The 144,179-nt window shown below is 39.9% G+C and overlaps 4 protein-coding genes and 1 long non-coding RNA gene across 8 annotated transcripts; 2 read left to right on the forward strand and 3 right to left on the reverse strand.

Moving 5' to 3' along the window:
• Positions 1-18,646: 18,646 nt before the first annotated feature.
• FASTKD2 (FAST kinase domains 2) lies at positions 18,647-34,002 on the reverse strand. Of its 2 annotated transcripts, none has more exons than XM_072813320.1 (13): positions 33,810-34,002; positions 33,395-33,529; positions 32,286-33,071; positions 30,060-30,163; positions 29,267-29,375; positions 28,640-28,763; positions 28,238-28,377; positions 26,969-27,141; positions 22,966-23,129; positions 21,765-21,974; positions 21,271-21,349; positions 19,849-19,963; positions 18,647-18,843 (listed from the first exon to the last, which is right to left on the reverse strand). In XM_072813320.1, exons 3-13 carry the CDS (start codon positions 32,970-32,972, stop codon positions 18,724-18,726), a joined length of 2,025 nt encoding a protein of 674 aa, XP_072669421.1. In that variant the 5' UTR covers positions 32,973-33,071; positions 33,395-33,529; positions 33,810-34,002; the 3' UTR covers positions 18,647-18,723. The 2 variants fall into 2 exon arrangements, with proteins under 2 accessions (XP_072669421.1, XP_072669422.1); XM_072813321.1 differs by having other exon boundaries at positions 33,701-34,002.
• Positions 34,003-34,064: 62 nt separating this feature from the next.
• Positions 34,065-59,286, forward strand: MDH1B (malate dehydrogenase 1B). 3 transcript variants are annotated; one of them, XM_072813323.1, is made up of 12 exons: positions 34,093-34,313; positions 38,556-38,668; positions 42,189-42,323; positions 42,515-42,657; positions 44,654-45,150; positions 48,677-48,818; positions 50,043-50,206; positions 52,759-52,898; positions 53,205-53,256; positions 54,850-54,930; positions 57,656-57,724; positions 58,606-59,286. In XM_072813323.1, exons 1-12 carry the CDS (start codon positions 34,292-34,294, stop codon positions 58,644-58,646), a joined length of 1,599 nt encoding a protein of 532 aa, XP_072669424.1. In that variant the 5' UTR covers positions 34,093-34,291; the 3' UTR covers positions 58,647-59,286. The 3 variants fall into 3 exon arrangements, with proteins under 3 accessions (XP_072669423.1, XP_072669424.1, XP_072669425.1); XM_072813324.1 differs by lacking the exon at positions 34,093-34,313 and adding an exon at positions 37,190-37,320; XM_072813322.1 differs by lacking the exon at positions 38,556-38,668 and having other exon boundaries at positions 34,065-34,313.
• A 12,795-nt stretch (positions 59,287-72,081) lies between these two features.
• LOC140625316 (uncharacterized) lies at positions 72,082-73,326 on the reverse strand. The gene is made up of 2 exons (XR_012024672.1): positions 73,145-73,326; positions 72,082-72,329 (listed from the first exon to the last, which is right to left on the reverse strand). It is a non-coding gene; the product is annotated as an uncharacterized lncRNA (long non-coding RNA).
• Positions 73,327-73,355: 29 nt separating this feature from the next.
• On the forward strand, positions 73,356-120,114 carry DYTN (dystrotelin; the record flags this gene model as incomplete). Its single annotated transcript, XM_072812648.1, has 14 exons — positions 73,356-73,467; positions 74,889-74,963; positions 77,980-78,181; positions 80,107-80,192; positions 80,700-80,800; positions 86,014-86,085; positions 86,335-86,498; positions 91,617-91,728; positions 93,407-93,555; positions 99,806-99,956; positions 107,118-107,188; positions 110,315-110,474; positions 112,710-113,214; positions 119,918-120,114. Coding segments are annotated over 14 exons (2,064 nt in total), but the record flags the coding sequence as incomplete, so codon positions are not given.
• A 2,312-nt stretch (positions 120,115-122,426) lies between these two features.
• On the reverse strand, positions 122,427-129,547 carry FAM237A (family with sequence similarity 237 member A). The gene is made up of 3 exons (XM_072812738.1): positions 129,447-129,547; positions 127,133-127,554; positions 122,427-123,122 (listed from the first exon to the last, which is right to left on the reverse strand). Exons 2-3 carry the CDS (start codon positions 127,542-127,544, stop codon positions 122,983-122,985), a joined length of 552 nt encoding a protein of 183 aa, XP_072668839.1. The 5' UTR covers positions 127,545-127,554; positions 129,447-129,547; the 3' UTR covers positions 122,427-122,982.
• Positions 129,548-144,179: the final 14,632 nt, after the last annotated feature.

Genomic DNA, 144,179 nt, shown 5'->3' on the forward strand with positions numbered 1-144,179 from the left:
GGCCTCCAGACATGTAGCTCCATGATCCCCCTTGGTCACAGTGTTCTGGGGTGGACATTAGTCAGAATAATTTCCTTTGTTCTAATATCAACACTCTTTCATTCTGTTCACTGTGCAGAGAGCAGGCAAGTCTGTCCCACCTTGTTTTCTCGTAGGGCCGACAGGCATGGGCATTACTTTTTTTTCTAGTGTGGCAATATCATCTCCTAGAAGCATATTACCAAGAACTCTCATTGTCACCTCCAGGCACATTCATCCAGACCCTGGAAGCCTTTCCTCCTGAGAGGCAATTTCTAGGTTTTAAGAACTGGTGCAGTTTGAGAAGGCAATTTAAAAAAAATCAATGTTAATGAAATTAAGCTTCTCATAATTAGAAACACATGAAGGCAAGACACTTGGGAAACGAGACTCTAGTGGCTCTGCAGATATGGCTTCCAACTGCCAGGACCCACCCAAATCCATTAAAGTGTGATTGTGAGAACACAGGCCACAAAGAACTACATGCAGGCCAAGATTTAATCCAAGCAGTTCTGGATTTTGACAGCTCTCTTTGTTGTACCAACTCCTATTTGGGCCCTCTTTTAGGTGGTAAACATTCTACTATTACTACTACAAATAATAAAAACACAAAATTATATAATTGGCATTTATTTATTTGTGCTTGCTGTGTATGGTAAGCAGAATAATGACCCCCACCTTGACTCCCAAAGATGTCCTCATCTCAGAAACCATGAATATTTATGTTAATGGCAAGAGAGAATTGAGGTCGTTAATCTACTGACCTTAAAATAGGGAGATCATTTTAAAAATAAAAAAAAAAATAGGGAGATCATCCTGGATTGCCTGGGTGAGCACAACGTCACCACAAAGATCCTGAAAAGCAGAAGAGGGGGCAGACAGTCAGTGTCAGTGTGAAGAGATGTAAGAAAGACCCGACTGCTCATTGTAGGATTTGAAGACAGGCGAAGGGGCCATGAACCCAAGAATGCAGGCAGCCCCTAACGCTCGAAGGGCAACAACAGGAGGAAAAACCAGATTCGCTTCTAGGGAGAGAAGAAAGGGCTGCCAACACCTTGAGTTTATCCTACTAACATTCATTTTGGACTTTGGAGCTCCAACACCACAAGATACTAAATGTTTTAAGACACTAAATTTGCACAAAGGAGTTACAGCAACCATAGGCAACTAATACACTGTGCCAAACTTTGGGCCAAGTATTTCATGTCTAATTATCTCATATTCTTACAAACACTGCAATAAACAGATGATCGTCCCATTCACATCAATGAAGAAACTGAGGCTCCAGATATTAAGTGACTTGCCTGAGGTCTCAGCCAGTAAAATGCAGAGCTGGAATGCAGTCCAGGTCTGTTTGACTCCAAAGCCCAAATCTCTTTTCTATTCAAGACTAACCCCTACAGAATCAAACCCGAAACGACCTTAGCTCCATGTCCAGACATGCACTGCTCCACCCCAGCTGTTAGACTGGCTCTACAGAAGCTGAACAAAGCACGCGCGCGCACACACACACACACACACACACACACACACACACACACAGTCAATTACCATTTAAAAATAGCTCCCTATCCAAATGGCCAAATGAAAGTATTATTTTGGTCTAATTGGTCTTCATTTATTCACTATATAGGATTCTTCTGAAAAAAAGGATAGAAGGGGCAAGGGGTGACTTATGAATGTAGCCTGAATGCTTGGCTGAAAGCACTTTTGAATCAATAAGCAAGCCAATGCTTTGGTCTAGGAAATTTACTACAGTCAAGTTTGAAATGCTTTTCACTTTTATAATTAATTACTGTGGGTAGTGCTTTTTGTTATTATTTTTATAATTAATTACCAAGCGTTGCTAGTAGCCAGCAACTTTTCATACATCGCTTAAGCATACGAAGATAAGAAATCAGAACCGTAACTAGAGTGCGTGTTCATGGATTACTAAAATACTCACATAAGAATTACACACTAATTCAACTACAATAAAAAAAATTACACTTGAAGAGCTTATTATATACTATTCCTTCCCCTTCTGAGAAACATTTGAGCAGAAGCCTAGCATGGTTACCATGGCAACTATAATGCAAAATTGTCAGTAACTTTATGAATTGCAAATTCCTCTAAGGGTGTTGGGGATTTTTTTCCTACTTCCATTTTTAACCATCTCATATGCATTATTCCAGCAATATGTTAAACAAGGTTTTGGGAACTCATGCATCATTTCAAAACAAGCTATGTTCTAAATGCTCAAATTCCATTATTCTAACAAGAGAAAGCTAAACAGGGAACACCCAATTTGCGAATATTAAATTGTCCATTGTTTTTAACTGAGTTCTTAACACATTTACTACCCTCACCTTCTCTGAAGAGGATCCAGTTAGTCAAATAAAAGGAATCACTATATTCTTTATCACTGTCTATATCTCCCTGAAAATGGAGAAAGGGATAGTCCCAGTTTAAAGAAACAAAACAAAACAAAATAAAAATGCACAATCCCACAATCTGCTTTTCCCTCCAAGTAACTTCAGTCACTTTCTGCATCAATTCTTTAATCAAGTGAATGGTCAACGTTCGCTGTTGTCCTTTCTCAATGCCATCTTTTCCCATGTTCTCATTAGACCATGAAAATGACCCAGAGACATTCCAGTAGCAAGTTTCTCGGTATGGATTGTTTATATTGGGAGGTTGGAGACTTGGAAAGATAGCCAAAAGTCTTGTGTGACAATGTGAGTGCTTTCTCACTTACAAATACCTGTAATGAGAAGCTGGGTGGGACGGTGGAGGGGGGGCAACCCACGTAATTGTAATTGGCTTTGGTGTTAGCACCATCATTTCATGGCTGTTGTCGCTTTGGACAAGTCACTTATGCTCTACGAGCTTCAGCTTCCTCACCTCTAAAACAAGGATTTTAATTTCTGCCCTATCCATTTCACAAGACTGTTGTGTAAGGATCACATGAGATCATGTATTTGAAACCTACCACGTCCTATTAAAATATTACTCTCAATTCTTCTCAATTTTTATTTCAGATAACCAGTACTAAGAATCTCCAAAATATGAATATTTTCAGAATCTGATATTAAAGACGTAAATGCTGATTCATGTCTTGGGTGTTTCAGAGTTGAAAAAATAAATTGAAATAAAGGTAAAAACAAAAAGATCAGAATGAAATCCTATTTTATAAAGGAAGACCTACATTTTTTTTTTTGCCTCTGATCAGTGTCCAAGTTGTGAGACCTATTTGTTTGCAAGCCTACACACAGAGAATGACTACATTCAAAGCACATCTCGAAGACAAGCGTACATCCATGTGCTCACTGAGCCCGAGGAGCAACAGCATTTTGTGAAGCCAAGTGAGTCTACAAGTTTGTTCCTCTCTGCGCTTTTTTGTAGCAAGTTCTCGAGGCCAGAGGAATGCTAGTTGTTTTCCTATCCTTGAACAGTAGCCTTCTAAAAGGACGTAACTATGACAGACCCCTTGTTAGACATGAATTATTGTGCACAAGACAATCAGAGAAATATGGTGGAGAAGCTTTAAAAGACCAAGACTGGTTTATGAGGTCGTTCTGTTCATTCCTTCATTTGTTCACTTTACAAACATTTACTGAAAGCCAATTCCACTCTATTCCAGAAAATTAAAGAATCAAAGGCATCTGCACCCATGAAGAGCTCTCTGATTAATTGAGGGGAGATTATACAATCTCTTTTTCTAACCCTAACCGCATCAAAGGGCCATCAGGACACAGAAATGGCAAAGACTACCACGAATGGGGCAGGAACAAGTGAGGAGAGACATCCAAGGAAGCTGTGTTTGAGTTGCATGGATTTAGGTGTGTTCCAAGTGGAGAATTGGTGGCAGGGATTCTGCAGAGTAGAAGGCACGTGGAAATGCTTAGGAAGATGAGATTAAAATGTTGAAGACTCCAGTGGCTAGAGCACAGGATGCCAAGGGTGGGGAATAGTGACTGGGGAATCTCAGAGAGCAGGTACAGATCTAACTCTTCAGTGTGCAGCATGTCCAGAAGCAATGGGGAGTCCAGAAATCTTTAAATAAGGAAGGGGAATGACACCGTCAGGTCCGAGTTTTAGGCAGGACCCTCTAGGAGTAGCAGAGTCAACCAAAACCAGTACAAGTGGTCAAAGTCACTGCCATGTGCAACAAGAGAGCCTGCTTTCCCCAGAGCAGACCTAAAACCCAATGGCCTCAAGGGCATGAATAGCCCGGGGAAAACTGCGGGAAGGAAGGTCAGGATCCACCTGACTCCACAACTTCCTGAAGAGTGAGAAAAAGATTGGAAGAGTGTCAGCATTATCTCAGAAGGTGAGCACACAGATTCCACAGTATCTCTGCCTTCCCCAGCTTGGCAATAATGCAAAAATGCGGTTGATTCCCTTCACTCCAAGTAACTCACACCAGATGCTCATGCCCTTCGACTCTTCCACAGCTACAGTTCCCAAAATCATTTCTTTCCAGAGGTCAGGCATCTGGAGCTCATTAAATCCCACACGCCAACATTTTAACTGTGTAAAACTTTTTATTTGCAGTGCAATTGAATGTTGAATTTGATTTACACAGCACTGTGTAGTCTTCGTTCTGGAGGACAGTCTGCTCATCTAGGAGATTAAATTGTGGTTGGGGACAATGCAGAGGACCTTTGGCCAAAAGTTGGAATTGGGAATCTAGGCTTACGCCAATCATTTGTAAAGAATGGAGAGCTTCAGTTCTCAAAGGAGGTCTATATGAACTCTTTGTTATATAGGAGAGTAAACCAAGACTCCAAAAGGTTAAATGACAGAGGTAGAGGCTGGAATTGGGTCTCTTGATTCTGAGTCCAGTGGCCTTTCTTCTCATTCCCCTGCCTCTCTACAGTTCAACATACAGAAGAAGGAGAAGAAGAAGAAGGTGGAAGGGGAGGAGGAGGGGGAGGAGGAGGAGGGGAGGATGCAAAGGAAAAGAAGAAGAAAGAAAAAGAAAAGGGAAGGAGAGTCTTATCCACGATGAAATTCAAAAATGAGAAAAAAAAAAGTACTTATTTGTAATGTACCGGCACATTCATATCATAGTATTAAAAATGAGAGAAAATTGATGAGATTTGTTTGAAAACAACTTGCCTTCTGTTTGATTGGTATAAAGTTATGGAATATGAGATATAGGGCTCTTGGATCAAATCTGAAACATGAAATAACCTGCACGAAGATACATGGCTCGTGAGTCTAAGTCTGGGTTTTTTTCATCTGCAAAATGGGCATAACAACATATACATCGAAGTTGGATTGTTTTATTTAATTAACCTTTGAGAAAAATGCTTAAAAGACAGTGGCTAGTATTGTGTTTTATATATTATATATGTGGGTTTGAGCTTAAAATAGTTTCCCTGGGAACTCACCATATATTCATTCCCATGAGGCTGTCATTGTTCAAAATATTTGGTACATTTTTCCTTTGGAACTGCTGCCAGAGCTAGCTTTTACATCTTAGGAGAAAATTATCTCTTTAAGCCTACATTTTAGCCAAGAAGAGTTTTACTCAGTTTTATCAACTTCATTCACCAATGTAGCTGTGAGGGAGTTTTAACCATTTGTGAAAAACCACAGCTAAATACAAAAGATGAAGATGTGCCATGAGGATACTCCCAAGAGTTTACTTCCTCAGGTGGAGGAGTTACATTTTCTATTTGCTGGACCAGGCCCAGGAGCCTCGGGAAAGTCACAAGCCATGGATCCAACCCCTGCCCTGGAGTTGAGAAGGTGGGAAAAGGGGTGTTGAGGACTCAAGGTTGGCCCTTGGGAAGCTAGAACGTTCTGGAAGCTTTGAAATAGAAATACTGCCTCTCAGAAACAATTACATGTGGATTTTCACAAGCAGGAAAGATCATTATAGCTCCAGGAATGGTTAATTCTCATTCTTTGTGAGGGATAGAGGGAAGGAGAAAGACTGTGAGGGCCACTCCTGACCCTGAATGCAAGGCAGCTTGCAGAAGACATCAAAGGACACCCGGGCTGCTCCCACCGACCCTTATTCCGAGGAAATTTATCCCCTCTCCTCTCCACTAAGACAGATGCACGCACGCACACACAATTACAAATCAACTCCCGTCTCTGAAACTTTCAGGGATTCTAGGGTTAGCATCTTGCTTGCAAATGGCACCTCAAACATTTTCATTCTTCATGTTGTTATCATTATAACCCTATCATTACACTGCTGGGTAATCATGAATAAAACAATAAACACAGAAAAAAAATCCTGTCCCTGGTGAGCATAAATAATTGCAGATGAACACCTCGTGTTCGGGCTCCACACCACGTATCGTTCTGTGCTATTATGAGCAATATCAGACGATGTTTCATTCCAACGGATAATTTTTTCTAATTGTGATGTTTACTCCCTTCAGATTCCAGCCTCGTCCTGGAGGCCCTACAAAGTTTCTGGGAGGGAGTTTGCAGCTCTGGCCTGCAACTGATGGAAGTATCCTTTCTCTCCGGTAATAATCCTCCCGTGAAAATGTGAAACCAAGCAGAAGAAGGCAGGAGATTCTTCTTCAGGCAGAAATTAGAAGAAAAAAACCCATAGGATATGGATTCTAGAGCTCCCTTAGCTGCGGGGGGTGAAGGAACAAGGAAAGGAAATCCAGCATTTCCCTTAAGATCCTATCATGCACCTGAAAGTCTCTTCCAAGGTGAAGCCAGCCTAGCATGTGGGCCAGACCAGGCCAGGGGGTGCATTTTCTTGCCTCCCTTGGCCACCCTTGTGGCCTCCTCGCCCAGCAAGGACAGCTCATTCACTGATGCATTGTGGGCCACCCTCGGGTCCTAGAATAACTTCATGTTCAGGTATTAAAGGTTCATATACTGACCTATTCTCAAAACATTCGAATCTCTCGCCCACTTAAAGTTCCTCTTCCCAGCTCAGTAATGAGCGAGTCTTGGCTTCTGTTGTTTGTCCATCCTGTTCTTTGTGCCAGCCCCCTGCCCCACTCCCTGTGCTGCCTCTGGCTCCCGCAGGGTCAGGACAGAGACAAGGGATAAAGGGAGGATCTATTAACTGATGACCTTGTATTTGGTGAAGATGCCTTTTGTGTGTCAGCTGCACAGATGCGGGCTCCTGCTCACATGAGGGAGTCCTGGGGGGCTCTTAACCCCCTTTCCACTGGCTGCCGCCCTCTGACACCACAGTATCCCTGCCCTGACCCCCACAATGCTCTCTCGGGCTGACTGTAAAAACACTCCATGGCCTCTCTGTTGAGTTTGCTGCACCCTGGCAGGAAGTCCTCTAGGGCGATGCCTTTCAGGATGACTCAAGCAGATATTACACATCCATGCCCTTTCCGTCCCCAGCAAAACCTGGAAGCCTAAAGCCCTGTCACGCTGCCCTCTGCATGGGCCCTGCCAGCAGAAGCATCTCCAATCAGTCTCCTGCCTTTGGGCTCTTGCAGGCTGGAGTCAGGATCCTATTTCCAGACCTCCCAGTGTTCAAAGGACTCACATCAAGACCTCAAAAGAATTCTGAGTCAAGGTCTCTGGAGTGTCACTTCATGAGTCACGGCTATACCTCACTGACTGAACAATAAGTCCAAGCCACCAGACATGCCCTCCAGGATGAGAGCCATCCCCTCACCCTGCTTCTTCACCCCTACACCCGGCTCCCTGTATGGCAGGTGGTTCTAGCTAGGATTACAGATCATATCTCTCTCAAGAATATATCAGCTTTTTGACTTAACCAAAAATTTTAAGCATAATATCCTTCTCTGTTATCGCTTTAGGCAATTTATAGAGATAAATACGATTTCTTATCTATAACTCACGAAGTATGGATTTTTAGGTTAATTAGGATATATAATTCTGACATATAAAAGTTTGTACTCATAAACAGTATTTCCACAATACTCAGGTCAAGGATGGTTTCATATTTATAGTAAAATTAATCTCTGATTAATTAAAGTTAATCCTGAAAACCTTGTCGAATATACTTTATAAAGTACTTAATGCTCTCATAAATTCCTATGAAAATGATGAATAGGTGGTTGGATGGACAGATAAAATATGTTTAAAGTGCCAAATCCAGGATGTCAACATGAAATGAGAGATGGGTTTGGTTTCTTATTCTTCAATATAATAGCTGTGACCTTGGGAAATGTCATTTAATGTCTTCATGTCTCAATGTCCTTGTCTGTAAATAGATACAAATATGGTCATCAAAAGACTTGCTCTGAGCATCAGATAAGATAACCCTGGGAGCTCTAGAGCTACATTTAACAGAAAGGTGTTAGTGAGATGGGGGTAGAGGTTCTGCAGCTGTTGCCACAAATGACTTCCATGTTTCTGTGACTCACTTTTACTACCTGAAAAATAGACATTGAATGACTTCTCCTCCAGCTTTCGCTGCATATAAGGTAGTGCATGCAGGGCATACAGGAGGCCCTTCTAGATCTGACCAGCTGTACAACCACAGGCCAGCCATGAAAATCTCTGTGCTACAGTTCTCTCAACTGTTTAAAAGGATAATGATGACTACCCCAGAGAGTGGTCATAAGAATCAAATGTCTTAAAGTAGCCCAGTGCCTAGAACATAGATAACACGACTCAGCCTATGCAACTATTAGAATCCACAGTGTCCTGTGAATTTCCAGTGAAAAATGCCATGGGGTTGCCTCTCCCTTTATTGCCTAGATTCAGTCATTTCTGAATAAGCTCTGTTGCTATGGTTACCTTCCAAAGACACCACATTTGAAAATGTGTTGGGAGATAGGGATTGATGGCAGAAGGCTTTAGTAGAGGACACAAAGCAACTTCAGCAACTGAGACATTTTAATACATGTGAACTCTTTCTCTTGGAAACCAAAGTCACATTTTGCCAAAATGGAAATGAAGTCAGGAAGTGGAGTTTCAGAAGTTCCGCATTTGGCCAGCCTCCTCCCCCCACCACTGGGACCTCAAGGACAGGTATACCTGGCCCTGAACCAACTCCTGAGCATCTCGGTTTTCTCCCCCAGGAGCTGGCAGTCTGAAGGGTGTTGGTTGCCAGACAGTATTCATCAGATTCACTTCCCAGATGCTATCGCTTCTGATGCCGAATAAAAAATAGGTTGCCCAGAAATTGAGGTTGGAAAGGACAAGTGTAGCTGAGAAATGCACAGTGATACGCACAGAACAATAAAGGGCTATTCTTGTGAAAATTCATTAGCATATATATTTGAATATTCCAGGGATCTGCACATCCCTCAGATCCCATACTCAGTCCCTGCAGGGGCCAGCACTAACATCCCAGGCTAAACTATCCCCCACAGCAGTGTTATAAATGGTTTTCGATCTGTCAAAATCAGTCACGGCTCCAACAGGGAATGAATAAAAGTTGGCCTGACCGCTCTTCCTGTTTCCAACTACAGCAAACCCAAGACCTGATGGGGCCTCACGGGCAAGAGTATTGTACACTCAATCCTACTAAAAAGACTCTTTCTTCCCGGTCATTCTTTCCCAGACATCCCAGGGAGCTGTCCTGTTCTTATTTGAAATTCAAACCACAAGGAAGTCACCTCTAAAAATACCAAGTTTCCCACTGGCCTTTTCACGATGATGCAGCACCACCTAGGGGACAGCGTCATTCATTTCTTGCTACTCGCACTATAAACTGCCATTTAAATATCGCAGCCCCCCCCTCCCCGCCCCCGCCCCCCCATCTACATGAGAAAGCCACAGAGGCTTCTCTGCACACATTCTTCTAGATTCAGCTCCAGACTTACGTCAGCTGGAAACCCTGGCGGACTAATTTATTATACAGTGATCACTGCCACGGGTTGTGGTTCACATTTACAATCGCCATGGAAAATTTGCTTTAATATTATAAGAACTACCAATTATTAAGCACCTGTCACATGACAAGGTCTATATATTTATTCCTAATGTATACAATAGTCCTTCAAATTGGGCATTAACATCTGCATTTTACATATGAAGAAATCAAGACTTGGAGAAGTTAAGAGACTTCCCAGGATCCCAGACCAGGGCTTTCTCTTCCCATGATAAAAAGCTAGCTAGCTGTTTATCCTAACAGTGAGTTGTGCCTACATGGCAGTGAGGCTGCTTATTTTAATGACTATAAAGCAGAATGTTCAAATAAGTATTGTCTCTCAAAGAAGTCACTTTGAAGCCTATACTGTCATTCCAATGACTAATGCTCCTAACATCTCTGAATGTCTGTTGTGAGAACTGCCTGCAGAGCTGTGAGCCGCACAACACAATCCCCTGTTACATGATGGTACATGTTTAAAGAAAATATGGTGGAGATACCATGATGTCAAGCAGTGTAACTTTTTCAGGCTCATCCTCTGTAGATTTTGATTCAGTGTATCTGTGAAAGGGCCCAGGAATTTGTATTTTCATCAAGAATGCAAGCAAATGTAACCCTCCGGGGAGTTTTAGAAATACTAGCACAATGATACACGAGAGTTCTTTGGAGTCTGAAGTTGTTGGGTTATGGATCTAGCTCTGTCTTCTTTCTAATAGTATACCGCTAGGAAACTCATTTAAAGTCCTTGGGTATCAAGTTTCTATTCTATAAAATGATATTCATATTTGTTAATAGCCACCAGACAGCCTTTGGTATGCACTGAATGAGATTACTGGTATGAAATGCTCATACAGTGAGTACCTGGCTTTTAGGAGGCACCTATTGTAGCATAATTAGCCACTCAGATCATCCAAATTGCCCTATGTGACTTTTTGCTGTCTCCAAATATTAAATCCACAGTGAAAGGATATCAGGACACATAAAACATACGTACTGTAACATGTGCTTAATTTAAAAATCTCTAAAGACTCTCAGGAGTTGATAGATAATAAATAAATAGAGAAAGAAATATATCATCTGTAGGGTTAGACGATGCCCTAGAAATGAGAAACCAACATTTAAAAAAGTTTGATACTCAAGAGAATAACATGTTCCTGGGGCGGGGCGGTGGGGGTTGGAACCCACAACACACTGATACAAGAGATAAAAGCAACCCAAGTGTCCATGGATAGATGGATGAATAAATAAAATGTGGCATATACACACAACAGGATATTAATCAGCCTTAAAAAGGAAGGAAATTCTGATATTTACTACGTGGATGGACCTGGAGGACGCTACGCTGAGCAAAATAAGCCATCACACAAAAGGACAAATACTGTATGATTCCACTCATATGAGGTACCTCGAGCAATCAAATTCATACAGACAGGGACAAAAGTAGTGGTTGCCAGGAGCTGGCAGGAAGGGCAATGGGGAGTTTCTCTTCAGTGGGTATGGTTTCCGTCTACAAGATGAACTGAGTCCAGTAGATGGAGGGTGGTGATGTCGTGCATCCACTGAAGTGTAGGCTTAAGAACAGTTCTAAAAGGAAGGTCTGGGTGGCTCAGCGGTTGGACATCTGCCTTTGGCTCAGGGTGTGATCCCGGGGTGCTGGGCTCGAGTCCCACATCGGGCTCCCTGCATGAAGCCTGCTTCTCCCTCTGCTTGTGTCTCTGCCTCCCTCTCTGTGTCTCCCATGGATAAATATTTTTTAAAAACACGGTTCCAAAAGATGTGTATTCTATCACAATTAAGAGCATTTTTAAATTAAAAAAAAAAACCCACATGTCTCTCAAAATCAAAGTTAAATTTGCATTACAAACGTCTTGGTGGGTTTGTGTTTCTTAAGGAGTGCTCCTCTCAGGCTTAGAAATGCATAGAGCACATTCTTTTAAAAAAGTGAGCAGGTCGGGGTGCCTGGGTGGCTCAGCAGATGGGCAGCTGCCCTTGGCCCAGGGCGTGATCCTGGGGTCCAGGATCCAGTCCCACATCACAAGGAGCCTGCTTCTCCCTCTGCCTGTGTCCCTGCCCCCCCACCTTTCTGTCTCTCTCTCTCTCTCTGGGTCTTTCATAAATAAATAAAAATCTTAAAAAAAAAACGAGTAAGTCAATTGACAAGTACTTTTCCATCCACGTTCTCAAAGCTGTGACCAGCACTGGCTCGCTTGCCTGTTTTCCTTCGAGGCTACGATCACCCAGGACATGTTGCTGGGCGAGTGGGGGCCAAGCCTGGAAAACCTGCTCTGGGTTCCCTGGCCTGGCCTTAGGCGGGGCTTTGAGGCCTTGGAGGACACGGAGGGAGGGAGCCAGCAGGACACGGTGGCCGGTGGCCGGGCCAGTCCTGCCCTGGGGCAGAGGGAAGGGAGCGGTGGCGGTGGCGGTGGCGGCCGCCTCCCCAGCTTGCGTGTCACATCAGGTTGCATCCGGCACAGGCCCGTGATGAGGGCGGTGGCTGGTTTGTTATCTTTGATTTTCTAGTGTTTAATAAGGTAGATGGGAGATTTTCTGATGAGTGGTGTAAGTGACATCAAAGCACTTGGAAGTTTCCGAAATACGATAGCATTGGCTTTTTGTCTAATTTAACTTAAAAGTTATGACAAGATGAAAATCTTTATATATTTAACAAATTCCGTATCTTTCCCCATTCGTTGCATTTCTTCGTGTGTGTGTAAAAATAGGAATGGACTTCCTGAAACAATTGGCACAAGGTAGATGCGGTTCTTTTCCTCTTCGGGGTGATGTGGGTCCCCGTGTACAGAGATTGCCTGAGATGGAACGGGCAGGGCTCCAGAGTTGAAAACCACAGAAGTGTGGGGACAATTGGGTGCACAAGTAGAAAATAAAGAGAGGAGGGCTGGTCTCACCTTGCATCTGCCAGGGAACATTTATTGCTGCCTCAGAGAAACTCCGGAGGGTGAGGTACGTGTAAAACCATCTGGCAGCGAACGTGGATGGTCCTAGTGGGTCTTGGTAACATGATGTAGGTTACTAACCTTGAGTGAAATTCTTTAGGGTAAAATTTAGAGTTTTTAAAGGTACCCCATATTTGGCTCTAAGATGATAGAGAAATAGATATGGTGCATCAATCGGCACTTGGTTGCTGGTAACAGAAACCACTCGATCTCGCTTAAACGCCCTGGGCTTGGAGGTCAACTTCTGGCCATTCGCAGAAGCCTGCTTCCTCTTCCTGGGCGATCGGAAGGACTAAAAGCACAGCCTGTAGTCTGACATCCAGGTGTGACACTGAGGCCACCAGCACAAACCTGGCCGTCCAGAAGAGCCCCTACCTCTGTGGACAGCATGGAAGCTGGGAAATCATGCAGACACCTGCCTGGATGTTAGTTCCGGAGACATAGCATCTTCGCCACAAGGCCCACCAGCAAACCGGCTGCCCCACACTCCCGAGGACTTCTGCTACTATTCCAGAAAAATCAAATGCTCCGCAATCGTTGGCAGAAAATTTCCACCTTATCGTGTCTTCTTAATCTCAAGCAGGAGGAAAGCAGGTCACAGGTGGAATTCAAGCTGTAAGGAAGATTGGGAAAGGTACAGACTTCAGTTCCCTGGGCTCATCAGTGAGCCACAGCACACCCATGTGCCACAAATGTGTTAAAAGTGTATCAAGAGATCTCTATCTCCTAAGCCTTTTGGGTAGCCACAAAGGGCCGGGCAGCCAAAGCAACTTTTGGCCAGTAACCTCACCTAGCCCTCCTTCAAAGGGGTAGTGTGGACCGAGCGGGGCCTGATGGCTCATGCCTCGATTTCTATGGATAAAGACTATGAGGAACATTGGCTCTCCCTGCTGTGCTGTGATGTGTCATGTGAAGCCAAGAGTGTGTCCAGTTAGCCAGACAGCTACTTAAGAAGCCCGCTGCTGGCTGAGCTGCTAAGCATCACCGACGAGGGACACTCTTGGCTGCTGGATAGTTTCAGTGGTGAAGTGTGGACAACTGGGCTTGGGGAAGGCCAGCTCCTCACAAGTACAGCTCCAGGTAGATGCCCCAAATCTCTTCTGTTTACTTACATGTATTTGCTTAGAGATGTTCAAACTAGTTGCAGGGTGACTGCTCTAACACACACGAGTAAGAACTTCATTATTATTTGGAAATACTCAATATGAAAAAATTCATTTCAAATTCATTTGCATTATCACACACACAAAAAATCAACATTGCGTTTGTCAATGACAGAACAAGAAGAGCTGTTAGAATTTTTAACTTTTGAGTGGTTTTAAAAATGGCTTGAAATTGTTTCATCAGCAACTCAGGTAAACAGAGTTTCTTGTCAATGATGACCACCAAGAATCTGAAGACCTCGTCATTAAAATAAAATAATCGAGAATTAGATATAGTCGTTTTAAGCAGAACGTTTGATATTTAAGTTGTGTCTAGACAGCAAGATCAAGTTTCTCATTAAGGTGTTTTAAAAAATGTATTTGGGGATTTTGCACAAAATCAATATTTAAAATCTTCCCTAATACTTTGGGTTTTACTGATTTTCGTTCTTATTATAGCATATGAAGAAAATATAATACTTTGTCCTACTAAGCGCCAAATAAACACTCAAAAAACTCTAGCTTAGTGCTATAAAAACACTTTGTTTTCTATGTGCACTATGATGTAAAAAAAAAAAGGTAGGGCTTGGAATGGAATAGAGTGAGCCATGTTCTCACATAGAGAACAAGATTTCACAGTAAATTTAAGATTATTTACTTGCTACATTAACATTCTACGCAGAGGATAATGTTCTTGGCTCCTTTTCCTTTTAAAATTTAGTTATCAGAATTTATCACATGCACCATCACCACCACTATTGCTCCATCTCATAAAAAACCTGCAAGAAATGTTCAGATTATATATGTCCTCCTTTTGTATGTTACCAAATCTTGCTCATTCTCTACAGCTAGCTCTGAAAACCCAACCCAGTGACTCTTTCCCCTCTGACCAACTCTTCCCTTCTGCTTTGGGCCTTTTCAAACATCAGGTTATCTTTTGACAAATACTAATAGCATCTTATCTCATAAGCAACTTGAGAGGATCCCTGTCTTAACTTCTTTATACCCCCCATCACTCGGGGTACACACTAAGTAAGCTCTTAATGGTTACCACTAATTACTAAAATGCTTTTGGAGTATCAAACATTAGGAATGGATTGACATCAACTAATGAGTTTTTTTCTGGTTTTAAGTGTTAATATATACTCATTCTTGAAAATATGAAAAATAAGATAAAAATCATAATTCTATTCAGAAATATCACTCTCAAAAAAAAAAAAGAAATATCACTCTCTCCATCTTTATTCCTTTCCTTCTTTTTGTACACTTCTATGCATTTTTAAAAAATAAAACTTGAATCCTACTGTATGGAGTTGTTTCCATTTAACATAATTGTAAGATTTTTCCCCATGTCAAATAAATTATGGCACATGCAGATATTTTACAAATATTAAAATGATGTCTTAAAACAGTGCTTCTCAAACTTTAATGAGCATACAAATCATCTGGGATTGTTACAATACAGATTCTGGTTCAGAATCTGAACCAGAATAGGTCTTGAGATGAGTCCCAAGATTCTGCATTTTTAACAACCTCCCAGATGATGGCAACACTACTAGTCTACTCTGAGTAGCAACAGCTTAGAAAAAAAAAATATTCCAGTAATGATGAACACACGTAATTTTCAATGCCCGGCTCATAAGCAGTGAAATACCACATCAATGGAGTGATGAGAATCCTTACACACAATGCAGGAGTAATACAAATATTTATCAAGTGTGTACTACCTATGCGTATAGGCACAAAGATCATTAAAAATCTAATTACTGGTCCATGTCAATAGGTATCAATATTTCCAACACTCTGGATGCAAACAGCCAAAAGACATTTCATAGTGACAAAAAACAGATCAGTGGTTTCCAGCGAACAAGGGAGAAAGGCAAAAAAGGGAGGAAACTTTTATGGGTGGAGGTATGTTCATATCTGGATTACGGTGAAATTTTCATGGATATTTTATATGTAAAATCTGTTGCAATGTATTAAATTGTACACTTTAAATAGTGCAGTCCATTGCCAATTACACAATAAAGCAATTTTTTTTTTAAATATGGGGAAGGGGAAGCCACAAAATGTATTCCAGAAAGGCATTTACTTTCCACCAGCAGCATAGGCAAGTGCCTGCTTCATCACACCTTTGGCAATACTGTAATTCTTAATAGAGAGAAAAAACCCTGCTAATTTAAAAGGCAAACATAGCCCATTTGTTCGAATATGCATGTCTTTGATTAGTAGTAGGCTGAAATTTTTTTTGTTGACCAGCTCTTTTGTTATGTTAGTGTTTCTTTTAACTTATAGGAGCTCTTTAGATATTTGTCAAAAATATATCACCAATTTTTTCCCTCAGCTTGATGTTTACCTGTGTGTATACTTGACGTAATTGTAAGAAGACATTTTAAAGAAGTTCAGGAATAAAAAGAATAATCTTAACGCTGCTCCACACACAAAACTCAAATCCAAAATACAGAATTAGACAGAAGTAAAACTGAAGTCTTTTCCAACCACCTAATTTCTTTCACAACGTGGCTGACTTATAACCACAGATTACATCAGAAGCAAGCCATGTATATAAACACATCAACTTCTACCTTTCACATTCATTCTTATGGTTGGTTGATATGTAAAATAGGTTAGTTGCATCCTTTATACAGTGGAAATAGTGGTACTGATATAAAATATTCTGTGACTTGCTCAAGAGTAGTTAGAATTTGGATTTATAAATTCCCATTTATTCATACTCTCTCACTGCATGAGAAATGCGTCCATGAAATCACACTGGGTTGTGTGGTTTGGCGTGGTTTTTCCGGTTTGTTTTTTGTTGAGCCAATTGAATAAATATGTAAATATTCTCCTGGAGTGAGGGTAAATCTGCCATGCCAATTGGTCCAAATGCAAGGAAAGTACTCCCCCAAAAGTATCTATAAAATTGTCCAACCCTTTGAACAGGAGTTATAATTAGCCACTAGAAGCAAAAGATACACACATAACATTTAAAGAATGAATCTTAGTTTCCTTAATAAAGTATCTTCAACTCTCATGCTGAAGCTTTTAAGAGTTAAATCATTTGGCCAAGGACACAAAGCTAAGTGCTGTCCAATCTAGAACCAGAATCTAGATTTCTTGAGATGCAAGCCAAAGGGTAGTAGAGGATGGAATGACGTGGGGATCAGTGATGGGGCTGAGACTCCCGGAAAATCAAGTTCTTTGAGCTATAACTTCTTCAAACCTAAAATGAGGTAGGTGAGTTAAATGACGGCTAAATTTCCTTTCAGCCCTAACCTTTTCTAAATGCAGGCTGGACAAGTGGATAAAATCTCTGACAGATGAAGTCCCATTCTGGAGCTTTTTTATCACTAACAAAGGGTTCAACTTAAGCCGGTGTTAGCTCAGGCTCACTCCAGCACTGCCCTATTACCTGCATAGTGCTGGCAAATAATCTATCCTCGTATTAGAGGAGGACGTGAGGGCCCAAAGAGGATCCTAATAGCAGCTACACCTCAGAGTTAAAATAATGAAGAGAGCATATGTGTGAGTACTTAGCTGGGTCTGGCACAGAGCAAGAAGTCCAGGAATTGCAGATCTGTGTATTTGGGGTATCTTCGTTCATCCGGGCTGATGTTAACAGAATGCCATCAACCAGGCGGCTTATAAACAATTTATTTCTCAGTTCTAGAGGCTGGAAAGTCCAAATTCAAGGCTCTGTCAGTGTCTGGTAGGGGCCTCTTCCTGGCTCATAGGTGGTCTTCTCATTGTGTCCTTACATGGCAGAAGCAGCAAGGGGCTCTCTGGAGTCTCTTTTATAAAAGAGTACTAATACAGTTCACAAGGGCTCCACCTTCATGGACCAATCACCTCCCTATGCTCTACCTCAAATATCATCACAGTGCGGGATAGGTTTCAACAAATGAATTCAGAGGAGACAAAAACATGCAGTCCCTTGCATGGAGGTAAAATCTTACCAATTTCCAGGGCACTCGGGATTCACAGGTGAAACTCATAGTATCCACAGTGAGTCAAACTAGGTGGATAGGTATACCACAAGTTTGAACAAATATTTTAACAAAAGAATGAGCAAATGTAATTGAAAAATATTCCTCAGGTCTGGCTCACAACATAGTTCAGCTATATATTTAATCTAAAAGACTTCAAGAAATGGTGGTGGGGGAGAGGGGAAGAATGGGAAAGGAATGAACTTAGCAATGGCAAGAGTTATGTGTAAGCAGCCCACAGCCTATCAGGTTTAGTAAATTTGGACTCCTTGCCATCTCTGCACAGTCTCCTCCATGTATCTCTCAGTGTGGCCCACGAACCACTTCCACCTAGAATGCCTGTTACAAACGCAGGCATCTGACCCACAGCCACTTTGCACATGCTACCTCATTATTTCTTACACATTCTGCCATTTGAGCACCCAGTCCAAGTGCCATGTGGCAAATGCTTGAGTCCTAGAACGGCTTAAAGCAAGAGTGCAGATGTGCAGGTTCTGAAGACAAGGACCACCCAAGCCAACTTAGCTGCAGCCCACACAACTGAGAAGCCAGTGTTCAATGGATCAAGGCTAAGAAGCAAAAGTAAAACGTACAGCCCATGAATCTGTCAAGTATCTGGGCCCCAGAGGGAACAGGTATCGTTGGAAAAGTGACCCTTTTGGAGTCACTTTCTAAAATGCCAATAACAATATTTCTTCCACTCTTAAAATTTATTTTAACAGTGAACTAAAGTGACACTTTCCGCCATGGTGAGCAGTCAGGTAAAGTCTATTGACAACTGAATTGTAGTCTTTATTAAACTTATTTTACAAACTTATGTCTGCTAATACGAAAAGGCTACTTTCACTTTAACACGTGCTTTGTAGATTTACACCAGCAGTAAAAAAGGCTTCGGTTGAGTAGAGTTTGGTCTTCAAAAATGTGACTACATCCTTCATCTCCAGCCTTTCCACCTCCCAATTAGGGACCTTGCCAAAGAAAGGGGAAAATTATCAGTTTGCAAGAAGACGACATGTAAAATAAAAACTAGTTTTGAGATCCACGCATATCAAAGTAACATCGAGGCAAATGTTTTTTTTTAACACAAGCGTTATCTTGTAATTACTCATATTTTAAAGGCTTAGGAAGACTATATGCTAGGGTTGAAGAAAGCTCTACCAGTGAAAATTCTAAAAACTTTAAAGGTTTTCTAAAGGGCACAAAAACTCATTTCTTGGGATAATCTTCCTGAGAATTTATATGATATCCATTATGGGGAAAAAAGTCTTAAGTAGCAGCCCATTAAGAAAAACATGCCATCTTAACCTCAGTAATTTGTACATAATCCATGCTTGGATACGAAAGCACCAAATGAAGATGAGAATGTTTACGCTTCACATTATGTGCAGGACCAACTGAGTGGCATGTAGATAGTTTCCAACATTAATATATATAAGCTTATTCATAAGGTTCTTGCTCCATACAGGAGAGACATGTGAAGAGGCTGGCCAAGCAAAACTGTGGAGCTCAGAATCAAAATGAGCTGTGGGAGGGAAGAGGAAGCTGTCTCCTCTCATGCCCATCCAGCTTTTCCTGGAGACAAACATCCTACGAGCCTCACATCGGTCCATGAAAACAACGCTTAAATTCACATCTTTTCTTCCTTTGTTCAAGAAACTCTGGAAATTGAATATGATGTCATAGGTCTTAAATTAAATAAGAAAATGTATTTTTTATATTTTTCCTCTTAACAAAAAAGAATAAAGTTGATCAAACATAGTGTTTATAAAATTCCTGGTAAATAATAGTTACCAGTTGAGTAGAAACCACATCATGCACAGAAATGTTCTTTTCTAAATAAGAAATAACTAAAGTACTTATTCCAGTACTGCTGACAATTCCTCTAGGGTCCTAGTAACCAAGCTCAACCACAATATCCCCAGCAGAATGGACATCAGTAACTGAAAAGTATTTTGTTTGCATTTTTTTCTTACCAAGATTACATGAAAACCCATTATTTTCAAATGTCGCATTTTCATGGCAAGGAATCCTTTGGGGTGGCCTAAATCCAAGCAGTATGCAGATCTAGGAACACACAGTATAGCTACCCTGAAAATGAAAGTGCACAAAAGGAGACCCGTTACCGAAAGTGCACAAAAGGAGTGAGATTACATCTACACTCATGCTGCATTTCCTGTTCTTTGGAGATTTCAAATTCAAGTTCTCTGCTGACCACAGTTGTCACCATCCTCTACCTCATTACTTACCTCTGCAAATACTCCAGTACAGCACTGTAAGCATTTTAAGGCTTTCCTATGCAGTGTTAGTCTCTGCTATAAATATAATTATTTATGCTACTAGAAGTACTGATGTAGATAAACCAAATGGCAAATGCTCTCCTTCTACATATTGTCTCCTGGAGAGAGAAGCATTTAAAAACCAGAATGAAGAGAACAAATACAAAGAAAAAAAAAAAAACACTAAGAGAAAGGCCAGACTGTTAAAAAGATAACATCTGTATGTGTACCACAACTTGGAAGGTGTAATTCGTTTTTTTCATTGTTCTTGACCTTTTGGAAAGATTAAGCCGGTTGGAGAAAAAAAAAAGGCATTTGTATCCTTCCTGTCTTCCCGTATACTTTGGCTGTTATGTGAGATAACATAAAAGAAATTTTATTTTTTTAGGAATGCTCCTATTCCTTACTTCTTCTCAGTACTTTAGGCTGAGAGCTACTGTATTATTAGGCTCAAACAGTGGAGTACCCAAAAAAGAAACATTCTCTTTCACAGAGGTCAGAGAAAAAGCCTTTCTCTCAGGGAAGATGGCTAACAAGTATAGGGAAATCACAGTGAAGAAGATGGCCAAGGAACAAGCTGGATGGACTCAGAAAAGGGTAAAGGGTACAGAGTTGGAAGAGAAAGGGCAAGGATGAGCAGATAAAGTGTGAATCCCTACAGATTTCCTTTCTCTACCTCACACTACTGTATTTATGTGCATGTCCTATGAAGCAATGGGGATAGAAGTTCCTTGGGGTCACGATCCATGTCTTCCTCATCTTTGTGTGCCCTGAAGGGCCTAGCAGGGCCTTTCCACAAAGACTGACTAAACACAGGGTGTGTGCAACGTGACCCGAAGCATCTGCACTGAGAGTTTCAATTATGTTAACGCTGCTTTATTGTACTACTCGGCTTTAAAACCTAATTTGTAAAAATTGCCTATTTCATTACATGGCTCAACTCCAGTCCACTAACGAATGCTTGTGTTTACACCTAAGCAGTAGATTAATGGTTGCAAAGTCCCTTGGTACATCACAAGCTCTACACAAATAGAAGGTCTTAGTACTGTTACTGCTATCTAACACGAAGTCTATGAGAATTAAATTCAGAAACTCAGCAAATGAATATATGTCAGTAACCTTCGAATATCTGCAGAAGTTACCACGCTGGAAAATGGAAGCACTTGACTTCTGTTAATATCCATTCTGACTTCAAAATCTGAAAGAAAAAAATTAATTTTTCAAACATCCCTCAAAGTGATTTTGTTTCAAAATGTAACTATCACTACCAACAATGATAATGGCATCAGACAAAACATATGATGAGCTTACCATGTGCCAGACTCCAATCTGGATTTTATATGCATCATTTATATCATTTATATGCATCATCTCACTTATTCATCACAGAAACCCTAGGAGGTGGACACTATGTTTACTGCTATTTTAGGGTCAGGGGGATGGAGGCAAGAGCCTTGCAAACACAGCACTAGTACGTACAGAGCAAGAATCCAAACCTGGCAGTCCAGCTTCAGAGCCATAACGCTCCACTAACCTACCATGGACTCATATTTGTGTGAAATAAATGAAAATAAATAAAATACCATAGAGGAAAATCACATAAAGTCCCATACCGATACAATAATTATGTGGCAACTGTGTATTTTTTGAAAAGCATCCTTCTCCCAGAAGGCTTCTTAGCGCATCTGTCACCTTCTCATGTGGATATAATGGTGTGGACGGTGGCGGTAACAGTTCTAAGTCTATGTCCATGTGACAAGAAATATCAAGTTTTAGGCAAGCAGCCAAAATACGAAGCTTGTGAGCATTCCTCTCAGTGTCATCTAAAAAAAGGAGAAAGAAAATACACATAGAGTTAAGAAGAAACATTAACGCCACACTTAAAACACTGTTATTAATGCACCTAAATTCCTGATGATCTGTTTATCAGGAGAAATCTCTCTGTGTCCCCCTAGTTCCCACAGTATCTAAATTGGTGCCTGGTATTTGAAAATGTTTTACAGTTTAAAAGATCTTTTGAGGAGATTTATAGTCTAAACTCTTCACTGAATGATGAGCAATGCCCAGGAAAGTTCAAATGCCTCATGATTAAACAAAGGCAAAGTTGGGACTCGAATCCATGTTTTCTGGGATTAAGACTGATTCCCCCACTGTGACTGCTTAAAAAATCAGGATGTGTTACTGTTTCTTTTTCACAATTTGATTTTGGAATTTCCTAACATTGTTTTTAAAGGAATTTAAACTTCTCTATTCTCAGACACATTACTGAATTTTGTATATCTAGCTGAATATTGCTTTTCTTTAATACTAAAGACCAAAAATCAACAATTAACTTCGTCCCAGGAGTAAATAAGTTAACTACTTTGGGAACTATTTGACTGCTTGATCTAAGAGCTTGTGTCCTCCCCATAGGCCAAGAGTCACAAAGTGATTAGGGCTGCAAAAGCTGACTGAACTGGGCTCCAAACGTGACATATAAGGATTAGGAAGTACAAACACCTCTGATCAAGGCATACAGAACACCGTGAATATGTAGCCTTTGCACAGGTGCAGACAGTGTAAATAAAAGGAACAACGGAGATGTGTTTCTGATCCTTGCCTTCTACACCTAAGGTCTGTCATTAAAGGAGGCTGTGTAGGTTTCCTGTTTGAGGCACTGACCTCTAACTTCATCATTTTGCATCCTTTCCTGAGTAGCATCTGCTCTGCACATTTTAACTAACTCTACTTCGACTATGACCCCATTCCGAATCACAAGGTAGCTAGCTAGCAGGACTGCCTTATTTTGGGCACCACTGTACACTGACACTGTACCTGATACCAGCAGCTCATTGATGACGTCCTTTTGGAGAAGTGGGTTAATAAGGGCCATGGGAAAATGGTTCATCAAGCAAAACGAACACACAGCGTTCAGTAGATTTTCAGAAGAGATGTGGTGAAGATAACCAGTCAGAGAGCTAGTCATAACTTCTTGGAACCTTCAGGGAAACAAAGAAAAGTCAGCTTTCAAATATAAACAGAAGACAAGGCTGTGGTAGGGAGATAAAGTACCAGAGAACCAATGGCTTTAAGGAGCCCAAAGAAAGGAAGTAAGAAAATCAGGCTGGCAGTGAGTACTCGCATGTCTGTCAGGTCAGGTGGCTACCTCAGAATAAATATATATGCTCAATAAATGTTACTTAGCTACCACTACATGTCTTGCACAGAGTAAATATTTCATAGGCTTTAACTCATTTAGTTACTATTAAAACTTGATGGGGTAGGTATTATTAATCTCATAATAAAAATGAATAAACAGGTTCAGAGAAGTTGAGGAACTTCTCCAAAAACAAACTACCATGAAATAACAGAGACAGTGCTGGAATCCAAGTTGTCAGGCTCCAGAGCCTTTTAACCATTCTCTTGACTTTTACCATGAGTATGTCTATAAGGTCTGGAACACTACCACAGTTTTATAACCAATAAAAATAATCTAGCTATCAACACTGAGTTAAAAGAACCGTAAAGTTAATCCTACCACAAAAAACTAATGTTATACATTATGGCAAAGCAGTTAAGCATGAAGAGAGGAAAAATCAAATTAGGCGGGGTCATTTTACCAGGGTGACACTGGTAATAAATGGCACAGACAGGTTCTGAACCCAGGTCAGTCAGTCTTAGGACATAAGCTATTGATCATTATGTAAGAAAAAAAATGACGATATACAAAGTACTGCGATAGCACATAGGAAAGGAGGTAGATAGAGCAGCTTTGGGGACAAGGAGAATTTCACTGAGTGGAAAAGATGGGAAAAGGGAAGATTATCTGAAACTGAGCAAAGAAAGGGGAGGCTTGCAAACGGACACTATCTGTGCTGTTGTCAGCAGCTGGCGAGGCTAAGGCACAAAGCAGTGATTCTTACAGAGAAGGCAAGTATGCCCTGGAGCAAGCCTTATGCACAATGCGGCTGTACAGAAAAGGGCCTCAGATCAGCTGGGAGGTCCCAGGGGCAGCAGCAGATGGGGGAGGGAGGGAGTGGGAGGCTGTGGCAGGCTAAGCAGGACTGCAGGGGTTACTATGGGGTGGGGAGAAGGGAACAGGTCCAAGGGACAGCAGTGAGGCAAGAAAGGATGGGCTGCAGATGACCACATCTGGAACCTGAGTGGGTGGTAATCACCTCTCCGATCTCATCCCACTCCTGTATGTCATGCTTTTGCACACCCAATTGTGTGTCCTTACCTGCACATGTTCTGTTTCTTTCCTCCCTGACTTGAATATAGTGTCCCTTCTGCTCACAATCTTCTTTCCTGCTTAGCTTCCTAAGATTACCTCCTATTTCTCCACCTTTTAAGATCTGCTTAGGTACCACCTCCTCCAGGCAGCACTGCTTGGTGTTCATCCTGAAACTCCTCATCACCAGGCTTGCATCCTGGCACATCCTCTATTGCCATACATGCTGTATAAAATCTATCACTCCAATTTTCATGCTGTCTTTGCCAAAATTCATGTCTACCTTATCCATTACACAGAATCCTGGTAAAAAGGATAGTGTGGTGGGGTGCCTGGCTGGCTCAGCTGGTGGGGTGTGTGACTTGATCTCGGGGTTCTGAGTTCAAGTCCTATGTTGGGTGTACAGATTGTTTAAAAACAAACTTACATAAGGAAGACTCAAAGAGGAGAATGTTAGTAGAAAAGGATTAATCAAGAATAATGATGCACACTAAGTTGAGTACATTAAACATATACAGCTTTTTATATGTTTATCATACCTTAATAAGGTGGTTTAAAAACTCATTTCACATAGTTTTCAGTAAATGGTAAATAAATGATGGAGGAGGGGAGGGAGGAGAAGCAGCAAGAAGAGAGGAAAAGGAAGATGTATGGTGACCCCACGCAAGCCACAGAAATTCGGGAGTTTAGGAGCACACTGAGGACCAGAAATGCAAATCTGCAATTATCTATATGGTGATAAGTATAGATCAAGAAGAAACCAAAGGCCTAAAATGACAGCTTAAATGTTAAATGTTTTCTTTCTTGGGTTTCAAACCCAGGAATGCACTCTGGATTTAACACACTCTCTTTCTCAGAGGCCACCACATAAATAAAATGATGAATGTACCACATGTGGATATACAATGTGCTAAGCCAAATTTTCTACCACTCTCTTCTAGTCAACTTCCCAAATGCTCTGAGTTAGCCCACTTCTCAAATCTCTGCCACTGCAGCCAAAGACACCATCATCCTTTCTCTTCCCTAGAGCATTCATTTGGTACCTCCATTGATTGCCTTCCTCTGGAAGTCCAAGATGTACCTCCTTAAGTAGACTAGACAAACAGGGAACATGGTGTAACAAGGTGGAACAGGTAGTCTCTTGGGATGCCCACAGTGAGCTGGAAAACTCCCTAACCACCCAGCGTTTGATCTCCTAATACCATGGAACACGTGCAGCTGTTTCTGGAGTTTTAGTTACCACTCAGCTTGACAGTGTCCACGAGGTGCCGGAGATACATAGGAGGCAGCCTCTTAAGAAAACCAATTCAAGGGAGTAGAGGAAGACAGACTTTGGGGAATACTTTTCACTCTTTATTCTATGCCAGGTCTTAGGCTAAGTTCAGAATCACAAGAACCTAGGTCTAACTCTAGAGAGCTTTCCAACTGAGAAGCAGAGCCAGGCTTCCTGACGAATAATCACAGCTCTGTGTCAGGGCCCCACCAGAGCTTCATATAAGATGTGACAAGCACAGAAGCTCTGACGGCGATAAGCAGGAAAGGCACAGGAAATGTAGCACGAACTGAGTTTTTCAGTACAACAGAGGGTCCAGTGGGCAGCTGCCTTCCAGTTGGCCCAGCACCATTTCTGGGGTTATGTGCTCCAGAGGGACGGGCGGGTGACCCAAACTCAGCCATTCGGATTTCCTGTTTTGGAAATCTGAATCCTGACAGAAAACCACATGGACAGAAAGCCGCTGGGTCAAGTCACTTACCTGATGGCAAATGGATGGCCTGCAACTCTTGCCACCTAGACCCTTGGAACTGGCCTACGTTGTGCCTGGCACCCTGTGGCCTACATTGGAATTTTTTTTTTTTTTTTTGGAATTCTTTTATACATATCAACCCATTTAATCCTCATAACAACTCACTGTGATTAGAAACAACTCTTCTTTCTTTTTTTTTTTTTTTTTGAAATAACTCTTATTTCTTATCCCAATTTAACAGATGAAGAAACTGAAGCCCAAATTAGTAACTTGCCAAAAGTTAAGTAGCTAATGAATGGCAGAGCTGGGATTCAAACCTAAGCAATGTGTCTCCAAAGTCTGTGCTTTTAATCACTCCTCTAAAAAAAAGACATATTATATACATTTTTTTTTTAGTGAACCCAAACTGATTTACAGAGGGAGAATTGATGTTCTGGGTGGGAAGCAGAGGTATGAAGAGCTCAGTATGTCTGAGGAACTGCTGTATTTAATAACAGAAATGCATGGGTGTGGTTAAAAATGAAAATGATAGAAAGCAGTAGCTTGGGACCAAATGAATAGTCATGGTCAAAACTGAACTATGAACTCAGGAACTGAAGGAATAAGCTAGGAGAGTTTGAGATGAAGATTCCTATGCTGAATTAACAAATACATCATAAAGAACAAAGAAACAAGCAAGACAAAAAAAAATCACCAATAATAACTTCACAAATTAAGAATATTACATCTTATTTCTCGATACTGATGATGGCCATGGGTGTGTTCACTTGTAATAATGCACTAAGCTTATGATGGTATGTAACCTTTTTTTTGAAGTATGTTATATGGCAATTAAAAAAATTAAAAAAGAAGAGGTACATACTTTGGGGTCTGGCTTTTGTAGAAGTGATTGAGAGAAGAATACACATGAAGAATAGAAAGAATGCTCCTCATGTTTAGAGAGCCAGGATCATCTATCACTTTCTTCATGAACAAGTCCATCAAATCAGTATGTCGATAGCCAAGGTTTTCAAATAAAATGAGGAGAAAGAGAACCTTTAAAAAAGAATGAGGGGACAGAAAACTTTTTAAAATTATGGAATGCTACCAGTAATTTTCTTAGATCTCAAAAAATTGAAACAACAATAGAATTGTCCAGATGAATATTCCCTAAAAAGAAATAATTCTCTTTTCCTCACAAAATCTGTTCCAGTAAATCTTGAATCAGTCATTAAGTTAATAAGCAATCTCTTTTTATAAACTGAGAAACAGAGCATACAATGGTTTCCATATTTCCATTTCATTTAAAAAATAAATCCTTTCCTATAATGCTTTGCATGCAACAGATCTGAAAATTACTTTAAATATACCCTTTCTGAGGTTTTTCAAAATGACCAACTCAGTTTTGAACTATTCCCTCTTCCAAACCTAGACACTTCCTACATTTGCAACGTGTTAAGAGAGAACTCAAAATTTTCTCTATTCAATATGTAGTTGTACAAATGAGAACAGAGATGAAATATACTATGATTAAATTAAAATTTCCCGTTCACTTCTCATTTCCTTCTTGGAACTTCTCACTATTAGTATTTCTCTTTCCAAAGCCGATTTCCACAACAAATTCAATAAGCCCCTTACCCTCCAAAGTAAAGGGAACCTAGTGATCGAACACAATTACTACTGCCTCATTACAAAAAGTAGTTTTTAACCACAGGCTTCATTAGATGATTATATTACTAACACAGCCCCAAATTTAAAGATTCTTACTCCGGAAGAAACAAGACAACTTCCACAAGTAGAAGATAGACATGATCATTAAGCAATGACATATTATTCTTCAAAAAGCATAAGCCTGTCATCATGCATTTTTATTATTCTAAGTCTAAAAAAGAAAAAGTAGAAAGACAGAAATAATCTTAACTATCAAAAGTACCAAAAAATACTTTGCAAAACAGTACAAACTTCAGACAACTTTATTTTTCTTTCAGAAAGATGTGATAAGGAGCTAATTTTTCAAAAGTCAATTCAACATTGGAATATTTTGGTCTCTTTAACTGCTCTAAAGCTGATAGAGAAATACCCAGAATGTTAAATGAATTGATATGCTTCTTGAAAGCTTCTGGGGCTTATTCTAACCTGTTAACAAACTTACTTGTTTTAACTTCCAGATATCAATAGTTGTAGCCACATAATCTGCTATTGCCTTAAAAAGATTTAAATTACGGTACTGGAGGTCTCTGCAAGACTGCAATATGGTGATCAATACTTTAACAGGACATCCATGGATATTACCTTTAAGAATGAATTAAATAAACAAACAAAAATTACCAGATGGCTTTGAATGTAAAATCCAAGATATCTACACTCAATATGTTTGTTTCTTGAGAGAAATATTGCACTATATTTTGTAAAAGACAAAAACAAAAAATATAGGCAAAAATAACATTTAGATCTAATCATATCATTAGTTTTTGTTTGTATAACAGTGAAGCTTTTAACAAACAAAACAAATATAGTCCAGAACAGTAGGTGGGATGCTAAAAATTCCCCTTACCTATGACCGTCTTACTGCATTCATTCAGAAGTATAACAGAGCGGTGATTCATGGCAGCTAATGCCTCAAACATGTTCTGGCTATTCAAATCAGAAAATCTGTCTAATTCTCTCAAGGCTTTCATCTAAAGAAAAACAAAGTTTAATTTATAATTTGTGGCGAAGTAAATTAAAAGGGATAAAGTTTGAGCAAAATGACTCAAATAGATACCAAGTTGAATATACATATTAATATAAATAGGAGCGCCTGAGTGTCTCAGTGGGTTAAGTGTCCAGGTCTTGGTGTGGGATCAGGTCATGATCCCAAGCCCCATGTGGTGCTCCATGCCCAGTGGGGAGTCTGCTTCAAGATCCTCTCCCTCTGCCCTTCCTCTCACTTGCACGTGCATGAGCTCTCTCAAACAAATAAACCAATCTTAAAAAAAAAAAAAAAAATATATATATATATATATATATATATGTTTATATATACAAATAGATATAAGTCTACTTCTCTTACTTCTCTTTAGCAAAACTGAACCCCAAAACGCAACATCTTTCTAAAACCTGACTTTAGGAACTGATAGCAGGTCATAAGAATTTTTTTTTTCAAATCTTACCCACTAGAGAAAATTCAAAATCTGTTTACCTCCAGTTTCCTTTTAAGACCAACTGGCGCATCTTTTCCAACACATTTTATCACAGCTTGTAATGTAAAGACACGTTCTATTTTCCAGACTTTCTGATCAACAAGTAATCTGTAATTAGATACAATACCACAATCCCAGGATCCAAAAACCAGAAAAATTATTTTAGAAGTTATTTGGTCCAGCTCCTACTTTGAGGCAAGGCAGATGAAGCCGACAGAAATAACCTACCTGCCCAAGGGAGCATAAGTAGTTAAAGAACTAGGACCAGTCTAGCACTATTTCCTCTCACATTATTTTGCCATCATGAATAAACAAAACACATCAAGACATTATAATAAAATATCCCAATGTACAGTCAATGAACAAGGAAATTAAATATTATTCTCACTGACTTATGACATTAGATCGGTTGCATCAATTTTATAAATTACAAAATTTAAGCTCCTTTTTGGGCCCGGTCAGCAGAATGTTTCCTCCTCAGATGCCCAAATAACTATTATGAGCTGAATACATGCCAATTCTCTCCCAGCCCCCATCGGTTCTATGTTATAAGATCAATTTTGAATTCAATGTTACCCACACTTTTTTTTATGGTAGAGTATAAAAGAAGCATTATTTCTAACTTTACTTGATCTAGAAGCAAGGTTTTAAGTTTAATAAGGCATCAAAGACTATAACAACCAACAGTCTCTCCCCATCCAAATAAGGCAGGCCGGCTTTCATATTGGTTTTTGATTTGAGATATAAAAGGAATAGAGAATGCCACATGAAGAAAGCAGAGACAGTACTCACCGCAAGCCTGCTCGAAGAACGTCCACATTCTTACATGGCTTCATTGCCTCTAAAACGGCTGACAAAACTGAAAGACATTTCTCATCACACTCATTGATACGTTCCTATTGAAATATAATTACAAAAACACTGCAGATGACAAGCCCGTGGTAGACCACCTCACCTAAGCAAAACACTGAACTGAAGCTCTCAATTAAATGACTAAATATCAAACCAGTAATTCATAGTCAGCCCACAATAAACAACATCTTTGAGAAATAAAACGTCATATGTAGTGAATTTTCCAAATAACCAATATATACTTTTACGTTATCAACACTTTTTTTTTTTTTTTTTACAATTTACCATTACCATCACTTTTTTCCCCCATTACTATCACTTTTAACTACATAGGGAACAAAATCTACCAAATAAACATGGATATATTATGTGGTTTAAACACCCACACAAATAAAAATTCATTCTTAATGAATTGTGACATTTAGAAATCACAATAACATAAAAAGTTAAAAACTCTCATATACTTAATAACATAATTCTTGAATTCTATAATAGGATAGAACTATATGTGAGATCCCTCTCAAAAAATCTAAAAATTATTTAATTCTGATCACTGAGTTTAGAAGTCTGAGATGTCCACACTTAAAAAGTAAATAATTACTTCAATGAGCTATCATTTCTTCATCATATCTGGTACTTTAGTGAGATCAAACAGGACCCTGACTCCCTTGTTTGAAACCAAAAGTGGCTCCTCTACCCAATTTCATCTTTCTTCCAGTCCATTTTCCACTCATACAGTGATCTAAAATATAAATTTGAACATGTCAATCCTTTGCTTATAATACCTCAATAGATCCCCATTGCCAATAGGAAATTCCAAACTCCTTATGCAGGTATAAAAGGTTCTTTATGATTTAATCCCCCCATTTCCAGCCTCATGTCTTGCCACACTATACCCATAACCCCTGCTCCTCAACCATAATTACACAATTTCCTCCCTACTCCCTCAAACACAACCCACAACAGTCTATATACTTCAGCACCACTGAACTACTTTCCGTTCCCTAAACTTGCCAAACTTTTCTTCTGGATAAACGGGCAAATCCTCTGCCTCAGATATTATTCCCTTCACTATCGATCTTGCAACTCACAAACTGCTACTCACTGCCTGGATTCAACTTAGATATTATCTCCTGCTGAGCTTGAATCCTTGTTCTTCCATAAACTGGGCATTTGTTAATTCACCCAGCCCACTGACATCACTACAAATAGTGACGTTAACAGAAAGGTAACCTTGGGCAGGTCATTTAAGCCTCAATTTCCTAATTAGTAAGATGAAAGCAGTATCTGTTTTAAAGGCTACACTGAGGATTATATGACCAATTCTGTTTTCAAACTATATACATATTATCTCTGCCTCAAACACTAATCCTGTATCCTACTCCGGTCTCTTCTCATCATGAAGGCCTTCTCCTAAGTTGGAAGTCTGTTAATACACTCTTACAAGACTCTATTTTTCTTTCATGCATCGAAAGCACTCGGTGGCCATTATTTTGTTCATAATTATATTCCCTTGGGCTCTGCTCAGTGCCTATATGGTAAATATATGACTTATTAAGTGAATGTTGGTTATTTTTGTAATTGCCTACAAAATACCTGTCCTTCCCACTACATTATAAGAATCATGTCTCCTATATGTCTCTAGTGACAAATGTAGTAACTGATACATAACTGACACCAAATATACATTTTGTGTATGAATAAATGAATCCACTAACTGTTTGACCTTAGCCAAGTTGTTTAACATCACTAAGTCTGTTTCTTCATCTGCCAAACTGAGATAAACTTCGACCTTGCAGGGCTATGGAGAGGACTAAGTAAGTGTAGGTACTCAATAAATATTAGTTCTCTCCACTACCCTCCTCTCCTACCTTCAACTAACCAACCTTTCCTTATATATTTTGTATCTCTCCTCATGTTAGTATATTACTATTAGTCAACTCTGGCAAAGAAAAATGGTGTGAGCTTTCATCAATTTCCATAGCAAAGGAAAGGAAAGACCCGGTTAACTTAGGGTCCTTAAATCATCTATATGCAGAAATAAATATAAACTACCCACTCCCCTGATCATCTCTTCCAAGGAGGAAATATATCTTTATTTCCCCTCACTGGTTCAAGGTGTGCCAAACTGAGTAAAACGACATTTAAGTCTCCTTCGGATTTTACCTGGGCCACCCTCAGCAAAGTCTGTACCAGCAGAGTGTTCTGAGGAATTCCAAGCTTCACTATGGCATGAAGACTGAACAGTACGTGATCATAGTGCATGATCTTGGCTTCCCTCAACGTATGTTCACACAGCTGATGAAACGCAGGGTGGTTAAACATCAGCTGCTTTTCAACGCGCCTCTGGTCCTCAGACATCCTTTTGGCGACTGTCCACATTGCTGAAAAATAGTTACTACTGGGGAAAGTAGGTCCTTCTGAAAATATGTCTAGCACATCACTCAGAGAACTACACTCCTGAGACAGTTTTCTAAGGCTGACAGGGGATGGTTTTGTTTCCTTGGTGAGCACATCTTCATTGGAGGCCTCATGACGAAAGTTTATCTTCTTCAATTCGTTATCAGAGACAGAATGTTTTGAATCAAAGGACAGTCTTCTGGGACAAAGCAGTCTGTTGACTGTATGGACTATTTCAGGGCCTATGCCCTGAAAATTATCTCCTGACAAGGCGTCCTGAAAGAGGTATCTAACAGATGACTGCACTCTATTATCGAAGTCACCGAAGAGAAGGTTTCTTGGGTTCCAGTTTGAATGGACAATTTTTGGTCTGGAAAATCCCAGCCTCCTAGTTCTGCTTGTTGGAACTAACTTACTGAGGTTCCGTAAAAAGGAACCCGCTCTGTTAGTCATTGTGCTATCCACTCCAGTACTTTCAAATCCCTTTAAAGTAGTCTACCTAACACAAATGACACTTGTAGGAGTGAAAGAGAAGGCATGCCCGCTGTTTTCCTGTAGGGGAAGGAGTTATAAAAGACATAAGAAATCAAAGCAAGACTTTTATTTTAAGAAACGAAATCAATTTAACGCACACAAAAGTGGGAACCTATGGCGACATTAAAGATTAAAACGGGGGCATCCCTGGGGGGCTCAGCGGCTTAACGCCTGCCTTTGGCCCAGGGCGTGATCCTGGAGACCCGGGATCGAGTCCCACCCACGTCGGGATCCCTGCGTGGAGCCTGCCCCTCTGCCTCCCTCCCTCTCTCTCTCTCTCTCAGGAATAAATGAACAAAATATTTAAAATAATAAAGATGAAAACGGTAAAACTACTTTACCAATGCGGGCCTCCTCCACTTCTCCCACAATGTAGAAACTGTCTTTGAGAAGCCAGGTAAGTTTGCGGTCGACCGTCGGGAGTTTAAAAAATAAGTAAGTGAAATTTCTCATGAAAAGTGTTCCCACACGGTTTCCTATGAAGAAAGGGAGGGATTTCATGGTACCACCGCTTTGGTGATGTCGTCCATGAAAAAGTTCGGACGGCTGACGGATACTCTAACACGAAGACTTAGCAACGGCCGACCCCGGACTGTAAAGGACAGGGACTGAGACAAGTAGAACGCTGAGGAGAGGAAGCGACTCACCAAAGGGACAGTCGCATGCGGCCTGCGCTGGGGAGGGGACACACTCAGCCAGTATCGCCAGAGCTCCTCAAGGGTTAGGAGCCAGTCTTTTCGCAGCTGGGCCACCTACCATTAACCCACCGCTAAAGTCAAGCCCCAAGCAACTCGTTCGACCCTCCTCCAGAAGTCAAGAATCTACAGCGCGTAGCACCACCAACTGCTCCGCCTGGGCTCGAAGCCCACTCTCCTGAGGTCAGAACCCCGTGGTTCTATACCGGCGCAGCCATGACAGCTCCCCCCGCGAGCCGCGCGTATCGCGAGATTTTACGGATCCTTCCGAGGTCAAAAAGCTTACGTTCCCGGCGGTAGGAGAGGCTTGCTCGGCAAAAGGAAAGCCTACCGAAGAGAACAACTGGTTTCCTTGGGTTCAGGGATGGGGGGGACAGGGGAGCGCATAAAGCTTTTCAAGATAGTGTGTCATCGTGTTCCCCAAGACCTAAGCTCTCCGTCCGGGACCCCGGACCCCGCGCTCAGTTCACAGTGCGCCTGCGCCACGCCGTGGTTGCCAGGAAACCGCCCCGCCGCGATTCCTGCCGGAGGGGAGGCTTTAACATGGCCAAGTTCGTGCTTGCGGGTGAGTGAGCCCCACGTCCTCCCGCAGATCGCTCGAAACAGCGACGACTACTCGCCTCCTGTGGACGCTGGGCGGTGATCTTCGTAACTGCCTTTTGTTCTAGCAATTCCAGCCCCTTATACGGACCACCCCAGGCTTCTTATGCATCCATTCAAAGATGTTTATTGAGCAAGGTCCTGTGCAAAGCACCCCGACGCTGGGGAGAGAGTGGGGGAAAGGATACACCCGGGCCTTCGAGACCTTTCAGTGTCACGGAATACAGAAGCACGTAAACAAGTAATTTTGATCCGCCCTAATTAATGGACTGAGGGAGATGTGCGCAGGGCTCTGGGAGGTGTTGCAGGAGCTGATTTGTGAAGGTTTGGGATAGGGAGGCCATTCCAGATTAAGGCACAGAGGCTGGAAGTCTCGTGGCCTAATGGAGGAACTAGATATGGAGGAAGATATGGACCTGGGGCTACAATGGGAGAAGCAACCAGATCCTTGCACCTGAAGTGCGCCCGACAAAGGTGTTTGAACTGGGAGCAGTGAGGCGTCCTAAGAATGTTTTAAGCAGGAGAGCATCCTTAACGGGTTTGCATTTAGGAAGCCCACCCTTGTCAGCAACGGAGGAGAAGGATTGAAAATGGGCCCTGACATCCAGAATGTCACTAAAGGGTCTTAGTAAAAGCAACAGGCTATTATTGTCCTTGCCCCCAACGCTTCTCAGCAAGTTTCCTGAAAGAGTAGGCGGCTTTTGTATCTTCAGGCCCTTCTTGGACTCCGTCTGCCTTCTAATTCGGCCTCCTTTCAGGAATGGCCTTCACCAAAGTCACCAAAGACTTTTACAGAAGCTGTTCATCCTTATTTGAACTTTCGGATGTATTAACACAATTGACATTTCCCATTTGCCTGGAAGTCTATTTCCGTTGCTGCTGCTTCTCCTTTTCCTTCTCCTTCTCCTTCTCCTTCTTCTTCTTTTTTAAAGATTTCATGAGAGACATAGAGACAGACAGAGAGAGAGGCAGAGACACAGGCAGAGGGAGAAGCAGGCTCCATGCAGGGAGCCGGACGCGGGACTCCACCCTGGGTCTCCAGGATCAGGCCCTGGGCTGAAGGCGGCGCTAAACCGCTGAGCCACCCAGGGATCCCTCCTTTGCTTCTTTATTCATCCAGAAGAACATTTTTGAGTACTTACTGACTATATGCTGAGAAGGCAGTGAACTTGCAAAGAATGTTGCATGTGTGCCAGAGGCAGGGTGGGTTCTGTAGGAGCAGTGGCAGGAGCCTTGAGTGAGGCTTCCCAGAGGGAGTGGTTTTTTAAAGCAGAGATCTTTAAATAGAGAGTTACCAAGCTGAAAGAAAGTAGGAAAGAAAAGAGTAATTAATGCAGAGATGATAGGACTGGGGTTGGAATGAGGAAAGCTAGTTTGGTAAAGATTGAGAATGCACAATAAACAGAAAATGGAAATAGATTTAGTAGGATTGTAGCAAAGGGTACAAGAAAGAGAGTATCATACACTGAGCCAGAATTAGATATATATTCTTATGAGCCATGGTCAGTATTTAAAATTTTATCCAAAATACATGGAAGGCTTTTGGAAGGAGACACATAATCAAATTTACGTTTTATTCTAATGATATTCTCTATGAGAATAGAAAGAGTAGATCCCAAGACCTCAGTTAGGTGCAATAGTCCAAGAAGGAGGTGGCGGTGGCTTAGCCTAGGATGGCAGGCAATGGAAATGGAAGTGAGTGGGCGGGAGAGATATTAGGGGGGCATAATTCATAGAGCTAGATGTCTAATTGGGTGGAGGAAGGCAAAGGAGAAGAAAAAGTTAAAGTCATTTCCAAACAGTGGTTTGGAAAAATGGGTAGATGACGAGTCACTGAAAAAAAAAAAAGTGGAAAAGTAGGCTTAATACTGTGGATACTCTCAATTCTCATCTCTGCATAGATGAACATAAAGAACAAAAGAGAAGGAGCAGATTCAGTGGGGGAGTTGTGGCAAAATTGTCTTAGACGCGCTGAGTGTCTATGAGACATTCAGAGGGAAATGGAAAAATGCAGGAAGGCATAAACATCTAGATAAGACCATAGTTCTGAACCGGATGTGCAGATTGCTACTTGAAACCAAGGGAGTGGAGGAGATTATCCAGGAAGAATGCATAGAGTATGAAGATGCCTTGAAGAATACTAACATTTAGTGGATTGATAAAGGAATAAGAACCTACGAAGTAAAGTCAGAATGGCCAGAGAAGTAGGACAAAAACCTGAAAAATGACCCCATCCTAGTCAGTGTTTCAGAAGGACAGAAGAGGGCAAGTGCCAACAAGAAAATATCTACAAGAAAAGGATCAAAATGTATACACTGAGTGTAAAGACTTGGAGGTCCTTGATAGAGAATTATGGTTAAAGCCAGTTTGCAGTGGGATGGGAAATAAATGGAAGTGAAGAACTGGGGATGGCAAGTGTAGAGAACTCTTTTAAGAAGTTATAATAGAAAAATACAAGTAGAATGCAACAGCTAGAGAGGGACATAGGTTTTTGTTTCTCAAGACAGGAGAAACAAATATAACTTGGCTATATTTAAATAGGATGGAAAAGGACCATTAAGAACAGAGATAAGATGCTGAAAGAGAGGTTAACCAATGAAGCAGAGTTGGTGGCAGTTCTGAGGAGGGAGAGGGTGGTGTTCAGAGCATAAGTGGTGAGATTAGAGCTGGACAGGAGGTAGGAGCTGTCTTCCATGAATAGGAGAAAAAAAAGGAAAGGATGAATCCCGATGCAGAAAGCCTGTAAGTATGATGGTAGGGATTAGGGGATTTCCCAGATGATGCCATTTTGTATGATTTGGGTTTTCTTTTTTAAGATTTTATTTATTCATGAGAGACACAGAGAGGGAGCCAGAGACATAGGCAGAAGGTGAAGCTGGCGCCTTGCAGGGAGCCCGATGCGGAACTCGATCCCAGGACCCCAGGAACACGAACTGAGCCAAAGGGAGATGCTCAACTACTGAGCCACCCAGGTGCCCCTGTTTTTGTTTTTGTAAAGTAAAAAGCAAGGTTATCTCTACTGGCAGTGTGGGAAAACGAAGAGAAGGAAGAGGTTTGCGGGAAATGGTCATATTTGGAACAGTAATTGTGGAGAACAGAAGAGAATGCTGATAAGGAAAATGGAAGGATCTCCAGGCAGAGTTGAAGTCCAGTTGAGGCTAGAGACCATGAATTTATAAGGGTGCCCCTCTGCTTGCTTCTAACATGTTTCTCCAGGGGTGCCTAGTAGATGGAACCCAGAAACAAAAAAGGCAGGTAACAAACAGTTCATCCAGGGTGAGGCTTTTTACCAGGCCGATTTGCCAGAGGCATAGTGGGGCAAGACAATTTAAAACGTGAGCCACAGAGTGTGGTTTGAATCATGAACCATGGATTTGAACTAAACAGAGAGGCTAACAGGGAGTGGTTGAGATGGTTGATGTCTTAGAAGTTGCCATGAGTTAAGATCTCTTGGTTGGGAGTAACTGGGGAAGATTGTTGCAGAAGATGCTCTGCCCTCGGCCCCTGGCCCTCCTACTCCATCAGACGCCCAATCCATCTACTCTGGTGGTTTTAACTTCCTGGGTGTTGAGGCTACAAAGTCTGTATCTTAAGCCCTTACACAGGGCCTGCACTTCAGACCTACAGGAACAGCCACCTGTGGGTCGTATCCACTTAGACACACTGCACGTACTTCCAACTGCACTTGTCTGTAGTTAAATGTCTTATGTGTGGTTTCTTTTTAGTAAGTGCAGGATCATTTACCCAAGCCAGAAAATAGAAGTTATCCCAGATTCTTCTCTCTCCCTCAGCTTCACTAGTATCATTCCCAGCAGCACATATCAAATCTACATGTGATTTTACCACCACTCCTCCCTTCACATTTTGCCTTTTAGTGGCTACTAATGAGTAGTCAGTTCATTCCTAGTAGTTCATGCTCAGTTAGTAGCATGACAGCCCCTTAGAGAAAGTGAGGTCTAGCACAATACTGGAGGAGAGTAAATATCCTATAGACTTTGCTTCTTTCCACATTAAGATTCTCACCTCCTATGAAATAATTTTATTTTTGCTACTGTTATAAAAATCAGAAGTTTATATGGTGGCAGTGCATATGATAATTCTATATTATAAAATAAAACTGTATGTTTCTGTTATTATATGACAAATACTTGTAACTACATAATTTCTGTATGATATCAAAAAATATTACAAATTTGAACTCTTTTAGGTAGAGCAGATTGCCCATATTATGCCAAAGCAGAACTTCTAGCAGACTACTTACAAAAGAATCTTCCTGATTTTCACATACATAAAATTACACAACATCCTCATGTTTGGGAGGTAAGAAACTTTTATTGTTTGTTAAACTCACACACTCACAAAACTGTGGTCTAATTTAATGAAATATTAACCAATGTATCAGATGGGCTTCTAATAATGAATGTTCATGTACTACTGACATTTTAACACTAATAAAATTAATTCTTACTTAGCAGTCTCAGAACATTATATGTTTTTTCTTCCTTGTACCTAATAAAACAAATGAGGTCCTAACCAATCAGTAGAATAAATTTAGCTGTTTTTTTCTCCCAAGAATCCAGGTTATCTATGTTATCCTTCTTAACTTTTCATTCTCCTTCATTTTATTTTTAACAACACAAGGCACTTTCTTATTCAAAATACCCTTCTTTGGAACTGCGTTTCCCCACAAACAGACAGAGGTTTGGGGGAAGGAGATTCCTTTACTGAGGGTGCTCTTGAGAACAATGCTCTGGGAAAGAATGAGGATAGCAGTGTTGTGCAACGGGCGAAGATGAACCACCATGCTGCTCAGCCAGCCCTGACCTCTGAAGCTGTGGTGGCCCTGGAGAGATACCCCAAATACAGGCAAAGGGCTCTTGTACTTGTACAACTAATAGTCCTTGGATGCAGGCTACCTTGGACAGGGGACTTAACTCTGGGCAAGAGAACTTCTATGAGGTCGGTTCCTGGAGAGAGAGACTCAGCACTGAGCTATCAGCAGCCAGTACACCTGGTGGCCCAGGGAATGAGTGTCTTGGTCATGAAGGGGGAATCTGAACGACATATAACAGGATCTGCTACAATTCACCAGATGATATGAATCTGTGTGCTCCATATAAGTTCATACCATCCAGGAGCCCCAATTATGGGGCTCTGGTTGGCATCTTTCCCTGAGGAAACTTTACAAGAGTATGGCCAATCAAAAAGACGATAGTTTCTAATGCGTATCATTTTAGGGCTGTAACTGACACACATCACCTTTCTTGGCTATGATCTGATGTCCATCCTGTTCACCCTCTGCTGGTCTAGGTGATTTATGAGACATGATGACCTAGACCTGTATCTTTAGAGGTCTGAGTCCTTGTCTCCACTCCCTTGTCAGGATGTGACTGCAGCACATGTACAGTTGCTGTCAAAATTGAGCATGGCAGTACCAACAATGCCCCAGTGGATCACCCAGATACCAAATATTCTTTCCTGCCCACATACCCCTGATCAACAGGGCAGTTACTCCTTCCAGGATGGTAACTCCTTTCTTTGACTCTTAGCACGGGGGCTAAAAGTGACCAAGCAGTAGCCATAGCTTAAAGTTTAATGGAACTCTTCCTAATAGAAACACTCTTGCACTTCTGGAATTTAGAACCTCCAGACACATAGAATCCAGAGTTAAATGGACTTGGGGAAGCACAAATTCTCCAAGTGGGTCACTGGGAGAGATGGTAAATGAGATCACTCTTAACTCCATCTGTTGGTTCCTGGATTCATGTATTGCACCTAGTGGGGAAAAGCACTCTATTGGTTCATAGTATGTTTTGCATCCTGAAAGACAGTGCTTTATCCTTACAATATAGCAACCCAAGCACCTTCAGTGGACTGTCCTATCTATCAGGCTGCTAGGTGACATGATATATGATAGGGCCAGTGCATCCCATGGTGACTTGTCCAATTCCACACATGCTTTACTCCAAAGTGGTTCAAAGTGATGTTATGCAGAATCCCATATTGCTGGGTTGAACATTTTATAAGCTCTTGGGCAGGGTACTGGCCAAAGCCCTACAAGCAGAAAAGGCATTTCTTTACCCAGAGTATATGTTGATTCTAGCCAAGATGAATCACTGCCCTTTCTAGGATGGAGGGGGTGCAGTGTTATCAAATTGCCACTGAGAGGCTGGTTAACATCTTTGAGGGATAGTGCCATTATCAAGGGGTGAGTGTTGGTCTTTGCTGCCAGCACATTGGACATGCAGCAGCAACAATGGCTCAATCAGCTTTGGTGAGTAGTGGCTTGTTTTCTAGGGCTGTAGCATCACCTCTGTCTCTTTTGTAAGCCCATTGTGCCTTCAGCTAAGTTACCTTATCTGCTGGGTTGTTTTGTGCTCTTATCAAAATAGATGTTCTCTAGTGGGCACTGCCCCCACCCCCGGCCTCTTTTATTTCAGGATTCTGTCAACACTGATTCCATCAGGGAGTCTAGCTCTATGACAGAATGTTCTTTAATAGCCATGGCCTAGCATGGTCAGCCACACCAGGCTTCTCAGGATGCTGAGAACCTATCACCAGTACAGTCCAGTACAGCATCTCAGGATGCTGAGGATGCACCAGTACAGCATCTCAGGATGCTGAGAACCTATCACCAGTACAGTCCTTACCATTTTGATGAATGGAGTGTCCTCTGGGCGCTTGTGGAAAACATAATGGACTAGTAGGTTTCCAGCCTTCCATAGTAGCATAGCCACTCCAGCATACTCATTTTTCTAAGCGTTTTGATTCCTTCTTCCATCATTTTCCATGGACATTCTGGTATTTGTTTCATTTCACATGAACCATCACCTTCTCCAAGCTTTGAAGAGCCATCCTAGCAACATGTTACCTCTGTCTTCTGAGGTTCTTGCCAGGATATGTACCCTTGAGTTGCGGGAGAGTGATTTATATTGATAAATTTTCCCTTGTCCAACTTGACGGTCCACTCTTGATTCTGCACCCTCACATTCCAGCCCCATACATATGCCCCCAGCTCCTACCAAGACATCGACATGCCCCACTTGGTGCTGAAGGTCCTTTCTCCAGGGGCCTGGCACTTCACTGGTCAGGCTATGTAATGACCAGGGGGACCATGCTGGAATCCTTACAATAGCATTTACTTCAAGGAAAGATAAAGGCAGAGAGATCTTTAACATCATGAAGAGAAATTGGTTTCTAAGATTTTATGTGTAAGGAAACTTCATTTCACATGCCTCCAATGATAAGAATTCTGGCCTGTACTTAATTTACAAGAATGTTGCTTTTGTCTCTATTCAGCTCTTTTCATTGGAAGGCCTGGGCCACACAAACCAGATAATGATGATTTAAACTTTCTCTGATGAGTATTATTAGAAACCCACAGATAACTTTTAGCTCATTAATTCAGTCTGAATGATAAACTATACCCACATCTTTGGAAAGCAATATCAAATTTATGTGGCCCTAAGACTGGAAATATATAAAGGCAAGGGAAGAACCAGTTGAATTTTTTTGAAATCAGATGAGTTGGAAAATTCAGCTTCTCTTTCAAGTTGACCACTTGGATTCCCGGTCTCCTTGGCAAAGAGAGCAACTTTCAGTACCTTTATTTGGTCAGCAAATTTGAAGACTAGTCTTTCGTATTTGATTAATTTGTTACTTAACTCACCACTATTTTCTCTATTTACATTTTACAGTGTAAAGATATCTAAATTTTATTATGTATACTCAGTGGTAGTAAAAAAAACAAACAAGCTAATTCATGTCTGAATTCTGAAGTATCGAACTGAATTCTGAGAGAGATTCAATGGATGACTTATCTTGGAATATCATTCAATAGGAGTGGTTAAAAGATCTGTGTGAAAAGAATAAGTGGAGTCACAAAAACTCCCCCATCATCTGGAGAGAGCTGTTGGACCGTGGAGGAGAGGGGTTGCTTTTGGGAGGATATAACGAGTTCCTGGAATACGCCCAGGTATGTGGATTAAGTTGGTTTTTCTGCTCAAAACATTACCATTCTCTTACGTTGTTCTTCAACTGTCTTGCATTCCAAAGTATTCTCCTAGCTTTCTTTTTATTCTATTCTGGCTTTCAACAAGAACTTCCCATTATAATCCTTGTCAGCTGATTATTCTCAGTGTTGACTTTTTCTTTCCTAATATTTAGCTTTACCATGGTGTCACCTCTAGCATGACTACTGAGCTGATGAAGATAATTGCTCAAGAAAACCTGGAGACACATATAGAAAAAGAACTGGAGGAAGAAGCCAGGAAAGACCTCATCAACCCTTTGCAGGTCTGGATCACCAGGTAGGACAGCTGAACTCCAGGATTCATGAGATTGGGTGTTCCATTTGGAAAGGATAACAATGTGGGGTTAAGTCCATGATGAAAGAACAGCTGAATGTCAAGTTTGAGATTCACATGCATATATATGTACATGTGTGGATACATGTATCTGTACATATATATCCCCCAATATAGCTTCATGTTTAAGTTTTAGATTATGGGTGTATGTATGCACACACATGTGTGAAATCTAAGAGCAACTGTATTGCAAATATCATTACTTTGGTAACCCTGTCTGCATCTCTTATCCCCTCATTCTGTGTCTCTCATGTTGTCTGCTGCTGGCCTTCTTACTCTTTGCCTTGCCACCCTTCCTTCCCATTCTCTCCCTTTTTTTCTCCTCTTCCCACTCCAGTCTCACTGCTACCCTCCTGCTCTCTCCCACCTGCTACAGCTGACCTTAGCTCTTCCTCTGTAACCTCATGTTGTGTGCCCACCTCAATGACCAATGTTGTGGCTGGACCAGCCTGTGGTTCTTATTACAATTACAAGACACCCTCAGCAATAACCATCAGGAAACATGGGGAAAGGGGGTCTGTTACTTACACATCCTGGAAATTACACAGCACCCCTGAAGCCACACAATGAAGTCACCGGTGGGAAGAGAGAGAGAACATGTGAGCACACGTGGGCCTAGGGCTCTGCTTTTATTGGGGTTGAGAGTGGGGGTCTTGGGTTTTGTGGGCTCACCCTCTACTGCTGAATTTAAAACCTAAGAGTGGAAATGTAAAGCTTGGAAAGAGAAAAAAAGAAGTGGCCCAGACAGCCAGTTATTGACCTCAGAGATCTCTAAAACACCCAAGCTTCAGTGTGGGGAAGGCTCCTGGCTCTTTAGCAGTGTGGTTGGCAGTGTGTTTATTCCAGACAGCCATCTTTGAAGTGGATACCTCCTTGGTAATGAAAACTTATAAAAAGAAGAAAAAAGACCCATTGGGGTTTATACGGTACCTCAGTTTTGCTCTTTACTTTTCCTCCTCTCTCACTCCTCACTGAGTTCAGTGTTGGGCACAGCAGTCTTTGTTCACACCCTTTGTCTGTCTCTGCATTCCATCTCATCTCTCTCTGTGTGTCTCTTCCTATTCTTCTTGCTCCATCTCTCCCTCCCCAGCCCTCACTGTGTCTCTCACACTGCCCTTCTTTCTTACTACGCATGCACGTGTCCTAATATACATGCTCCTTTGGAAGATTATTTGTTATGAAATATTTCAATTCAAAAAAGAATTAAGAATGACATAATAAGCATAAGTATGAACTTCACACCCAGATTTAATAAATATGATCTCTCCCTTAGATATTTTTTAAAGGATTAAAATGGTACAGATACTGTCAAAACCATCTTTGAACCCCTCCCCAAACACACTGTGAAAATCGAAACTGCCCAGATGCATTTCCAAGCTCCCATCAGGGTCTTACCTCTCTTGATTGGTAGCCAAGCTATAAAGTACCCAGGTACTTGCCAAATTGTGGGTATAGGTACATAATACCTAACCCATGCTGCTCTCAGGATTCTTTGCAAGGATTTAGAGAAGATAATCCTTTCCCAAAAAATGTCATTACTTTGTAGGTGAGGGTATAAAGTAGAAAAGCGCTATGGTTAAATAAAACTTGTTACTTCTTTACCTTTTTAAAAGAAAGTGTAAACAGGTAATTAGAGTAATATGACACCATTCTTTTGAATTTTGCTTTCTGCATATTCTATCTTATTGGAAAAAGTCATTTAAGCAGGTACATGTCTTATTTTGGGATTGTTTTCAGATGGCCAGAGCAAGGGATGAGTAGTAAGAATTTTTTCTCTCAATTTTTGCTCTCTCACCTTAAAAAATCTATGCAGCTGTTATGCCTATTTGAGATATTAGATCACCCTATTAATGCACACACAGAAATATCTATTAAGAATAAAGGCTTGCCAGGAACAAAAGATTTAACCATTCATAATCTGGCTTTGCATTTTTACTAGTGCCTCTGTTCCTGCCTGCTACAACCTAATTCCCATCTTGACAAGTGGCGAAGTGTTTGGGATGCACACAGAAATCAGCCTAAATCTATTTGACAATAAGGAGGCAGAAGAAAATCTCCGCAGTGTTGTGGCAGAGACTCAGGACCTGGTGGCACCCTTGCTCCAGAGCATCTCCATCTGCACCCGAGTGGAGGACGCCTTCCGCCAGGCCCACGTGGTCATCATCCTGGATGACAGCACCGACCAGGAGGTGTACACTCTAGAAGGCTGCATCCGAAGCAGGCTGCCTCTGTGTAGACTCTATGGATACCTGATCGAGAAAAATGCTCACAATTCTGTTAGAGTTATTGTGGGAGGAAAAACGTTTGTGAATCTAAAAACGGTTTTGCTTATGAGATACGCCCCAAACCTGGCACACAACATCGTCGCTGTGGCACTGGGCGTGGAAGGCCAAGCCAAAGCTGTGCTGGCCAGAAAACTGAGAACAACCCCCTCGTGTGAGTGAGCTTCTGTTTCTGTTTCTGTTTTTAAACAACATGATTTCAAAGCAGCTAGGAAAAACACCACGACCTTTAGGATTATTCCAGATGCCTGGAATAGAAAGTATGAAGCAGATATAAAGAACTTCTTATTGTGTGATTTGACTACCATGTGAACATCTTTTTTTTTTTTTATTTTAAAGATTTTATTTTATTTATTCATGAGAGACACACACACACACACACAGAGAGAGAGGCAGAGACACAGGCAGAGGAAAAAGCAGGCTCCCTGCAGGGAACCCAATGTGGGACTCGATCCCCAGTCTCCAGGATAAGGCCCTGGGCTGAAGGTGGTGCTAAACCCCTGGGCCACCGGGGCTACCCTGAACATCTTTTTCTTACTGTTTTTCATGACTGGCTAACTTTGTCCATCACTTTAAAAATGAATAAACAAATGTTTAATAAGATTTCTGTATTTCAAGTTATAATTTGAAACCTAATATTTCAATTTTCCATAATGATAGTCAACTAAGGTAATCACTTCTTTTATTAAAAAAAAAGTCATCAGGGGTGTGTTTAAGTGGCTCCACCCCACTTCCCCACCCATGTGACTGGGGCAATCACCTAACCTTGCTGTGCTTCCGTTTCCTCCTGTAAAATGAGGATGTTAATAGCACTTACCTCCTAGCCCTGGCATGAAGATTCAAAGAAATACTATTTTGAAAGTGCTTAGAAAAGTGCCCGGTGCCCAGTAAACATTTACAAGGGTATTAAACTTGTCCATGGGATTGTGATATCTGATTGGCTTCTGCCCCGAAATTAGTCTTTGAACGAGAAGACATCTGAGGCACATGAGGATCAGAAAATGGATTGTTGTATTTAAAAGGAGAGTGCTATATTTAAAACTATTTATCATCTTTGACACGTTTTAGCTGTCGGTACCTTTAGATGGAGGAGGTGCAACAAAGCCCATTGAGAACACAGGTTGGTTCATGGCGTTCCCTCAAGACAATGGGGAGACAATGAAATGTGAGCCTAGCATGCTGTAAAGTGGAGCTATAAAGGGCTTCGGTGAGCCCCTAACACTTAGAGCAAGAGCCGTATCACCCATTTCTTTACAGTGAAGCCCTAGAGGCATCATGTCTGGTACTCCTGCATACAAATCTTAAGTGCCTCACCCCAACTTCAGTAATTACCTTAGCCAAATTGCTATAAAATTATTCAGTAGGAAAGGAAAACATTTTCTGATCCTTTTATCTGTTTGCCAACCTTGCATACAGATATGTAGACACTGCTTTATACAAAAGATTTCCAATAAACTGAGCAAAGTGCCAAGAAGAGGCAGTGTTATGAAGTTTAAAACAAGACAGAGGTGGTCACCTGGGTGGCTCCGTGGTTGAGCGTCTGCCTTTGGCTCAGATCGTGATCCCGGGGTCCTGGGATCGAGTCCCATATTGGGCTCCCTGAGGGGAACCTGCTTCTCCCTCTGCATCTCTCTCTGTGTCTCTCATGAATAAATAAATAAAATCTTTAAAAAAACAAAACAAAACAAGGTGAGGGCTTTCAACCAGAAAGCTGCTCTCATGTGGGTCTGCTGGTGCCACAAATTGTAAGCTCTCCTGTACCCAAAGCCAATAAGCATATGAGAAGCAGAAGAAAGAGAAATTGAGATAGGTTGGGTAAAGGAGAGAGAGAGACATTAGAGGGACAGCAGTCAACCGAAACTGTCAACAGAGTAGCAACGAGAAACTTCACACCAACAAAGACAGCTAAGCAAAGGCACCTGAAACCATCAAGGAGAATCGTTCAGGGAACAGTCCAGATGCCAAGAGGGTAGAGGACCTTTTCAGGATATCCCTTGAGTTCAGTTCATGCAGAGCCCTGCTTCTCAGACCATGCGTATTGGCTTGGTTAGAACTCTTTCTGTTGCAAATGACAGAAAGTCCACTCAAAGCGACTGAAATCAAAGAGAGCTTTTTTCCAGGCATAGATGGATGCTGGGGCTCAGACAACGATGTCAGGACTGGCTTGTGCTCTCTCTTGACCTATGGCTTGGTCCTGCTCTCCTCAGCATTGGCTAGATTCTCAGGCAGGCTCTCTGTACAAATGGCAAAGTGGCCACTGGTGTCTCCAGACTCATGCATTCATAGCTTAGCTTACTCCCGTAGAAAGAGGGCTTGCTCTCTCAAATGTACAAAAGTAGCAGGATAATATCTCATTGGCCAGGCTTGGGCCATTTGCCCATCTCCAAATCAATCATTGTGGCCAGAAGTCTGGAATCTGGGACTCATGCCTATTGATAGACCCAAGGGGTGAGGAAAGCTCCACCCAAACCATATGGACTGAAATTGAGAAAGGGTAGTTATTTAAAGGAAAACCAGCATGCTGTTATAGAAAAACAGTAGTTAGAAGTGTTAGGAGGAAAAACAGCAGATGTCCACTATAAATTTCTCTAGCAGAGCTATATAGAGCCTTAAGTCTGATAAGAAAAATTATTTCCCCTACTGCCTGCCTTTGGACACAACCATGTGAGAGTGTGATACTTGGAGCTGCTGCAGCTATTTTAGGACCATGAGGGGCAGCCAAGAGAATGGCATCTTTGAGCTGCTGAGCAAGCACCAGTGTCACTGCCTACCTCAACTTGTTATTGTCTGAGAAAAGTGAACTCCTCCTAGTTAAGCCAAGTCAGAAGGGTGTTCCGTTACTTGAAACCAAACAGCAATCTTAACCTCATGCACAACAGTAGAGAATTTAATCTCCACCGTAGGAAATGATATGACCTTATAAGAGAATTAAGTCTTTAAGTAAATAAATAAGGTAAAAAAATAAATTAATAAAATCACTTATTTTCACTTCAAGTACAACATTCCTAGAAGATCCACAGTTTTAGAACTATATTAAATTTTAATCTCTATTTCTCTCTAACCCCTGTCCTCTTATTTTCCTTCACAGTATATATTATTTTTTTATAGTAGTTGCTTTCTTACTCGCTCCCCTCAACCCCCCAGAATGTTGCAAGGATTTGGGTTGATGTGTTTCCTTCTAAACACGTCCTTCTACCGAAAAATGCCTCACACATAGAAGCTAATTATTTGTTGATTAGATGTTCCTGGGGGTCCTCTTATTATAACACCCTCCTTCTACAGGAAACGAAACCCATCTAGGAGTTAAAGGATTTGCCCAAATTTCTATTCCAGTCCAGAATTAAGAACTTTTTGTCAGCACTGAAGCAGACAAAAAGTTCTCCTAATAGCAAGCAGAGTGGTTAAGTTAGGACCACACCAGTGGTATGATTTTCAGTAGCAACTTCAGTATTTCTTGAATTCACTCATATGCCCTACATATGAGCATGATTAGGAATTGCCAAGTCCTGATGATTCAGAAAATCATCCACGTCATTTATACATTTGGGGGGAACATAAACTTAGATCATTTTATAGCAAAAAGATCAATCCTAAAACTCTCAGACAAAAAACAGACTGCAGACAATTTTTTATATTAACGCTTATTATTATGTTAACTTTAAATTTCTTTTTCTTCACAGGCATCAAAAATGTGATCATCTGGGGTAATATTAGTGGAAATAACTACATTGATCTGAGAAAAGCCAAGGTTTACAGATATGAGAGTGCTATTTGGGGACCTCCTAACTATTCACGTCCTGTTTTGAGCTTGATTTTTGATAGGTACGGTGTATTTTTAAGTGAGGTATACTAACAATTTTGGATAAATGTATAATAGTAGTTATAATCCTTTAATCATCTTAGAAATCCTTGTACAAAAATAACTTGTCATTGGCATTGTTCACACTCATCTTTGTTTATGCGCTCTATTGAAGATACAGAAATACAGAATAGCAACTTGTCAATCCCCATGCCCAGTTTATTTGATTTTGCAATTACAAATTTTTATATTTCAGACTATCCTTAAAGTACCTAACATATTCCTTTAAATCTATCTCTAAAGCAAGCATATGTAAAGTGAGTCTTATTTAACACACACACACAGAGAGAAAGAGAGAGAGAGAGAGAGGTATCCAAATTGAAATGGGTGGAAACGTTCCTTAACCACTCAGTGCCTTAGTTTTTCACCTGCAAAGTGGAAATGGTCCCACAGCATGGGCCCTACAGGGTCACTGGGAAAATGAAATGGCTTAGTACAGGCAAAGCCCCAAGAACCCCATCACTGCAGTCAGCACTGTCTTTATGACAGGGCCAGGGAGGGGAGAGAAGGAGGAGCCACTCTGAAGCATCTTCCTAAGCTTTGCTGGCCCCGGAGGCGTTCCAGCTGTAGCATTTCCTTTCCCTCATCCCTTCCTCAGGTCAGGAGCACTTCATCCATGCCCAAAAATGATGCACTCTTGAGCCCACCCTCCTGGAGTGTGCTACCTCTGGGTAGGGACAGTGTCTCCTGGAACTGTACACACTGACTTAGCAGAGTCAGCCCTCTAACGCCTGTTCTAGTCCTGCTGGACTATTCCCTGAATTTAAACTTTAGATGATAACAACTTAGTTATTTCCTCAGTTCTCAATGTGAATAATTCAGTGTCTTTTGATGTCATTTTCTTTAGAATGAAGGATACCACTGGTTCCAGGATAATATCTACATAGTATAAATTCTTCATAATGGGAACAACTCTTCTTGCAGTCTGACCACTTTGCTGTGTTCCATATTTATATTATCATGTTTTTCATTTGATACTTTGGGATTCCTTTCTGCAATATTTCATTACTCTTTGATTGACTTTTTACAGGACTGAAGAAGCTTGAAGAAGGAAGGTGCACAGGAAGTCATGTTTCTCTTTTTTGGAGATGATTTCTTACACTTGGATCCATTGACCCAAGGAACATTCTTCTTCATTCCCATTCCTCCCTCCTTTGTAAAATAAAATTTTCTTTCTCTGCTTATAGTGAGTGGGTAAACAGACAATATGTGGCAACTCTTAGAAAGCTGACCGCCACAGGAAAACAATTCAGACCCATCTTAGCTGCACACAGTATAGCTACTACATTGAAATACTGGTACCATGGCTCACCACCGGGGGAGATCGTGTCTTTAGGAGTACTAAGTGAAGGTAAACCTGGTTTGTTTGTTTGTTTGTTTGTTTGTTTATCTTGTATTATTTTAAAACCTCCATGTATGCTTCGTGCTTCTGCTTCTGTGTCCCTGCCTTCTGCCTACATGGTCTATAAGCCTTCTAGACCTCCACAGTTCCATACTCACTTATTTGTTCATGCACTCACTCAGTTAACCATCAGAAATGCTGCTGTGTTTTATGTGAATGCACAGGGGGTTCCACACAGGGATTAGACCAGGCCGCTGCCTTCAGGAGACCTAGAGCCAAGTGAAGAAGCGCCAGCTACAAACACTGCATAGTTCTGTTGAGTTGTTCTCACTGTATCCACGCTGAGGAAGGGAAATAGGTTGATTTTGGCAGATGGCAGGAAGAATCAGATCGGACTTCAATGAGGAGGTGACCCTCCAGGAAGCCTTCAAGGTGGAGTAGTGTTCACCTGGCAGACTAGTGTGGGAAGAACATCCCGCAGGAGCCAGAGGGGCAAAGGCGCAGGGTCAGGATACAAAGGGCACATCAAGATGCAGATCATAGAGCACCACACCAGTGGGAACGGGGAAGCTTGCTCCCCAGCCACAAATACTGTATATGCATTTTTACGACCTTACTGCTTTAATCTGCTAAAAACTATTTCAGAAGAATTCTATCATTTTTGAAAATAGGAAAGAGCAAGCAGGTGATATTCTGTGTCTTATGGGTTCTATCTAATGCATCTCTTCCCTTTGTGTTTTACTCTCTCCCTGGGCAAACTCATTCACTGCTAAAGCTTCCCACCTCGGCCTCTCTGCTGAGCTGCAGCCTAGGAAACGCTGTCCCCTGGACATAATGCTGTCACCTGAAACCAACCTACACCAAACTGAACTTACTGTCTTCCTCTCCAATTTGAGCTACTTCTTATATTTCTTATGTTATTGTTAGTGGAACCACCATCCTCCCTATTCTTCCAGGAAATCTCCCCAAATCCCCCAAGTCCAGATTTATCTGTCTCTCCTCTGTACACAGATAGCATCTGTTCCTCCGTCAGAGAGCATCTCACAGCCTGCCCTCATTGGTGGTGCAGTTAATTGCATAAGTCCCCTCCATTGGAGTTTGTACACCGAGAGCAGGGCTTTGCTGGGTCTTCCTGTTGCTACTTTAGGGTTAGATACTCAGTGAATCTTCTTTCAATTGCAGTAAGGTGCATGAGTGCTCTTTTAATGAATAAGGTGAATTCAAATCAGTATGTTACCTTTTAGTGTAATAGGCATTTAAACCTTATCTTTATTTGTAAACAGCTTAATTAATCTCTGTAGGAGTTCACCAATAAACAGTGCAATATTAGAAGTGAAGAGCATGTAATCACTATGTCCTGAAACCATATGTTGTCTACCCATAAGGCTGGCTCTTTTTTTTTTTTTCTAAGATTGATTGATTGATGAATTTGAGATAGAACACAAGCAGGGAGGAGGAGCAGAGGGAGAGAAAGAAGCAGACCCCCTGCTGAACAAGGAGCCAGATGTAATGCAGGGTTGAATCCAGGACCCTTGAATCATGACCTGAGGCAGAGGCAAAAGCTTAACTGACTGAGCCACCCAGGCACCCCAATAGGCTGGCTCTTTACAGATAAAAAAGACTAAACAGAGAACCTTCCATGCCCTTTACGGAAAGGCCCTTTAGGTCCTGGTTTCTTGACTATCCTCACATTTTTATTCTACTAAGACCATTTTTGATGACTAGAATGGCAAGGATCATTTTCTCATTTGATTGAGGCACAAGGGGTGGGGGAGTTTTATTTGAGTGTTTCGTAGATAATAGTAAGTATTGCCAATCTTTTTATTTGGCACACATCCAAACTAGGCCCTGGGAGCTGCCAGGAAATCACCAACTTCCCCACCCCCTGTCTCTTTCACCCTAGTCCTCCCACTGTGGCTATGGGACCACCACAGGAGTTTAGAAGAGCGCAAGGCCAGTTGGACAAATGCCTTGGGCTACCAAAGAGGCAAGGAAAGGCCACAGGGAGCAGACAAAAGGAGTCCAGACAAAATAGAAGAGAAAGACTGTGTGAGCCCCTGAGGCAGAGGCAGGGATTCTGAACCAAGCCAGAGGAGACTGAAGGGGTAACACTAGGGAACAATAGCTTTTCCTTGGGAGAGAAACACAGAAGAGAGAGTTGCCAGAACTTGGAGAGATGCTCAGTCAATACTTCTAGAGTAAGTGTTTCAATCCTCCTGGGAGAGGAATTCCCAGAAATTTGGTTCACCATTACTACTAAAAATTCTGTGTGTGGCACCTGCGTGGCTCAGTGGTTGAGTATCTGCCTTTGGCTCATGTTGTGATCCTGGGGCCCCGGGATGGAGTTCTGCCTCAGGCTCCCCAGAGGAGCCTCTCCCTCTTCTATGAGAGCCATCTCCCTCTTCTATGTCTCTGCCTCTCTCTCTGTCTCTCTTGAATAAATAAAATCTTAAAAAAAAAAAATCATGTACCATCTCTGTCCTTTTCTACAATGCTTAACATGAAGAGTTTATTGTTCTGAGCACTTTTGTTTTGCTTTGCTTTGTGTTTGCTCACTACAGGCCAGTTTGGTATTCCTGAAGGGATCGTCTTTTCTATGCCTGTAAAATTTGAGAATGGAACTTGGGTAGTTCTTACAGATCTCACAGATATTGAAATCAGTGAACAAATAATGACCAGAATGACAAGTGATCTAATTCAGGTAATGTCTGAATAGATACAAAAATGCTGACTCTGCTAATGACCATAAATTGATTCCTCTAGGCCAAGGCATACACTTATTTTCTGTGGGTTCAATTTGCATCCTCTTCCTAAAAATAATCAGGAGGCAATAAGAGTTTGAAGAAATCAATAGAAGAACACTATTCATTAGATTACATAATTTCTGGCATGTTAAAAATATTTGTTGGTTACTTAAAAATCAAGACCCAAATTATTTTTCTATTGAAGATTGATTAAGTTAGCAATCACGGTCATCTACTTCTCTAATTATAAAATTTTTCTACAGGAAAAACTTATTGCACTTGGAGATTTGGTCAGTTTTCAGCCCTATCAATCAGGTAATATTTTCAATGTGATGTTTGATTGAGCTGCTATTGAAATATTTGTTAAAACTGAATCACTATTGAATATTGATAACTATAATGCACATGTTATCACTTTTAAATGAAATTGTTGACAAAATAAAATGCCAAGTTCAGCATGTCCTTCAAAATAGAACATTTCAAGAGAATGCTAAAGAAATCACATCTTAAAAACATGAAGACCTTATAAACACTGTGTATAACATATGTATTCATGTCCCAAGCCCGCCGTAACAAATGATCACAAATGGGGTGGCTTCAACAACAGAAACTTACTCTCTAGTAAATAAATGAGACTAGCCGACCTAAATCAAAGTGTTGGCAGGGTCATGGACCCTCTGATGGCTCTAAGGAAGTACCCTTTCCTGCCTCTCCTACTGGCAGTGTTTGGCATTCTGGGCTATGGCTGCATCCCTCCAATCTCTTCCTCTGTCTTCACATGCTGGTCTTCTCTCTCTGTGTGTCTGGTTTCTTCTTCTTAAATGGACACCAGTCATGGCAATCCGGTAAGACCCTTTCTTAACTTGACTAAATCTGCTAAAACCCTATTTCCAAATAAGGCCACATTCACAGGTAGCAGAGATTGGCACTTCAACACATCTTTTTGGAAACACAACCCAACTCACAATGTTCCTTTTACTTTTAGATCACTTAAAACACACACACACACACACAATAAATTGTAGTAAGCTATTTTTCTCACTGCCAGTTTCTCTTATCCTAAACTTACAAGGAAGTGCTATTATCTTTTCTTTAATCTTCTAAATATTGAAAATATTTAATAACCAGTATGGTATAGATTGCACCCAATCAAAATAGTTGCTGCCTCTCAGAATGAATTAACTGGTGAAAAGAACCTGACAGGGTACAGAAGGCTGTCCTTGGTCCAGACAAGAGGGTTTAGTGAGGTCAAAGTATGGCAGTGTGGGCAGCGAGAGACAGACACCCCCCCCCCAAAAAAAAGAGAGAGAGAGAGACATTCAGGGCAAAGGATGGGCTTTGGAATTCAGACCTGGTTCTGCCTAGAGATCAAGTCACCAGGTATGGGCAAAAGCAAATAAAGCCCAAAGGCAGCACAGAATCCAAGGACACAAACATAGAAGTCCAAAGAGCAGTTGGTTTTCCCTGAAACCCTTTTATTCCCTGCTTTTGCAGAATAGAGCTGCAAATTCCTTTTCTGAGAATAGGCTATAAAGCAGTCATTCTAAATTTGACTGCTTTGACTGGTTGTTAGTCCTAAATTTTCCATAATACTTGCATTATAGAAGATTTTGTGAAAAGGAATAACCTGATTTTATGCTATTTTCATTAACAAGACCAAGAGATAGATGATAGATAGATAGATAGATAGATAGATAGATAGATAGATAGAGATATATATCTTGACTCTGTCAACTTCAGACCTTGCCCAAAAAACTATTCCAGAGATTCCAAGATCAGAGTATTGAAAATAATAAGAATTTTGCACACTTTGGAGATCTCTGCTTATCAGCATATCAATGAGATGATTCATGCATGAGGTTTGTTTAATCTTTTGATTAATTTAATACTTAATTTCTTGAATTTTAGAGACTGACTTAGCCAAAGGATATGAAAAGACCACCTTACCTACCACATACAACAACCAGGAAAACCAAAGAGTCTCAGATGGTAGGTATATCAATTGAAAAAAAAAATGTTCTTTTTATCCAAGGCTTAACACTAAATTTCAAAGAAAGGAATTTGTTTATCTATTAGCCACAAAGTAGGAATTATGTCTTTTATCACCCTCATCCTATATTCAAAAATCAGATCATATTTAAAATTTTAAAGGAAATTACCAGATGTTCATTGAGCACCTTCTCTATACTGGTCACTGTGAGAGACACTGGGGACACAATGACAGAGTTATAGCCACACAGACATGTGTGGGGAAAGGAGCCTTGAGAATATGAAGAAGTAAATGCCAAGATGCACAGTGAATTAAAAAGCTCAATAAAACAAGATAAGCCAAAAGGAAAGAGAGTATATAATAACTAATCTAGAAACTCACAAGTGAAAGAGAGTTCCTTGTAATATGTGAAGTAGAAGACACTCATATCTTCAAATCCAGTTGGGACTTAAGATGGCTAAAGGTAGTCAAATGGTCATTTATTCAGAAACTGCTGCTTCTGTCACACAAGGTGAAAATATTCTAGAGATCTATTATACAACAATGCATACATAGTTAGTACTGTACACTGAAAAACAAGTTAAAAAGGTAGATTTCATGTTATATGTTTTTAGCACAATAAAAAAAGGAAGGAAGAAAGAAACCACACTAGGTTCTAGGGACATGAACATGAATCAAATGTTGTTCTTGCTCTCCCATCTAATATGGGACACAGCAAAGCCAATCAAAAGCTACCTGTTGAGAAGGAAGTGGTATGTAGAGAGCGGCCCAGGTATAATAGAACTACACTGGGAGTGTTCTGACAGGGACAGGAGTGTTAGGAAAGGCTTTCAAGTAGAAATGACATGGAAGCTGAGTCTGGAAGGATGAATAGAATTACTGTCATGTAGTGAAAAAGAAGCCTGCAAGTGGAGGAGTCAGAAAAGCTGTGGAAGGTGCCCCACCAGAAGGAGACACATGGCCAAAGGAGGCATTTCAGGTGCCCAAGGTGTGACCAGAGTTGTGAACTCAAGGCGGTCTAAAGTTGTATTCAGAAGACAATATACAGAGTAACTGAGCTATAGCAGAGGATTCCGAAAGGATGGGTTGAACTGGAAGAGGCAGGTGGAGGTCATCTCTAGTTTGGTGGAATGATTAGTTGAGAGCTCAGCAAAATGTCTGATGGGTGGCAAGACAAGCATGAAATGGATGGGGTCAGGCTTAGAGAATTAATCTGGCTTTCTCATTGGCCCCCTAGAGGATGATGGAGCCACCCAAATCACTGTCCAGAGGACCATGGTGAGCTCAGTCCGAGATAGAATAGATATTTTAAGAGACTCCAGTTGGCCCAGCGGGTATTGAGCAATACTCAAGGCAAGAACTGAGGGCTCCAAGGCCTTTGTGAAATGAAAAAAAAGAAAAAAAACTGTCGGATCTGTCATGACCAAGGTGACTGGCAGAATGATTTCCAGAATGATTAGAGAAAAGGCAAGTTGTAGAATATGTATTCCAGAGTTTAGGCATCAGAATGATCCAAATTGTTAATTAAAATGTTAGATTCTTAGATCCTCTAATAAGTTATAATCTTACATAGACTGAAGAATGTTAGTGGTGATAAAGTAGAGAAAGTAGAGAAAATAGGGCTGATTTCAGGTGTTTGGGGGGCTATTTGTTGAATGAGCATTAGAATCAAATATCACTTGATAGTGCTTTCCACAGTGTGGGTTTGGTGGGTGGTAAAAGAATTTTGTGAGTGAGGCAGCGGGTGGCTCAGTTGGTTAAGTGTCTAACTCTTTTTTTTTAATTTTTTTAATTTATTTATGATAGTCACAGAGAGAGAGAGGCAGAGACACAGGCAGAGGGAGAAGCAGGCTCCATGCACCAGGAGCCCGATGTGGGATTCGATCCTGGGTCTCCAGGATCGCGCCCTAGGCCAAAGGCAGGCGCCAAACCGCTGCGCCACCTAGGGATCCCAGTGTCTAACTCTTGATCTCAGCTCAGCTCTTGATCTCTGGGTCGTGAGTTCGAGCCCCACACTGGGCTCTATGCTGGATCTGGAAGCTACTAAAAAAAAAAATTCATGGGTGATGAAATCAATTTAAGAACTGCCTTTTTTCCCCCCTTGAACTGCAATAAAAGTAATAAGAAAAGGGTGAGTGAGAAGACCAGAATTTTTCCCAACGCACTAGAATAGAATAGAAAAAGATGAATAGAAAATAGAAGAAAAATATAAATCCTGTTTCATGTAACTTTTTTGTTTCATTGTAAGCACACAAGTGCATATAGTACACTATAATATAAAATGCATTTTCTACTGTGAGTCGTGGTCAACAAAGTTTGAAAAACACTGACGTAGAACATTTCATAGGTTGTTAGTTATATTCTAAATCCAATGTGTTTAATTTTTGTTTCAGAATATAAAGATAAAATGTATTCTGATCTACTGCAAGATGAGGAAAAAGACCTAGCTATGTCAAATGTTAAGCCAAACAAGTCACAAACAATCTCTGTAGCACTAATAGTCATAACTCACATTGTCTGGAGAATGACGTTTTGGTCAGAAGAACACAGCACACTTCTCAAGACTCCATATAAAAGTTGATCAGGCACCTTGCAGCTCCCCAAGAGCAAGCACTCAGAGAAACTTAGAGTGGAAAGAACAGGATAGGAGAAAATGAGACTAACTTCAAAAATCAGTGTTCTTTAGATACTAAAATCTCTATTCTATCCATTCTCTGTTTATAGCAGTGGATTTTTTAGATCCGATTCCACAAACCATCTCTGAAAAGCCACATAGTCAAGAACTCATAAATGGTAAGTGGGGAAACCAAATATTAACTAGTCTGTTCTTATTCTATAAATAAAACTGGGTAGCTGGGTAGAAGAGATCAAGTGTCCCCCAGATATAGTTCTTTGCAAATCCCCCCCCCCCCCCCCATCTCACATCCCCAGCTTTACTTGCTGTTGCTTCTGGAGCCTCCCTTCCTACATTTATGACCAGGGCTATGTCAATGGCAACTGAATCCTTCCCTGAGAATGAATAAGTAAGGAAATTGACACAGATAGATCTGCACGTCCAGATTTTTCAAGGTCTATAACTTAGTTGTCATATTTTAAGAAAACAAGACCCATGAATGTCTGTATTTATGGAAGAATAGTTTGAAAGGTTAACTTCCATCTTAGATAATGTTATGCTAGACTTCTTTGGGGTTGACCAGTCAGGATATCCACCCACAGCTCCACATTTTTATTTGGATGTCCAGTAAAATGAACAAATGCATGGTACCTTCCATTCGGAAAATGTATAAGATGATGGGCTTTGGAGTAGAGTAGCCACAGGGAATTAGAATTGATACATAGATGAGAAGCAGGGCCACGAGTAGAAATGGAACTGACAATGTAGCTACAGACAAAATTCAGAATGGGAAACAAAGGAACCAAGCAACACTGCACATAGAAATAGATTAAGGTCAAGAGGGAGGCCAGAATTTAGTTTTGCTGTATACAAAGATCTAACAATGGTCTTGTGGTTTGATGTCCCTTGTAGATAGAACCCCTCTCACACACACACTCCCTCAATTGAATCAGATTGAATACAGGCATCCAAGAAACAGAAGAAAGTGCACAAATGAAAAGCTAATAAAAACATAGGTTACTAATGAATTTTTAATATACCTTTCATTCTCCTTTTACAGATTCTGGAGACAAAACTGTGGAAGAGCGACAGATAAATTAGACCAACTATAAAGTTATTTGGTAGTGTAATAAATATGGAGAGACCCATGAATGTCTGTATTTAGGGGAGAATAGTTTGAAAGGTTAACTTCCATCTTAGATAATGTTATGCTAGACAATAACAATTGCAGCACACACACACACACACACACACAAAAAGTGAATTTGATCACGTTGTGTGACCTGAATCGACTCATAGATTTACTTATTGTCCCATTGTCTCATACAGTTTAGTGCTGTTTTTTAAGCTACATTAAAAGATAGTTGTCAGTCATGGCATCCTTGACTAAACATGCTTCTAGGAGAGCCTGCTTCCCCCACATGCCATACCTAAGTCACAGACACAAGTGGCCATGTTTGCTCAGCTGTCCTCACCATCCTTGGCTTCAACTGATTGGATTAGAATCAATTAGATTATCTCTCACTCCATCAAAACATTTTCACTGAGAAAAATGGACAAGTAAGTTGGTGTCTGGATGAGGGCAAAGGTAGTAACCTAGAAAAGGCCACACAATTCTGCTGTCAGGTCTTCAGAGCTAGTCAGGTTCAGCACCTTCATAAGGTCTGGCTGTGTATTTTTTCTCCTTGGATTTGCTTGGGATAATTATCTTTACAATAAATCACACTTTTGCTTTAGCTCAGATGGAATAGGTTTCTGTTTCTTGACATCAGATGTGGCCTGAATAAATGAATTTTGAAAGGAAAGCATAATATTTTTACCATATAATTACATGGTTTAAGTAAAAATTACAGTCTTTATTAAAGCAGTAATAGTCAAACAACATGCTCATATATTTTCAAGCTAACAGAACCCTTTACAAATGCCAATTAGGAACTTTTGAGAGCCCAGGAGTCACTTTAAAAACTGCTGATATCTGTGCTTTCTCTGTAGTTTAAATAGCTCTTACAGTACAAATTACTTTCTGAAAATTCAGGAAAATGTCAGATGCTCCTTCATTGCTTCTGCACCATTATGATTCAAAACGGTGACTAACTTTTGCTTGTATCCAAAGTCAGCGTCTCATTTGATGTTATTGTAAAGAAAACTTCATGTCTGTCAGTGTTAAGGAATTTGGGTGAGGTTTTGTGCCCTAATCCCACCATTTCCCCTGCCTCTCCTTGTGATACTCTCACAAAGGAGTGTGACCACAAAGAACAATAGCTGGATGGGAAGTCACATGATGCTCTACACAGAGATGCGCATGTGGTAGTCATTCCTCAACACACCCGGCTTCTTCATGGCAAAACTAAGCTAGATTGGAAAATAAAACTCAGACCAAGAACCCCAAGCAAAGCTTCCTGTTCCATTCCCCTTGAATCGGGTATACCGGTCACTTATCAGCAGGAACCAGATGGAAAAGCTGGAATAGAGAATATAACTATGAAAATCTATCACCTTTCAAGGCAGTGATATACTTTCCAGTGAAAGAAGCCCTGACCATTCAGATAATCAGCTGCTTCTCCAGGTGGACATCTAGAGGGACCTAGAGAGAGACAGAAGCAGAGTTTCTCCTTTTTAAAGACACTATAGGAAACACTCAGCCCCATCCCCAGCAGGCTATTCTTTCCAGCATGAATATGAGCTGTTGTGTGTTTGAACCATTATAGGATGACCAGGATACTCTAGGATAGACTCCTATAGGAGCACACATCAAATTGATATTAATTGTCACACATTATATCACATATTTGACCCAAATTAATATAAGATACGGAATTACACCAGAAGGAGAGTATTAGTGTTTGCTCTTTGTTTAAAATAATGCTGGTACCATTTCAAAAACATCTCTCGGAGAGTTTTGTTTCAGCTAATGCACTAGCTATCATGGTACCCTGATGTGTATCATAGATCAACTTGGGAAACCTCAAATCTGGTCTTCCCATCAGAAGTAACTTTAATATGAGATTATTAAAAATAATTTCTGGGATCCCTGGGTGGCGCAGCAGTTTGGTGCCTGCCTTTGGCTCAGGGCGCGATCCTGGAGACCCGGGATCGAATCCCACATCGGGCTCCCAGTGCATGGAGCCTGCTTCTCCGTCTGCCTGTGTCTCTGCCTCTCTCTCTCTCTCTGTGACTATCATAAATAAAATTTAAAAAAAAATAAAAATAAATAAATAAATAAAAATAATTTCTCTCTGTTATTAAAACTGTCATGACAAAGGCATGAGGGAGAAATATTCAGTAGAAAATTTACAATATTACTCAGAAGCAATGGGTGAATAAAGCAATAACTGGTCACAGAAATATAGGTTAAGTATATATTTCCTTACAACTATAGAAAGCACTGTTACTTGCTCTCCCTACAGCCCTATCCCCATTACCTTGACTAAGAGAACTCTGATTTTATTAGGATGTACAATAGGCCCAAAACTAGGGCATGGATCTTGCTAGATCTAGTCTAGTTCCATGTGCCAATGACTGGGTCTGGGGGTAGGCATGTGATGTGGTTTTGTACAATAACACATAAGAAGTCTTCTGGAGGTGTGTAGGGAGCAGACAGGGTTGAAGATGAATGAATAGCATAGGAAAAGAAAGCACTCTGGCTTCCACCTACTTCCTTCCTGTGGAAAATGCTCTTCTACCAGGATATGATGCTTGCAGCTTAGGCAGCTATTCTGTGGCCATGAGGAGACATATCACCAGTACAGTGCCACCAAGAGGGTGGCAGTGTGGAAAGAAGAAAAGCCTGGCACCTGGGAACTGAGACCTTGATGAACTAAAAGAGCCTCTGAACCAACTCTGGACCAACTTCAGAATTTCTGTGTGTGTGTGTGTGTGTGTGTGTGTGTGTGTGTGTGTGTATGACTATATACACTTACAGTCAACAGGTATATAACTTGATAGAGAACTATCAACTTGTTCTTACTTGTTTCAGAGGAATAAATAGGAAATATATTTAGATATTTTAAACAATTGACTCTTCAGCCAGGCTCAAAACCTTTATGGACTCCTATTTCTGTAATATTCTCCCCAATTCCAGTTTGTATATGCCTAGTTCAGTCCTAGACCAGTGTTTTTCAACATTAGCATGAATCAGAATCATCTGTTAATACAGATCGCTGGGCCCCACCTCCAGAGTTTCTGATCGAGTAGGTTTTAGGTAGAGCCTGGGAATTTGAATTTTTAGCAAGTTCTCAGGTTATGCTGATGCTTCTGATCTGGGGACCAAACTTCGACAAGCACTGCCTACTCTGTGGGCAGTCATGCCCTAAATCAGCCCACATGCCCAGTGCCCTCTACTCACACCTACACCCCAGATAGTTCAGTCTGAATTTCACTTCCTGACCACAGGATTTCTCTCCATGCTTACCAGTAAATTGTTTTATGCCACCTCAATGCTATCCAAACTGGTCCATCACAATCCTATGAGCCTTAGGTTTGCAACCTGCCTTGCTTTTACACACACGAGTTGCCTTGCCTAGAGTGTCCCCAAACTTTATCTCACTGAAGACTCCTTAGGTCTGACACAGTGGGTGGCCTTCCCTCTCTTGACCAAGTCACTATTTCTTTCTATCTCAGAGAGATGAAAATCATGGAACTCCAACATATAACCTACTTGGTTCAAGAGCCTTTTTCTTCCTTCTACTCCCTACCAAGTACAAGTGGGGGATAATGTCCTATATAACTGTTCTTTGCTCCTTTGCTGGCCTTAGCATAAGCATCTTTAAAATTTCCTTGGCCCAGAGCTTAATGCTCACTCATTCTGCAGAGGACACAGAAAGGTTACCTAAGCTTATAGCTGAGCTGCTGGAAGCAAAACTAGTAACCCTCCTAAGAGTGAGCAGCTGCTCTGTCCTTCACATTAATTTCTCCTGGGTAGAAATTATGAGCCCATAGAGACATCTAATCACTACTTTCTCACTATTGATACAAAGAAGTATGATTTTTACACAAAGGGCATATAAGCATGGGTTTTACAGAATACACACAGTGTCTTCCTTTCTCGTAGGTATACTACTTGTCTCTGAGACAGTGGCCATAAACTGGAGTTTGTCTTGCTCAAGAACAACATGCAATGGTCACACTCAAGTAATGCCACCAAGCAAGTTTTCATCCTTATTTCCTAAGAACTAACTCAGTGTTTGAAAAATACCCTTATGAGCTCTCAGTCTCCATGCTGACTTGACCTATCATCAGTGCTGGACATGGTTGATTATTTACTTCTCTCTGATACACTTCACTTGCCTTCCAGGTCATGACACTCTCATGGTTTTCTTCTTATTTAATGTCCATAAAGTGCCCCCCCACCGCCGCCATTTTTTTCTCAGTATCCTTTGCTGGTTCTTTTTATCCAGTCATAATGTTAGAGAGACCCCAAGGATCTGTCCTTGGCTATCTGCTTGATTTACACTCATCTGTTCATGATCCCAACCTGTCCCATGACTTTATATGTCATCGATACATAAGTAACTCCCAAACTTGTATCACCAGGCAGTCATCTATTCCAAACCTCAGACTGATCTATGCTGGGTCAATATATTTCCAGTCAACTGGCTAACAGGCAAAGAAATTAACAAGTTCCAAACCTGTCTTTTAACTCCAACGTCTCCCACCCCAAACATACTCTTCCCACAGAATCTCATTAAAGGGAAGCTTTATCCTTCCACTTGCTCAAACCAAATCCCCTGGAGTAATCCTTGACTTTCTCTCACATTCTACACTCAGTCTCTTAGAAAATTCTGTTGGCTCTATCTTCAAAATATTCTTCTAAATTTGCCAGAAGCCATTCTCCACCATTTCTACCCTGGTCTAAGCCACTACTATCTGTCTTCTGGATTAATGTAGAGCATCCTGATTGGCCCCCTTTCTATCTTTGACCTCCTACAAACTATTCTCAGGATGGTAGCCAAAATGATGCTTTCTTTTAAAATATGAATCATATTGTACCTCCTCTGTGTTAAAAGCCCATTGAGGCTGTCCATTGACTTCAGAGTAAAAACCAAAGTCCTTATAGTGGCTCAAAAGACCCTATGTAATCTGTTGCTACCCCTACCTTTGTGTCTCTCTTCTACAGCTCTCCCCCATTCTCATCCCATTCTGCTCTGGCCACCCTGACCTCTTGCCTGTATCTTACATCTGCCAGGCCCCCTTCCACCTGGGATCTTCTACTTGGAACATTCTTTCCCTACGTAGTATTTAACCAACACCTTCACTTCTTTCAAGCCTTTGCTCAAATTACTCTTTCTTAATGAAGCCTGCATGCACTATGCTATTTAACACTGTAATCAGCCCTTCTTAGCAATCTCAAGCCTATACTTTGTTTATTCCATAGCACTTATAGAGTCTAAAATTATATTGTTCATTCACATGCTATACTGTCCATCTCCCAAACTAGAATGAAGGGATCTTCATCCCTTCCGATGTTTCCTAAGCACTTACAACAATGCCTGACACACAATTCTGATCAATGTTTTTGATCCCTCTCTTCTAAATTCTGATAATATTTATTATTAGTTTCTGAAGCATAAAAGAAAAGGAAAACCAGTGAGTCTCCAAGAAAGTGGGAAGGTTACTGCTGGGGTGACACTTCCTTGGTGGGATCCACCACCAGAGCCTATCCATCTTTACAGGATTAGGAATATAGTTTGCAGGCACCATTAGTGATCTTCACACAACCAAGACAACAAGACTAATGATGGAACAACAATGACAATTTATAAATCTTAGATTTAAAATAGCACTTCTGAGGATACCAGATGTCCACAGCCCTAACAGTGAATTCACTTCCTGTGCAAGCTAGATAAAGACAAAATTATCATGAGAAGGCTTAGAGTCAGAATGAGGAAAAGTATTTAGATGATTTGGAAATCTGTTGGCCTCAGACTCTAATTTTCATCTCTGTAATAAAGTCATATACAATATAGACTGGTTGAGATGGGCAGGGCGTTCTCTTCCTGCTTAATGCCAATTAGTCTCCCTGATTCATTTTTTCAACACATTTTTGAGTGCTTATGACAGGTCATGCTGTGTGGGAAGCAAGCACTGAGAATAAAAAGCATAATTCTACTCCCTAATCCTGAGATGTAGGGGTTTCCTCACCACCAAGCAAGGCTCCAACACCATCTGGGTGTCCTCCAATTCAACTCAATTCTGACACTATCTACCCAGATATAAGATCAGATTTCATAGGTTAGGAGCTGGGTCCTACAAGACTGCTCTCCCCACCACCACCACACTTCAGATATCAATCAAAAGCCCAGATTGATTTTTGACCCACCAGTTTACAGATCAAAGGTCACAACAACCCTCTCCTTGGTTTCAATTAATTTGCTAAAGGGGCTCACAGAATTCGAGAAACATTTTATCTATTAGGTGGAAGAGGTGCATAAGGCAGGGTATGGGGAAAGGGCACAAATCTTCCATACCCTCTACAGTGTACCACTCACCCCAAATCTGCACATGTTCGCCAACCCAGAAGCTCTCTGAAGCCCACCATTTTGGGTTTCTACAGAAGTGTCATCACATTGGAATGAATGATTAAATCACTGGCCACTGGTGATTGATTTGACCTGTAACTCCTCTCCCGTCCCTGGAAATCAGGAACAGACTTTAAAAGTTCCAATCTTCTAATCATGGGGTTGGTTAACCGGGTAACTAGCTCCCTTCCTTAGATGGGGCCAAAAGTTGCCTCGTTTGCATAACAAAAGATGTTAGCTCTCCCAACCCTTAGGTAATTCCAAGGGTTATCTGTTTATTTATTTGAGAGAGAGTGCAAGAAACATCGGGGTACAGGTGTCCCGGCGTTTCATTGCATCTGTATCTTTGGGGTAAATCCCCAACAGTGCAATTGCTGGGTCGTAGGGCAGGTCTATTTTTAACTCTTTGTGGGAAATATCAGAAAGGGAGCCAGAACATAAAGACTCCTAACTCTGGGAAGTGAACTAGGGGTGGTGGAAGGGCGGGGGGGGGGGGGTGAATGGGTGACGGACACTAAGGGGGGTACTTGACGGGATGAGCACTGGGTGTTATTCTGTATGTTGGCAAATTGAACACCAATAAAAAATAAATTTATTATAAAAAAAAAAGAGAGAGAGTGCAAGCAGGGGGAGGAGTCGAGGTAGAAGGAGAGAAAAAAATCTCAAGCAGACTCCACACTGAGTACAGAGCCCAATGAGGGCCTCAATCTCATGACCCTGAGATCATGACCTTAGCCAAAATCAAGAATCATTTAACCAACTGAGCCACCCAGGTGTCCCAGAAAATTCCAAAGGTTTTAAGAGCTGTGCCAGAAAGACAAAAACCAAACATCTGTTACTCATTATAAATCACAGTGTTACAGAAAGACAAACAAGAGAAAAGAGGTCTTATTCTTGCCTTTGAGGAGCTTGCTTTCTAGTAGAGAAGAAAAATAATATAAAAAACCAAGATGACCACAGTTTGTGCTTATAGCTGTGGATAAAGTAGAGTGATGTATAGAAGCTACTTCAGATAGGGTGGTCATAGAAGACCTTAATGAAGCCTAAAGGATGAGTTTGTACCTTTGATCAGTGTCTCCCATCCTACCTTCCACCCCCATCTCTGGTAAACACTATTCTACTCTTTGTTACTATGAGGTCAACCTTTTTTCTTCTTTAAAAAAAAAAAAAATCCACCTATAAGAGAGATTGTGTGATATTTGTCTCTGTGTCTGGCTTATTTCACTTAGCAAAATGTCCTCCAGATTCATCCATATCATTGCAAATGGCAGGATTTCCTTCTTTTTTTAACACTGATAACACTCCATTGTATATACATACCACATATTCTTTACCCATTTATTCATTGATGAATACTTAAGTTATTTCCATATCTTGGCTACTGTGAATAATGCTGCAATGGACATATGAGTGCAGAGATCTCTTTGAGATATTGATTTTGTTTTCTTCAGCTATATACCCAGAAATACAATTGCTGGATCATGTGGTAGATCTATTTTTAATTTTTTTGAGGGATCTCTACATTGTTTTCCTTTTTTTTTTAAGATTTTATTTATTTATTCATGAGACACACACACATACACAGAGAGAGAGAGGCAGAGACACAGGCAGAGGGAGAAACTGGCTCCATGCAGGGAGCCCGACGTGGGACTCGATCCCGGGTCTCCAGGATCACGCCCTGGGCCGAAGGCAGGCGCTAAACCACTGAGCCACCCAGGCTGCCCTCCACATTGTTTTCCATAATGGCTGTACCAATTTACATTCCTGCCAATAGTGCACAAATGTTCCCTATTTTCTATTTTATCTTGAGTCAATTTTAGTAACTTAATTTTTCCTTGAGAATGTTCATACGTATGTAAATATGTATATAAAATTATTCTGTAAATTATATAAGGGGCTACCTACACATTTTAGAGTGCGATGTGTCAAGACTCTTCTTTCTCTCTTGGGAGTTGGAGTCTTCAAAAGTATATGTAAAGAGCTATCAGATAGAGGGTGAACAGAACACTGGCTGCCTTAAAAAATAGCACTTGTACACAATAAGCAATGGTCACCCAGTTTCTGGTTGGTGTGGAGCCTGTTATGTCCAACTCAGGACACGCTGTGTAGAAAGTTTGAACCCTCTTCCTACCTGCTTCCTCAGGGCAGGGCTGCTCTGTTTCAGAAGGTAAAGAGTGTCAATTACAAATGATGATTTATGAAACTTACTGCCATATCAGTAAAAAAATGCCAGTTGGTTACCTGTAATGTGGTAAAGTTGCAGTAGCTGGTTTTGATTTACAACCCAAAATATTCTATGAAAAAGAAAAGTCTTAATGTGGCTAAGTCTACTTGAGCTTGAACCAGGAGGTACAAAAGTAACTAAAAACTTTCCATTAACAGAAGTGAGTGAAACCAAAATCGTCCTGGGAGCTTTTATCCCAGCCTGTCTAAACAGCCAGACTGAGAGCTCAGACTATCAATTGCCCATTTGCTTAAATTTCTTCCCAACCAACCCTTGTTCATTTGTATGTACTTAAATATCGGTCTATCTAATTATGTCCTTTTGACTAGAACTTCAGACTTTCTTCTTCTTCTTCTTCTTTTTTTTTTTTTGATGTTAAGATTCTTGAGGCACATAATTAATCAACACCAGGGGGTTGCTCAGGTCTCCACAAGGCAGCATTCATAAAACATCCCAACTCCTTCTATTGCCAAGGTATAATGGAACATCAAATTGTAAATATGATTTCAACTTTCAGTCTCCAGCACCCAAAAGACTTCATGTGAGATAAACTTACTTTCTTTCCACATCTGTTCCCAGAAAATCCATATAATTTATATAGGAAAAGGCAAATGATGGACTGTTTTCTCCCCTCTTCTTGCTCCATTCTAACCCCATTATTAATCTATTTTTCATTCCTTAAAATGTCCTAAGTTTGTTTTTAAGAAACCAGTAGTGTGATACTAATGCTTTACATAAAGTATTGGCTATCTTTGGATATCATACTTTTGAAAACTGATTTTTATTATGAGACATTCCAGAGTGGATTAGTGACCACTTATCATAATTGTTTTAAGTGCTTTAATTCGGACCATAGACTCCCAGACATTCTGGCTCTCCAGGGCACAGAGAAGTAATATTCTCATATACCCACGCCTTGGGTTCTAACCCTTTTGAAAGACATTGAAATCTACTCCTTACTTCCCCAGCAGTCTGAAAATATTAGTGGTAAAGTTCTGATATGTTTGGCTCATGAAACATCATTTCTTAATTTATAAACCTTATTAGGATTCCAACAGGTTTATTTTTAATTGGATTTCTTAAAAAATAAAGACATTTTCAGATGATGCTTAACACTGGAGGAAATGTGCACTTGTCCCAAATTATGATCATTTTGAACACTTGCCTTGTATTTGGTGCCTTTTAAAAATGTGTAGCGGTACCTCTGTGTTTATAACAGAATTAATCAGATGAATTAGATCCCATTTCTGGGTTGCTCTTATCTAAGTTGGCTAGTAAGGTGGCCTTACCTGGGATATGGAGCCCTTCTTACCATATTCTAATCTCTATGTCAACCCCTGCTCTCCACACCCAGAAGATGCTTTACCTGCCTCTCCTACACATGAAAGTAATACAGAAATAGCCTGCTGTAACAGAGATGTAGGAGTAGCTTTAAATTATTCAAGATCTTTATTACTAATGAATGCACTTTTGTAAGGCCTTAAAAAGGGTTGTAGCTTCAATGTCACTGCTTTGCATGAAATTGCTGGGCAGTCAAAATAAGACATCAACTCTCCATGGAAATGCCACATCTGGAAATCTGTTACTACTCAGCTCTTCCTTCTTCCAAAACTGCTGAGTAACCGATACAGACTGTTTGGCTAAACTGGTTCCCAATAAAGTAAGAAAGGTAAGGAGCTGGCGAGGAAGCAGATCACTTTCATCTCTAGCTGCATTGCTGATGGAACGGGAGGCTAGACCCTTCTGCACCTAACTAGGGGCTTTAGGAAGAGCTCGGGGGAGCAGTTCTACACCAAAAAGAGTTCTGATCTGATTGCTATAAATTTTCAAAATAAATCTTACCTGAATATATTTGGAAACTTCCTAGTTTGGGGCAAGTCTGGGATTATCACTACTGCCATCATATTTTTATGTAACTAGTGCAGTCAGTTTTTGTTTGTAAAACTCTTTGTGCCATTGATTAATTAATACATTAGAAGAGGAGGAAAGTACTATTTAAATTTACTTATCATGCAACTTTTAAAAATAGTTCTCAACCACTTATATTTTAAAAAATTATTTTCTTAGAACCATATAAGGTTCTAAGAAACCCATTTACCCATTCTTTTTGGTCAGTTAAAAAATGTGTGTGTGTGTGTGTGTGTGTGTGTAGTTTAACAATAGTTGCAACATGAAACAACAGGTGGCTAATTGAATATTTTTTTTAAAAGAAGAGAGAGAGATTATTTATTTATTTATTTATTTATTTATTTGAGAAAGAGAGAGAGCACAAGCAGAGGGACGGGCAGAGGGAGAGAGAGAAACAGGATCCCACTGAGCTGGGAACCCAATTTAGGGCTCAATCCAATCCCAGGATCCTAGGATCATGACCTGAGTGGAAGTCAGACACTTACTGACTGAGCCACCCAGGTGACCTTGACTATTCTTCTTAAAATAAAACATTAATTGAATTCTGTGTATACACACACATACACACACACACATATGTATGATAAGGTGTTCAAATGGATAGTGTCTGTCAGAAATTTAATATGAAGATTATTTAACATAGTAGTATTAGAAATTTAAGCATTGAGAGCTTCAAACTTTGTCCTTAAAAATTCAAGTAAATTTACATTTTCTTGAGGTGAGATTAAAATTATAATGCTCAACAGTTCCAAGTATTCACTGTATTAGTTTCAGGAGCTGTTCTCAGTTGCTGAGATACAGCTCCAAATCTCCATTAGGGTGGCCAGTATATGAAGCCTCTACCCTAACATTCCTTTTTTGTATCCTCCCAAAAAATTACTCCGTGAACACCTTTTATTCTTTGTTCCACAGGTGAAATGACTTTGCCTAGTTGTCTTATTGTTCTTCCATCCTTACCCTTCTACTGCAAAAACCTTCTGCTTAAAATATTGATTTATTTCCAGTTACAGAGACCCTTTTACCATCTGCCATTCTAAGAAATTCCTGAAATGGACCCAGATAAACAAGGTGAGTATTATTTTCAAGTTTGTGAGCACAGTTTGTAAACAAGAAAATGAGGCACAGATGTTGTATTTTCAGACTTCTGAGCTGCAGAAGAGTAGACATTTGGTATCTGGCAGAAAAAGAAACTAGTGGGTGATTAAAGAGATTTTCTTTTTTTTCTAAGCAAAAATTCCTAGTGTATGGAAGAGTATTTGGTCTATTGTCCCCAAGCACCAAAAGTAATTTAACAAAAGACTTGTTCTCAATATAATTACACTTTAAATTACTAATCAAATATACAAAAAATGGCTTATCCTATTTTTATGTATTTTCATATTTTATTATTAAAACATCACTGTAGGGGATCCCTGGGTGGCTCAGCGGTTTAGCGCCTGCCTTTGGCCCAGGGCGTCATCCTGGATTCCGGGGATCGAGTCCCACATCGGGCTCCCTGCATGGAGTCTGCTTCTCCCTCTGCCTGGTCTCTGCCTCTCTGCCTCTCTGCCTCTCTCTCTCTCTCTCTCTCTCACTAATAAATAAATCAAATCTTTTTAAAAATCACTGTAGATATTTTAATGTCAGGGACAAGTTCACAGCGCTATGTGAAGCCAAAGTTGGGTGATTTGATAAATGAGTATGAAGACACTAATTACCCTTTCTATCAATACCACTGAATGCCAAGATAAGCCCAGGATTGGCTTGACTTTTTTTTTTTTTTTTTAAGATTTTATTTATTCATTTGAAAGAGAAACACGAGCATGGGGAGGAAGAGGGAGAAGCAGGCTCCCCGCTGATCAGGGAACCCGATGCAGGCCTCGATCCCAGGACCCTGGATCACGACCTGAGCCAAAGGCAGATTCTTAACCGACTGAACCACACTGGCTTCTGACATTTTTATTACTGAATCTAGTTTCAGCCTTATTCTGCTACCTGAAATCTAGATTGTTAACTTCACTTGTTTTATATAAAATTATGTACTATCTCAAGTTATTTACCTAAAAGCAGCATTACGAATGATTCAGATCATCTTTGGGTTTCCGAAATTTAAGCCCTTATTGTACTAAGTGTCATACAAAGCAGTAGATAATCCATTCAAAGCCCAACTTTCCCTAAAGCAACGTTTCCCAAGTTTTGTGAGCCTCAGAGTCACCTGGAGAGTTGGCATTTTAACAAAATGCCAAGTTCCACCTCCAGAGTTTGTGACTCAGTAGGTCTGGGCTGGCGTCTGAGAAGATGCATTTCTTTTTTTTTTTTTTTTTTTAATTCAACTGGCCAACATACAGTAGTACATCATTAGTTTGAAATGTAGAGTTCAATAATTCATCAGTTGTGTATAATACCCAGGACTCATCACATCACATGCCCTCCTTAATGCCCAACACTGAAGTACCCCATCCCCTACCCACCTCCCCTCTAGCAACCCTCGGTTTTTTCCTGTAGTTAAGAATGTCTCCTCGGTTTTCTCCCTCTCTGACGACTTCCCATTCAGCTTTCCCTCCCTTCCCCTATACTCCTCTACACTGTTTCTTACATTCCACATATGGTTGAAATCATATGATAATTGCCTTTCTCTGATTGACTTACTTCACTCAGCATAATATCTGAGAACATGCATTTATAACAAGTTACCAGGTGATACTGATGCCACTCACCTGGAGCCACACTTTGAGGACAACTAGCCAAAAATATCTATTTCTGGATCATCCCACTAGAGATGATGGACAGTCGAAACACAGTTTATTACATTCTTAGAATCTATAGAAAGTGACATATATTGATGTGGCTAAGCAAAAATAAGAATCCTTTAAACCAAAACATGTTTTGTAGTCAAATTGGCTCCATGAACAAGACCATATGTAGCTTGTATTATTATTTCTTTAAGTATCTAAAACTATTTTCTTCATAGCTTTGGGCCTCATACATCACGCAGTTTCTTCCTTTCTTGAGTTTTCTCCCACCAGCAGGAGAGGGGGAGAAAAAGGCCTTTAGGAAGCATAGCTGGTAGTGAATCACCTGGGATACTCATTCATTTTCCACGTTGTACTCTATCACAGCTTGCCATGTTATGCTGCATAACTTCATCAGATGACACTGCAAAACATAATTTGACAGGAGTGCAATGGGCCAGATGGTGGAGCAGCTACAGAATCTTTCTTCCACCAACGGCAGCATCTGGGAACCTGCAGAGCTCCTAGTTTGCTGATTCTCTGCATTCATTTGGTGCGTCTGAGAGGAACCAGGGCACAAAAACTGGCCAATTTCCAGAAGGAAAGAAAATGTTGGGCATTATATTTTTGTAAACTATTTCCACACCATAATGACTACTCTCAATTTGTTTTCCTGATATAAGGCAGAGGTGTTTCTGTCTTCTTCATACTCTTAACACTGGACTCAGCTAAAAACTGAAAAGCATTTTCAAAACATTGGGAAATATTAAATAACAAAAGATTTAGGGCAAAATGTACCTTCTTTGATATGGTTGCACCTGTTCAAAAAAGGGGGGGGGAAGGACATGGAGGGAGGGTTCTTAAAAGCATTTGTTTGATGACATTTTAGGCACATTCACCTGAAGTAAGTGTCTTCCATTCATGGTCATATATCCATCACTGAATTAGTGTATGTTCCAGGAGAAGCTTAAGGTGTGCTCTAACTTTCCAAAGGTGGATCTGAGCTGGTTTAGCACCATATACCCCTCAGTAGTTTAGCATAGTGCCTGGCACTCAATATCCATATGTGTAACAGCTAGGACTTTCCCTCACTACACTCCAGGGCAAGAAATATTGTTTTCTAAGCCAAAACCAAGTCATTGTAGTTTGGTATGAAATATAAACTCAGTTAAGTTTGGGGAGGAGCCATCCCTTAAAGACAGATAAAAAAACTTAAGGTTCTTATGTTGAACATCTGACCTGAAGTATTCAGAACTTCCTGTCCAGTCATCAGCCTCTGTCCCCCTTCAAGTAAAAGGGAGCCGTAGCTAGAGCAACACTGAAATCAAGATTGGTTTTAAGGCAAGGGAGAGTCCAGAATGTGTGTATGGATCAAGGAGTTGGAGCTAGGAGAGAGGATGAGATTGAGGGTTCAGAAAGTGGGGGATCCCACTGGTATGTGACATAACAAAATGCCTCTCCACGGAAACCTGTTCCCCTGGCCACCCAGCACCCCTTCAGCTTTCTTCTGGTGGACCAGCACACCTGTTCTGCTTTGGAAGAACAACTCACCTTTGATCTTGGTCTGTGAAATTTTACTAGTATCTCCCAATTCCATGAGTGGCTTTAGTTCTCTGATGGGCCTATCATATGAACACCTGCATGGGCTGACATCAGGGTGGCCCCTTAAACACAAAGAAGCTGTTAAATCTTCCAAAGGAGTAAAAAGAGTTTAGACCTTGGAACACACACAGGAATGGACATGGAAAAACTGCCTTTTCATCCTTCAAATTTTCCCACTTCTGCAAAAATAAAAAAGAAATCAATGTCACCATAAATTATCCTGCCACATACACTTGAATCGATGAAATCCACTGAGCAGCCTCTTGTTTTGTTTTGCTTTGTGGTCTATCTACTTGGTAGTAGCTGAAGGGCTCCCTGTGTTTCTAGTCACAAACACGTCTCCAGCACACGTACCTATTTATCTGATGAAGAAAGTGAAGATCAAAAAGGAAACTAATTTCCCCCAAAAGAAAAAAGAACTAATCATGGCTGCAGAGCTTTCTCTTCTCCACCGCACTGTGAAATGGGCTGAGAGCCTGGTAAGGGCTCAGAAATGTTAGACCTTGTTGTAGTGATGGTGGTGGTGGTAACTCTCAAAAGAAGGTATATAAATAATTCTTTTCTGATTAGAGAAGTAACATATGCTCATTATAAACAAATTGAGGTGATATCAACAACAGAATTCAAACAACCAGAGATACCCTCTATTAACAATTTGACAAATGCCCCTAGAAATTAAGCTCCACATGGCAGAAATTTGTATCTATTTTGTTTACTGCTATATTTCAAGGGCCTGGAATCATGCTGGGGCCATTTAGTAAGAGTTCAATAAATATTTGCTGAAGGAATGAATGGATGGAGAGCTTTTGCGTCATTTTCATGTATACAAGTGTGTACATCTGACTAGAATATATTAACAAAATTGAGTTTATATTCTACACAGAGGTTTTTATCCTACTTACTTCATAAGGCTATTTCCTTTTTAAAAATATTTTATTTTATTTATTTATTTGAGAGAGAGAGAGAGAAAGAGAGAGAGAGAGCATGCACATTGCAGGGGAGGCGGAGGGCTGGTAGTGTCGGGCAGAGGGAAAGGGAGAAGCAAACTCCTCACTGGAGAGGGAGCCCCAGAATAGGGCCGATCACAGTACCCTGAGATCATGACCTGAGCCGAAAGCAGAGACTTAACTGAGTGACCCAGGTGCCCCAAGACTGTTTAAAAGCTTAGTAGACTCAAAGGATGTCCTGTAGGGTCATTTGCAGCTTAGGACACTGTAATCCATTATTTTTGGTTCCCAGGTAGGAAAGAGAGCTCTACACTTTGATTTCCTCACGTACAGAATGACACAGGGCTACATGATCTCTAGGATTTCCTTCTCTGATATGGGATTTATCTAATGAGATGGTCCTTTATCCATAATGTTTCATGTTTTCTTTACAGATGTTCTTCACAGTATTGAGAATTCCATTTACAGAACAGCCTTCAAATTACGTTCAGTGCAAACTCTGTGCCAACGTAAGTACAGAATCTCTTTAAAAACTTGAAGTAATCTGATCTTGATGTGTGATGTAAAATTCGCAGAGAAAACAGAAACTCCCCCAGGCAAGTGACTGCTGGATCCAGAAGTTTGGATCTATGTGTTTACCTCATTAACAGAGCAGATGGGGGTGGAATGGGGGCTGGTACATCCTGTATGTGCCATCCACCTGTAGCTTTGCTGCCCAGAGAGAGAAAATAATTTGTGAATGAGCATTTAATTTTTTTTAAAGATTTTTATTTATTCATGAGAGACGCAGAGAGAGAGAGAGAGGCAGAGACACAGGAAGAGGAAGAAGCAGGCTCCACACAGGGAGCCCGACATGGGACTCCATCTGGGGTCTCCAGGATCATACCCTGGGCTGATGGCAGCGCTAAACCGCTGAGCCACCCAGGCTGCCCCTACATTTTTTTTTTAACTTTTCCTACTTGGTTTCTGGATATTTTTTTGTCTGTTTCCTTTTCAGTATACCAACATCGATGCAAAATAAAATTATAAAATAAGTTAGTTTAGAATCTACACTTGTAGACTTAACCATGAAAGTCTAAAATCCCTTCTACTACATAAGATTTGCATTTTGAAATTGAGCCCCTCTCTCTAAATATGCAAAAGTACGTTCAGATGAATAGTCCTTAGGCCACAAATCTCAAAACTATCTCAATAATTCTTTGAGAACTACTTTTTTTTTTTTTTGCATTAAATTTGTATCTGGTTGAATGCTATGATTTTCTTTTCCTATACTGGTATGATGGGCAAAAGAAGATAAAATTTGGTAAAAAGTGTTTATTTAGTGAAAAAATTCTCCAAAATGAAATAAAATGAGTCCTATGTATGAAAAACAACTGGGGGCACCTGGGTGGCTCAGTGGTTGAGCCTCTGCCTTTGGCTCAGGGCACGTTCCTAGAGTCCTGGGATTGAGTCCTACATCGGGCTCCCTCTGCCTGTGTCTCTGCCTTTTTCTCTGTGTCTCTCATGAATAAATAAAATCTTTAATCTAAACAAAACAAAACAAAACAAAAACAACAGGGTTTCAACCTATCTAAAGTTATTGATTTCTAATAAGTTCTGTATTGCATTAAGAAAAGCACTTCACGTGAAGTGGTTTATGACATTTATCAGATCCAACTTTAAAGAAGTTGTGTTTTCCAAGGACATTTCTCCTGAAGTTTGGAATTTTGTTCATAGTTTGCCTTCTGCCTCATAGGTTATATAGAGGGTGGTTTTCAAATTGTGCTTCACAAAGTGCCTAGGAGGGGGAGTAGGGCAGGAAAAGAAGTAGAGGCAAGTGAGGGAAACCCAAAAGACCATCTCTTCAACCAATGTGACTTGTTTTCTCTATTTTCCCTATTGCAGTCTGTAAAAGGGTCCTATGAAGAAGGGATCCTCGGCTTTAAAGAAAGGGTGGGGGGGGTTGTAGTTTGCGAGGCAGACAAACTCACTTCTAGCTATTATTTAGTATTCCAGGGATCAACATAAGGCAAAACATACTCACCAAGAATTTATCCTCAACTATGCCATTTTTCCGGGGGGAATTTCTCCCATTAAAGAAAGTTAACAGCAAACGTTCGTGGACGCCTCCATCGTTAATGCCTGGCTGTGGACCAACAGTCAATTTTCAGGATCTACCTTTTTGAATATTACCCCTAGAATTAGAAACTGATACTCATGGGGAATATTAACAATACACAAAACCGGTAGTTCAAAGGTCTACCTAGAAAAGATATCCAAACAATAATCTGAAAACAAAAAAGTCCCCAAACCCTAGATAAAGCACAGCGTGAGCTCCAGACAGCAGGATCTCCGAGCACCACATAAATCTTGAGATGCACGCACACCACCGTTATCTGTTGTGCTGTAACACAGCACTCGCAGCAGAAGACAAGAACGCCCTGTGTACAGCCCGCCGGCCAAGGTGATGAGTTCTGCGATTGAATAACGATAAAACAGGTTGCAGGCCCCACCACCTGCAGCCAGGTTTTTATTAAAGTCACATCCTAAAACCTACTCCTCACGTCTGTAGACTCACCCCTTGAAAGCAGGATCAGAGAACAAATAAAAAATTTTATTATACTTGCTAGATTTCTTATCTGTGAGGCTGATTTACGAAGTAGAGGAAAGCGCAGGGTTTTATCATTCCACAGACTGAAGCATTTTCAATGCCAGCAGCGCTGGGTGCCACTGACATCCTCATCTCTCAGACGGTACAAGTGGGTGTTTATTAATTTTGTCTGTTATCCTCTGTCTGCAAGAAACCATAGGGTTAGCTCTATTTCATTCTTCCTTGTATTCATTGCCTTGTAAAAATTTTAGGAGGTGGTAAAAACAAACAAACAAGAAATAAACCATTATTTTTTTGTAAGCAACTTTGGCTTTATTAAGTGCCTTCCCTAGATAATAATATCGATGGAACAAAGATCAACAAAAAGAAATATCGTTGAGGCAAGGACAGGACCTGAAGAGTCTGATAATTCAGCAACTGCTCTTTATATAAAAAACACTGGGCTTTTTAACTTAGGCAATTGCATCGTAACACAATATTCCTTCTGAAGCAAGGCTGTGGACAGGGAAAACTATATTTGAGCACAAAAGGTAAATTTACTCAAATTGCTTAATAAAGAATATAAAAAAATGTTTTCACCACTTCTCAGCACAGTGCCCTAACTTTCCTGGAAGGCTATTTTTCAATATTCTCACTTTTTTCCCCTTTCAATTTCATTCAATAAGGCAACATCCTAGAGATTCCCCCGGGAATAATGTTATAACTAGGCTTTACTAACAGATGTGCTTTTCCAAAATCAAGTCTGCTATCAGATTGATAAGGTCTGAATTCTACACATCCCAATAGTGGTCATATCCAACTCCCTCTAAAGAAAACAGCTGCCATTAAAAAAAGTCTCAATTAAACACTAGATGACATTTGCTTTATTTGAAGTCTTTCTTTGAAGCCTTTGCTCCCATTGGAAAACTAGACAATTTCTTGTTTGCTTCCCACAGTGGACCTGATGGACAGCTCTCTGATTCAGCACGTCCTCCTACGTCACAACTTCTGGGAAGTGAGAGAGAGGCCCCTCCCTGTGCAGCAGCTCTTACCGGCTCTTCAGGAGCTGTTTCAGAGAGTCGGGGTGGAAAAACCAGGACAGGTGCATCCCAGAGCTTCAGAACTCACTCTGAGCCTTCTCACAACGATGTATGACAGGTGAGGGTGTGAAGGTCATGCTGTGACCTCAAGGACAGTGCTTAGTCACCATTGGTCATTGGCCACCATCTAAGGTCTACTTGAGGTTTGATACATAAGAAGGCTTCTCTGTTTTCCACAAATGTATTATTCATTCAGGATGAGGATGAAGAAGTACATGTTTATCAGCTTCACTAATATAAATGACCGGTGGATAGCAAAAAGGGAAAAACAAATCCTCATTACTTTTGTCTCGTGCAAACTCATTTCCACCCTGGACACACACACACACCCCTTGCTAGGGTGTGCATACAGAAAAACTACACTTTTCTCTTGTGTCCTCAGTAGCTTATTTCTTTGCTCATTTCTTTGTAACCAATTATCAGTTTTTGTTTTGTTCCTCAGGTGCAGTAAGGTTGATGAACCTATGTGTGAGTGGCTAACCTATTGTCTTAATCTGTTTGGGCTGCTACAACAAAAATACTGTAGAGACGGTGGCTCAAACCACAAACATTTATTTCTCACACTTCTGCTGGCTGGGAAGTCCAAGGTCAAGGGGCCTCCCATTTCGGTGTTTGCTGAGCACCAGCTTCTTGACTTGCAGAGGACGATCTTCTCCTCGTTGTGTCTTCATGTGGTGGAAGGGGTGAGGGAGTTCTCGGAGTTCCCTCCTATAAGAGCACTAACGCAGTTCACGAGGGCACCATCTCATGACCTAATCATCCCCCAAATTTAATCACCTTGTTGGTGAGAATTTCGACATAGGAGTTTCAGGAGGATCCAAACATTCAGTGCACTGCACCCATAAGCCAATTTAGACCACGTCAGAAGTTTGGTTATGCATGCCATGGAGTAAATGATGTGTGCGTGTCTGCGTGTTTCCCTGGCTCTGGGGTCTACCATTCTTTTATCCCTTTTCATTCTGTTTACCTAATGTGGCTTTGACTCAGTAGGCTTCATCTTTTAGAATGGAGTTTTTAAAAAACCGTAGTAGATACAAGACATTTGAAAAGTGCAGGAAAGAGTAAAGAAGAAGAAATGTCACCCCAAATCCTGACTCTCAGAGGCAAGCACAGTTTAGCCATCTGGCAAATTTCTACAGTGTTTCCTTTTCTAGTTTATTATTTTTTTATTGCACAAATAATATATAAATATGCTCTCAAGGTTTTTTTCATTATTTCAGACTCCTTAAGCATCATACTTTTGAAGGGGCACCTGAGGGGCTCAGTCGGTTAAGCTTGATTTCAGCTCAGGTCAGGATCTCAAGGTCATGAGGTTGTTATTACGGGGCGTGTAGCCTGTAATAAGATTCTCTCTCTTTCTGTCCTCCAGCACCTCGCCCCCACAGAAAACATTTTTTTTTTTGCAAAAAAAAACCCTATAATATTAAGCTTTTGACTATCATTTCTAATATCAATGCCTGCCTCTAACAATCCTCTTGCCTTTGACACATTGTTTTGCGGGTTTGGATCTACCCAGCCAGTGAGCAAAGGATGATTAAGCTCTAAGTAAGGGCCTGTGACCTGGTGGATCTTTTATATAGATGTTTGCTCTTTTTGCCTTCCTTTTGTGCTTGTATCTTTCTTTGGTTTCCAGGTGTGTGCATCCTCAGGAAGTGACACTGCTTGCTCCAGGAAGACAAGATGCGTCTCTCTTTCCCTAGGGCCGTGCAGTGCTTAACACAGAGGAGGCCCCCAGCAAATATTTGTTGGGCACATGAATGACTGAATGATGAAATATTTTAATTCAACTTGTCATCTGTCTAAATCTAGTTATAGGAAAACAGGCCACGGAAAAACGTGAACTTGAAAAACAATAATAATAAAGAAAAGCGTGACCTTGGAGAATGATGTCAGCAGTATTCACTAACATAGTTTTTATAAAGCACTTCACCCAGAATCACCCTGCCTTTCCTATTCTTGTCTCTGTGTTTTGTGGCCGTGTAGCACAGGAACGGGTTTGCTCAAGCTTGCACCTGCAGCTGCTGCCCTGATTGCTCTGTCCGGGGACAGCCCTCTTACAAAATACAGAGGTAACACGCGGAGCAGTTTGAGTGTATCAAGTGCAGTGACCTCCAAATCTCCAATGCACTATCTTCTTCACTCATTCTTATTCCCCTGCCACATGGCTCTTGTTTGATATGTACTCAGCATGATGGAAGTTTTCAAAATGTGGATCTCTGCTTTCGAATTATTCATAACTTGGTCACCCTTGCTCTTTATTTGTGTGGGAATTATTCAGACACACAAGTAGTTATTATTCCTTTAAAGACTGGGACTCTCCTCACAATGCCATTTACCAACCTCGTGGTCTTCCTCACTGATGTGCTGAATTATCAAGGGGTTGAAATGTGAATTGGTTTTCATTAGTTATCAAATCACCTCATTTGGGAAGCCTACATACTAGCAAGAAATGTAACTTTCTCTTCCTTTTCCCTTCATACCTACAAATAAACTGTTTAGAATTCAAGGCACATATTCTTCCAAGACATATTACATGTATTCGGTTTAAAGATTTCTTTTCCGCTTTGTATGTCTAGCTCTTTTTCAGCTCTATGCAGAAAATAACAGGGGAGGTTATGATTCTGGGGCACGCATGACTCGAAGCACTTTGAGAAACCTACTAACAGATCTACAGCAGGTAAATCTCTAATACTTAAGAATTTTCAATTTGTTCCATTATATTAGCCACCTTTGTTATTAAAGAATCTGATTTTTAGAGTGTCACTTCTCCCTTAATACAGTTCTCCATGTCATTCCTCCCCTCTCTAGCCACTGCTGTTACGGGAGCATAGGTCTGAGCTATTACAACCACTTCCTAACTCAAGCTTCTCTTCCCTCCAACTTTGCCTCCATGCTATAGTCAGTGACCTTTCCAAAATGTAAATGTCAGCCTCATGCCCAAAATTCATCATTGGCCATGCATGTCTATAGAACAAAATCTAAACTCCTTAGCATCATATGAAAAGCTTTCATGATTTGACCCAATCCTTATCTTTTCAAAAAGAGGTAAAATCATAATTTTTATAGGAATATAAGATGAACATGAGTCCAAATGTGTATTTAATTTATTAATTGAAAGAGGGTATCTGTAAGGTGTTACAACGAGTTGAAAGAAATAACCAGGGATGCCTGGGTGGCTCAGCAGTTGAGCGCCTACCTTTGTCCCAGGGAGTGATCCTGGAGACCTGGGATCAAGTCCCACATCAGGCTCCCTGCATGTAGCCTGCTTCTCTCTCTGCCTCTCTCTCTCCCTCTCTCTCTCTCTCTGTGCCTCTCATGAATAAATAAATAAAATCTTTAAAAAAAAAGGAAAGAAAGAAATAACCAAAGAATAGGCAAATTGTTGGATAAGGAATATTAAAATGAACTTGCAAGGTGGATGAAAGACTGACTTTTGGGGAAAGTTGGCAGTGGGTCCTCAAACAGGCTGAAATTTATTTGCATGTCTATGATGAGAATTATTTACATTTCAATCCATTTTCTACAAGTTAACTTTAATTATCTTGCAGAGTTGTAAAATAGCCTAGCCAATGGCAATGATGCATATCTCTATATGGTCAGGTATCACCATTGAAAAGATCTCTAGTGGTTTCTTTTTTTTTTTTTTTTTTTTTCTCTAGTGGTTTCTTTTGCTTATTCCATAGTGTTTCATTTTTCCTTGCATTTTTTATGCCAATTTCACTCCTATATATCAAAATCTTTACTCTGACCAACATGTGCCAAGTTCTCCGCAGCTGACCTACAGTTCATCTATCAGCAGCACCACTGCCAATAACCTGGCAAATACTGTCCATCTTTCAAGTCATTCAGATTATTAGTCACCTTGTCACCAAGAGCTCTTTAAATCCTTATGCATAGCTTTGTTAGAGCACTTGTTGAATTTTGTTACCATTATTATCAGATATATGCCTTCAACACTAGACTACTTTTTTTTTTTTAATTTTTTTTTATTTATTTATGATAGGCACACAGTGAGAGAGAGAGAGGCAGAGACACAGGCAGAGGGAGAAGCAGGCCCCATGCACCAGGAGCCCGATGTGGGATTCGATCCCGGGTCTCCAGGATCGCGCCCTGGGCCAAAGGCAGGCGCCAAACCGCTGCGCCACCCAGGGATCCCCCAACACTAGACTACTTCTCAAGGGGAAAGACTATATTGCACTCATGTTTATGTCTCCAAGGGCTTAAAAAGTGTGTAGTAAGACCTTCGACCAAACCTTAATGAACGAATAAATTAAATGCAGTGCTGAAGACTCAAATAGTAAAAAAAAAAAAAAAAAAAAAAGACTCAAATAGTTAAGATTTCCATCATTTCCTATGCTTTAAGAATGTACAAATTTAATATTGTTTTTATGCTTGAATTTAGCCTCCTTAAAGTAAATACATTACTTAAATGTTACAATGCCATTAAACTATGTATCTGAGCAAGAACTACATATGGGTGAAGCACACTCCAGTTTGTCTTATGTAGAAGGGGTTGCTGTCCCAGTATACCTTTACCCCTGCTTCAAAGATGTCTCTGCTGTTCTTTTTTTTTTTAAGATTTTTTTTTTTTTAATTCGTGAGAGACACACAGAGAGAGAGAGAGAGAGAGAGAGAGGCAGAGACACAGGCAGAGGGAGAAGCAGGCTCCATGCAGGGAGACCAATGTGGGACTTGATCCTGGGTCTCCAGGGTCACGCTTTGGGCCAAAGGTGGCATTAAACCACTGAGCCACCCAGGCTGCCTTCTGCTATTCTTCAGAGTAAAATCCCCACACTAGATTTTCTGTGCTGTGAAGCTATAACTTTCTGTCATTTTTCTCCTGGGTCTAGGCTATAAGGAGGAAAAGAATAATCTTTTGTTCTGCTCATTGTAAGGTTCTCTGGCTGGGACCCTGTCAATTGGACTGACGAAAGACAGATTAACAAGAGGAGAACAAACAGAAATTTATTAACATGTAGATGGCACATACACATCGGAGCACCCAATGATGAGTAACTCAAAGGGCTGACTAAAACTCAGGCTTAAATACAATCTAAACTAAAGAAAGGGAAAAGGGGTTCTGGACTTCCCAATGGGGAAGGAAAGTAATGAGAAGGTGACCAGGAAAACTATGATGAACAAGGGTTGTTTAGTAAAGTTTGTTGTGAGGATTTAAGTTGGTACCTTCTCCATTAATAAGAGTTGTTAAGAGTCCTCCTCTTCCTTGTAGGGAGAGAGAGATACCTTTGGAAAATGTAAATTTCCCTCATAAGTGTACATTTTCTTGACAAAAGGAAAACTTGTATCCTACTTTTTGAGATTTTCCCGCATCTGCTGGTTTTCATTAGCTGTTAACTTAAAATAATCCATATGCCAAAGAGGCACATTTGGGCGTGGCATATTCTGGTACTCTTCAGGATCAAGAATTCTGAGCTGAAGATAGTCATGAAGGAGTGGGTAAAGAGGAAGATTATCAGAACACTAGGACACGGAGTATAGTTTAGAAAAACCTATCCAGGGGCACCTGGGTAACTCAGTCTAAGCATCTGACTCTTGATTTCAGCTCAGATCATGATCTCAGGGTCATGAAATTGAACCCCAAGTCAGGTTCCACACTCGGCAGAGAGTCTGCTTGAGATTCTTACTCTCTCCTTTTCCCTCTGTCCCGTCCCCCTGCACTTGCTCTCTCTCTCTCTCCAAAATAAATAAATAAATAAATAAATAAATAAATAAATAAATAAATCTTTAAAAGAGAGAAAGAGAAAGAAAAACCTGTCCAAAATTACCTGTCTTTGATTTGATCTTAATATTTTATGTTCTTATTGATCATAATAATTTTTATTCTATAAACCCCAAATAACATTCAATATGTTCATATTTTTTAAATGGAGTGATGATTTTTTAAAAATTTGGAAAGTTAAACATCAGGTATAGTTACTTCAGAGCTGTTCTGGTGGTGGTGGCAGCAAATAAATCCCGTTGCCAGCTTTCTGCTGACTCTCTGGCATATCTGCCATAGCAGAGATACTACCCCAACATTCCTCACATCTTAAGACTCAAACAGGTGGAGAGCCAGAGAGAGTGGAAAAGTCTGTCCACCCATTTATGCAGTCAGACTTATAAGACTGGAGGGCTTAGGTGAATATTATGAAAATGGGTAGTCTGGGGGGCATGTTCCTTTTCCTTGTGCTTACTAACTACTGTAGCCCCAGACTAGCACCCCATCCAACAAGCCCTACAAATCTGCCCTTGTTCCAGGCTCAACTGAGGTCAATGGGCTGCTGAAATGGCAGCTCTAGAAATGCTCTGTCTCCCACCCATGCATTAGTACACTCCTGAGAAAATTCTTAGGATGGTGGAAATTTGCATAGCAAATTATCATCCCATTGACTTCCATTAAGAACTCAGAAATGGATTCCCATAGAAAATTCCAGGCCCCACTGTGTGATTCAAACCACTCCCCAAAGAATCCAAATTATCACCTCAAGTGGCTTTCTTGCCTGTGCTGGCATGCCATCTAGCCACACGCAATCTTCCAGAGCACACCTGCAAGAAATTAGTCAAATGGGCAATTAATCCACAAAATCTTTGTGCACATACTTAAAGCCAAAATAGAGGTTAAAACCCACTACAGAAGTGAGTTTTCTTACCAGTAATATCAGAATTGCAGAGTTAGCAAGTCAACCCCACCTGATCCCCTTCCCTTATTTTACATGAGGTTAACCCCCTTTCAAAGGGCTCAAGAACACCCTCTAACTAAGTATTCAGTTAGTTCATCAGCACTCACAGGCCAAAGTATGGGTAATGAATTAGTTTTTCAGACGAAGGACAAATGACGTAGGGAGTAGTTACTTATGTTCAGCTGGTGACGAGGTTATTATCAGTTTAAAGTACAGCCGTCTTGTCACTATTACGCAAATGTTTGTTGACTCCTGCCTGGCTAATTGTCAGCAAAGTGGTTCTAAGTGCCACTTTCCTGATTAGAAGAATGTTTATTCGAGTTGATGGACTCAGCAGGGGGGTCTTCGAAATTACTTTTGAGCTTGCAGGCAATGCCTCCTGACAGCCTGTGCTGTACAAGACATCAGACGTGAAATTAGGACTTGTGACCACATGGGCATAAATGGAGGTGACAGGTACACGTATCTGTGCATCTAGATAATGTCAGAGCCAAGTTCCTGGCCATCTTGGCAGTCACAAGGGGATCTTAGTCCCTGAGTGAAACTCCTTTGGTGACAGTGATTGAAAGGTGGAAACCATCGCGTGAGCCATCACAATACCTACAACATGCGTCAAAAGGACAAAGTTTGTGAGCCCCCCTCAACAGAGTAAGCAGTCTTGAAGTGAGATCTCAATTCTGCAGCTAAATTACTTTTCATTTTTGCCCAGAGCAGAATGTTAAATCTCAAGCGCCCCTTGTTTTAAACAGGGATAATGATGACAGCTCAGAAATTGGTGTTTGTTAAAATGAGATGATATGAAAGTGTTCAGAAAGGTTTTTCTTAAAAGTGCTCTGAACATAAGCATAATATTATTGTTATATGTAGTTCACAAGTGAGGGCAAAGCAAGGTGAAAATAATATTGCTGGGATCTTGAGGAGTGAAACGATGGAAACTGTCCCCATACTGCCATGATGGCTAGACTCTCTTCTCAGCCACCCCCTTCCTTACAGCCCCACTTCTTTTCCATTTGTTCATTGTCCCCATTCAGGCATTGCACTAAACCCATATATTTCTTGTCTGCTTGGATGGCGGCAGTTCATCCCGTCTCAGACACCAAGTACTTGTGACTCCATGGCTGCAAGTGCCACTACTCAGGTGTGCTGATTCCAGGGGTCACATATTTCTCCAGCTTCTCACAACTGACAGGGGGTTTCCTGCCTCTTGTAGATCCCAACTGTCGTGGGGGAAAGTCGCGCTCTGTGCTCTGTGGAAAGTGCTACCCGCAGCTGTTTCCAAGGGGTGAGTGCCACATAAATGTCCCCAGGAGTTGGGGCAGACACACATGCTGACCAGTTCAAATTAGGGAACTGTTACTCTTCACAGCATCCCAGACAACCTAATCTGAGATACAGACTTGCCTCTGACTTTCCATGTGATAAACTTCTTTGGCAGAAACAGCCAGAAAAGAAGATGAAAATACATTTTCATCTACACTAGAGAACAAAGTCATGCCTAAAAAACACATCTGAGTGAGCCATTGTTTTTCAGGTGTTAAGCTCAACAATCAAAGAAGAAAAATTCTTGTCTTGGCTACAATCTGAGCCTCCCATCCTCCTGTGGCTCCCAACCTGCTACCGGTTGTCTGCCACTGAAATGATCACTCACCCTGTTCGGTGTAGAATCTGCAGGAACTTTCCAATCACAGGACTGAGGTACAGTCACTCATCAATATTTCATGGACAGTCATTCTCCAAATGGGTCTGGGGGTGGAGCTGCATCTCTCCAGATTCTCAGTCCTTCTCACACACTTGGAACTCAGTTGATATTTTGGGGTCAATAATTTTCTGCATGAGGGATCTTGGTGGACAATGAGTTATATTTTATCTTTTACAATTAATGGAATATTAAATTCTTCAGGTGACATGTGGTCTAATCAATAGACATTTTTATGCCTCTAAGAGGAACATGTTTTTGCTTCATGCAACATTTTCATGGAAAATGTTTTTGCTGTTTTTGCAAACAGACCTTTTAGATATTTTAGAATCATTCATAAGGGAATGGCAGTAATAATAATAGTTTATTTAGCATTAAGTAGTAGGCTGAGTGATTCACATGGATAATTTCATTTACAGACTTGTTATAGCCTCTATAAAAGGTGGTATTATTTGCAGAGAAGCTAAATAACTTGCTTAAGAGAAGCGAAATAACTTGCACATGGTTAGCAAGTAGATGCGGGCAGTCTGAATCACTGACTCCCTGCTTTGCAACCATGATGTTATGCTGCCTCCCAGTGTAGACAACTTGGAACAAGGTCTCAGGATCCAAACGAATAATCAGGTTTTGTGGGAGCATGAGCTGCTCATGATGATTAGAGCATGAGCATGATCCACATACTGGATCTTCACTCTGCCCAGAGGAAAGGGTAGATTCAGAAGCTGGGTTTGGAGGTGGGAGATTCAGCTGTTTCCATAGCTCTGAGGATGATGGTCAGAACCTCATCTTAGGAAAAGGTGTTGTTGGTCTCTCATAAATAAAACAATAAGGAAGTGAAATTGCAGTCATTAAAGACTTAGGGAGGAAAGAAGGAAACCAGCAGGTCTAAGCCAAGCACAGGGACACCATTATCAAGGTGAATGAATGCAGGTAGGGGCTGAAGGTAGACCGAGTTGCTAAAAACAAGTCAAAGAAAGGGGTGCCCAGAAGGACCAGAGTGAACACTTATGGACTCTGTTCCTCTTCACATCCTATGCTTCCAGATCTTAACTAGCCCAGATGGTAAACATGCTCCCTGTGGATATAAAATATGTCTGCTAGATCCAGTAATAAGCTGAAAATCTTATTTTAATTTTACCAAGAAAATGAACTGGGTTTGCAGAGAATTCTGAGGACACGGTGAAATTTCACTCATGAAAGCCTCTTTGCAAATAACTATACTTTAAACAATATAACATAAATGAGAAGGACCATTGGAAACCAAACAGACCGAACCAAAGAAATCTCCACACTATGATGAAAAATAAACTCTTTTTATATCGGACAGTGGAGGAATATGAATATGATTTATCATGTTATATGCATATTATAATCATTTACCCAGTAAACAAGTAATTCATTAAGTAGTTACTACATGTCATGCACTGGACCAGGTACAGAATTCACTTTGCAATCATACAAAACACAACTTTCACGTTGAAATGTTTTTTCAGGATCCCTGGGTGGCGCAGTGGTTTAGCGCCTGCCTTTGGCCCAGGGCATGATCCTGGAGACCCGGGATCGAATCCCACATCAGGCTCCCGTTGCATGGAGCCTGCTTCTCCCTCTGCCTGTCTCTCTCTCTCTCTCTCTCTCTCTCTCTCTCTCTGTGACTATCATAAATAAATAAAAAAAAAAGAAATGTTTTTTCAAAATGATCATGTATAACATAAAACTGATATTACTATTCCTATTTTATAAAGGGGTCTCAAAGAGTTTGAATGACTCCAGTCACACCAAGGCAAGGGCAAGAAGTGCCATTCTTTAAGTTTCAGATTACATCCCTTTCTGAGAATGAAATTCACCTTCCTCTTAGCAATGCCTCCAAGCAAACCCTCTTTCCTCCAAGGCAATGTAGGTTCTCAGATATGCGGATAGCTGGGTGACCTGCGCAAGGCCATTAACCTCTCTGGACCTTGGTTTCTTTGTAAGTAAAATAAGGAAGGCTGGGTCCCATGGAGTGTTAGGCTTCTTTTAGCTGTAACCTTCTGAGTCTATTAGAAATTGTTAGAATTTATTACAGTCCTAACCTTAAACTTGTGTTTTTGGCTCTCATAAACTCCAGCAATAGCCTCAAGGCTTTAAGTTTTAGTGAGATTAATAAAGTCATTTTAGAGCAGAAGTGTTTGAAGACCTAGAGGTAACAGGAATAAGGCAAAGGCTTAACCTTCTAAAGTAAGAGAAAGTACAAAGACCAGAGATTGTTCCTAAGCCGGTGTTATATTTTAGCAGGACATGTCACATTTATGCTCTGTAATAACCATGGAAAGTTGAGATGAGATTGGGAAAAAAAAAAAAAAAAAACAACTTCATTCATTCTTGGTAAAGACATCAACAGACCAATCTCATTATTCACAGTATACCTTTCCTCATATTACCTGTAGCTAGTTTCTGAGCATAAAGGAATTAATGTAAGGTTAGGGATCAGTGTATTGTCCTAGATGAATCAACTGCAACCATATGGTAATGCTGGATAATGTAGCCAGTACTTATAAATAATCCTTATTTAAAATATTGTTATGAGGGCAGCCCTGGTGGCACAGCAGTTTGGCGCTGCCTGCAGCCTGGGGTGTGATCCTGGAGAACCAGGATCGAGTCCCACATCAGGCTCCCTGCATGGAGCCTGCTTCTCCCTCTGCCTGTGTCTCTGCCTCTCTCTCTCTCTCTCTCTCTCTCTCTCTCTGCGTCTCTATGAATAAATAAATAAAATCTTTAAATAAAATAAAAATAAAATATTGCTATGCATTTCATGCAAAGAGCAATTGTCTTCCCAATTATGCATGTTGAATAATTTTCAAAACACTGTAAAACTTTGCAAAGCCAAGAAGGCAGGATTTACCAGTCCCATTTTCCTTGTGAATAAACTAAGTCATTCATTTAACTTCATTCAGCTAATGGTCATTGAAAACCTGCAAGGTACTAAGTATCCTCCAAACATCTGGCCTTATGTTTCCACTTCAAGGTCCCCAGTAACGGTGCATTCAACTCAAGCCTCCTGCACTGTTGGTCTATTCCAGTGGTTAAAATAGCTGATTCTCCACTTAGGTGGTATCCCTGGGGTCAAAGTCAACTTTTACCATTGACCAAGAAGTTGTGTAACTTTGTACAAGTTACTTAAACTCTGATTGATTCAGTTTCTTCATCTGAAAAAATGATAAGAAGGCCTTACCTTAAATAACTTTCATGGGGATTGTGTCAACCCATGTGTATTGCCTGCCCTTCAGTGACTGTTCCAAAACATTAGCTACCATTCTAGCCACTCGACACAATTTGTTAAGACCCTGCATTGGAACGAGGTGCCCAGGCATGGCAATGGACAAGGGCAGCTGATGGTTGACCTCAAAGAACTTGCATCCTCTTGCTCTGCCTTCAAACAACTTTGGTCAGAAGACCTTCTACCATCTGGCCTCAGGAGCATTCCAAGTTTTGATTCCTCTGTTTTTTAGAATAATCAGCAGGTCTGATAGATTTGATGTGCTCCAAACCCTCCTTCTTGGCTCCAATCTCCTTCCCTCACTCTTCTTTCTCTCTGGGGTTTCGTCCTCATAGATCTCCAGCCCAAAGACATACTTCCTCCATGAAAACTTTTCAGCAGCCCACCGGGGTCTCCCCCTCTCTCCTTCCTACAGTACTTGCCTTCCATGCCTCAGACTTGGCACACAATCACATATTGCTTAACTTTGCTAGTTAGTACCACAAGCTTCCCTGTCATCTTTCCACAGCAAGACATGAAATTTGAAGAGCACAGGCATCTTATTGTATTTCTTTTTCTGTAACTTTCAAGGCAGTGGTTGAAAACTTTACAGGAAGCTAGGCATGTGGTCTGTATGTGGGAAGTAGGCCCAGAAGGGACAGTGGTGAGTGGAAGTGTCATCTCCAGTCTAGAAGGAGTAGCTGCTACTTTGCCGTCACCAATTCTTGTCATTGATGAAGAAGGCAGTATTTTATACCGCCTACACTGCAGTTGGAGAAGAGAATTAAAATAGCAGGAAAAGGGATCCCTGGATGGCTCAGCAGTTGGGCACCTGCCTTTGGCCCAGGGCGTGATCCTGGAGTCCTGGGATTGAGTCCCACGTCGGGCTCCCTGCATGGAGCCTGCTTCTCCCTCTGCCTGTGTCTCTGCCTCTCTCTGTCTGTGTCTCTCATGAATAAACGAATAAAATCTTTTTTAAAAAATAGCAGGAAAAAAGTATAGATCCCTGAGCTTTACCAGACAAACAGTATGATTCCACTTAAATATCATTAAAAGTCATTAAATCCTAACTATGAGGTCTCCCCAGCCCTCCGCTGGTATCACCATATTTTCCCTGAGTAGTATGAGACACCCCTCCTTCCCCTGGTGTCTCCAGATAACCTCCTCATCCATAACCAAGGGAGATTTAAGGGTGCAGCTGTTCATATGAGAAGGACTGCAATGTGGATGTATTAAGAAACTCGGATGTGGGGGTCACTCCCCCACACCCTGGCTGGAGGAACTACCTCTCCTCTACTGCATTTCTTTCCTATAGATGGACTTCTAGAAAATCACAAAAGTTTATTTTAAATTCTTTGTCTATGGTTTTATTTTCCCCAATACCATGTGGGAATGCAGGTCTGGTATTATCATATCTTGAGAATTTCCAAGAGAAGTCAAAAGTTGGAATTTACTGAAAAATCTCCCAGTTTATTTTATTTAGGTTAGCAACTAAATTCAAAAGATTTGAGTGCATTGTGGTGCCACACAAAATGTGGCTACAGACTTGGGAGTCTATCCAAAGGGTTGTGCACTGTACCCTACCTATATAAAATGCTTGGTATATTTGTGGGGCCATGAATCAGACTTCTGTACTATGGTTTGTTGGATAAAACTATGTTACTATAATGCCATATTATAAAAAGTACTATCAAAAGATTTCTTTGAGTAAAGAAACATGTCAGAGTCATTTAATATCCCTACAAAGTTTGGGAGAGATTTTACACTTCCTTGATAGCTTAGACGTCTCTTGTATGTTTGGAGGTGCTCATTCTCCACCTGAATGTTATGTTCTTTGCTTACGTACTAGTTGTGACATTAGCCACATTTCCATTGAAATTGGCAGATACCGTTGTCTGAAGTGTCTCAACTTTGACATCTGCCAGGCGTGCTTCTTCGCTGGGCTTCACGGCAGGTCTCACCAGAAGGCCCATCCTGTGACTGAGCACTGCGTCCAGGTAACATCTAACCCCACGTACCAATGATTCATGAATCCAATCAGTACCAGCTACAGCAGCTTAAAAACTCTCCCTCCAGTAAAACCACAGATTCTCCTCCTTTCACTCGAGATAATATTTAAGACTAAGGAAGTGGCAAACTCAGCCTTAAATAAATATCTCTCAATATAAGTATACTTTCTCTATATCATAGATTTTAGTAAAACCTTTTGGGACAAGAAGAAGCCAAACAGCGTTCAATCTGAAGCCACTGGTCCCACATGATATAGCAGAAAATATCTGAAGAATAAGAGAGGAGAAGCACTGGAAATGGGTACAGATTCAAAGAAAAGGTTTTTGGAAAAAGGATGAAATCAGGTTTCTAGTTACTAGTACCTGTCAGAGAAACTTTTGTCTTTTTTTTTTTAAGATTTTTTAAAATTTATTCATGAGAGAGAGAGAGGCAGAGACACAAGCAGAGGGAGAAGCAGGCTCCATGCAGGGAGCCTGACGTGGGACTCGATCCCGGGTCTCCAGGATGACACCCTGGGCCAAAGGTGGCGCTAAACCTCTGAGCCACCCGGGCTGCCCACTTTTGTCTTTTAAACATGTCTTTTCCTGAGCCCTAAACTACCAGTATTTTTTCTTTAGGAAAAATGAAAGAGAAAGATCACTTTTTTGAGTTTTGACTGAAAGAATATAAAACTAAGACTTCATAGCTGCCTTTCAAATATTTTTTAAGAAAATTCTAAATACTCAGCAAGAGAATTCAGAGCTTTTGAAGAAAAAAGAGAAATAGGATGGTCAATTTTAAGCAGAGAGCATTTTCATTTTCCCAGAAGGAACACTCACTTCTCATCACTGAGTTCCTATGAATCATTTTCCCCATAGATGGTATCCCCCTCAAACACCACAGTAGCGAGGGATGTTGATTGGCTCACCTCCCCAAGGACAGCGTTCCCTGGTTCTCTTTAACATGAGTGGTCTACAAAAGTCAAGTGCTTAGTGTTGCCAAAGAATTCCAGCGGGCACTGATCTACTAAATAAATAACCCAGAGGTTGCCCACCCCTCCCTATTTCTAAAAGCCTGGGGAGGAATAGGGCTCGTTGATGTTAGACTGACACCGTGTGGTCCCTTTGTTATTACACTTTAGATTCCAAGTGCTGCAAATCTTTAATTTTTTTTTTTTTTTTTTTTGCTGCAAATCTTTTAATAAGGCATCTGGTTCCTTTGTTCCTTTGAGCAGAAGTTCTTAATGTGGGGTTGCTGGATGAATTTCAGGCGGTCTGTGAATCCACTGAGGTTTCCTATGGAATTAAATGCGTGAGCATTTTTTTCTGGAGCTAAATCTACAGGGGATCGGCCAATTGTGAAGAGCACCCACCCTCAATGTTAGCAGCCCTGGACTTAGCTCTGCTCCGTAGCCCTTCGAGCTTTAGAATCCCATGTTACTGGATTGCTCTCGTGGAAGAAGGGTTATTATGTAAGCTGGGGGGTATTTAATTTGAAACGTCCACTATATGGACAAGTAGGATGTGAAGAAATTCAGGTAGTAAGGAAGGAAGATGATTTTCTAAGGACATATAAGTGAAGTGAAATATTTCCAAAAATTTTCATGGTGGCCAGTCCATCCAAGTGGGGGAAAAGGACCCCATTTAGACTGATAGGAGTCCTTTTTAATGTTGGCCCTTCCAGCAGACATCAGCAAAGGAGAATACAAAATTTCTCGTCAGGACCCTCAGAAACAACCTGCTCCAAGGGCGTGGTAGGAAAAAAGAAACTTCAAGAAGGCAGTGGCTGCTGGACCAGGTGACTCCAAAGGACTTGGCTAACCACACACAGGCCAGGTGAGTTTCTGTGAGTGACAGCTCTGCCGAACAGGTGGCAGAGGGCTTAAGATGCATTTCCCTTCTAAAAATGATCTTTAATTTTAAAATAGAACAAGAGGCAAAAATACTTCCAAATGGCCCATCCTATCATTTAGAATTATTCCAATTAAAGCATTAGACCCAGAAGGCTTATAATATTAAAGTATTTGAATAACTTTGCTTTACATCCCTAGGTTTTTTTAATATATAGTTTTTGGTGGTTTGCTTTTGAAAGCCTAATTCAGAATCAATACTTTATTCTTATTGAAAAAGTAGAAGAAAAACACTCAGATTCCCATCACTCACAGATGCGTGCTAGTCACATTTTAGTATTACCAAAATAGGAACTATGCAGCGTTCCAATTTTTCATTCTTCTTTTCTTCCTCTAAATGGAGAGTATTTCCCATGTCATTAGTCTCCAAAATATGCTTTTTAATGGCCTGACTGTCATCCTTATAAGAGAGCATCATAATATAGAAGCAATCCCTTATATCATTGAAGATTTTGGTTATTTTTTAAAATTTGTCCCCTGAGGGCAGCCCTGGTGGTGCAGCGGTTTAGCGCCGCCTGCAGTCCAGGGTGTGATCCTGGAGACCTGGGATCGAGTCCCGCATCGGGCTCCCTGCATGGAGCCTGCTTCTCCCTCTGCCTGTGTCTCCGTGCCTGCCTCTCTCTCTCTCTGAATAAATAAATAAATAATCTTAAAAAAATAAAATAAATAAATTTAAAAAAATTGTCCCCTGAAATTCTTTAGTCAATATCCCTACATAAGCATCTTCCTATATTTTTAATATTTTACTAAGATAAATTTACTAAAATAAAATCATTGGGTCAAAAATTGTGAACTTTGTTAACTCTCAAAATTCAGAATACCAAACTGTGCTCCAGAGGGTTATCCCAACACTGATTTAGGAGGTCCCATCACTTACCTAAAGATCATCACCCTGAAGACAACTTTAAAAAGTCTTTGTGATGGGGATATTTGGCTGGCTTGGTCAGTGGAGCATACAACTCTTGATCTTGGGGGTTGTGAGTTCAAGTGCCACATTGGGTGCAGAGATTATTTAAAAATAAAATCTTTTCTTAAAAAGTCTTTGTGATGCTAATTTTGATGTAATCACTTCTTCAAAATTTAAAATTGTAGAAACTAAAACAAAGAAGATAGTGTTTCTATGGGCTTATGATCATCAAACTTTGGGGGAGGAAAGAAAAACAGAATTATTAATTCACTCCCATTTTATCTACTGAGAGTAGAAGAGATCAAAAATTTAAATCAGAATGGTATCCATTTACTAATTTCTTTTGTAATTTCTGATCTTTCCTCACATACCCACCAGCTTATTTCAACCTCAATCCCAGACCCTATTTTTATGGCCATTTTGTCATTTTCCAATATAAATATGTTTGTATAGCTCTTTAAAAGAAAAAGTATACGTTGACATTGCAATTAGATGTTTTTTATGTCTTGCCTGTGTCACATTTACCTCGCAGGCTGTTATCAATATATCTTTAAAGTAAGAAAATTCGAGTATCATCTTGATGCATATCTTTAATATAGTACAAAGAATTTAAAAATAAGAACAAAGATATCAAGTACCAATTCATCTGTCTTCTTCAAGAAGACAGTTCTTTCCCTAACAAAGGAACAATACAATGTGTCAATTAGTCATCTGGATTTATTGAACACTTGAAATCTTATTTAAATTCCTACATTCTCATAGTTAGAACACAAAGATCCATACTTGCTCTTAATTTGATTTCTTTGGCTGCTGAAGCCAGGCTGATGTTTTAAAAGCACAAATATGATGGCATTCCTCTTGTGCCCACCTCCCCCAAACTCCCATGCCTTAAATCCCCCCATTATATTCCCATTGTTTTTAAGCTAAAAACTAAGAGTTGTAATGACTTAGAAAAGTTCTGCATATTTTGGGCCCCCCCGCATATCTCTCTGGTTTCATCTCCCTAATCCCACATTGTCTGTGCTCCAGCCTTCACTCCTTTCCCCCACCCCAGAAGACTAGGCCAGATCCTTCCCCACTGAAGAATTAAACCTTTACTTTACCCTAGCCCACCCAACTGCATGGCTTGAGGCTCACTCCTAAAGACCTACAGAGAGGGGTGCCTGGGTGGCTCAGTTGGCTAAGCATCTGACTCTTGGTTTCAGTTTAGGTTATGATCTTAAGGTCATGGGATCGAGCTCTGCATTGGGCTCCACGCTTGGTGTGGAGCCTGCTTAAGATTCTCTCCTTCTTCTTCTTTTACCCATCCCTGCCTCCCCACACACAAGCATACACACACATTCCCTCTCTCCTCTCAAAGTAATAATAATTAATAATAATAATAAAAATAATAACAATAATAAAGGCCCACAGAGGTCTTTGCTCAAATGCCATCTCATCCATAAGGCCATTCTTGACCACTTAACATTTCAGGCCCTGTCCCCACACTAGCACTCCCAATCATCCTCCCTTGCTTTATTTTTCTTCAGAGCATGTCATCAGCACCTGACACCCTATATATTTTACTTTTACTTTTTGTTTGTTTTCTATAATGTAAGCTCAGCGGCGGGGGGTTGAGGACCTTTTATTGTTTCCAGCTGTATTTCCAGAATCTATAACAACATCTGAATTTGATAAATACTCAATAAATGTTTGTTGAATGATTGGCTGATGGACTGAATAATACGATGATGGATGCATGATGAAGGAATTGATGGGATAATAAGTTAGGTCATGAATTCTTTTAGAATGGAGTATGAGAAAGTGTCACAAGAGTGATTGATGACACGGTGTTGGGAGAAGGTAGTGAAGTTTGATTGAGCTTTGTGCTCAGTCAGCGGTATAGTCTTGGGGAAGTCACTTCATATTTCTGTGACTCAGTTTCTTCACCCGATACTAGAGATAACCTCTCCTTCCTACTCCCAGAGTAGTATCAGTGGAGATAAGAGGAGGAAGGGAAATTGCAAGCACTATGCAAAGCTAAAGGTTTTTTAAATGTCAATGTGTTCCACTCTGTCCACCTGAGTACAACAGAGTGTTCCCCAAAGTAAAATTCTTATGTAATAATTTTCAGTTTCACCTAGATATTAACGAGTTCAGAAATTCTGATTAGTGGCTGATCTAGGAGAAATGAATGTGGAACATTCGCGTCTAACAATGTAGTAAGAGGCAAAAACACATCGCTGATATCTATTAAGTTGACACATTTGAATTAACCATCTTCCAAGGGATTAATGATTTTGCCAAGTGATGACACTGAATTCGTTCAACTCAGAAAATAAGCCTCCTCCTTATAATGTGAATTTACTCACTTTACATATAATGGTTTACACTGAGAACATTTTCACTTACGAAAAACATAACTGAAAGTCAGGTGCCAAATATCATCATTGTTATTAAATATTTTGGGAAATTCTTGCAAATATAATAAAAAGGAAATTAAAATGGTGAAACAAACAAAATAACTTTCATTTGCAGTCAACATCATTATACATACCAAGAAAGTTCTAGTAAGTCTAGCAAAAACTTAGAATTAATAGGCTTTGAGTGATGGGAAATAAAATACATATGCACAAATTAATAGCTCTTCACTATGATAGCAACAGCCAGCTAGAAATTTTGTTAAGATCCCCTTTATAGTACCTGTAAATATAATTTTAAAGAGAAACTTGGGTAAAAAAAAAAAAAAAAAAAAAAAAAAAGCTTAGCAAAAAAGATACAAAAGCCACATAAAAATTATAATATTTAAGAGTATAGAAAATAAGACCTGAACAAAAGGATAAATATACCAAATTCCTCAAAGATAAGGCTTTGTATAAGAATTGTACATTTTCCAAAAATTACTATAGTTGACCCTCATTATTCATAGATTCTGTATTTATGAATGTACTTACTCATGAAAATTTATTTATAGCTCTAAAATCAATACTTGCAATATTTTCCAAGTCATTTGCAGACATGCACAGAATGGCAAAAAATTTGAATTGGCTGATCCACAGCTGATTGAACTGAGAGTCACTCTGCCTTCTTGTTTCAGCTGTTATACCATAAACACATTCTTTTCACTTTTTTGTGCTTTTTGATGGCGATTTCACTATTGCAAATTGCCCCCCCAAACATTGTGCTGAATGCTATCTGCTGTTCCTAAGCACAAGAAGGCTATGATGTGTCTTAATAAGAAAATACATATGTTAAATAACCTTCATTTAGGCAATGGCTCTCAAGCCATGAGATTGTATGAGATCACCAAGGAGAGTGTAGACAGGGAAGGAAGGAGAACAAATTGAGCCCTACAACAGTCCACTTGCAAAATTAGAGAGCAGAAGAAGAGCTGGCAGGGGAGACTGAGAAAGATGAATGATCTGGGAGGAAAACCAAGGAAATAAGGAATTGTGGAAGGTAGGTAAATACAGTGTTTTAAGGAGCAGGGCATGGTCTAGTCTGTCAAATGCTGGGGCGAGGGCAAGTAAGAATTGGCCTTTGGATTTTGCAATGAGGGAATCATTGCTGTCCTCAGAAAGAGCAGTGTAGGACAGCCGTAGTAGGAAAAATCAGACTAGAGGCAGTTTAAGAAAGAATGGGAGCTAAGGAATTGAAGATACCGAATAAAATTCTTTCCAGGATTTGTTACAGTAGAGGGAGCAAAGGGATGGTGTAGGTGGTAGTTTGCCTCAAGTGAAGAGAAAGTTTTGTTATTGTGTTCTACTCTGAGTAATGTATAAACACTACATTTACTTCTTACCCCATGTGAGATCATTTTGATACCTTTGGGTTGTTCCATACCACTTTCTGTATTTGATGTACAAGCATCAAATATATATTGAGTTTGTTTTTGGAAGAAAAATGGCATCATTTTATACACACTGTTCTGCCCCTTGCTCTTATCACTAACACATGATGATAAATGTCCTCGAGTATAATAGGTAGGTGCTTAAATTTGTTCATTTAAGTGGACTTATGATGTTCTGTTGTATGCCTGGATCATGTGTGTGATCCACTACATGTTTACATAGTAAACACTACATTTACTATGTAGTGTTGCTTGTAGTCCCATAGGATCATTCCCTTCAGTACTCAAACATGCTATTTTTGGAAATATTTGGGGGAAATAGCAGCATGTTTGAATACTAAAGGGAATGATCCTATGGGAATAAAAGCAACATAGTAAATAAGAACACAGGTTATAGCCCTGGAGGGCCGGACAATAAACCAGAAAGAATTTAAGGATCCAATTGCAGAAAAAATGGTGGAACACACATGATCCAGACATACAACAGAACTTCATAAATCCACTTAAATGAACAAATTTAAGCACTTATCTATTATACTGGAGGTCATTTATCATCATGCATTAGTGAAAAGAGCAAGGGGCAGAACAGTGTGTATAAACTGATGCCATTTTTCTTCCAAAAACAAACTCAAGATATATTTGATGTTTGTACATCAAATACAGAAAGTGGTATGGAACAACCCAAAGGTATCAAAATGATCTCACATGGGGTAAGAAGAGAGTATGTCATCACTCAAAGTTGTGTGACAAAGAAGTTATGGGTTTTTCCCATGCCCCACTGCTTAAACATGTAATTAGGTGTACCACGGAACAATCCCTTCTCTCCCTGTGCTCTCATCACATTCTGCAGAGATAATCGCATTATGTCAATAATGATCGTATATTCATCTGTTCATGAAATGTGAAGTCTCTGTGAGCAGGGAGTTCTCTGCTTTTATTTTTCATCTTTTATCTGCCATAACTCAAGATGGTGCGATGCTATAAAATAGTTTTTGAATAGAGGAATGAAACTGAGTGGAACTCTATAAAATGGAATATGCCTGACCTTAAACTAATCTGCTCTATTCTACGTTCTTTCCAATATGACACAATAAAACACACACTCGCACTTAGAACCCTTGGTATCTGACCTGAACAGGATGACCTGGGGGATATTATGCAGTCATCCCTAAATTTCTTTGCATTCTCATTTCTAGATTGTCAAGAAGGCGGGCAGGAAATAAAATCCCCATTTCCATCATTGGCTGATTGTTCTCTATCACCTAAGTAGTTGGATGGGAAAAAGCACGGGCGGGGGGATGTGGGGAAGTCATGCTACTTTAATGCTATTTTGAATATCGAATTGAATATCTGATTTAACAATTTCTAAAAAGACTTTCCTCAATATCATGCCTGATAATTAAATATTATTACAATTTCTTATAAAACTCTGCTTTATAGCAGGATTTCCATTCAGTATAGTAGCTCCGAAGAACCAGTATATGGAAGTCCAACTAGACCAGTGGAAACAGCAGCCACAGTGGCTTCCAAAAAAGTATCTCCAATGATATCTCGGGCTCAGCAAACTGATAACAGCAACCCACAACATCAGGTGAGTCCAAAAGGGAAAAGAATCAGTGCAGTCAATCTGGACCAGTTTGTAAGGATTCAGTGAGATTCAGTGTGGTGTGGGGACTATTTTCAAGATGTTAATGTGATCAAAGAAAATATTGTTTAAAATAACTTTTTATCTCCAATCATAAGGTGTTATATATTTATTACAGAAAATTTGGAAAAGCCGGCAAAGAGCAAAAAACAATATTATGACTACAAACCGTGATATAACCACTATTTTAGTATTTTTAATTAAATTTTTTCTTTTAATTCCAGTATAGTTAACACATAGAGTCATATTAGTTTCGGGTGTGCAATATAGCGTACAATATGGTGATTCAATAATTTTATACATTACTCAGTGGCCATCGTGGTAAATGCACTCTTTACTAATATTAATATTTTAATATTAATATGTTAATATTTTGGTGTACTCCTTCCCCTGTTTTAAAAATAGTTTACATCATACTGTGGAATGTATTATTTATATACTTCTGTATCAGTGTAATAAGTTATATTGGGAGCATTTTCCATTGCCATTACAATTCTTCAGAAAACATTGTTGCAGTTTTTATTTAAATGGATGTAACATTATTTACCTAACACCTCTTCTGTTGTTGGATATTTGAGTTTTTTTCCATTTTTGCTAGAATTTAAAAGTTTACTATTGAAATCCTTGTATGTTATTCTTTGTACATGGCACCCCAAATATTTCAATAGGTTATATATATTTTAAGATTTTTATTTATTTATTTGAGAGATAGAGAAGAGGGCATAAGTGGAAGGGAGAGGCGAGGGGGTGGTAGGGGGGAGAAGCAGACTCCCTGCCCAGCACAGATCTGACGTGGGACGCAATCCTAGGACCCTGGGATCATGACCTGAGCCACCCAGCGGCCCCAGTAGGGTATATTTCTTAAAATGGGATTATGAGAATGAGAAGTGGGATTATTTTTAAGACTCTTCATACTTACTGCAAAAATACTGTTTAGAAAAGATACACGAAACTGCACTCCCAGTGAATTCAAGTAATTCTCTCTCTTGATGCTTCTTACTGTTACTTATAACTTGTTACTGTCACCAAATTTTAAATTTTGTTACTTTTATGAGCAAAATATATTTTAGTTGCCTTAATGTCCCTTTCTTCTTAATTTAGAAGGCAATTGTATTTACTTTTTTGCCGGTGTCCTTTGCCCAGTTTTACCGATGCATCAGTTTGTTTCATTAATGTATTTGAACTTTTAAAACTTTAGCTGTAGGAAACCTTTCTTCATAGCTATTTCCTTTTAGTCTTATGTATAATGTGACTTACTATATAGACATTTTAATTCCTGTGAAAACATTATTAATCTTTTCCTTTCTGTCTTATGCTTGGAAAATTTTCTGCATTAAAAAATCAAATGACCCTTCAGCTATATTGTCGTAACATGGACTGATTGATTGATTGATTGATTGATTGATTCATTCATTCATTCATTCATTCATACAACATGGCTTGACTTTTGTCAGACATTTAAGGTTTAAATCTACCTGGCTTTTATTTTGATGCATGTTAGAAGGTGAGGATATTCCCCTACTCCTACTTTTTTGCTTTAATAGCCAATTCTTCAGGCAACCCGCAGTAAAATCAGAACTTTGACATGTAGCCCAGTCTTTCCCTAACTTCCCCAGACAGAGGCAGAACTGAAATGATGTTTAATCGGTGTGTCTGGTGGAGGCGCAGTGGATGGGAGGGTCTAGGGCTTCTTCTTCTGATACTTTGCTGGCATCATTGTTATTTTTTACTTTTTAAATGTTAGCTATTGTTAAACAATTGTTCTTCTAGAAGAACTTTAAAATCATTTCTAAAATGCCAAATTAATCTTATTCTTTTGGCTTGAGTTGCATTAAAACTGTATTTTGTGGTGCAAATGTCTGTCAGTAATGGTTGTTATGTAGCTTACTTCTTATCATTCTAGGTTTCTCACTGAGGGCACTTGGCTCTTTCATGCTTCTTGTTCTTATTTTGAATAAACAACTTTCCCATTGTACCTTTTTCTTAATTATTGATGATGGTATACTGGAAAGTTACGGATTTTTTAAATCATTTTCTTATAAAAAGAAACCCTTCTGAACTCTCTTGATAATTTCAAATACTGGTTTAGTTTGAATTTCTCGCTTCTAAGTAAACAATCATACAATCTGGGGGAAGGGGAGACATTTTGGTCTCTTTCTTTCCAGTATTTAAACCTCTCATGTCTACTGCATGTCTTCATTCCTGAGAGAATCCAGATCTTCCAGAACAATACTAAATAATGCAAGAGATGATGGAACAATTTCTTTTACTTTAAAGGGAGATTTCATGAGGGCATTTCTCTCATGCTTCTCCATTAAATATGATGGTGTTAGTTGTTGGATTGAAATTCCTTTTAATGTGACGGAAGTCATTTTCTTTCCCTATTCCTTTTATGTTTTTTTATGGAGGTAGGCAATCAGAAGTGATTTTGAATTTATTTTAAATCTCTTTTTTAGCCTCATTTGAAATGATCCATGTTTTCTCTTATTGGAAGCATTGCAGAAGTAGTCCCTGAGAGTAAACATTCCTGTCATTGCTGAAACTAAAAGCTGTATTTGTTCATAGTGGACTATTCTTTAAATATAACTTAAATTTGTTTTACTTATTTTTTATTTAGAATTGCAACATTTATGAGTCAAAATAGTCTCTCTTTCTGTCTCTTTCTCAATGCTGTCTTTGTCAGTTCTGAGCATTTGAGTTTTAGTGGTTAATTCAGAAGCTCGTCATTTTTCATCTTATGTTTGAAGCAATTTATCTAAGATAAGAATTATTTATTTTATTTTTTAAACAGATTTATTTACTTATTTTAGATAGATAGAAAGAGAGAGAGAGAGCGCTCAAGCAAGGGGAGGAACAAAGGGACAGGAAGAGAGAGAAAATCCACAACCAGACTCCCCGCTGATCACAGAGTCCAATGCTAGGTTGGATCCCAGGACCCTGAGATCATGACCTGAGCTGAAATCAAGAATGGGACACTCAACTGACTGAGCCACCCAGGAGCCCCAGGACTATTTATTTCTTAACAATTGCTGGAATGTAAGAGTAAAACCCTAGTACACTGAAGCCTTTATAATATTTAGACAAATTTTTCTTTCTTCAAAATTAAGTCTATTAATGTTTTCTTCAGGTAACTTTGATAGTTTAATTTTCTTGAGAACATTATTTACTTCAACAAGATTTCAAAGTTTCAGGTTAAGTAAGGTATTTTAAACTTGTCATTTTATTTCTTTTTCAAATCTTCCCATTCTACTCTAATTCAACTCAAATATGCTCAACTTTAACCTCAAAAGAATAAAGTCACATTTCTATCTGAAGGATCAAATCAATATTTGTTAAGAAAACCTACATTCTCAAAATATATAACTACTGGTCAGTCTTTGGCCTATCTAACACGGACAATTAATTGCATATGTAGTTTTTCCCAAAGAGTAGCATGTATAAGGTTAATCTGATGTTTGCAAGCATAAAGTTCATTGTAAATATTCTCTCCAGCTAAAAAAAAAAAAAAAAAAAAAAAAAAAACCTGTGAATTAATGGGTACAAGTGGTACACACAAATAATTGTAACGTAATTTGTATTGTTCTCTGTGGCATGTTTTAGAAGCCTCAATATTAATACCCTTAAGAAGACACAAAACCTATCCTCATTTACATATACCTGAGCAACATGAATTTTCTCTTACCCATTGCTCCCAAAGTGGGCAGTAGTCACCCCAACACTATAAGACCCCTTTGCAGCCACTGACCTGGATTGTCCACTTAGTAGACAAAGTTCAGTTTTGAGGGAACTGTTGCTAAATCTACGTCCTAAAGGTGAGCTGCATTCAACTTTGATGTCTTTAAAGACTCCAGTGTCCATAGATACGAAGTCTCTGCCCCAAAATGTGCCCATATAACTTACAGATAAAGATTCCTTCTGCCCATAGGGGCCTTACAATGGCAACTGAGTATCACACAACATGATGGTATTCAAAACTAGGGGGGACAGGAGAACCAGCACATCCACACGTAAGGAAAATGTTAGGGAATTTGGAAGGGAAGAGATGAGAGAGGGGGGAAAGGAAAAAACGTAACAAAAAAATCTCAATGAAATTTTTCCATCAGAGGAATTAGAAATGCCATCTTGTGTGTGTGTGTGTGTGTGTGTGTGTGTGTGGTCTGCAAATACTTCATCACCTTTTCCATCGGTTCTTTATTTGCCCTCCGGGGTGCAACTGCACTTGCAGGCCTTTCCCCCAATCAGGGTAATCAGTACATTCTGATCCTAAGCAAGGTCTTCCAAATAGTAGCTGTAATGCTTTTCAATCCCCCAAGGAAAAGTAAAGATCTCATGCTGCAGCGGTGCTGGTATAGAAGCGTGAGAGGAGCTGGTCCTGCCAACACTCCACCCCTGCGCACCCCCGCGCACCCCTGCACCCCTGCACCCCGGGAGCCAGCGCGCGCTAACCCGCAGCGCCCGCCCGCGGACCTCGCACGCCCCCTGGTGGGCGCCGGGAGGAACGCGGCGCTTGCACATGCTCCAATCCACCTTAGTTTCTCAAGCTCCTGCTTCCAATAAAAGAGGAAGAAAAGCCTTTCCACAATTCACCCATTTTTCCACCTTAACGTTTCTACTTTTCCAAGGAGGAAATTTAACAGAGGTTCTGCTGTTTGGGTTTCTCTCCTTTACCCCACTCTCCTTTCATTCTATCTCACCTCTTTGGTGTTTGTTAATTGCTACACCTATCTTATTCATGCAGTACATTTCTTCCTTTGATTTAAAAAAAATTTTTAATTATGCAAATAAGACCTGAATCTGTTTGCCTTTTAAACAGTTAAAATGTTGCAGGTAAAGGTAAAAAGTCTTTTCAACAATGATTCCCAACCCAGGTCGGGTTCCTACTTCCTCGGAGGTAATCTGTTTGGGGGAGATCTTCGCGTTGGTTTGAGATGTATCTGTGCATTTTCATATATGCGTATGTGTGCGTGCACATGTGTGCGTGTGTAGGCCCAAACTGGGCAAACGGCTAGTATCTATTAAACTTGACACCTGGGGATCCCTGGGTGGCTCAGCGTTTAGCACTTGCCTTCAGTCCAGGGCCTGGTCCTGGAGTCCCCGGATGGAGTCCCACGTCGGCTCCCTCCATGGAGCCTGCTTCTCCCTCTGCCTGTGTCTCTACCTCTCTCTCTCTCTCTCTCTCTCTCTCTGTGTGTCTCTTATGAATAAATAAATAAAATCTTTAAAAAAAATAAACTTGATACCTGAGAACTTTGCACACACATTCCTGCTTAAGGAGGCATGTACAGCTTTGTCCGCTGTAGCATTGCCTGTACTTTTGAAAAACTGGAAACAGCCTAACATCCTTCATTTGAAAATGACAAAATGAACCATAGGACCTATTATATGGATGCACCAGGCAGGCCCATACGTCTAACCTGAAATGCTTCTCAACTGCAGAACAATAGGTGCCACATAATAATATAATATTTATCACCCAGTTACCCCATCCCTTCCAGCAATCCTGTTTGTTTCCTATGAATAACTGGGTGATGGACATTAAGGAGGGCATATGATATAATGAGCACTGAGTGTTAAATAAGCCTGATGAATCACTGACCTCTACCCCAGAAACCAATGATACATTATATATTAATTAATTGAGGGTTTTTAAAAGATTTTATTTATTTATTCATGAGACACAGAGAGAGAGAGGTAGAGACACAGACAGAGGGAGAAGCAGGCTCCTCGCAGGAGCCCAATGTGGGACTCGATCCCAGGACCCCGGGATCACACCCATACTGAAGGTAGATGCTCAACCACTGAGCCACCCAGGCGTCTCAATTAATTGAATTTAAATAAATTTAAAAAAAAAAGTTCACTCATTCAAAGACTATGCTAGGCATTGGAAGCTGTTTGAGCATTTGAGTGAAGAGGCAGGCAGGCCCAGGTAATTCCAAAGGGCCACAGAGCACACACACACACACACACACTCACACACACACAGAGTGTGACTTTGTAGTTCACCATCTTCTTCCTGCCCTTCCCTCTTCCTTTTTCAGGCTGTTCCTGCAGGCGAATGTTTCCAAGGTGGCCAGCCCCTCTTCAGATCTTTTGCAGGAAGGAGATAAGGCCACAGAGTGTAGCCGCAGCTGCTTATAAATGTAGAGTAATGAGATCCAATCTCCTATTCAGACATGTGGGAGCCAAGGGCCAGTACACGGTGCCCCAGGAGCTGGGCCAGGCTGGGTCAGGTCAGGACTTGCACTAGGGTGCCATGTAGGGAGCAGAATGTGATATGAGGAGAGAGTCAAGGTTCAGTGGGAAAACCCTAAGTGAGAGCTGAGCTGATCACTATTGATTTAAAGAGCCTTGCTGAATTCAAAGAGAAGCCATGACTCTCAGTACACATCCACATGGAAAGCAATGGAAAGCTGAGAAAGTTTAAGTAGAAGGTGGTGGACAGAAGGGAAAGATTTCTTTAAAAAAAGGGGGGGGAGATTTATTTATTTATTTATTTATTTATTTATTTATTTGAGAGAGAAAGAGTGCACAAGCAGGGAGAGGAGCAGAGGGAGAGGGAGAAACAGATTCCCCATTGATCAAGGAGCCTGACACGGGGTTTGATAGCGGGCTCAGTCCCAGGGCCCTGGGATCAAGACCTGAGCCAAAGGTGGAAGCTCAACCGACTGAGCCACCCAGGCACCCTGAAGGGAAAGATTTCTTGAACCAAGGAGAAGAAAGTGATCCTGCTGCTTTTCATAGATGCCTTTGGGGAGGGAGGTTTTCGGGGCAGCAACCTAACTCAGGCAAAGGACATTGTAACTTAGTTTTTAAACCTAAAAATCTTGTTTATGGTGAAATCCTTTTAAAGAAGAGCGTCATGTAGAAATGAGATCATGAAACCGTATCGTGAGAATGTGAACATCTGCATCCTTGTATCTGAGCCTAAATCCAAACACTACTCACTTTTTGAAATATTGTATTATATATATAATATATATGTAACTAATATATATTACATATGTAATTTATATATGGAATTATCATGGTCCTATGGTGAATTTTTAGGAATGTGGCTTAAATTCACATCAAAAGCCAAAGCCTTATTTTCTGTATTTCTTGCTTTAGACTGTGGTCAGCATCAGGAATGTCCCGTGGAGAACTCATGAGTCCATTAATGCGCTCCAGAAGGAAAGAAGGTGGGCCCCACGTGTGACTGCACAAACACTGACAGCAGAGACAAACCAAAAGCATTTCCCTTTGCTTTTATGGGAACAATCTCTGCAAAGATAACACCATGCTTTTTTTTTTTTTTTTTTTAGAAGAAATTCCTTAAACAGAGAAATTGTAAGCCTGATAGGGTGGTAAAAGGGGGCTTTGGCTCTATTTGAGTAGTTAAGCATAATAAATCATCTGGTTAATTATATTAAGGTTGGGGGACAGCATGGGAAAAAGAAACTGATACATCACTGGTGGTCATGATAAGCACAACACTGTCTAGAAAACTATCTGAGAATATATCTTTGCAGTCTGCTATCAAATCCCTGGGCTGACTCCTTTCTGAAAAATCCATCATAAAGATATATTTGAAACTGCAATTATGATCAAGGATTTTAGAGTCAGACTCTCATTTCACTTGAGTATGACTGCCTGGAAGTTTGTGGGCTCTCCTTCAGAGATGCCCACTTTGGGAGGGAGCCCAAACTAAATTCCAAGACCTCTTCAAAAGTGATTTAGGAATTTCAAAGGTTCTTTTTTTTTTTTTCTATCTGAAAACCCTATTAATATTTATTGAAGTATAGTCAACGTACAATGTTACACTAGTTACAGGGCTACAACTTAGTGACTCCATTTTGTACGTTACTCAGCTCTCCCCATGAGAAGTGTAGTCACCTTCTGTTCCCATACAAAGTTACAGTAGTACTGACTCCATTGTCTAGGCTGTACTTTCTCAATTTCTGTGGCTTATATATTTGAGAACCACATGCTTATAGCTCCTAATATTCATCTATTTTGCCCATCTCCCACCCTCTTCCTCTCTGGCAATCAGTCAACGTGATCCATCACATTGACAAGAGAAAGGACAAAAACCCTATGGTCATCTCAATAGTGGCAGAAAAAGCATTTGAAAAAACACAACATAAAAAGCATACTATACTGGGTTTTGAGGAAATATCCATCAACAGAATAAAGTCCGTGTAGGAAGGCCTGTCGCTGACATCGTACTCTGTGATGAAGACCTGAAATTGTCTCCCCTAAGAGCAGGAACAAGACAAGGAAGTCCCCTCTTAGCCCTGGAAGTCCTATGGTAGGAAACAGACAAGGAAAAGAAAAGGCATCCACACATGTAAGGGGAAAGTCAAACTGTCCCTATTTGCAGAAGACACGGTTCTAGAAACAGGAAACCCTAGAGGCTCCACCAGAACTGTTAGAGCTAATGAGGGACATCACTTGGGGACACAAAATGAACATAGAAAGATTGGTAGCCTTTCTGTGTACCAACAATGAACACTCAGAAAGGAAATTAAGAAAATGACTCCATTCTCAGTAGCATCAAAAAGAACAAAATAATGAGACTGCACCAAGGAGGAGAAAGGCTTGTACACTGAAAACTGCAAGACTTTGGGAAGACATCGGGGCTTATGGGGTGGGAGCCTTCATCTTGTTAAAATGTCAATAGTCCCTGAAGCGACCGTCACTTTCAATGGAAGAATTTCAAAGGTTCTAATACTGATAAATCTTGTTGCACTTCCCACCAACGACCTAATTTCCACAAATCCACAAATATGCTAACCACACTGACTAAAGAATAAGTAACAATTTACTCAGCCAATTTTAATTGTATGCATACTCTATAACAAGGACTATTTTAGGCCTGGGCCTGAGGGCATTTGGCAACAGGCAAAATAGAAGGAAAAAGTTGCCAGAATAAAGAGGCAATAAGCCATTATTAAGTGATAGAGTAAGTAACATGTAAGTAAAATACTAAGTAAAATATGTCATATGTCATATAATGTGACTGTCCAGAGGTTTGAAGGCTGGAGACCAAATCCAAAATCTCAGATCATATCAAACTCTGTAGCAATTAGACATGGCAAAAAGCCATGGAGACTAAAACAAAGTAGGGAAGGAAAAGGGAGGTGCTGGAGGCGAGGTTGGGGGTCCTGGTTTGCAGTTTTAAGTAGAGAAATCAGAGATGGCCTCGTTGAAAGTAAGATAGTGTGGGGGCCTCTGTGGCTCAGTGGTTGAGTGTCTGCCTTTGTCTAAAGTGATGATCCCAGGGTCCTGGGATTGAGACCCACATTGGGCTCCCTGCATGGAGCCCGCTTCTCCCTCTGTCTATGTCTCTGCCTCTCTCTCTCTGTCTCTCATGGATAAATAAATAAAATCTTTTAAAAATAAACAAAATAAATATGATAGTGAGAGACGACTTGAAGGATGTGAGAGGTAAGGAGAGCAACAACCTGGGGAAAGAGCATTTCAGGCAGAGGTGCCAAAAAAGCAGACTCCCAGGGGAGGACAGGCCTGGTGTGTTCAGAGTAGCCAAGAGCTCTGTGTGGCTGCAGGGCAGTGAGTGAGCAAGAGGAGGCAGACAGCAAGTGAAAGAGGAAAGGGAGTCTTGGCCAACTGTTGGGCCACGTCTGCCTCTGAAGAACTTTGGCTTATTCTACACAAGGTGGGAGACCGTTGGAGAGTTTTGAGCAGCGGAGTGACATGATCGGGTTTATGTTTTATTATATTTATTTATATTTGGTTTATGTTTTATTTTTTCATTTATTTTTATTTAGTTGGTTGGTTGGCTGAGTTTTTTAAAATTTATGTTTTAAAAGAATTGCTCTGACTGCTTGGTTCATTCTTAAACCAATAAACAACTAGACTTAGGAAGAGAAGCCAAAACAGACTCACAATTCATGTACTGCCCACTTCATTGTTCCTTTCCTATCCTGGTCAGGTGTTAGGTGTTTAGTCATGACATGTATCCCGTCATTCTAAATGGAACGATTCCAGACAAAAGGATACTAAATAAAGTCAATATTCAAATTTAAGTCGCTAGTGAAGGTAATCCAAAACATGCATGATGAGTTTTCTGGAACACCTCTAATGCCAATGAAGTTCTTGGTGGAATCATATACGTAAGAGACATGAAGGGCAGCGGTGCCCAGTGAACGGTCAAGCAGTGTTGATCAATGTTAAATAATAGAGGATGCCCAGGCTTCTCCAGTATCTTCTCCCACAGAAAGGACTCACAGCACATCTCGCTAGGGCTCCAGTTAGTGTGCTGGCGTCTTGTCCTTCCAACTCATTCAAACCTGTCCTCTTTGCAGATTCCTTAAAAAACAGTTAAGCCGATACAAAGACAAGTTGCGAGCCATATATGCCTCCCAGGAAGAAAAGAGTTGCAGATTTGAAACAAAGATTCACAAACTCACAGCCAACCAGGAGAGCCTGTGGACCCAGCTACAGCAGATGGGGCAGGATCTCCAGGTATGAAATGTGGGGGACCCTGGCCACCTGGGCCATCCAGAAATCTGACCGCAAATCCTCTGGCTGTGAGAGGACTTCATCCTGAAGCTTCTCGTCTCACATACATCAGCCTCTTCTCTTTCCCTCTTCTCTCTTTACCCTCTTCACCTCTCCCTTTCATCCTGCAGACTACACCCTTCCCCTTCCTGAAGGCAGCGCTGTTAGAAGAATTGATGGCACAGATTTGGTGCCATTTAGAAACTATAGATCTGTGGGATGACTGGGTGGCTCAGCGGTTGGGCGGCTGCCTTGGCTCAGGTCGTGATCCCGGGATCCGGGATCGAGTACTACTTCGGGCTCCTGAGGAGCCTGCTTCTCCCTCTGCCTATGTCTCTGCCTCTGTGTGTGTGTGTCTCTCATGAATAAATACAGAAATCTTTAAAAAAAAAAAAAAAAAAGAAACTATAGACCTAGAGCCAAGCAGTCCTTTATAGCATTGATTCTTAGCCTCTTGGTCTCTACATCCTTTTTTACATTCTTAAAAAATTTTGAGGATCCCAAGGAGCTTTTGAGTTTATATCTATTCCTCTTTACCATGGTCAAAATTAAAAGTGAGAAGAGGCTCAAAAGTTTATTAATTTAAAAATGGAATCAACACACTATATATGAAACAATTTTAAGCAGTAACTATATATATATATATATTTCAAAATATTTTATTTATTTATTCATGAGAGACACACAGAGAAGGAGAAAAAGAGAGAGAGAGAGAGAGAGAGAGGCAGAGAGGGAGAAGCAGGTTCCATGCAGGGAGCCTGACATGGGACTCGATCCTGGGTCTCCAGCACTAAACCGCTGGGCCACCCGGACTGCCCCAGTAAGTATATATTTCTAAAAAAAAGAAGAGTGGCATCTTTTTTTTTTTTTTTTGGTAGTACACCAAAACATAATAGGTGCTTGTTCCTTAAAAGGTAGTTGCAGCATTGTATCTGACATCTACCTCACACTCTGTTTCATTAAAATACAATGTTCTGTTGTGCTCTTTGAATGTTCTATCCCTGCATGATTTTGCAACATGATACACCGGTAATTTGGAAGTTCACTGAGCTATGCCAGACTTCCTAAAGCTCATTATAAAATATCCATCCCCCCCCGCAAAAATCACATTCATTAATATCACCATTAACCTCATTGGGTAAGTCTTTAAGACTATGTACATGGTAGTGGACGCAAGTTTTTAAAAATTCTGATGTTTGGTCAAAAGCTCAACTGTTAAAACTGGCAATACATATCGTTAATTGTTTCCTTACTGTGACAGTCTCACTTCACTCGTTTTTGAGAAAATATTTGCCAAACAACCACATCTGAATAACATTCTGCAAGTGGTTCTTTCACGCAAAAGGCAACTTTTCTGTTTCAATGACATTAGAAGTACTTTACACACCTCCCCTTTCATCATACACAAAGTTGAAAAGATATGTTATAATTAGGCAAATTAAGAGTTTTTGTTACACCATCAAGGATATTCTTAAGTGGAACTGTTTTTTGTTGTCATTTGCTTGGTTGGTGCTTTGAGCTGCGAGGACATGATGGTAGAGAATACCATGGCTACTAGCCCTGTCCGGTGCTGCCTTGATTTATACTAAGGCACCAATAGCTTTAGCCTTACTTATTTTTGACTTTGTCCCAATCCAGACAAATGTCAACACAGTGAGCAGACGAATAACATCTAAGTATCATTGCGAAAATAATTGACCTTGCAGACCTCTAAAAAGGTCTTAGGGATTTCCAGGAGTCTGTGGACCACACTTCAGGAATTGTGCTTTGTGGGGAGCATACCCCCTAGACTTTATACCTATGAATTATTATAAAAGCCATCCCCAACATTCCTACCTAAGTGGATCATTATGAACATGTTTATTGTAATACAATTTAGCTACCAATTCAATATATGCTGATGTTCTCAGAAATGCCTTGTGATATTTTTAGAACTTGAACCTTTAGGACCTAGAATTTCCCCAGATTCCTCATGATTACTCCCTGTGATATTTTAGAATCTGAGCTGTTGTACTTTTTGTGGATAGTTTTATATGGACATTGAATTCACAGCATAAAACAAAGTCATAATAATGGATTTAGAAAGGAGAAGGAAAAAAATCTTGCATTAAAATTTCCTACTAGAAGATGGAAACTTAATGCATTTATGAAAAAAGGTAAGATAAATGTTGATTTCTTCATAAAGTTTTCTTTATCCAGGCAGTGTTACAGCCACTCCATCCTTCATCTTCTTCCTGTCAAAATATGATTTCCAAGGGTGACCATGGAAAGGGTGAAAGGTTTCGGAGGGGAGGAGATTCTTCACAGGTCTTGAATGCCACTGAGGATCATTCAGAATGGGAACCTCTTGCTTACCCAACCATGAATGACAGAAGTCACCAAAGTCTACCAAATGCAGAGCATGGTCTACCAAACTCAGAATCACTGGAGGCGGTTTTGCAGCTGAAGTCAACACAAAGCACCAGGGCACAAAGCCAAGCACAAAAGACCTCAAAGGAAGTCTTTAGCTCCCCTCCGGGTTCCCAGGGAGGACTGCTGCAAGACACTCCCCAAATTGTTCCTGCTGAAATCAATGGTCCTGCTCTGGCAACAGAAATGAAAGACATGGTTGACATCCAGCAGGGAAAGGATGAGGTAGAGGGAGAGGAACTGCAAGAACTATTGTCAAAACTTACAGATGCCTTCACTCTAGAAATGCCACCAGGTAAGATTTTCCCAATCAATGGAGAGAGTGATGGCCTGGGATTCAGGCTGCCATTTAAACCCTGAGTTTTTAGGTGGGGAAGGGGCAGAAGGAGGGAGAGAAAGAGAGGACCCTCAAGCTGACTCCATGGTGAGCACAGAGCCCTACACAGGGCTCAGCCCCAAGTGCCCCTAAATACTTGATTTTACAGTATTATCCCAACAGCTACAATTCATCTAGTGAGTAGCAGTCAGAGTTGTGAACCTTTTGGACATAAGTAGCCATCTCTGAATAGATGTAGAGCCATGCCCGATTCACAGGGTTTTTGTGAGCATTAAATGTGATAGACCATAAGAGAGTTTACTATAGCACCTGGCACAATCCAAGCATTCAAGAATAGTAAGTAACTACAAATATTTTAAAAATCAGCAGCTATTATAAGCTGAACTGGAGAAACAAAAACAAAAAATAAAAATGAGATGTCAAAGCTAAAAGACAAAAAAAACAAGTATTTATGTGAAATCTAAATTATAGAGCATTTACATTATGAAATTTTAAATTATAAAATATAAATAACAAATATTAGATAATTTTGTTATTGCAGTTATGATCAATAGTACTACTACAGATATAACTGAGCAACCTGATATTACCACTTAAAAATGAGGATAATAAATGATGCTCTTCCTAGAGGATCATTGATTAAGTTTCTTTTTTTAGTGATTAAGTTTCTATAATGTAATGTAAGTTTCTACCATCATTATCATCACCATATTCTTCATAAGTTAGGGCTCATTGATAAATTCCGAAGGCTCTTTTTAAAAATATTTTTAAGCTATAGTTATTTCTTCTGTTTTGGACTGACATTGTCTTACAGTGTTTTGTTACCTTTATATACCTATATGCCTATATCCATGTCTTTTAGAAGCCTAAGATCTTTTATGTTCAAGGGATCATCTAAGGATTCGCAATAAAACAAAGAATAACATTCTCATGTAGTTCTGAATTAGAAGCCTTCTCAAAATATTTCTGAATTGACAGATGAGTTTGCTAGAGCTGATGTAACAAAGTACCTACTATAGGTTGGGTAGCTTAAACATCACAAATTAACTTTCTCACATTTTCTCATTAATTTTCTCCTGAAGGCTAGAAGTCTGAGATCAAAATGTCCCTCTGTGGCTTCCCCTATCCAAATTTGCTCTTTTTACACTTGATCTTAGCCAAGAAGCTGAGAAGCGATTAAATTTACTCATTTTATAGACACTATTCACATTGGATTAGGACCCACCCACAGCACTTCATTTTAATTTAATTAACTTTTAAAAGAATCTATTCCAAATATATTCACATTCTGAGGTATGGGGGAGAGGACTTCTACATGTGAATTTAGGGAGGGAAACACAATGCAGCCCATAACAGTTGAGGAGCTGTAAAATCAGGACATCATAACGTCAGTCATATATTAAAGTTGGCAGAGCTGAGTCAATGACGTAATTATTTGGTGATTCTAAAAATCTCTACTGTGAAGAGTTGGAGTTACAATCCTTGTAATAGAGAAGACAAGATCACAAAGATGCCAGAAGCACGCTCAAACTGCCTGAGACAAAGACAGGACTCCTTGTGCCTGATTCTGAGACTGACACAAGATTCCACCCACCATGTTTCTATCTTAACTTCTTTGAGGTCATGATGAGTACTCAAAGCAAAGTCAACATCTACTTGAAGTTCTTAGGAAAATTTCACATAAAAATTTGACTTTTATTCTGGAAAAGTCTTTTAGTCTTTAACATCTTCATTTTTATTTTTCAATTTGTCTCTCCAGCTGAGCTTATAAAAGCTGCTGATCCCTTGCCACACTCACAAATCTAGTAGACTATGTTGCACATTACGGATTGCTAATAAGCTAGGTCTACTACATACATTGGGAAGACATTGTTCTAACACTTATGCAGCTGCATACCTGAAACTAAAATATTCATACATATTTTAAATTACCTTATTAAAATCTATATATAAAAATATATATCTATATATACACACATGAATATATTATTAAAAGGAAAATCATGAAAGGGTAAAGCTTATTTCTACATTTAGATGATGCCATAATGTATAAAGATGCAATTAGTATTGTCCAATCTTGTAGAAGATGCAAAAAATAAGTCCCCCCAAATTACTTAATTTCCACTTTAAATCTTCCACTTAAAATTTAAATAAAACTGTTGAAATGCTGCTGCTGAAGTATTCATTATCATACAAAAGTGCTTATGATGTTAGCAAGAAGGTTCATACTTTCCCTTTTTGTTATTATAGTAGTGTATACTTTGTGATGACTCAGCAAAAGCTAATTGATAAGATTTAAATTTCCAGTCTTATTTTTTTTATCAGCCTTGTTTCTATAATGCCTTTTAAAAAAATTTTTTATTTACTGATTTGAGAGAGACTGAATGAGAGAGAGAGCATGAGTAGGGGCAGGGAGTGGGAGAAGCAGACTTCCTGATTAGCAGGGAGCCCACTGTGGGGTTTCAGGGCTTGGGGCTCTATCCCAGAACCCTGGCTCAGGGTTCAATCCCAGGACCCTGGGATCATGACTTGAGCTGACGGCAGATGCTTAACTGGCTGAGCCACCCAGGCACCCCTCCTCAATGCTTTTAAGCATAGGATCTATGTTAATCTCCTGGAGCCAGGAGGTCTTGGCATCAAGATATCTAGCATCAGTGGTCTGGAATAAGCACATGATGGCTTTGCTCTGTCATTCCTTAGATACCATTGATTGTGCTGGAAGACCCTAAAGATTTCATTATCTCTTTGTCCCTTACAAGGAGGACATATCATAAGGCATGTATAGGGTGGGGGTTCAGATCCTAGCAAGAAGAGAAGCAGGAAAAGAAGCAAAGGGGGAAAAAAAATCAAGCATTTTCCTTCACAGGGTCTCATTGGTTTCTCTGTCTCACTGTAGCTGACTATCCTTTCTAATGGGGGTTTTGCTAAGAGTTAATCCATTTTGGACATTAAAATGAACTTTAGATTAAAAGCTTAATTAGACCAAAATAACAAGCCTAATGGTCAGTTTGTAGGCCGTTGTAGACATTTACTGAACAGAGTCATTCAGTATCAGGCTAAGAAAACAGGATTTCATGAGACTATGAGAGTTTAATAGAAAGTATGTAGGAGAGGTTCCCCAAACCTCTTTGAATTCCAAATGTTGGGTTGCAAATCAGTAGCAAACAATTTGCTTTCCTTGCAGGAAAAGAAGTCAACTTGAAAGTGTCTAACACTATTTTCTTCTGTGGTGACACACACACAAAAGACATAATTGTCTAGTTTTATTTTCTCATTAAATTATTTCCAGCCCATTTGTAAGTGAAATTTCCTGTGTATCTCTGAAATCCTTTTCCCAGCTTGTCTCCCATCACTCTTGGTCACCTGTTCACCAATTTTAAGGATGAGAAGGGAAGGCCAGAGAGTAGATGTGGGAGGGTTATTCCTGTTCCTTTCTTCTTCACGTGAAACCATCATCAAAATTATTAGTATAAATAATCAGAAAATGAAGCTTGAACTTGAGCAAATTCTAAGAAAATAAAGAGCAGTGGAAGCTCAGGAGAGAGAAGTGCAACAGTGTCTCTTTAGCTCACTTATTTAAGAAAGTAGTCTTCTCAAATATTGCCTGTGGATCCTGGGGGTGTGTACTGAAATCTTGTTGAATCTTTCTCTGTCTCTGTTTCTCTCTCAAAAATAAGTATGTATGAAAAAGTAGAAGCCTTTGCTCTCAATGAAAGAAGATACAGACTTCCAGCAACTAAGCTCCATGAAGGTAGAAAAAAATTTCTAATTGATTCATCATTCATTCACTCATTTATTAATTCCACAAATATTTCTCCAGCACTTATTATGTGCTAGATGCTGGGTGTTCATTTTGAAAGGGGCGCATTACATTTTTAAGATACTCTAGCATTAAAAAAAAAAAAAAAAAGATACTCTAGTGACACGTGGAGAATGGTTTGGAGAAGGAAGTGAGCAAAGAGACCAGGTAAAAGCCTGTTGTAATCTAGGCAAGATGTGGTAGTGGCTTGGCCCCCGGGGAACAGGGATATATTTATTGTAATGAGGAGACCTGAGATAGGGGGCGACACATCAAGAGTTCTGTTTTGATCACATTAAGTGTGAGTTTCCTGAGAAACATCCAATATATCAGAGCACCCATCAACGTACACAATCTGGAGCTCACAGGAGAAGTCTTAGTACACAGTAGATATCCAATACATATGGGTTTGCTTAATTAATTACTGTTGTAAGGAAGACACAGACTCAGCCTTTCCATTTCCCAGCAGAGTAGTACTAGACTAGATAACCTAATACTTTTTAATCACTATATCCATCATTCTGGTAGCCTCCTCTCACATCCCTGATTCATTCAGAGATTCATTCGGATAGATTTTTAATTACATTGAAGTGAATTATTTTCCCATTTTTATTTCCTTTGGACTGTCGATTGCACAGGTATTTCTAACATCTCATGAGGCTACCATTTGTGCTTTACCTTAATTCAGTCTCTATATAAATGGAATCTCAGGTGTATGCCAGGCATCATGCTAGGAGCTATAGGTGAATGTATATCTTTGGCTTTTTTAACATTGCAAGAGACTGAAGCTAAAAAGAAAACAGCCAAATAATAAGAAAAACTTCCTATGAATGAAATGGATTATTGCTTTCCTATTTCTTTATTGCTGTATTTTAAGTTTTTATCATTGTGTGCTGAGAAGCAGAATATCCTAAAATAAGTTTGCCTCTGGACAAGGTTTTCTTTATTCAGGCAATAAAATATTATTTATTCAAGGTTCTTGTAGTTCTGGAACAATATTGGAGAATAGATACATTTAAAATGCCACGAATCCTCTCCTCTTATGTTCAACAGAAAACAGCCCAGAGGAAGCCATTATATAAATCACGAACCTAAAGTATATAACCAATAAAATAAGTCTTTCCAAGTTTTCATTTCCCTCAATTTTATTTTTTATTAATCACACAAATAATGTTATACTGCATGTTCATAGTATTATGCCTAAGTGTACAGGATTTTTAAAAAATGGATTCATTCACTCCTTGTCACCAGTTTTCTCAAAGATAATGACTGTTACCAGTTTAGTGAATTTTTCTTTCAACTCTTTTCTGTATATTTTGATGTCTTTCTCCACATAAGTTAGATTGTTCTTACTTTTGATTTTTTTCACTTGCCAATATAGCTCAGACATTGAGCAATTTCATTTTTTAAATGCTGCATAATATCACAGAGTATAAATTGACATAATTTATTTACTGATCTATAATTAAGTTGCTTCCAATTTTTTATTGCCATAAGAATGGTTTGGTAAATGTCTTTATGATCTATATCTTTGTACTCATATATGAATATATTTGTAGCATCATTTTCTTTTTTTTAAATTTAATTTAATTTTTTATTTTTTTATTTTTATTTATTTATGATAGTCACACACAGAGAGAGAGAGAGAGGCAGAGACACAGGCAGAGGGAGAAGCAGGCTCCATGCACCGGGAGCCTGACGTGGGATTCGATCCCGAGTCTCCAGGATCGCGCCCTGGGCCAAAGGCAGGCGCTAAACCGCTGCGCCACCCAGGGATCCCTGTAGCATCATTTTCTAGAAATATAATTCTTAGGTTAAATATTATGCATATCAAACTTTTGGTTGATAACTGCCACGCTGTAGATCTTTCTACAACACTATCTCTCTTATAATAGATCATAGGGAACTACTGAAAGCATTCATCAGTAGCTGTACAGCGCAGATTTTCAAAGCGTGGTCCCTAGACCAATGGCATCAGAATCACTTGGGACCATATCAGAAATGCAAATTCTTGGACTACCTCCCTGATACACTATATCAATGAGGCATCTCCAAAGAAACCAAACCAATAGGATATAAATATAGAGATAGGAAAGAAACATTATTTTCAGGAATTGGCTCATGTGATTATGGAGGATGACAAGTCCCCAGATCTACTGTCAATAAATTGGAAACTTAGAAGAACGTATGGGTGTGGTTCCATTGCAAAAGCTGGCAGGCTGGAGACCTAGGAAGATATTTCGGTTGAAATCTGCAGGCAGAGGAAAACTGATGTTGCAGCTGCAAGGCAGTCAGGTAGGAGAAATTCTCTCACTCAGCTTTTCTGCTTAACTTAGGTCTTCAGCTGATTGGACGAGGCACGACCACATTAGGGAGGGCGATCCGCTGTAGTCGGTCTGTAGATTCAAATATCAATCTCATCCAGAAACACCCCCACAGCACACTCAGAATAAAGTTTGACCAAACATCTGGGCATTAGTAGCCAGTCAAGCTGAGGTATAAAATTAACCATCATATATACTGAATCAGAGCTCTTAGGGTAGGAGCTAGCAATCTGTTTTTACGCTCTCCAGGTGATTCTGACATACACCAGAATTTGAATACCGCTGCTCTAGAGTGGGCTTTCTGGCTACTCAGATTTGTGCTCTGAGTCGTGGAAGAAGGCCTTTTAAGAACCCACAACCAAGTGGTATTAGCAATTGATCATGACAAATAATAGCCATCCTATTTGCCAGCTGGTAGAAAAAGGACATTCTCATCAGGAATTGGGGAGGAAGAGTTTCTGTGCTAGAGTTTTAGCAAGATCAGCTTAAAAACCTACAGGCACTTTCTCTGAAGGACTCTTCTGTTTGTTGTTTTCAGGCCTGCAATCTTCAGTAGACATGGACCTGTATTGTGGAGCTGAGCGGGTGTGCAGGGCCTTCTCTGCTCTCGTTGATCAGATCACCGTGTCCAACTTGAAGTGATAAAGAGTCCAGGTTCAAAGGCTCCTTGGGATGACAATGAAACATGTTTTCAAAATCTATACTGAAAGAATTAAGCCTTTTACCTCTCAGTAATTTGGTGTGAAGTGTGAAGAAAGTAAGTTTTATTTTTAAATCTCCCTACTCATGTGTCTTAGTTCTTCAGTTCAGAGTAAATCCTTGGGAGGAAGGGGTGGTGGAAGGAAATGGAAAGAAGAGGCCAAGTTAAATCTGTGTATGTTAAATCTGAGTTTCCAACAGAGGGCTATTCTTAATTTGAATATTAATATTCAAGTGTGTGATTTACATGAATTCATGCAACTGTTTTCTTCAAGTATTATTTAAATTATTGAATCGATGACCAAATTTTCTATCTGGATGCTCCTGATGGAGGACAAGCTTGACACAGCACTAAACACACACACACACACACACACACACACACGAGTGTATGCAAAACTGGTGAAATCTGAATAAACTTTGTGGATTGTACTAATGTCAATTTCCTGGTTGTATTATTGTACTATAATTATGCAAGATGTTACTACCATTGAGGGAAACTGGATGAAAGGTATACAGGATGTCTCTGTATTATTTCTTATAACTATATATGAATCAATAATTATCTCAAAATAAGTTTATTTTGAAAACATGAATATTTCTTGCTAAAATCCTATATCCAATGACTTTGGCTAAAGTACCCGCCAGCCCCCTTTCTCTGCGTGTATGATTAGGGTATAGATGCTTAACTTAATAACATCCAAGTAATAGCTAATATTCTTTGACTATCAGAGCACTTAGTTTCTAAGCACCTTACAAGTACTAACTCATTTAATCCTCACGAAAAAACTAGCAAGTAGAGATCTCATTTTATGAAGGAACTATGGCACAAAGAGCATCAGTAACTTGCCAAAAGTTGCATGGCCAGTAGTTGATGAAGTTGAGATTTCAACCTGGGTTCTGAGCCTATACTCTATACTTTCTCTCAATAAATATTGCTCTGATTCTAGTGTTTTGCATATTATCTTGATGTGCAATCCATGTTGCATTTAGAGAGGCTACCAATTCTTTTAATATGATCTGTAATTTATAGTACTGTTCCAGAAGAAAATGATGTCCAATTTAATAGGATTAGGACTAGGTTATCCATGTTCAATCTCATGCTAATATTTGCTTTTTGGCCTATTACGATTTTTTAAAATTTTATTCTCTGTCTTTCTCACTTTATCTCGCTTGTTCCTTATAAGTTTAATAAGCATCCCCTAAAACACTGATCAGCAAGCTACACCCCACAAGCCAAATCCTGCTTACTGCCTGTTTTATCCAAGCTATGAGCTAAGAGTGGTTATTACATCTTAAAAAAATGATCGACAGAGTCAAATGGAGAATATGTTGTGACACCTGAAAATGATATGGATTTAAATTTCATTGTCCATAAACAAAGTTTTATTAGAACACAGCCATGCTCATTCATTCACATAGTGTCTATGATGACTTGTATTCTACAAAAGAAGAATTGATTATTAGTTTCAACAGAGACCAGATGGCCTATAGTCATATGATATTTGCTATCTGAACCTTTATAGAAAAAATTGGCAGGCCCTGTTGTATACTACCCAGGTGTGGGAGGAGCAAAGGGCAGGCTTTTCTATAAGCAAGAGTGGCAAGAGTAGCATTTCTTCCATGATTTATAAGAAATAATAAGTTTACATGATGTTTTTTTAAGAATGTGATGAAAGATATTAGAGAAAGTGGCATGAAAGTAGAACCATGAGTCCATGTAGAAATGTAATGTGGCAGCTTTTAATGTGCCCTTCTCCTACCCAAGCTGAGGCTGGTTCCCCTTCCCAAGTTCCTTCCCCAGACTCATTTCCCCTGTTTTTAGGACTTGGTTAATTCTCAAATGCAGCTGTGTCTTCTGATAACCTTTAGATGAGGTTTTTAGTTTAAGGAGACCCCTCAACCTCCAGTGAAAAAACATTTACTGACGCTTCCTTTAGGTCTGGAAAAAGCAAGTGAATTGCCAACATATCTGAGATTCAAATTGGTTGTCAAGTATTGGTTGTGATAGAACAATTGGAAAGATGAAGTAATTAGAGATAAAAAAAGTCGCATTGTGTCTGGATCTCAAATATGTTTGCTCAATGGATTTCTCTGCTGTGAACCTCATCAGGTCTGTTCATTTTTCAGGGAAAAACTTTTAATGGATTCTTTCATTATAATGCTGTTCATTTTACTTTTTGTTTGCTTTGCATGCAAAATGTAACTGACCACTTACAGAACTTTAATATTTAATAAAATAGAAAATATGCTAATTGGAAAATACTTATACTTACTGCTATTTTATTAGAGTTTAGATTATCAGTGATGGTAACATCAAAGGTTGAAATAAAGAGACTCCAGTAATGTTACTTGAGGTCCAGAGCTTTTATTAATTTTGTTTCCATTAGAAGAATGCTTTACTTGCTATTTTTGTGCATTTTTTTTGTTTGCTGTCTGTTTTATATAGTATTCAAAAATATCCTTTCAAACAAGATTTAGGTATTACAGAGTTATTAAGTGATAATTAATAAGTATAGTTCCTTTTATGCCTGTACATAAGCAATGGCTAATGGCTTGGAAGTCATGCAGTGTATTCAAGTTCAATGTATGGCCGTTTTGTTCATTAACAATATCCAGCATCCCAGAACAATTTATCAGAATGAATACAAACAATCTGATTTGTCCAATCCCCTGGTCCTCTTTGAAAGCTATTTTAACTCTCTCTGACAGTGGGATGGTCGGGCATTAAAGCTACCATTTGAAGGAACATGTTAGAATGAAACCTTAAGTTAAGTACTCAGAATGTGGCTGATGATTTATCTCTGAACATTCCCATCATTTCAAGTAAACAAATGATCAATAGTCAAGAAAAACGTGTTTTTTTTTTAAATTCCAAGATGTGAGATAGCTCTGAAGTTAGATTTATTTTCTCTTTATTTCCAGGCCACTGGTGACTTTTCCAATGAACTTAGACCCACTCTTGTGCAAATGCATGCTTATCAAACCTTCAATCAACTCTTTCTTCTTTAGGAAAGGTGTTCTTAGTTGCTGAGAATATGCACCTGAAAGTAGAGAAAAGTAACTCATTGTTAGAGCACCAGATTATTCTCAGGTCACTTAAATGTCAATAAATTGGTTTTATTTTTTTTTAATTTTTATTTATTTATGATAGTCACACACACAGAGAGAGAGAGGCAGAGACACAGGCAGAGGGAGAAGCAGGCTTCATGCACCGGGAGCCCGACGTGGGATTCAATCCCAGATCCCAGGATCGCACCTGGGCCAAAGGCAGGCGCCAAACCACTGCGCCACCCAGGGATCCCAATAAATTGGTTTTAAAAGAAAGTTTGTTGGGGTTCCTGGGTGGCTCATGAGTTGAGCATCTGACTTTTGGTTTCCATTCAGGTCATGATCTCATGGGTCCTGGGCTGGGGCCCTGCCTTGGGCTCTGCACTCTGCAGGGAATCTGCTTGAAGATTCTCTCCCCCTGCCTCTTCCTCGACTCTCACACCCTTTCTGTCTCTCTCAAATCTTTAAAAATAAAAAATAAAGTTCGTTGTTTCTGTCCTTATCAAAAGTCTCTATAAATTTGTTGCAGGAGTGTGTATGCAAATCTGTGCTTATGTGTCCTTTGCAGTTTAAATAACATAAATTAAGTAAATTGTAATAAATGTATTTCCTTGTTAATGAATGTGTATGTACTAAGATGTTTTTCTGATTAAAAAAGTAAAAATGGTCATTATACAATTTTTTATGTTAAAGCTTTATGCGTATACACTTCAGACCATAATTTCATTAACCATTACATTTCAATCATTTCCAAGTTTTCTGTTGTTATAAACAGTATTCCAGTGAAGATCCTTGTCCTGCATTGTTGGCCACATCTCTGAATGTTTCCTCAGGATAGATTTCTAGATGAGAAATTTCTGAAGATGTTACTAGGAAATTTCTTGGAACCAGTAAAGTAAAAAATCAAGCATTTGTAAAACCAATTATATATATTCCTGAAGCATTGTTTTCTCTAATGCTTAGGGTTTAAAAAATAAGCACAAACATTTGCCAGCTAGACACCAACGGCAAATATCATCATATTATAAATCTAAATTTTAATTTCCTCATCATGAGCAATGCAAAGACTCACAATCTTCCTAGAACACACAAACTGCCAGTCTCAGGCAGACAGGTTTTTCTGTTTTTCTCATTGGCAGAGCAAGGTTTGTTGCAGAAAAAGGCCATTATTTTTGTATGCAAGCAAGGATGTCAAAATCCCTTTATTTGCATTGAAGTTCTTACTAACCATGAGTTAAACTTAACTCTATTATTCCTATTTGAAAGTTAATCAGCCTACTCTTTTCCTAAATCAATTAATAACTCATTATTTCTCTCTGCCTTGACATGATCCATGGTAATTTATTGGTTAAGCTGGGTTACACCATCTTCACACTTTCTGGATATTTCAGCATTCAGCCCTTGACTCATATCTTTTTAGACTAAATAACAATGATCTTTTGAGTCTTTCCTCAAGTGATGATATCTCTAGCCCTCAGAATTTTTGGAATTCTCTTTTCTGGATGCCTTCTGTTCCTGCTGAGCATTGTTAGAAACAACTACAGTATCCAAGTCATCACCCAGTTCAAGCTGTCCTTGAGGTAAAGCTCTTCCAGACTCTATCCATAGTTAAATACATGCCTTCCATAAATTCCCCTTTTGTAGAATCACAGAACACTAGAATGGAGAATGGAGAATGGAGACTTTGTGGGCCATCTAATTCTTTCCTCACCCCTCTTTTTCAGATGAAGAAACTGAGAGCTAAATCAGTTAATTAAGTTGACTTAAGTTACATAGCTATTTGATATCTCTTGTTTTCATTATTTGTTGGCCCAATATTGACAAATATGATATATTAACATACATATAGGAGTTTAATGTTTTTAACAAAGCATGATTCGCAGCAACATTTCTCAAGTGCATTTAAACTATTTAAATTTGAGGATATAAAAATAACAAAAATCTTTTTGCAAGTTATATAGACACATTAGTTCTTTCCTTCTGCTCTGGTGATTCGATATCCCCAAGAACTATAGAGACAAACATCTCTTCACCCTCACCCCATCCCAACCTGGTAGTAGATTAATCCCTTATGAACAATAGAAAAAATTAGTGGAGAATCTGTGCAGGTACATCCAGAGCCCAGTTGAACCACTAGAGATTTAATCAAGCCTCTTGAGATGAAACTCAGTGTTCCAGCAACTATTTAACTTTTAGACATGGTGTCTCCTTGACCCAAGACCCTCTCTGACTGTGATTATACAATCTAAATGGAAAGTCTTGTTTCCTGATCTGCAAACAACTGTTTATGTCAAACATTAAAATAACTTCAATAAAGTAAAATATTCCCTCCTGCTACATAGCTGCTCTGGCTAAAGTTTGCAAACCAGCTGAGTCAACAGCAACTCTGTAGCAAGAAAAAAGAAAGCGCCTTCCAAAACTGAAAATAAATCTACTATTTTTTTTAAAAGAAGAAGAAATTCTATGCTTAAATATGCTCAAAAAATTACATGTAGCTTCAAACTATTCTGATAGCCACATTGCAAGCAAGCCAACTGAAAGCTGTTTTAGAGAAAGACCTTATGTGTGTATATAATTGTTTTCATATTCACCTGAACACAATTATTATTATTTTCATTTAGTCTATAGATACTTTAGTAATTTAAAATGAGTGCAAAATACCTTTAAAAAGCCCCAATAAATATGGGTAGTGATTTGAGAATGACAACTAAATATGATAAGAATGGAAGAAAGAGTTCTATACCACAAGTGAAGAAAATATCCAATTCTATTGATACTGATGTCTAAACAGCCTCTGTTTAAAACAGTTTTTTAAATATTGGTAACCAACATTGAAAGACACTTACTTTGTATTTCTTTAGTAGCTAAGCTGGTAAAAGAATATTTCCTCTAAAAATGGAAATTGGTTTAAGTTACAATAACACTTGCCAAAATAGTAAATTTATCTATAAATAACAGCAATGGATTATCTGGTTTAATGGATCAGCAAACCATGAGGATTTTTAGCTATTGAGGTTAAAACAAAGTAGATATATAAAGGCTCTACAATATCTTGGGAAACGGTTGATCTAGAACTATTACTGTTAAGTATTATTCCAGTAGAGAAATTATAGGGATATAAATGTAAAAATTAGTTATGCCTCAGTTTTTCACTGTTGCATAAGTAATTCCAAGAGTTATTATCACCCAAACAGCCTTTGTTGCAAGGATTGGAAGCTCATTGGTTGAAACAACATTTAAAAAGGAATAAAAACAATATGAATAGAGCTAAGTTATCTATTTCTCAGCTTACTCACAGGGGCTCATTTGCTCTAATTCTAATTCTATAAAGGATATTTCTTCTAGTGCCCCCAGAGAAGACTGATTTTGAATATAATATTCGCACCACTGAGAATCTCTAAATTTGTCGGAATTTCCAAATTACTAAAAATTAATCACTCAGCTTGCTGAAAGTTAATTACATATTTGACATTTGTTCAAAAAGCAACAAGGAGTGAATCTGCAAGCCAGCCAATTTTTCTGCCTTTTATTTCACCAGCTAGGTACATTGCAAGGAGCCCCTCCATTTACATGGAAGCCATATTTTATTCTATTTAAAGGAGATAAAAGCTTGTGTGTTGTGAATATTCCCCAGACTTACATTCAAATCTTCCCAAGTCCATAGCATGTTAAAGACAGGTTATGACCCCTAATATTCAGGCTAATCACTTTATACTTTTGTGTTGTATTTTGGGAATCATGCTTTTTCTTACTTGTCTTTTTATTCTTCCTTGCTGGTATTTACATGAAGTATGAGAATGAAGACAATATAATGATATAGACAGCTACCATAAAATACAAAAGGAAGTGCTATCTTCCTATGACTTCTGTGCTCTTGAATTCACCCCTGAGAGGAATATATGTGGCAATGAATTCCCCTAAAACCATTTCCCTCTTCCTCACAATTGGGCACATTCATACTTGATTGACCATTTTGAAAGACATGGGACCTAGAATTGACCACCTTGTTTTCTCCCTGTGTGCTGTGGATGCACTGCTGAAATCTTTTCTTCCTTCCCAGCCAATTGCCTCCTTCCTAAGCCATGGTTCCTGGAGAGGACACAGTCCACATAGATGTCCCAGAAGAGTTGGGCCAGATCCCAAAACAGTGCTCCATGCTTCAAGTTCTCAGATGACTTCAGGTAGATCATAAAATCCCAGAAACCTGAAACAGTGTTAGAAATTCGAGGCTTCCGCATTTCCAGGAGGAGCACTGAAGAAGATTCCCAGCACTGAGGATCAGCTTGGTTAAGAGCCAGCAGGTCTGTCTGGCTATGACAGAAGAAAGGAGAGACACAGCACATTCCCACAATGAGCAGGGAGCAGGTAAGGGTCAAGGGGCAGTAGATCCCTCTTCTGTTCCCAGGATTGGCCATGGGGCTGAAACTGAATAGAATGGAAATATCTTACAAATCCTTACTTGAGCTCCACTCAATAATGAAAATAATCATGCTTTTAAAAACCTTTGTGCCAGCAAGGGAAATACGCCATTGTCCCTAGGAAAATTCTTACACCGTATCTCCCATGAGTCCCATTCTACCTAAAATGGGTCATTGCCACACCAGGTACTATGAAACCAAGATATTTAGATTAGAAAGTATTAATTTCTAAGACATGTTCCTTTAGGAAATGAGTAAGTGAATTTGTTTTCCCTAGTACAGAGGAACAGAGTTTAAAAGAATATACAGTGAAAATTTAAAGTCTTACTGCATGACTTTAATTATTCTATAATATCATAGTTTAGCCTACCTATTCTAATCCAGGACTCCCATGCAATTAAGAATTTTAATATATTTCATCCTTAGATGTTTTCTTATTTGGGGTGACTTTCAATTTTTAAAAAGCATAAAAATTATAAAATGTTGTAAATAAACATAAACATAAGGTTTATGTTTATTTAGATACTAAAAGTATGGGAACCAAAGAGCATATATTCAATCCATTAGAGTAGAGTCAATTGACATTTTGTCAGCACATAAACTACTCTACAATTCTGATATAACTTTCATAAAGATAATGTTTTACCATTTCTTTCTTCTTGCTATGAATCTTAAGAATTTTAATGAAAACATTTGCCTCTCATTCAACTTTTCTGGCTCTCAAAGCCTGCTGCAATAAAAGTAAACCATATAGGAGCACTTAGGTGGCTCAGTAGGTTGGTTGGGCCTCTCTTTGTTTCACCTCAGGTCATGATCACATGAGTCATGAGGTCAAGCCCCAGGGGCTCCATTCAGCATGGAGTCTGCTTGAAGATTTTCTCCCTTTGCCCCTCTCCCCCACTCTCTCTCTTTTTCAAATAAATAAATAAATAAATAAATAAATAAATAAACAAATCTTAAAAAATTTAACTATATACCACTTTGAAATTCTTATGTTACACTTCAGACAGGTGCAATGAGAAATAATGTCCTTAAAATAATACTAATCTGAATTTTCTTTTTATCCCAGGAGAAAAAGCTTATCTGACCTTTAAAACTACACAAAATATATATCACACTCACACAATTCTAACATAAAGAAAAAACAGGAGGTCATATACAGCTCACTTTTAGTTTTATCTTATATTTCCAAACCTTTTAGATGTGAATATCACGAAGGCAAGCAAGGCACAGCTCATGGGAATACGTCTATATGGAACATTTAAGGATAGCACCATAAGATTGAATCTTTCTCTTCTGCACAGCAGCAGAGCATATTGAGACCCTTAAATCAGTATTTCAGAAACGCCTTTGAGCATGCAGGTTCCTATTTGGAAGAGGCATGTTGAGATACAGGTTATTTAAAAAAATTTCCAGATCACTTACACAGGATTTCTCCCTGAACAAACTTATATTCAATATGTCCTCTTCTGAACTAAAATATCGAAGTTGAGTTGCCCCAAAGGCTGTTTATCCTTAGGTGGCAAGTCCAAGTGTCAAGCGCTGAGTTACAGGAAGACGGAGGGCGGGACGCTGTCCAGGGTGCTGAAGTCAGTGCGGTGCAGGACGCCCCGTCTGCTCCCACCACAGCACTCAGGTCGGCTCCTATAGGTTCCCTTCTCAGGCAGGACACTCTTCCCGGAGCCTGCAAGTGCCTCGGTCCCGGGGTTCTCCGTGCGCCCTGCTAGGAGCCCAGCGTTGGGCTCGCTGCGTCCCGATCCCACACCTGGTTCAACGGCCTCCCCCTCTTCAGTGCGGAGCTGCCGAGGACCGGCTGTGCGTGCCCTTTGCGCTCCAGTACTTCCCTTACCCTGAGCCTCAGAACTCCCAGGTCGCAGGAGAGCACCCCTTTGCACTTACCTGCTCAACCCTCCCTGGGTTCCCTGGAGTGTGTGAGGAGGAAAAGCTCAGGCTGCTCCCCGAGCGAGTGACGGTCCCCACCCCGGCGTCCTGAAGGCTACGGTGCCTCTTAAGCAGTGGGAGTGCTCGGCGCCTCTCCAAGTCTACGTCAAAGCGCCGGGAACTGCCGCCACCTCTCGCCCCCAAGTCCGTCTCCGGCCCCCTCCGCCCCGCTCCCTCCCCTGGAGATCTCACTTCAGGTGGCCAGCAGGCTCCGCGCCACACGCCCTCACTGACCCCGGCGCGCACCTGCCCTCCACCCGGTGGAACCGAGTCTATGCGGTTTGACTTCCCGCCACGCGCCCGCAGGAACTGGAAAGTTGGGACCCAGCTCCGCCAGTCTGGGAGCGAGTGGGGCTGCCAGATCCCCACCCCACAGGCATGCCTTGTTTGAGGATAAAGAGGGAAGCCCCGGGTCTCTTGGGGTCGGGAGGCACTTGGGCGCTGGGACAGAGGTCGGACAGGGCTCAGAGGAAATAGGGAGCCTCTTAAAGAGATCTGGGTGTGAACTTCTCCGGTCTGCCTGCAGTCCTGGGCTGGGAGGAGAAGAATGCACTTGGGGCAAGGACGGAGGGAGGGAGGGACATGGGGATGCTGGAAGTTCCCCCTGTCTGGAGACAGGAAACCTCATTACCTTCAGGCTCTTGGCCTGGATCCCCTCAGTAGCCTGGACTGTTACTGGCATCACTTGTGTGATGGAGCCCACTGCTCCAGATTCACAGGCTGGTCCCTGCTTTCTGCCTGGGAATCCCTTTTGGTTTTCCACTCACAGCTAGTTAATATCTCAGTGTGAGGCTGTCAAGACTCCAGGGCTCTGCTAAGCATTAGCATCAACCTCAACTGAAAACATACCCAGCCTGGGGTCCTAAGGCGAAAGTCCTACCTTTGCAAGTGTTTCCGAGGTTTGCCCCTCACCTTAAAACCCTCTAAGTGTCCTAAAAACCACTTGTGGTCTCTAACTGAAGGCTTTTGTGCCAGCTCAGTAGTATCCATGGTTACCTTTCAGAGGGGCACAGAAAGGAACCCAGGCTTATAGCAAGATTTACTGAAGACAAGAACTGACCAGCTACCCAAGAGATAGAAATACAGCTCCAGAAATGCCTGGGTGGCTCAGCGATTGAGCATCTGCCTTCCACTCAGGGCCTGATCCCTGGGGTCCTGGGATCGAGTCCCACATCGGTTCCCTGCAGGAAGCCTGTTTCTCCCTCTGCTTGTGTCTCTAGCTCTCTCTCTGTGTCCCTCATTAATAAATAAATAAAATCTTAAGAAAAAGAAAGAAAGAAAGAAAGAAAGAAAGAAAGAAAGAAAGAAAGAAAGAAAGCTCCAAAGAGGATTCCTGAGGGATTCTGGGCTTTTTCTCCTGCTCTGAAGCCTGATGGAATGTACTTCAGTCTGTGAATTTGTGAACTGAGCATGCTAATGCCTGCTTTTAATTATGCCCTAAAGATGGCGGGAAAGATAATAGGTGAGGTCTTGGACTTACTTCCTGGATTTCAGGATGCTCTCAGCCTTTTGGAGAAGGTCATTAGAAAAACACAGATGTGTGAGCACAAGGGACAACCCTGTGGAAAGGGAAGGAAGAGAGAAGAGCAGGTATCTTTGAGGAGGTGACTGACGAACTTCTTGGAGAAGGAGTTATACAAGAGTCCTGGGGCCAAAAAGGGAGAGGATAGTCTCTTCCAGGAAGTGAAGTAGGCATGAGCAAAGACGTGGAGGGAGCACTCAAAGCTGTTCTGTCATTTTCTGGGGAGAAAATGAAAGAAAAGGAGTTTAGAGAGAGAAGGGAGACAGTAGTAGGGTTGTGAGGATTTAATTCTGGTTTTGGATGTGTTAACATCACTTTTGAAAACATTTGTATATAGATTTTCAGTGCTTACTTTATTTTCCAGGGTCTATGTGCCAGGCACTATTGTAGATGCTATGAATGCAGAAGGAACAAAACAAAGTCCCTCCACCCATGGGGCTTACATTGTAGAGGGGGTGGGAAAGAACATTTATATTTTAATTTAAAAATTATATATATTATATATATATATATATATAGGCACCTATGTGGCTCAGTCGGTTGAGCACCTGACTCTTTTTTTTTAAGATTTTATGAATTGGGGGCACCTGGGTGGCTCAGTTGGTTAGGCGTCTGCCTTCAGCTCAGATCATGATCCTAGGGTCCTGGGATTGAGCCCCACATCAGGCTCCCTGCTCAACAGCTAGCCTGCTTCTCCCTCTCCTCTGCTCATGCTCTCTCTCTCTCCCCCCCTCTTTTTATTTATTTTATTTTATTTTTTTAAAAAGATTTCATTTATTTATTACTGAGAGACACAGACAGAGAGGCAGAGACATAGAGGGAAAAGCAGGCTCCCTGCAATGAGCCTGTTGTGGGACTCGATCCCAGGACTCCAGGATCAATGACCTGAGCCAAAGGCAGACACTTAACCACTGAGCCACCCAAGCCCCCCTTTTAAAAAAGATTTTATTTATTTTTGAGTGAGAGAGAGAACAAGTAAGCATGAGCAAGCTGGTATGTGGGGAGGAGCAGAGGGAGATGCCAGGCAGACCCCAAACCCAGCACAGAGCCAAATGGCCAACTTGGGGCTCAATCTCAAGACCCTGAGACTATGATCTGAGCAGAAACCAAGAGTCTGGCACTTAACCAACTGAGCCACCCAGGCGCCCCTAGTGTTGGACTCTTGATTTAAGCTCAGGTGGTGGTCTTAGATCCTGGGGCCAAGCCCCACTTGGGGCTCCATGCTCAGAGGGAGAGTGCTTCAACCCTCTTTTTCTCCCACCCTCTTCTTCTGCCCCTCCCCCTGCTCCTGCTCTCTCTCTCTTTCTAAAATAAGTGGATAAATCTTTTTAAAAGTTATATATTTTTACAATGATTTGTATTTCCAGTTTCTGTGTTGAACATTGAGTTTACAGTTATATATCAAACACACATAAGTAGCTAATTAAACAAATATTGCCATATGAGTCAATAATGAGAGTCTATCATTCTGAAGTGCCCCAAAAGTATATGTGTAATGGGTCAGATATGATAAGAAGAAGCAAAAGATCATCATGAAAAAGTAAAGCAAGATTGGAAAAGAATGTGGAGAACAGCTATTCTATATGGATTACTGAGAAGCACTTCCTGGTGAGGAAAAATTGAGTAAATTCTATTTATGTGAAATAATGACCTGTACAGTAACATGGGAATGAATTCTCCATGTGGGGTATATGGGAAGCATGAAACAAGTATGTTGGAAGAAGTATTTTCTGGGTATAGTGGTAGGAAATGAGGTCAGAGAGGTGGTCAGAGACCCATCCTGACTGCTCAATAGAGAATAGATTGCATAGGGCAGGGCCGAGGCAGGGAGTATAGTTGGGAGCTGCTACAAAACTTCAGATCAGATATGGCAAATTGAAGAAAGGTGTAGCAGTTGAGTCGCTGAAAGTAAGTGGATTCTGAATATATTTTGATGATAGAAAAAATGGGACTTATTGATGGACTGGATATAGAGTATAAGAGAAAGAGAGAAATTGAAGATGACTTCAAGTTGTGGGGGCTAAGCAACTGGAAGTTTGGAATTACCATCAGCGAAAAGAGGAAAAATGTCTTGAAGAATAAGTGTGAGAAAGAAACATCAAGGGTTTGGTTTTCAAGATGTCAAGTTCGAGGTGAACATCATCCAAATGGAGATGCTGAATAGACAAGGCAAAGCTGGGGACTAATGATAAACACTTGAAATACAACATTTAGGAAAGAAGTCTAGATTTGGGATTTAGGTTGACCTGTAGGTAACTCTCACAGGAAAGTATGTAAAGTGGATAAAATAGTAGCCAGAGTATAGAAACTAAGAAGTGCCAACACTTAAGCGATTAAGAAACAGAGTTAAAGGAACTAGAAAGTTGTGCCTTAGAAATCAATGAAATTGAGATTTTCACAAAGAAGGAAGAAATAAACCATATCACACAGATTCAGAAAAGGGGTCAATAAAATGAAGACAAAGAGTTTTCCATTGGATCTGAAAAATAAGAGGCTGCCGAGTTGCTCATTAGGAGACAATTTCAAATGAGTGTTGGGTGAGGGGCAGAGGAAGTGGTGGGCTGAGGGGAAACGGAAAGGGAAGAAATGTGGACGGACCCTATGACGCATTTTCTATGAAGTTTAGGAAGGAAAAATGAGAAAGATTGGAACAGAAGGTTAGGGATTGGATCTTTATCATATTCACAGGCTGAGGGAAGAAACTAGTAGAGAGGGAGAAGTTGAAATTCGGGAGAGAAGGATGACTAGGAATCTCAGAGGAAACAAGAAACGAGGGAAATGAGAGAATTAAAAAAACAAACAGTGGTTAACAGAAGGGGGCATAGCTTGTTCTAGGAGCAAGGAAGAAGGAGAGCTATCTCTGGATAAGGAATGTCTGTAGGTAGTATGATGGGAAGGGGTGCAAGAGTTGAGAGAGATGGTCTCACTCATCTTAATGAAGTAAGATGCATAGTCAGCCACAAGAAATGATTGAGGGGAGGTGTTAAGGAGGGAACTGAAGAGTGAAAAGACTTTGGAATAATCATTGACAAGAAGAGAGGAAATAAGAGAGAAAGAGAGACTAAAGAAAGTACTAAAAGCCCAGGCAAAGTTTGAGACCATAAGCTTGCAACAAACCATTTTTCAAGCATGTCTGGTTTTTACGAAGCAAAATAACAACAATGAAGATTATTATGCTCTGTATCCAAACTGCCTGGGTTTACACCATATCTTTCTCACTTGCCATATTTCATTGAATCTTAGATGCATTTTTTTCACACTTAACACCACTGAAATCAGAATGTATCTATCAGCTGATAGCACCTTGCAGTTAGAATTACAGCATTTTCTTTTGCTTTTTTGAAATAATGGGATATTGACTTCATCTTTGATTTGATGTAATGTTTTGGGCAACTTGACCTCTGTGAAACAGTTTTCCTGCTTTTAATGGGCAAAAATCTCTCTTATGGCTAGTGTAAGTAAAATGAGATCATACATGGAAAATACTTAGAATGGGACTGCACGTAGCAAGTACTTGAAAAATGCTACTTATTACTTTTTGCCTGCAGTGTTCATCCAACTGAAGGTAGGAGAAAAAAATGGTCATTATTACATTGATTGAATGTTAGAGTTTTGTTGAGTAACTACTGATGAAGAAGGATGTGAAAAACTCAAAGTCATAAAAGCAAATTAGAAAAAGAGAAGAGGCTGGGGTGGAGGAGGAGAGACTAGAAGGAAGTAGAGGAAATTGGAAGTCTCAGTGAGGGAGGAAAAAGAGCAAATGTGAGATGAATAAAGAAGGAAGGTTCTAGTCAGGGAGAGGGACATTTATGTTTTATATTTTAGAGGTGGAACAGCTCTGAATTCTGAGCACAGTCACTGAAATGAGTGGCTGAAGTGGAGTGAATATAGAAACCACTGTAATGAGCTGAAAATAATGAACTGAAATGGTCACCCCTATTTGTGAGGGGTGAGGGTGAGCTGAGGGTGAGCTGAGGGTGTGTGACACTGCCATCCCAATGAGATGGCCTACGACAGCTCTTGCCAATGGGAATAAACACTATTAAAATATATATTTTTAAAAGTCTAGCTAGTGCTTATTCATACACGTTTTTAAAAAATATAATTACTTGGGACAGGAAGGTTTTACCTTTGGGTCCACCCTGGAAGTAATGTCCTGATGAAACATTTCTCATAAACACAATTTACTACCTTGCACTTGAAACTTAGTCATCTTACTGAATATTTTTATTTAGAAGATCTTAATGACTACATACTCTGTTGTAAGGCATATTTAGTATTCCTCCGTTAACAGAGAAATCTGGAGATATTCTTGGGAAGAAATATATGTCTTTTATCTGAACCTTACAATCAGCTTAATAATTGCAAGAGAAAAACAGCAGACTAATTCTTGAATTTAGGTAATTTATGCCACCAAATCATTTGCATAAAACACTTTATACTCTGTTTAACATATAAAAATATTTAGTTTGATATCTCACCTTTGTGGCTTCATTTCCATAGACTAAACTCTCCCCAAAATGCCAACTTCTAGTGAGTAATTATATTTTACAAAACACTATTTTCATATACTTGGTTACATGTGACTCTAAGGGAAACATATTTTATTCTCCTCTTTCCCTATTTGCTGTTAAGAGATTTTCCTTGGGTGACAAAGCTGGTGAGAGTTAGAACATGGTGTTTCAAAACTTAGCTTAATTCATTGTCTTTTATTTGTCCTAAATAGTGTGCTTGTATAAACACAGGTACTACCTGCCACTCTCTATTCTCTTCACTGTATAGTCTATCCTTGTTCTTGTATTTGCTCCCTGGTACCAACTGGGAGGGAGCATATGGAAGGTCCAACTTAGAGAATCATTTTAATAAGCTAGCTACTTCTTTAATCATCTCTCACATCATCATTCTAACTTGTTAAAAGTATTCAAGAAACCAATGGGTCATTTAAAATTACATGATGCCAAAAAACTGGTTTGACCGGCATTTGTCATCCAAAGAGTTGTTTCAGTTTTATGCAGTTGCAGCCTAGGGCAAAAGAATGACTAGTTGAGAAGTAAATCGCAATTAGCTGAATGTGCCCCATGGGTAGATTTCCTGATTTTTTTGCTACTTGAAGCAATTCTCAAAGACATTAAAAGGGACTTCCGATTAATTTTAATGAAATTCCAGAGCAGTTATATAGATAGTTTGCATCTTCAGCAGTGCATTAATTTGCAAATGATGGGGACAGCCTTTAAGAATTGGGTGCTTCTTTAACATTTAGGATCAGATAGTAAAAATAATTACTTTCTCTCATTCTTTTATGCCTTTCCATAATTTGAAGATGGCAATAAACAAGGACAATTTCCTGGAATGCTCATTGGGGTAAGTGGATGAGTCATTCTTTAAGTGTCATCAAATTCATGAGGACACATTGTAGTGAAGTAGTCAGATGATATTGGACACTGATTCTAAAATGTGCAGAAGAGGAAAATTACTCAGGGATACAGGAATAGTTCATTCATGTTTTTCCTACTTATACAAGTAAAGATACTGTGGTTGTGATCATAGGTGGTGGGGTTTTTTGTTTGTTTATTTGTTTTGTTCCTTTTTGAAGGAACTTCTTAAGATCCTTTATCCCCTGCCCATTCTTTCCAGTAGGTTGCAAAGCCAATAGGGATTCTTATGGCTTTGTCAAGAGTAGTTTATCTCTTGCAATAACCCCAGTCATTCAAAAGTGACCATTTTAAGTTCTGTCTTTTGAGTTACTCATTTCCAAAGGAGACTACAATACCAGGGATTTGTTTTCAATTTGGTTTATCTACCAAAGTAACAATGATAAAGGTCTAAGATTTTAGTGATAGTAAGTTTCTTCTTCTAAGGCTCCAATTATGATAGAGTAACAACCACAACAAGAACAATGTACAAACTCTATTCAACACATTTAGGAGGAGTACAGGGGTTCACAGGCAGAAAGTTGGGGGTCCCGTGATAATCATGGATTTTTGCCAAGAAGAAAACATCTGTGAAAAGTTCAAATAAGAACATAGACCTGTAGGTTGAAGGCATAAAACATCTTACTTTCACGGTGTATGAACAGGGCGCGTAGGATGAGGAACTTTTCCCGGACTCATGCATCTCTATGGGAGTTAGTTTTTCCCCACACCAGGTATTTTCATACTTTATTCTGCCACAATTTTATTCATACTTTCATTATGTGCTTACTGTACTTTAACTGATATACATGCTTATCTGGTTCTCCTCACCTTCCTACTCCTACCCAATCATTCCTTCAGAATGGAAATCATGTCTGACTACTTACTCTCAGCTTCAGAGCCCAATACACACATAATAACTTCTTAATCAATGTGGGTTGAATTTATTTATGAGAATAGTCTCAGTTTGGACCTGAGACTGGAGTAGTGAATGTCATTAATCAACTTTGCATTTCTTTCTAATGCCTGGACAAAGAAATTAAAATGTCAATCAGCCAATTTAGTTTTTTTCCCTCTCTTCAGTGCCCACATTTTTTATCATGCTTTTGCTGAATGGAGTTATTACTTTGATATGATTATGAATACATCCTCTGAAATGAAGTTTTCAATTGAAAGACTATAATCTAAAAGTATATGCTAGGCATTAAAGTACAAAATCATTTTCCCTGAGGGAAAAAAAAACATCTCCAATTCAATGACAAGATTTTAATTTTTAACCATTGGAAAATGAGAAACATTCTAAATCTAGTTTGAGATCATTTTTGTAACATGTTGTATTAGCTAGAAATGCATTTAACTACAAGTAACAGAAAACCTGACTATACCAGCTTAAATAAAAAGGGATTTTTTTTTCTTACCTAATAAGAAGTCTGGAGACATGTGGGTGCTGATATTAGTTTAGTGGCCAAAAATATCAGGCCCTACATTTCTGTTTCCCTTAACTTTTCCTGGGACTCTCAGCTGAGCCACCACAGCTCCAGGATTCACATCTACATTCAAGGCAGGAAGTCGGTAGAAGGATTGTTCCAACTCAGCCACCTCTGTTAATTTTTAATCAAGAAAATGAAAACATTTTTAAAACCCTCATCAATGGACTTAGACTTAAATTCATGGGCTACACTTAGGTCACACGGTCATTTGTAGAGGCAGGTAAGTCTAGAAGAAAGAGCTCCAGTGGAAGGGGGTAAAGTACTTTGTCCAGGGAGTTTGGAACAGCTTTTGGGGAAGCAATCAACAAAGTCAGCCCTACAAGGCAACATGAACGAATGGAAAACTATGCAACCTTAACTCTAAATTGGGTTATCTTTTGCTGCTTATCTTTTATTTTCTTAGGTCTTAACTTCCTTATCTTAAAAATGGAAGTTTTATTATTATTCACCAAACATTTCAAATTTGAGAAATAGAAGATGCTAATAAGAATGCAGTGATGGTTGCATAAACTACTTGGGGATGTATCTGAGAGCCCCTTGCTTCTAGGACTCTGAGAGAAGCATTTCAATTGTCCCATGCATTAACGTTTTCTGTAAATTATATGGGTCCAATTAGATAATCCCAAAATTCTTTTTTTGCTTTATCAGTTTTTACCTATGACTTGTGGCAAAAATCCATTGATTAAATAAATGTCTAGAAATCCTGGAGTTTAGAAAATTATTGAAATTAAGAATTAGAAGTGGTATAATCATTGTAGAAAGGAGTTGAGCATTTCTATAGCCTCTGAGAAGTGTACACTTCTCAATGTAAACACCAGAGAAAAGCTTACACTTGTACACTAATAAATATGTATAAGAATGTTCACAGGAGACACTATTCATATAGCAAGTACCCAGAAACAACTCAAATGTCCAAAGAGTAGGGAATAAATTGTAGTATATTCACTCAATAGACTACTTCACAGTAGTTAAGATGAATGAAGTACATCTAGTTGGAACACCATGGATGGTTTTATAAATATAATATTGAGAAGGACAACATAAGTCCCAAAAGGTTATATACAAAATGTCAGTACCCTTTTTATAAAGTTAAGACAACTAAAACCAAACAGCAGATTTATTAAGAATATGTAAAATAATATGACTATGTGTTTCAAATGGCAATGAAATTACTATCATAGGAATCAAAGTAGTAATTACATTAGGAAGGAGGAGTTCAATGAACAAGATGGATGAGTTTCACACAGTGTTAGTTACTGTCAGAGTATATCAAGAATTGGTTCTGATTATTTCTATTTCAATTAAAAAAAATTTTAAGTCCACATCAGCTAAGGAAGGTCTTTAAGATACAGACCCTATTAAGCTATTGTTCTTTCTTCCTCATATAAAACAAATGAAGTAAAACTTCATTAACCAAAAATAGAATTTCTTGGTTATTTAGGATGTCTTCTTTTAGAACACCTAGTCATTTAACCAGTGCTAGTAAAACAAGGTGGGAAACCAGAAACATCACACCCTGCCCTCAAATTTAGTCCCTCTTGGAATGACCACATTCTATTCTCTTTGACCACCAGTCCCATCCCTGTGCTCCTTCTCTGAGTGAGGTCAGGACAGTGAAATGTGAGGGTCCATCCACAGCATCTTCCTGAGCAGAAAGGAATTTGCTGAGATGACCACATACTTGCTGTTTCAAAGCATGTTCTCTACTGGGTGCAATGAGAGGGCATCAAGCTATGCTTTAAACCACTCATAAATCCAGAAGCTAATGGAGAACACAGTAGATGAGGCAAAGTACAAGGTATTAAAATATACTAACACATATGCCCAAACAAAAGCAAGTCACTTGTCCAATATTATACACACACACACACACACACACACATACACACACACAGGTGCCATTCACTGTTATGGGCATGGCGGACATATATCATATATCAATGAACAGGATAAGCAGAATCTTTGCTTTTGTGGAAATTCAATTCTACTGGAGCAAACAAAATTAAGTAAACAAATAAACAAGATAATTTAAGAGCAAGCATGAAATGAAGGAAATAAAATCAAGTATTATCGTAGATATTGAGGAAAAAAACATGGCTTTAATACACAAGTGACTTCAGTCCTTTTAATTTTTAAGATCTTCAATCCTTGGAAGCTTTGAGATTGTATTTGGTACTCATTGGAACAAAATGACAGCCCTTATGTTTGTAAAATTGACTAGTATCAACCAAATTCAAGTGTCATTAGGTACACATATGTGAAACTACTGAAACCTATTGAGATATGTGGAGAGCATATGCCTCTTCACCAGCCAGCCACCCTGAGTCAGGCTTCTTTTTAACCCTTCCCCTACCTCTTCCTGGGAAACCTTGCATATGATAGGAAAGCCACCCCTTCTTTAATGATCAGCAGCTCCTGAAGAAGAGTAAGTTTTTTTTAACAGGCCCTATGCCTCTGACATATCTGAGGGTTATATTCTAAGGGAATTTAAATTTATGCATAATTTATATAGGCACAGATTTGGAAAAGCATGTTACATATTCAAATATATATGTATATATAGATGTTTGTATGTATGCCTACATTCATCCCAACTTAGGATTCCCTATTCAGATGAAGTTTCATACCTAACTGACACCTTGCGACACCCATTAATACATGGTCATTTTTTTTAAGATTTTATTTATTTATTCATGGAAGACACAGAGAGAGAGAGGCAGAGACACAGGCAGAGGGAGAAGCAGGCTCCATGCAGGGAGCCCGACGTGGGACTCGATCCCAGGTCTCCAGGATCATGCCCTGGGCTGAAGGCAGCGCTAAACCGTTGAGCCACCTGGGGGGCCCTAATACATGGTTTTGAACTAGTACTTATGCAGAAAACTTCTAAACTCTAACAAAAGTGTGACATCAGCCAAGGCATTAATTAAATCTTAGTAAGAAATTTACCAATTCTTGTGTATATGTTTGTGATTATTTTCAATTTGTAAACCTGATCCAGAGTTGCTATCAGAAAATTGACCACCTCTGCTCTCAAACATGATACCTACATTTGATATTTTTTTTCTTTTAAAGATTTCATTTATATATTCATAAGAAACACACAGAGAGAGGCAGAGACATAGGCAGAGCGAGAAGCAGGCTCCCTGCGGGGAGCCAGATGTGGGACCTGATCCCAGGACCCCGGGATCATGACCTGAGCCACACAGGTGCCCCTACATTTGATGTCTAAATGGTTTGTCGTCTCCAGCTGAAAAATTTGTTTTTGGAACAAATTTCTTGAGCTTTTTTTTTAAAATTCAATACCTCTTGCTAACTAGGTGACATGAGTAAGAGAATTTTCCAGAAGATCTATCAAACAACTATTGCATTGATCTACTTCAAGACCAGAAAGATGTCAGGCAGGCAACAACCTACATATCAGAGGCATCTGTATTAAACATCTCCTCAAATGCCTGGCAGTTTTTGAAACACTCTGGTGAGCTGCTGGTTATAGTGTTGGTAAACACTATTGAACTGGGGCGCAGGGGTAACACGGTCCGCCTCTTGATTTCAGCTCAGGTCATGATCTCAGGGCTGTGAGATCTGGCCCCAAGGCAGACTCTGTGCTGGGGGTAGAGCCTGCTTAAGATTCTTTTTCTCCTCTTCCCTCTGTCCCTCTCCCCTAAAATAAAGACTACTGAACCTCTTCTTTATCTGCCTCAGATGTAAATGTTTCAGACATAAAAATACAATAAAATAGAGGAGGAAATTGAAACAACAAATAAAGTTAAAGCCATGGTGATATGCTAATAGATTCATGCTCCGTCTCTCTGGCCATTTTTGAAAAGTCATACTTACAAATATGACTCACCTCATTTCTAAATCACCATAGTTCAACCATTTTCTGTCCAGAACCATGATCTCAGTAGATTGCTGACACCACACTTCTCCCTTTTCCTAAAATGGTTTCCAGAACAAGAGTTAGGTAGCCCCATAACACATCCTATAGAATAGCCTCTCTCATGCTGAATAGGGAAGCAGAGGCATTCTTAGGCTCTCATAAAATCTAGATGGTGGAGAAGAGTATTATGAGGGGTTAGGACTGTTCTGTTAGGGGTGCGTCCAGGCTTTAATTTTCCTCTGATGGGAAAAAAATCTTGTTTCAAAAGCAAGACGTCAACAATATTTTTAGCCATCAGTCACATTTTGTGCAAGGAACTCAGTTTTAGATATCGATCACTTTTTGCGCAAGGAATTCAAAATTTATCTTTCTCTTTTACTATAATAAAAATAAATATACACAAAGTGTTCCAACCAAACTAATTTCAGAGCTATTTAACCTTCAGAATAAGGTTTTGCCAAACAAAGAGATGATCTATGTTATAGCCAAACAAAGAGAAAGTCAGCCAAACAAAGAGATGATCTATGTTATAAAATATTTGTAATAGTCCACTAATATAAGTGATATGTGAAATGTGGATATATGAATTGCTTGCCTTTCCGGGTAACTAACTGGAAATTGTACAAACTTTGATAGTCAAAGGACTTCTTCCAGGGACATTCATCTGTAATTCATTCATCTGTAAAAAGCAAAAGGCTTTTTATTTTATATGGACAGCTACCCTACTCGGTACATATATATCCTGAGAACAAAGCCAAAATGGACTGAATTGACTACATTTTTCCTCCTTTCATCTGAGTGTTTGGTCTCATATAAATATTTGAGTACAAGGCCTTCTCAGAGTTTTTTTAACTTTAATAAAGAAAAATTTATTACTTCTTTTGTAGCCATAGCTAATGAAATGTGCCCCCAGGCAATACACCACCAGGAAAGGAGAGGTTATACAACTTTCTGAGAACTCAATGAGATACAGAACCATTTTGATTACCTGTAACCATGACTCTCTACTTGGATTGCCTTCTTTTATTTCTTTTGTTCAAATCACATTTCTCAAAATGCCTGATAAAATGTCTTAAGCATCTTACCTCTCCGTTGTGCGGTACTTAGAATGTAATTGGGAGACTCAAGAACAATTACCAACTTTGTTGCGATCCACCTTATACCACTTGTCTGCACTTAAATCATTGTGGCCCAGGAGTAATACTTTTCTGTGGAGAGCCACCATGGTGTTATTAATAAAAACTACTCTGCGGATAAATCAATATTTGGCTTCTAATAAGTAAAGGAGTGTCATTCTCATCTCTTGTTCCTGGAATGCCAAATGTTCATAATTTCAGTTTTGGGCTAAAGAAAGTGTAATTACAGTTATAGTAATGGAAATAAAAGGATTTTTTAAAATCCCTTCTTTTGCTACACAGAGATACTGTCAAAGGCGTCTTCAAGTTTGGACATCTCAGTTTTCCTAAAAAAAAAAATTAAAATATATCCTAGTGAAGCTCCCAGGGCTTGGGGAAGTGGAATGTTGCCCTTTATGGAAAGCCATTATTGATTTCATATTGGTTGGAATCATGGCGACAGCAGGAAGACTGGATTCACCCTTTTTTGCTAAGTTCTGTCCTTGGGATCAAGAGAATTCAGTTCCACTGCCAATTAATATCATTGGCACTAGTACATAGTGCCAATCTCATGGAAGTAATCTTCTTCTGCTACATTTATTTTCTCCTAGTCTCATCAGCTGTTTGTCTCCCTCACTCTCTCTCCCTTTCTGTGGTACCTCTTCAAGAATTTGCCTCTAGTTTTATGGCTTAAAATATGACATCTAAAGATGGTTCTCCAGTAAATATTTCCATCCTAACCCCTCCAACATGTTCTATATCTTCATTTCAATAACATTCTGGACATCTTCACCTAATTTCTGTCAGGCCCCTCAAATCCAATAGATCCACAATGGGATACATCTTTGACCCCTAAATCAGGATTTCCTCCAGGCTGTCCACATCATCCCAACTACTAGGTATCAGACCTGGCCTCTGTCTTTTTTACCTTTCACCTCTTGCTTCCCACAAGCAGATGCCCACTTCTGTTGATCCTGCCTGTGTGATCTGTCCCTTCCACTCCTGTTTGCCTTGCCAGAGCCCTATTTCAATTCCTCATTATCCTGGATCTGTGGTATGGGCCTAGCATCCTAACCTAAGGTTGGATACCACCTCCTGGAGCTCTTACCCACCATCCATCTTATATCCTACTGCCAGACAGCTTCCGTTAGTCTGATCCTCAGAAACTGCTTTCAACTGCCTGAAGAATCAAGTCCACACACTACAGCTCAGAATCTATAAATTTAAAACCCAAGGCTACAGGTCATTCCTCATTCCCTTGCTTTCTTTATAC

The sequence above is a fragment of the Canis lupus genome, chromosome 36 (assembly GCF_048164855.1).
Source record: "Canis lupus baileyi chromosome 36, mCanLup2.hap1, whole genome shotgun sequence".
Classification (NCBI taxonomy): Eukaryota; Metazoa; Chordata; class Mammalia; order Carnivora; family Canidae; genus Canis; species Canis lupus.

Bases quoted from the DNA above. Each gene is read 5' to 3' on its own strand.
- MDH1B (XM_072813322.1), top strand. From the start codon at position 34,113: ATGGGGGGGACAGGGGAGCGCATAAAGCTTTTCAAGATAGTGTGTCAT. The intron at 50,207-52,758 runs GTAAACCTGGTT...TGCTCACTACAG, and splicing joins TTTAGGAGTACTAAGTGAAG to GCCAGTTTGGTATTCCTGAA. The intron at 54,931-57,655 runs GTAGGTATATCA...CTCTGTTTATAG, and splicing joins AAACCAAAGAGTCTCAGATG to CAGTGGATTTTTTAGATCCG.
- FAM237A (XM_072812738.1), bottom strand. From the start codon at position 127,544: ATGGCCAATCCTGGGAACAGAAGAGGGATCTACTGCCCCTTGACCCTT. The intron at 123,123-127,132 runs GTGGTCAATTCT...CTCTACTTTCAG, and splicing joins GCACACAGGGAGAAAACAAG to GTGCATATTCTCAGCAACTA.
- FASTKD2 (XM_072813320.1), bottom strand. From the start codon at position 32,972: ATGACTAACAGAGCGGGTTCCTTTTTACGGAACCTCAGTAAGTTAGTT. The intron at 21,350-21,764 runs GTATGGGACTTT...TTTTTCTTTCAG, and splicing joins GCCACATAATTATTGTATCG to ATTTTGAAGTCAGAATGGAT. The intron at 18,844-19,848 runs GTAAGAAAAAAA...TTCTTTGGCAAG, and splicing joins TGGGTTTTCATGTAATCTTG to GTCCCTAATTGGGAGGTGGA.